Genomic DNA, 121896 nt, shown 5'->3' on the forward strand with positions numbered 1-121896 from the left:
GATCTTGGGGTCATGAGTTCAAACCCCACATTGGGTGCAGAGATCACTTAAATATTTTTAAAAGAGAAAAGATGGGAGGGAGGGAGGGAAGAAAAAAAGCCAATCAGGGTAAAGTCAACAGAATTCGCTGATGGATTAGATGGAGGGTATAAGAGGATAGGAGGCAGAGAAGAATCAAGGCGAACTCCAAGGTTTTGGGCCTGATCTAATAAAAGAGAAAAGGATGGAGTTCGTATCAAATTATATACAGGAGACTGTTAATGGAGCAGGTATGAGGAATGGGTGACGATCAAGAGTCCTATTTTCAGCATGTTAGTTTTGAGATGGGTTATTAGTTATCCAAGTAAGTATGTCAAGTAGGAATTTGGATATATAAATATGGAGCTTAATGAAGAGACTCAGGTAAGAGATATACATTTGGTAGATGAAAGCCCATGTAAGGGATTTAAATCCATGAGACTGGACAAGATTATCAAGGAAGTAAGTATAAAGAAAGAAAAAAGATCCAAGGACGAAGCTTGAGTCATGCCAAAGTCACAAAGTCAGAAGATGACAGCAAAGGAGACTAAGAAGGAATGGCCAGTAAAGCAGGAGGAAAATAGAGAAGGTAGACTATATTGTTCTAGAAGCTAAGTGAATAAAGTGTTTACAAGAGGAAGAGGTGATCAATTTGTGGCAAATGCCGCTAACAGAGCAAGTGAAATGAGGGCTGAGAATAGACCACTGAATTTGAAAGAAGCCATAATGACCTTATGAAGGGCAGTTTAGTGGAGTGGTAGGGGTAAAAGCCTTTCTGGAGTGGGCTCAAGAGAGAATGGGAAGAGATGAATGGCAGACAGCTAGTGTAGACAACTGTATGAATTCTTATGTGAATGGGAGATGGGAAATGGCATGGTAAGTGGGGTCAACAGAAAACTATTTAAGATTTTATTTTTTAAGTAATCTCTACACCCAACGTGGGATGCAAACCAACAACCCCGAGATCAAGAGTCATATGTTTTACTGACTGAGCCAACCAGGCACCCCAGAAGACATTTTAAACTCAGAGGACTAATATCATGACTTTGTTGCTGAAATTGATCAAGTAGAAAAGGAAAAATACATGAGGGAGAAGGCAGAACTGGAATGACGTCCTTGAGTAGGTAAGAGGCGCAATATTGGGAATGCAAGCTGGTGCAGCCACTCTGGGAAACAGGGTGGAGGTTCCTCAAAAAACTGCAAATAGAACTACCCCACGACCCAGCAGTTGCACTACTAGGCATTTATCCAAGGGATACAGGTGTGCTGTTTCGAAGGGACACAGGCACCCCCATGTTCGCAGCAGCACTATCCACAATAGCCAAAGTCTGAAAAGAGCCCAAATGTCCATTGATGGATGAACAGATAAAGAAGATGTGGTCTATATATACAATGGAGTATTACTTGGCAATCAAAAAGAATGAAATCTTGCCACTCCCAACTACGTGGATGGAACTGGAGGGTATCATGCTAAGTGAAATTAGTCAGTCAGAGAAAGACAAAAATCCTATGACTTCACTCATACGAGGACTTCAAGAGACAAAACAGATGAACATAAGGGAAGGGAAACAAAAATAATATAAAAACAGGGAGGGGGACACAAGAGAAGAGGCTCATAAATATGGAGAACAAACTGAGGGTGACTGGAGGGGTTGTGGGAGGGGGGGTGGGCTAAATGGGTCAGGGGCACTAAGGAATCTACTCCTGAAATCATTGTTGCACTAGATGCTAACTAACTGGGATGTAAATCTTAAAAAATAAATAAATAAAATCAAAAAAATTAAAAAGAAAAAATTTTTAAAAAAAGAGGGGCAATAAGATCTAATGCAGAGATGGAATGGTTGGCTTTCAAAGCAATGGGAACTCATCTTTAGCAACTAGATAGAAGGCAAAAAATATGAGTACACATGAACGTATGTGGGTAGATGTTTTGGTAGAAGTCTGCAGAAGTTTTCTTCTGATCGCTTCAATTTTCTCAATGGAGTAGGAAACATGAACACTGAGAAAGAGCCCGAGGGAGGAGGTGTTGGGTGTTTGAGGAGAGAGGAGAATGTGTGAAACAGTCATCTGGGAGAGTGGGTGCACAAATGGACTAGAGAAAAGTAGTGAGATTGTTAGGTGGCACTAAGGGCCCACTTGAGGTACATGAAACCAGTCAGCGAGGCTGTGTGTTCACTCAGCCATGTTCAGCTACACAGGTGAATGTGCAGAGAGGGCACGGTTGCATTTAGCCAGTACTATGGTTTTACCACATGAGAGACGCAGGAAAGCGATTAGGTATCTACAAGGACCAAGGGAACGATCAGCACGTAATTTAAGCTAGGAAAGGACGGAGGTTATGACACACGTAAGGGATAGTGAATCTGAGCAGAGCAGACCCTCCCTGGGTTCCTAACCCCAATCCCACATCTCAGAAAAAGAACTGGAAAAAGAGAAGACGAGTCCAATAAACCAAAAGAGTTTTACTGGTGACCTTCAACTTAGAGACAGATGGAATGAAGGAGCACACCAGCCCCCGTGGGACCTCAGAAATGGCAGCAACACCATCAGGAAATAGGTCAAAGCCCACACTAGTGAAATACACCCGAGTGGGTAGAGGGGCCCCGACATGTTTAACAAGATCTTAGAAGAGAAGGTTCTCAATGCAGGTTTTTCTGCAAATCCCCATGTAATGCCACTTCACCTACAAGAACTTTCCTCCGGCTGTGAGACTACAGGAACCGATATTCGGAGTTCACACTGTACCTTAGCATGGGCCTGGGGTTTAAAAGATGGATCTAAGTAAAACAGGAAGGGTATCAAAGACCATGATCACTTACTACTGCAGAGTAAATAAAAGGTTTGGACAAAGCTGCCAGTATTAAGTAAGAGTGAGATGTAAAATTGCAAAGCAACTGTGCAAGAAAACTACCGCAGAAAAGGAGAAAGGGAAGGGTATGAAGGGGACTGGAATGGAAGAAAAAACTCAGCAAATCTGGAGGAAAACAAAACTTAAGAAACCAAAGCAGTTTTTTACATTTTTTCTGGGAGTACCTCAAGCTAGGGGGGAACAAAAAAGGAAATAAAACAAGAATGAAATATAAGATAAAATCAGAGGAGATATACAGAGGAACTAAGAAAATAAAATGAAAACTAAAATCGTCTTAATATACATTATAATAAATAAATAGGAAATGACAAGTAAACAGAATCTACTGCCTGGAGGAAAGACCTGGAGATTAACGAAAATGGCTAAGTGTCCGGATCCGAATCCCGATTCTTGGGCAGGAGGGGTTTCAAGACCAGCACCAAGCAATTCTCCTGACACCAACTCAGTGTCCTGCAAATTCAACTCCAATCTGACACCATCTCCCCAAAGAGAGCATCACATTCCACAGCTGAAAGGCTTCCTCCAAGACTGCCCTTGCCTCCCCTCCTTCAGAGGACAGTCGCCGGTCCAGGTTGTTAGCTGTTCTTGTGACCAACTAGCTATAGATCAGAGGTTTCCACAATGCCCTCCTTTGGAGAGAATAATTTGCTAGAGCATCTCACAGAACTCAGAAACATTTTACTTCCTAGATCGCTGGTTATTACAAAGGGATATACAGCGCAGGAACAGCCAGATGGAAGAGTCACGTAGGGGAAACTATGCGGGAAAGAACGTGGAGCTTCCGATCCCTCTGGGAACATAATTCTCCCCAAATCCCCACATGTTCACCAATGCAGACGCCTGCTGACCCCGTTTCTTTTGGGTTTTTATGGCGGCTTCATTACATAAGCATGACTGATTAAATTATTAATTGGCAACTGATTCAACCCCCAGCTCCACTCTACTTCGTAAGGTTGGTGGGAGTGGGACTAAAAGTTCCAACCCTTAAATCACCAGGTTGGTTCCTCTGGTGGTCAGCCCTCATTCTTAGGTAATCTAGGGACATTCCAAAAGTCATATCAACATAACAAAACACAGCTTTATAACTTCCTTCACTTACAAAATTCCAAGGGTTTTGACCCCAGGGTCATGGGATGGGGCCCCTTGTTGGGCTCTCCACTGAGTGCAGGGTGTGGAGCCTGCTTCAGATTCTCCCTCTCCCTCTCTCCCTCCCCCACTCTCACGTGCACATTCTCTCTCTTTCTCTCTCTCTCTCAAAAATAAATAAATAAATAAAATTTAAAAACATACTATTTGATAATGAAATGCAGCCAACCCAACCAACAGGGGGAACCAAACGAAGATTTCACGACCATATAAGGTAATGGGACAATAAGCACTGAATTCAATTACACATACAATTTAATCATGGGGCACCGGGGTGGCTCAGTCATTTAAAGGACTGATGCTTGGGGGCGCCTGGGGGGCTCAGTCGGTTGGGCGTCCAACTTCGGCTCAGGTCATGATCTCACAGTTCGTGGGTTTGAGCCCCGCGTCAGGCTCTGTGCTGACAGCTTGGAGCCTGCTTCAGATTCTGTGTCTCCCTCTCTCTCTGCCCCTCCTCTGCTCGCACTCTCTCTCTCTCTCAAAATAAATAAACATTAAAAAATTTTTTTTAATAAAGGACTGACTCTCGATCGAAGCTCAGGTCTTGATCTCAGGGCTGGGTAGCTGTGAGCCTACTTAAAAACAAAAATTGAGGGAACTGTGATTTCAAAGGAACACATAAACATTTATAAGCCCTGATGACATAAAACCAAAACGAGCACCAAAAACTGAGAGGTGAAACAAAGGAAGTGAGACAAATGGTAAGAGAACTCAATATTAATATGGATTCATAAAGTTGAAATATGGAATCCTATAACAAATACTTACTTCAGTCTCTTAATGATCTTAAGAATCTGTTTTCTCAACCTTAAAGGGATCTTTTGAGAAGCACAACTGCATGGCAAAGAAAGTTTTCTCTCATGTTCGGTGATTTCCTCAGCCCTATCTTACTTTGTGTTAAATGCAGGAAAGCTGGGGCGCCAGGGTGGCTCAGTTGGTTAAGCGTCCAACTTTGGCTGAGGCCATGATCTTGCAGTTCGTGGGTTCGAGCCCCACGTCGGGCTCTGTGCTGACAGCTCAGAGCCTGGAGCCTGCTTCAGATTCTGTGTCTGCCTCTCTCTCTGCTGCTCCCCCCGCTCATGCTCTCTCAAAAACAAACATTAAAAAAAGAAAAATGAATCTAGGAAAAATAAAATCTAATACTTTTCTTAAAATAGTAACATGCTTCTCTACGATCCAATCGTTTTAAATTTGTGTCTATCTGCACACCTACACATCCATTCGTACTTCTGTCTTTATAGAGAGCGCGAACTATAATAATGGCTACAAAGTGTGATAATATCACTCATTTCTGAGCACTGAGACTTCAGATTTTGTTTTAAATATATTCTTTGTACTTTCTTGTGTCGCTTGAATTTTTATAGCTAGCCTATGTCATTTTCATATAATGTTCACTTCTATTAAAACGAATTAGATGGTCAATCTATGATAAAGAGGAACGGGGGAAAGACAGCCCAATATTTATTTTTGACCCTACAATGAGGCTTTAACTGCAAGCCTCCCATGTCAGAACTGCTTTACAGGGTCATGACTTAGGGCAATTTCAAGTTGATTTCAGTTGTTGAACATGTGCTGCCTGTACTATTCCAGCATGTAAGTCTTTCTCCTCCTGCTTGTGCGGAGACAGACCCTGGCCAGGAGAACGCTTGACAGGAGACATCATCCACCCTGTGAGTTAGAGGGACAACCGAGGCTTTTACTGTCTGCAGCGGTGCTTCGGGAGCTATTCGGAGATAGGAAGCAAAAGGATTCTGGTGGCAATAGCTCTGTGACACCCCTTGCAGGCTGAGGGAGACCATGGTAACTGGCCTGGCCTTCTGCCATTCAACATACAAGAGCTCACCACGTGTCATTACACAAAGCCCGAAGCAGAGCCTGAGAGAGACAACACCCATCTAGAAGCATGCAAAAACAGTATAATTCTGAGGTTCCAGGCCTAGTGATACCAGATCATTTTTATTTATAGACTTATAAATCTGTAGATTGGTAACCCACCAAAGACATAATAAATGTGTGCGTCCTATGGAAATAGTCATTAGGCTGGGAATCAAGTTCCTCCCCTTGAAAACCAGGCAAGTCTTGCCCTCAGGGATGGGACCAGAGATCTTCAGAGAGGAATTTTCCCAGCAGGAAAACTACAAAAGCAACAGGGTTCACATCTACCCTTTATCTAGCTTCTCCTAATGTTAACATCTTACATAACCATAGTACAATCATCAAAACCAGGAAATTAACATTAACGAAATACTATGAACTACATGCCTTATTCAAATTTCACCACATTTTCCACAAATGCCCTCTTTCTGTTCCAGGATCCCACCTTGCATTCAGTTGTTATTTCTCTTCATTCCTCCCCAGTTGGCAACAATCCCTCAGTCTTCATTGGTCGTTCATGACCCTCACACTTTTAGACACTACTGAGCAATTTTTAAAAAATGTTTATTCATTTTTGAGAGAGCGTGAGCAGGGGAGGGACAAAGAGAAATGGGGACAGAGGATCGGACAGAGGATCTGAAGCAGGCTCCGTGCTGACAGCAGCGACCCCAATGCAGGGCTCGAACTCAAGAACCATGAGATCATGACCTGAACGAAAGTCGGACACTTAACCGACTGAGACACCCAGGTGCCCCAGGGGGAGAAATCTTAAAGCAGAAGAATGTTCACGGAAATTGTGTCTCAAAACCAGAAAAATAATCCAGAGGTCCAATAAGACACAGCCTCATAAATTATGATTCATCAATAGAATACTATCATAGCACTAAAAATAATTATGCGAACTACACAAATAGGAAAGGTTTTAATATATAAAGTGAAAAAGCAAGCTACACAATGATTATAATTGCAACGATGCCAAATTTAAAACAATAGCTGTGTGTAAACATCACCCATCATCAGGGAAATACAAATCAAAACCACAAGGAGATACCACCTTACACCCATCAGAATAGCTAAAATAAACAACTCAGGAAACAACAGGTGTTGGGGAGGATGTGGAGAAATGGGAACCCTCTTGCACTGTTGGTGGGAATGCAAACTGGTGCAGCCACTCTGGAAAACAGTGTGGAGGTTCCTCAGAAACTTAAAAATAGAACTACCATGGGGCACCTGGGTGGCTCAGTCGGTTAAGCGTCCAACTTCAGCTCAGGTCATGATCTCACAATTTGTGAGTTCCAGCCCCACGTCGGGCTCTGTGCTGACAGCTCAGAGCCTGGAGCCTGCTTCGGATTCTGTGTCTCCCTCTCTCTCTGCCCTTCCCCCACTCTCACTCTGTATCTCTCAAAAATAAATAAACATTCAAAACAATTTTTTTAAATAGAACTACCCTATGACCCAGCAATTGCACTACTAGGTATTTATCCAAGGGATTACAGGTGTGCTGTTTCGAAGGGACACGTGCACCCCCACATTTATAGCAGCACTATCGACAATACCCAAATTAGGAAAGATCCCAAATGTCCATCGACTGATGAATGGATAAAGAGGTGATATATATATATACAATGGAATATTACTTGGCAATCAAAAAGAATGAGGGGCGCCTGGGTGGCGCAGTCGGTTGAGCGTCCGACTTCAGCCAGGTCACGATCTCGCGGTCCGGGAGTTCGAGAGCCCCGCGTCAGGCTCTGGGCTGATGGCTCGGAGCCTGGAGCCTGTTTCCGATTCTGTGTCTCCCTCTCTCTCTCTGCCCCTCCCCCGTTCATGCTCTGTCTCTCTCTGTCCCAAAAATAAATAAACGTTGAAAAAAAAAAATTTAAAAAAAAAGAATGAAACCTTTCCATTTGCAACAACATGGATGGAACTAGAGTGTATTATGCTAAGTGAAGTAAGTCAGAGAAAGAAAACTATCATGATTTCATTCATATGTGGAATTTAAGAAACACAACAGATGAACATGGGGAAAGGGAAGAAAAAATAAGATAAAACAGTGAGGGAAGCAGACCACAGAGACTCTTTAAGAGACCAAGGCGCCTGGGTGGCTCAGTCAGCTGAGCGTCCAACTTTGACTCAGGTCCTGATCTCACAGTTCATGAGTTCAAGCCCCACATCGGGCTTGCTGCTGTTAGTGCAAGGATCCCACTTCGGGTCCTCTGTCCCCCACTCGTGCTCTCTCTCAAAATAAATACACATTTAAAAAGTATACAGAATGAGAACAAACTGAGGGATGCTGGAGGAGAGGTGGGGGGGGGTGGGTAAATGGGTGATGGGAATTAAGGAGGGCACTTGCTGGGATGTGCACTGGGTGTTATACATAAGTGACGAATCACTTGGTTCTACCACTGAAACCAGTACTAAACTATATGTTAACTAACTTGAATGTAAACTAAAAAAAAAAAAGGAAAGGAAAGGAAAGGAAAGGAAACAGTAGCTGCGTGTAGCTGCACCAAAGTGAGTTGATGCTGGAAAGTGCCTGCCCTGTCTGTATATGTCCCAGTTCCTCCTGCATCCAGGTAGAGCCATGTGGCCGAGTTCTGGCCGACTGACCTGTGTAGAATAAATGTGAACGACTTCCCTGCCTGGCCCACGCACATCTCCCGTGCGGCTTCCTTCCTTGTCTGCCAGCTGGATGTCAATAACAAGAAACCATGTGTTGACGATGGCAGACTGTCCGTCTGGGTCCTTGAGTATGAGACAGAGCCTTACCCCTACCATTGCCAACCGGGCTTGTAACAGCCAAGGAATAAACCACGGAGGTATCAGAGTGTATCTGATTTGAAATTTTCTTCAATGCTACTATTTTGCCATCTGTTAGAATAAAAAACAATAGGACGCTCCAATCTGTAGGGGGGAAAAATGTCAAAAAAACAAAATAAGCAAGTGAGTTATCAGCATTCCTTCCTGTAGTGCTTCACCAGGAAGGTGGCCAATGGAAGCCAATGTCAGAACACTCCCGGATAAGGGCTAGAAGGTGTATTTATGTTCCTCTGACTCTCAAAAAGCTGCACTCATATGGCTGCCACAGCCAGCGGGAATACAATCATCTAGGAAGCCAAGAATGTCAGAGATTTGGGGCTATAAAAAATGACCGGCAATATATCAAAACATCACCTTAATCCAATTGTTCAAGCAAAGATATATTAGACACAACAGCTGCCTCGGGCCTGTCGGAGATCAGCTGACCCAAACCTCCAGACCCTGACAAAAGGCGGCCACGGGGCTGTAGATCATCAGCCTTAATATTTGCAACCACATGTAAAAACAGCTTTGCTTCTCCCGTTAGAACTCCGGCTACCAGCTTGCCTCCTGTGCCTTTGTGCTGCTGGCTCCCTACACACTCCAAAGCCAAACAAACAGCCCAAGAAATACGCTTCCAAATATTTTGAATTTCCTATATATTATGATGTTTTGACATCCTTAAAAAAAAAAAAAAAATACCTTTCTTGCTGGAAAGAGTCTGGCCCTCCAAGGGCCAAGCCAGGAGCGTGCCACTGACATATAAACCAACTAATCCGAAGCCATACCTCCTCCCTCTGGTCCCTACACCCGAGGAAACAATATTCCTGTGCCTTAATCCTGGTGGGGCACTGATGCCTGACAACTAGAGATCATCCCGATTGCTCGAAGCGAATTATTCCAACGAGCCGATCATAAAGTGTTCACCCTCCCTTGCCTTTCCCTCAGAAACCCCAACAAAGGCCTCGCCTAAAACTTCCCTCAGTCCTCTCTTCTGACCACCTCTGCCTTCTGACCACCTGGTGTCCTCCTCCTGTGGCCCTATACGGCGGCCCGGGATTCCAGTCTCTTACCCTAGGAGCGTCATAAACTTCATTTCCCCGAGCCTCTCCTCTGCCTCCCCTTGCGACTGCACCTGACTGACCATCTTATAAAAGAATACAACAAGAAGCCCATGTCCCTTAAAAGCCCAGACGAAGGGCGTCTGGGTGGCTCAGTCGGTTAAGTGCCTGACTTCGGTTCAGGTCATGATATCACAGTTAGGAGCTCAAGCCCCGCGGCGGGCTCTTTGCTGACAGCACAGAGCCTGCTTCAGATCCTCTGTCTCCCTCTCTCTGCCCCTCCCCTGCTGGTTCTTTCTCTAAATAAATAAATAAATAAATAAAAAAAACTTTAAAAATAAAATTTTTAAGAAAAGCCCAACTGAAAGCCCGCTCCCTCCAGAATGCCATCCCCTACCTCTAACCTACAAGTGTAGCAAGGGGGAAAAAAAAAAACCCCTGACAACTATGAGCTCTTAGAATGTATTCAAGTGTAGAGGGTGCCTGGGCAGCTCAGTCAGTTGAGTACCTGACGCCTTTCTATTTATTTCTTTATTGAGAGAGACAGGGAGAGATTGTGAGCAGGGAGAGGGGCAGAGAGAGAGGGAGAGAGAGAAATCCCCAGCAGGCTCTGTGCTGTCAGTGCAGAAACCGACGTGGGGCTGAACCCCACAAACTGTGAGATCATGACCTGAGTTGAAATCAAGAGTCAGACACTCAACCAACTGGGCCACCCAGGCACCCCCTGACGCTTGATTTCAGCTCAGGTTGTGGCCCCAGGATCATGGGATTGACCCCCACATAGGGTTCTTGCACTGACTATGGGGCCTGCTTAAGATTGTATCCCTCCCTAAAGAAGAGGTGATACACACACACACTGCAGTATTATTCAGCAATCAGAAAGAATGAAATCTTGCCATTTGCAACTATGTGGATGGAACTAGAGGGTATTATGCTAAGCAAAATTACTCAGAGAAAAACAAATATCATATGACTTCACTCATATGAGGTACTTTAAGACACAGAACAGATGAATACAAGGGAAGGAAGGCAAAAATAATATCAAAAATCACAGAGGGGGACAAAACATAAGAGACTCTTAAATACGGAGGACAAACAGAGGGTTACTGGAGGGGGTGTGGGAGGGGGGGATGGGCTAAATGGCTAAGGGGCATTAAGGAATCTACTCCTGAAATCATTGTTGCACTAGATGCTAACTAACTTGGATGTAAATTTTTAAAAAATTTTTAAAAAGATTGTATCCCTCCCTCTGCCCCTCTCCCTTGCTCACACTCTCTCAAAAAATTTCAAAAAAAAAAATTATTCAGCGCGTATTATGCTTGTTGTTGTGACTTAAGTTGCCCATCTTGTAGCCTCTCTTGTGTGTTCCTTCTGAGCAGGGGCCATGTATTTTTATTTACCACTCACCCTCCCACCTTCTCATTTCACGGCCTAGAAAAGGGCCATACGAGGCCTGTGTACTTATTCATTGCATTGGAATGAATGCAATTTGAAATGTATCAACGATTTGGGTGTTTGCAAACTGAATTTGCAAACACCCAAATAGTTGATACATTTCAACTGGAGAATGCTTTCAGTTTAGTAAGCCACTAATCTAAAGATGCTGCTGAGTTGGTAAACCCAATAAATTATTCATTTGTTTTAACTCAGGGAAATTTTCCATACAAACGTCTCTCCTGATTATACTGATTAAATTAGTCGATTCGGCCTTTCTAATAAATTAAATACTTCTGTTGTATTTAATACCGAATAGCTGATTTGCTCCCCGCCGCCCCCCCCCCCCCCCCCCCCCCGCATTGAGGTAACCAATTGTGCACATACACAGTTGTTCGGCCTTTACTGTATCTATTATAGGGTTGGTAACCTGTAAAATGTTGCTAAACTTTCAACTCATATAGTTGTAGGGGAGCAAATTTTGCTGCCCTAAAGATACGCCTCTTTGACATATTGATTATTTGAGGCTGGTTATTTTTAAGAACTAGCAGACACAGGAGAAACTCTGAAAACTCACTAGAAGTTACCCTTTTATAGGAAATATTTACATGTATAAAGAAAATCTCCATTTGTAAGGCTGTACCAGGAAGCGGGGAATGACTTAATTTGTAGCATCAGTCATCAAGGAAGAAGGCATAACAACTTTATCCTTACTTACTGTGCTTTTTCTGGTCACTTCCCATAACTGACTCCCCACCCCGACAACTTCCTTAGCCTTTAGCTGGAGATGGTATTTAAGGTGAGGCCTCAGTCATTTCAGGGAGTTTTCTTGGGTCCCTCCCATGTATATGGGGCATATACATGTTATTAAGCTTTGTTCCCTTTTCTCCTATTAATTTGTCTCATGTCAATTTCATTCTTCGGCTAGCCAGATGAATCTTGAAGGGCAATTTTTTTCTCTTCAAGACAGTCTAGAACTCGGACAATGATAGTATGTCCTTTTTACAGCTACAAAAACTCAGGCTCAAAGAAGTTAATTGATTTTTCCTATCCCATGGGGTAAGTAAATGGCAGTACCAGGATCTGAACTCAATTCTACCCAATTCCAAAATCCAGTAGGCCAAGGCTTATACAGGTAGAAAACAAATCAAACCTGTTACGAGTGGTTTCTTTGTGTGGAGCAGATCCTCTCCATAAACAGTAGCAGCTGGAATAGCAGGGAACACGGTCCAGCAGGCTGGAATTAACATGGGGCATTAAGTCTGATGGGATTAACTGAGTAGATGGGGGAGAGACCTGGGCAGTCTCTAGGAAAGCCTAAAACGGTGTTTGTCGGGGGGCTTCCAGTTGTGGTGACCTAAACCACACACACGGTTCCTTCCTAAACACCATAAAATGAGAATGAAGGACTAAAAATTGGACACGTGTATAAGAACACAACGCTAAAAAGACAAGGAACATTCAGAAAACTAAATACAGTCTTGTGGATGAAATATTAATAGCAGAATTTGTTTTAAAGACCACAGAAAGGTTGGAAGCTAAAGTTGCAACAATCTGATCTCCTTAATTATAGACTGGCCGACTAGGTAGGCTGAGGAGGCGGCTTGACGTTGTTCAACTTTAAAAACAGCAGAAGCATTCAAGGAGTTGTCAAAACAAATGACTACTGTCATGGGCCTCTCCTGGCTGCGAACACAAGAGTCTCAAGAAGCAATACTATCTTATCTCTATGTCCACAGTGTCTAACATTGCTCTGTCAACTCCCCAGGCACAAACACCGATACTCAAAAGAATGATCTGTCTTCTCCTGGATCCAATACCTCGCTTCACCCTGGCCAGCTCAGGCTAACACTGTCCAAATGACTTGATCTTCATGAAGAACTTCTCAAGGCACAGACCAGCAATCTCAGGCATGACGAATTGTGTGGCGCAGGTAAAATACAATTCCATTCTCCTACAAGAAACCTAACCCTATACAAGTGACACCTAAAATCCTAATATAATGCTGGTCTTAAAGGAGAATATTGGTATCAGTTTCAATACGCAGTTGTTGTATGTGGAGCACATGCTTTGGCCAGGAATGAAACTGAACCTGTGTTATAGAAAGGTTGGGTGTCATGGAGTTTGTCTTAGTCTGCACAAGATGCAGTAACAGAATACTACAGACTGAATAGTGTAAACAACAAACATTATTTCTCACAGTTCGGGAGGCCAGGAAGTCCAAGATCCAGGGGCTGGCAAATTTGGTTCTTGCTCAGGGCTCCCTTTGTACCTTACGGACAGCCGCCTTCTTTTCTCACTGTGTCTTCACACGGCCAAGAGAGGAGGCTCTGGTATTTCTTCCTTTACTTACAAGAGCACTCATCCTATCATTGGGGCTCTACCCTCTTGACCTCAGCTAATCTTAATTACAACCCAAAGGCCCCACCTTCTAATACCATCACATTGGGAGTTAGGGCTTATATATATGAATTTTGAGGAGACACAAACATTAAGTTCATAGGAGAGTTCTACTTCATTTAACTCTATGCAGAGGCAAGGAAAGTTCATCCTTAACTCTCCTTCTAGGCTTGAAAATGGAGGACAATTTTTTTTTGAAGTTTACTTTTTTTTTTTTTTTTTTTTTTTTTTTTACTAATCTCTATATCCAATGTGGGGCTCGAACTCATGACCCCAAGATCAAGAGTCGTATGCTCTTCTGACTGAGCCAGACAGGTGCCCCAAGAACAAAAGACAAATGTATAGCCCAGACATTTTAATTCTAAGAGCTTGGGTTAGACTAAAATTATTTTTGGAGAATATTCCACACTCTATCTCATAAAGTTCATCTAATTCAAGGAAGATTTATCTCTCTCCCTTTTTGATACAATTATAACCAAGCTCTCAAATTAAACTGCATAAGAATACTGATGATAGTTCAAGAACTGAATGCTTGAGTGAGATTGTCTTCATTGATCTTGATTTGCAATGTAATAATGGGGCCGGACAATGTACATAAATGACCACACAGAAAGTTCATGTTGAGTCATGGTTTATATCAGTCTCTGGCTTCTCTCCTAAAATCCCAACAAGAGAAGAGTTAAGAACCAATAGTGAATAGTTTTTTTTGTTGTTGTTTTTTGTTTCGTTTGCTTGTGGTGAGACACATTTTCTATCTCTTAGAAAATGAAATCAGAAAGGAAAACTTCCAATTGGTGTCACTGATGTCCCTCCTTCTCGGTAAAGATGCTTCCCAAGGACCACAGCAGCTGCATTCACCGATACTGTCCTGAACACAGAGCCATTCGGGGGAGGAACTCACAGAGTGAGAAGAAGAAGAAGAAAGATTTGATCCAGCAAGTTACATTTCCCGGAAATCTACTTTTCGAGGCTTCGGTCTTTGAACGCAGTTGGCCATGATGGTATCGTCTTCCTCTTTAACACAGGAAATAAATGACTCCCCTTAGTTTTTACTTGACTAGAATCAGATACAGTATTCAAACTATTTATCTTCGATGAACAATCAGAAAGATGGAGGCCTGAGGGCTGGACCTAGGTGGTCCGGATGTCCCTTGCTTCACTAGAATTTAACTCCTTAATCGCCAGATGGAAGAGACGGGGGCAATGGGTAAGAAGGCCTGTCCTGTTCTTGGAAAGCAGCTGAATATAACCCTGACTGCTACTGCAAGTTAGACTACTCAAAACCGACCTGGCCGACTTCAGCACAGCTAGACAGTACAGTTAGCATTCCTACCGGCAGAGGTGAAGGCCATGGTTATAACAGTGCTAGGAGTAACGACTGTAGTAGTAACAAAAGCAGCAGCAACAGCAATTAAGCTGCTTAAGCCATTAGGCAATTAAGCAAGTGAGCTAGGCTTACGTTTCTTATCTGTAATCATCAAAATAAACATGCCAGACAGGTATTATGTATAGTCTGTAAATAAGGACACAAGTTTCAGATGCTTTAAGTAACTAGCTCCAACTCACACAGCTAGTAGTAAGTACGTAACAGAGCCAAGACTGGGGCCCAGGACTCTCAAGCCTGTGGTAGGTCGCTTATGCCACACTGGCTTCTCCTATGAAGACATTAAAGACTGATGCTCTCCACCTGGAGGCTGACATTTCATAACAATTCTGGTATGTACTTCCACATCTTGTTTTAAAGGAATTTTTAAGTTTAACTATTTTCAAAGAGAAAGAGAGCTTGTGCGAGAGCACACAGAGGCATTGCGCCCAAGTACGGGAGGTGGAGAGGGGCAGAGAGAGAGAATCCCACGCAGGCTCCACACGGCTAGCACAGAGCCTGATGGGGGACTCAAACCCACTAACCGTGAGATCACGACCTGAGCAAAATCAAGAGTCAGACGCCTAACGGACTGAGCCACCCAGGCACCCCTACAAGTTATAATTCTATAACAAGCTTCTGCAATGAAAAAGCAAAACTGCAGTTCACATGGAAAGATTTATCTATAAGGGCTAGTTAAGTTTCACCAGTAAAATTTGGGAGTGGGGGAAAAAGTGATAAAGCCATTATTTTGGATGGTAGGTCATTCTACCTTTTATTCCATTTAAAAACACAGGATCTGGGGCACCTGGGTGGCTCCATCAGTTGAGCATCCGACTCTTGATTTCAGCTCAGGTCATGATCTCGTGATTCGTGACCTGGAGCCCCAAGCCACATCAGGCTCTGCGCTGACGGCGAGGAGCCTGCTTGGGATTCTCTCTCTTGCTCTCTCTCTTCCCTTCCCCACCTGCACTCTCTCTCCTTCTCAAAATAAATGAACTTAAAAAAAGATACAGGGTTCAACCACTTTAAGACAAAGTTCCCTTTTCTACTAGCCTCTAGTAATTTCCACAAGAACAGTTAGATGGTAGACTTGACCGACAGGTATTGTGATTAATATTTTCCTCATATGCAATTCATGCTCATTTTTAAACTCTGGAAAACACAGAAAAATATAAAGACTGAGAGTCACCCATAATCCCACTGTGCAAAGATAACCACAGTTAAAATTTTGATATATTTCCTTCCAATTTTTTTTGCTATGCATATACATATACACACAAATCGAGATCACTTCTATATGTATATGTACACACATATGTACATATGTATATATATATATATATACATATACACACTACACACACACACACACATATATATATGAAATGAGCATTTTCTAATGGTCATTAAAAATTCTGAGAAACAAAATTTAAAGCTTTCTTAATACTCCAACATAGAGATGAAGCATAATTTATTTAACCATTCCCCTATCTTTGGAGAACAGCAGGACTTGGTCAGGAAATAAATGGTTATGTAAATAACAGGACCTGAATTAAGTGCAGAAGATTAAGAACCCTAGGTTATTCCTTGGTCTCTGCAAGTTAATAGACTCCGGGGAGTCAGGACAATCAAACGCAGTATTTTCAGCCTTCAGAAGGATCCATCCATATATGCATACATTTAGCCTTTTTTGCTGATGTGTTATGCTGAAAGGTGACCCCATAGCAAAATGTTTAAGACAGAGGTGCCTTACCAAAATGTGAGAGTCACTCTTGTACATGTAAGTGTCAGAAACCACTACCAGAGAATACAACTCGTGGGACTCAACTGGGCCCATCAACACCTAGCTTCTAAGAAAAGCAGATCGAGGTTTTTATTCCCCAAACTCATGATATTTAATAAATATGAACATCTGAGCTGAAATTATTGTCAGTTATTGCATTGGGGCATTTTTATCCTCTAAGTGGTGGGTCCAATTTTACAAGGGGGTTTTCTGGCTCCAGAATGCATCAACGGTATGATGTTGCAGCTATGCCCATAAAGAGGCACCTATTCTCCAGACACATTATTTAAATTCACAGAGGGGCGCCTGGGTGGCTCAGTCGGTTAAGCGTCAGACTTCGGCTCAGGTCATGATCTCGCGGTCTGTGAGTTCAAGCCCCGCGTCGGACCCTGGGCTGACAGCTCAGAGCCTGGAGCCTGTTTCAGATTCTGTGTCTCCCTCTCTCTGACCCTCCCCCATTCATGCTCTGTCTCTCTCTCTATCTCAAAAGTAAATAAACGTGAAAAAAAATTAAAAAAAAAATTCACAGAAAGGACTGCATTTCTTACCAGTGGCTTTGACTTGTGGAGGACTTTGTGATTACACATAGATCAGATGGAAGAGAAACAGAGCAGCTCCCTTAGGGATCAGAAGAGCTGAGGCACTCTCGTGGAACAGTGTTTTCAAAGGATGGTGAAACAACCACCAGCAATGTACTGTTGTCATTGGAAAGGAAGTGCCCAGCCAGAGGGGACATTGCCCACTCCCTCTTGCATCTATGTGGGGCCATGTGACTAGTTCTGGCCAATGGAATGAAAGCAGAGGTGGAGTTATGTACCATTTCTGGTATTCCATCCTTGCACTTTTTTCCCCTGATCCAGTAACCATGGAGACTCATACCGAAGATGACAACATCACAAGGTGGAAGGAGACTGCATCCTGGAGCCACCATCAAGAAGAGAGCTGCCCATGACAATGGACTTGCCAGGAACATCAACGCTAGATTCTGTATGACCAAGAAGCAAATATTTATGGTGTTAAGCCGCTGACATTTGAGAACTGTTGGTTAAATTAGACTCTCTCAACAGGGACTCACTAAAAGAGCCTCTGGTAGATGACACCCTGATTCGGCAGAGAGAAGAGTATGGGGAAAAAATAAGCGTGGAGCACTTCTTCAAGATGGAAAATATTATTTCTCGGTAAAACTTGGGGGGGGGGGGAAGATGGATGACATCACAAATGGGGTACAAGGCAAGGAGTCAACAAAGCACCAAGGTTCAGAGAGAGTAAGTTGAACTTCCAGAAAATCAAGGTGGTGGAAAGAAGCCTAAAATAAAATTTCTTTTTTTAATGTTTTTTTTTAAGTTCATTTATTTATTTTGAGAGAAAGAGACCACCGTGAGCAGGGGAGGGGCAGAGAGAGAAGGAGAGAGAAAGCAGGAGAGCCCAACAGAGGGCTCGAGCCCACAAACCGTGAGGTCATGACCTGAGCTGAAACCAAGAGTCAGATGTTGAACTGACTGAGCCACCCAGGAGCACCTCAAATTTCTTTTTGATGCGACGTAGGCTCTTGATTTGTTCTGTGGCCTACAGGACCAATGAAACAATAGTTACAAACGTGTATTTCTGTCAACATGTGCTTCTTCTTTGGTACTCAAATCATTTCTGTTCCCCCAAATAATCTCCGTTTTTGATTGATGACTCTTTGCTCTCGATTTTAGGCCACACTCTAATTCACTGGGTTCTCTGGGGATTTGGGTTACTGAAGCAATAAAGGCATAGAAGATAGTTTGAGATTTCATTACACAGACTAAAGACGTTAATGAAAGCTGTTTGATCCTAAGGAAGATTACTCAGGGATTTTTAGTCAGCTATAGATTTTTCATAACTCGGAAAACATGCACAGTGACAAGAAGCTGCACCAATCTGTTTACTGGGATCTTGAGTGTTAAATGCTCCTCGCATGACTCTCCAAGGATAAAAGGGTGTTTAATTGCTATAAACTATAAGCCCTTGCCTTCTGCAACCCTGCTCCGTTGGAACCACTGGGTTTCATTTCCGTCAATGTATGTCTCCATCTGTGTATCTGTCCATCTATCCATCTACCCATCCATCCACCTATAAATTTTAAGCTACCTATCTATACATTTTTATCTCTCTGCCTATAAGTTCTAAGCATTAATAATGCGCTAGGCAGGGAATATATGCTAAATGTTAAAACCAATCCCGACTAGAGTTCAGAGTCTTATGGGAGCCCCAGCTACACCAAGAGATGGGATCAAGACTGTGTCTTCCTGCCCTCGTATGATCCTCGGTCAGCCTGGTACATACTCTATCCGCTGGCCTTTCAGTTCCTTACGGTCTATGGGCATTGTATCCTCAATGTCTGGCTCAGAATCTGGCACATAGTAAATGCTTGGCAAATGTACATTGAGTAGAACTAAGTTCTGGAATGCTCTGTCACGATTTCCTTAGAATGCTTCCGAAACTGGTCATGTTTTTGCATGGGCTTCTGCCCCAGTTTCCTGCTAGGGCTTAATATCACCTTTGCAAACCAGCCATACCCCATCCCAGAACTGTTCAGGCTTCTCCTATAGTATTTTAAACCCTGCTCTCAGCGGATCTATCGATTGCTTGAGGACCTTCTCCAAAAGAACCAAAAGATATTCTCTACTTGATTTAAGGACGTCATCCAAACCCACCACATGCCCCTCTCCAACCCGCATACACACAGACAAGCTGGAATTTTGAAGATTTCCATATAACCTTTGGTCAAAGAAGAGTTCACTGCACTCTGCTAGATACTACACTTTCCACTGTGGGGCAGCCATGCCTTAGGAACATAGCCTATAATTCTGCCTTGTCTCTTAACTTCTCCTATTTCCAATGCTTCTCCCTCGATGCCTACTCCCTACAGAGGCTCTAGTAAGCCCTTCAACGTAGTCCTTTCACTCCCCTAACCTCAAGGTATTACCTAAGGCTAGTTAAAGAAATCTTTCAAAGGATTTCTGCTACTCATCAGAACTGATGTTTGCTACATACAAGTAACAGCTACACACATAATTAGAAACTATCAGAGACATTGACAAAGCAGTCCCGTTTATGTTTACATCAAAAAGAATAAAATACCCAGGAATAAACTTAACGAAGGAGGTGAAAGACCCATACGCTGAAGACCGTAAGACACTGGTGAAATAAAGTAAAAACAGAAACACAGCGGAAAGATGTTTCGTGCTTGTGGACTGGAAAATACTGTTAAAATATTCACACTACCCAAAGCAATCTACAGATTCGGTGCAATCCCTATCAAAATTCCAATGGCATACTTCACAGAACTGGAACAAATAATGCTAAAATTTATACGGAACCTACACAAAAGGTCCTGGATAGCCAAAGTAATCTTAAGAAGAACAAAGCTGGACGTGGTCCGCTCCCGGATTTCAAACTATGCTACAAAGCTGCAATAATGAAAACACTATGGGGGCACCTGGGTGGCTCAGCCAGGTTCGAGTCCAGCTCTTGATTTTGGCTCAGGTCATGATCTCACGGTTGGTGGGATGGAGTCCCACGTCGGGCTCCACGCTGAGAGTGCAGCGCACGCTTGGGATTCTCTCTCTCTCCCTCTCTCTCTGCCCCTCTCCCACTTGAGCACATGTGCGCACGCGTGCTCGCTCTCGCTCTCTGTCAAAATAAATGAATAAACATTAAAAAACCACTATGGTACTGGCACAGAAACAGATACATAGATCAATGGAACAGAATTGAAAGCCCAGGGATGAATCATGGGAATCTACTCCCAAAGCCACAAGCACACTGTATACTCTGTATGTTAGCTAACTTAACAAATTAGTATTTTTAAAAACAGAACTGAAAGCCCAGAAATAAACCTACACATATATAGACAATTTATAACAAAGGAGCCCAGAACATGCGATGGAAAAGGGAGAGGCTCGTCAATAAATGGCGTTAGGAAAATTGGTCAACTACATGCAAAAGAGAAATTAGACCACCATCTTATACTATACACAAAAAGGAATACAAAACGGATTGAATACTTGAATGTAAGACTTGAAACCATAAAATTCCTAGAAGAAAACATAGGCAATAAGCTTCTTGACATTGGTCTTAGCAATGCTATTGTGGCTCAGACTCCAAAGGCAAGGGAAACCAAAGCAAAAATAAACTATTGGGACTACATCAAACTAAAAAGCTTCTGCACAGTGAAGGAAACCACGATCAAAACAAAAAGGCAACCTACTGAATGGCGGAAGATACATGCAAATCATACATCTGATAAGGGGTTGATGTCCAAAACATATAAAGAACTCCTACAGCTCAACAACAAAGAAACAACTCAAAAAATAGGCAGAAGACCTGAACAGACATCGTTCCAAAGAAGACATATGGATGGCCAACAGACACACAGAAGGATGTTCAACATCACGAATTATTAGGAAAAGGCAAATCAAAACCACAATGAGATATCACCTCATCTCTTAGATGCCTATTATCAAAAAGACAAGAAAGAGCAAATGCTGGAGAGGATGTGGAGAAAAGGGAACCTTTGTATACTATTCACGGGATTGTAAATTGCTGCAGCCACTATGGAAACCAGTATGGAGATTCCTCAAAAAATTAAGAATGGAGGGGTGCCTGGGTAGCTTCGTTAGTTAAGCGTCCGACTTTGGCTCAGGTCATGATCTTGTGGTTGGTGAGTTAGGGCCCCGCATCAGGTTCTGTGCTGACAGCTCAGACCCTGGAGCCTGCTTCGGATTCTGTGTCTCCCTCCCTCTCTGTTTCTCCCCGGCTCATGCTCTGTCTCTCTGTCTCTCTCAAGAATAAATAAACATTAAAAATTTTTTTTAAAAATTAAGAATGGAACTCCCATATTATCCAGCTATTCTGCTATTGGGTAATTTTCTGAAGAATATGAAAACACCAATTTGAAAAGACAAATGCATCCCTATGTTCACTGTGGCATTATTTACAATATCTAAGATACAGAAGCAACCTAAATGTCCATCAGCAGAAGAATGGATAAAGACAATGGGGTGTATGAGTGTGTGTGTATGTATACATACATATACACATACATACACACACACACACACACACACACACACATTGGAATACTACTCAGCCATAAAAAAAAATCTTGCCAGGTGCAACAACATGCATGGAACTCGAAGGCTTTATGCTACATGAATTAAGTCAAAAGGAAAAAGATGAGTACTGTATGATATCACTTAGATGTGGGATCTAAAAATACAAACATACAAACAGAAGAAAAACGAACTCCCAGATACAGAGAACAGATTAGTTTACCAGAGGGGAAAGGGGCTGGGAGGGTGGGCAAAAGGAGTGAAGGAGGTCAATTTGTAGGGTGATGGGTGGTAATGATACTTTGGGGGATGATCACTTTGCAGCATACACAAGTGTCAAATTATAATGTCCACCTGAAACATACAATTTTTTTAAAGTACACATGCAGAAAGGCAAACTTTAGCTGAAAACGGCTGAATCGATTTGCTGATGAAGAAAATTTCACTAAGACACAAGATAGGCAATTCCAAGTAAGGAAAATGAAGAGCATATAGAAATAAACTTATCAGAACTTTCTAGAACTCACCAGGACATGAACCACAGAACTTCTAACAATCATACAACCAAAACCCCCCCTAGAGCAAAACATTTCATTATTTCGGTTTCCATTCTGTGCATGCCACAGTAATACCTACAGGTGTAAAAGAATTCTTTCCTTTCTACCACATTCCATTTAGAAATCTAGCATATGAAAGAGCACAATGAATCTCATTCTCTGTGATAAGTCATATGAGATAGTCCACGATTAAAAATTGAGATGCCTGGTGACCAGAAAAGAAGTATTAGGCTGCACCCCAAAAGTCAACTAAATAAATCCGTAACATTAATCTTGAACTCTTCTTGACAACTGTAACATACGCTAAATTATTAATGATATGATTTCTGATGTTCTGCAGTCCACTGGGTAGTTATGCTAAGTTATACTCCTCACACGGACATTCACTAGAACATAATCATAATTACTTTTAGTACAGCCCTGAGCTATCATTAGTGATAATCATGATGATGGTGTTCAATGTTTTTGACTGCATGAATGATAATACTATTATCAAATTAGATTGAAGGTCTAAGGGGGAGAAGTAAAATCCTCTCCACTAGAGGCCAAGAACTACCTACAGGTTGCCAGCACGGTCTCCTATAAATTCTAATGATGTAAGGTGGACAATCTGAGGTGCTAAGTTTCCAATTCAACAGATACTCAGGCCCCTCTCCTGAGTGAGAATAAGAGTATCCTAGTACTTCCCACGTGCATTTTTTTAATGTTTATTTTATTTTTGAGAAAGAGAGAGAACACAAGCAGGGGAGGGGCTGAGAGAGAGAGAGGGAGACACAGAATCTGAAGCAGGCTCCAGGCTCTGAGCCGTCCGTGAAAAGCCAGACGTGGGTCTCGAACTCACAAACTGTATGATCATGACCTGAGCTGACATAGGATGCTTAACTAACTGACTGAGCCACCTAAGCGTTCCCCCCTCCCCCCAATATGCATTAATTAGCCAAGGCTTCCAGCTTCCGGTGAAAGACCCAGAGAGCTGGCACTGGAGGGACCCAATAAACTGGGATAGATCCAAGCCTTCAAGTCAATGTCACTAGAACAGAGATCTTGCCAGAAATGCCAAGTCACGGGGTAAGTCAGAAGAGGAAGAGCTTGTGCTCATGCACCCGAAATCAGCCATCAAAACTAGGGAAGGGCCAGACTGAAAAGCCATACTCAGGTTCACAGGACACAGCCAAGGGCGGGCACGTGCCCATTTTCCTTTTTCCATCTTCTCACCCAAAGCCTTCACTTACAGGGGGGCTCCTGAGTGGCTCAGTTGGTTAAGCAAAGCCTTCACTTATTTTTGTTTACCTTGCGCTTTGTGTTTCATTACATGTCACCTCAAATCCTTTTTTGGATAAAGTCCAAATGAAAGGATAAAAATAATGGTCAATAATACACTGGCCTGGCTTGCTGGCATTTCTTGCTGCTGTCAATGGCTTCCACCAGTCTTCCTTCATGGTGACACTTTGCTACCTAAAAACAGCTTAAGTGAGTCACCATTAATCAATCATTGATTTGCACAGGAACATTTCCGGAGAACTGTCCTGAGCTGAACACAAGCCATCGGTTCCCAGCTAGCAGTGGTCTCTGAAGAGAGAGATGGCCTGCTTAGAGAACTACCCCTGTGCTCCTGGTGCCCAAAGACAGTCTCAGACTATTAAGAGTTGACCTGGGCAAGCCGCACCCCTACCATTAAATGCCTATTGGGTACTTTTGTCTTTTTAAGTAACTTGAACTAGAATCATTGAATAATGCAATTCTAACTATTTCCAAAAGGGTTAAGCAGATTCCACACCTGTGACTGGCTGGAGATAAATGTGGATATGGGGGGGGGGAATGGTTAGTGAGTTTTGGAATTTTCTCTGAAAGCCCCGTCAACACATGCAGAAAAGTAAAGAAACTTCCGCTGAAAATGGCTCAATTAATTGAACGAGAAGGAAAAAGAAGATTCTTCGACGCTTTTAACCACACCATGTGTGTTTCTAGGCAGCCTGAATCCAACTTCTCTTGCAGCTGCACCCCTATACCAACACAGAATATCCACCGGTCCACAGATATACTCGTTCTCTAACCCCATGCTTCTACGTATGATTCGTGTTACTCCTTCAGATTCACGGGTTTCGAGCATCAGATGATAACACCTTGTACCATCTTATCTGACCTTTGTAACAAATCTGTCGAGGGATTGATATCATCATCCCCATTTTATATGTAAGGAAACTGAGCTTCTGAGAAGTTTAGTGACTCACCCAAGGACACATTCTAGTGAGTGGCAGAGCTTGAATTTGAACTCAGATCTTCTGGTTCAAAGTCCTGTATTCTTCCCACTACACCATATAGCCTTCCCTGGATACAAAGTGTCTTCGACTGCACCCCACTCCAAATGCTCACCTGAAAATTGAAAATCTCTCTTTTAAGTGTCTGTTTCGAATACTATCTCCTCCATAACGTCCTCAATGATCACCCAATCCAAAAATGAGCTCCCCTTGCCCTGATCTCTTTAGTATGGTTTCTGTCAATTCAGTCATTCAGTAAACAACCGAGTACCCACTGTGTGCTAGCTTGCATGATAGTTACTAAAGAAATAGCACTGAATGACATAGAAAGAAAGCTGATCTCATGGGTCAGACATTTTTATGGTATTTATCACAAAATCACTGAACGATAGTTTGACAGATTTCTTTTTTATATAATGTTTATTTTTGAGAGAGAGAGAGCAAGCAGGGGAGGGAGAACGGGGGAGGGACAGAGAATCTGAAGCAGGCTCTGCTCTGACAGCAACAAGCCCAACGCGGGGCTCAAACTCACGAAATGTGAGATCATGACCTGAGCTGAAGTTGGACACGCAACCGACTGAGTCACCCAGGCGCCCCACTGAATGATACTTTTAAATTTCATGTCATCTAAAAGCTCTTATTTTTTACGTGCCTGCCTGGCCGGCTCAGTTGGTCAAGCATGTGACGCTTGATCTTGGGGTTGTGAGTTCAAACCCCATGTGCAGCACAGAGTTTAGTTAAAATTTAAAAAAAAAATTAATTAAAAAAAGCCCTTGTTTTACAGATGAGTAAACTCATACCCAGGAAGTTCAGTGTCACGCCTACTAGAAGCAGAGCCCAGACGACAGGTGTCTACCCATGCCCCTCATCAATACTGTGTTTATAGCTTCTTTCCCCTAATAGGCTGTCAGCAACTTGAGGGCACTCTGTCTTGCTCATGTCCATACACCCTTCAGCATTAGCACCCGCAATCCGGAAAGTGGGGCAATGTGTGATAACGGTAGCAAACCAGAAAAACGGATCATCTACACCGTTAGATCTCAAATGGACAAAAGGGCTAGATATTTAACATTTATAAAGCATGTTACAATTCAGCGTCTTCCCCCACGTCATTCTTCACACAAGCTTTCATAAATTACAGACGTACGCTGCTGAGCGAAGCTTGTGTAAAGGATCACGCATTTTTAGAAAATGTTGTCTTCTGTTACAATAACCTGTAATTTTCACTGTTTCCCTTCTTAATTTAATCCCCAGAATTACAAATAGTATACTGATAGCTAACTTACCCGAAGACTACATACCAATCAACTTCAACCGTGAAGTCATTGAAAATAAAAAAGGAAGCAGAAAATTCCTCTGAGCAGCCAACATAAATTTTACCAAGTATAGACACTACAGAAATACAATGCATTGGTTCTTTTTCTTTAATTTTTTTTTTTTATTATTTTTATTTTTGAAGGAGAGAGAGAGAGAGACAGAGCACGAGCAGGGGAGGAGCAGAGAGAGAGGGAGACACAGAATTTGAAGCAGGCTCCAGGCTCTAAGCTGTAGGCACAGAGCCCGATGCAGGGCTCGAACCCACAAACTGTGAGATCGTGACCTGAGCCGAAGCCGGACGCTCAACCGACTGAGCCACCCAGGCTCCCCAGTGCATTGGTGCTTTAATGTTCGTTCATTCCATAGTTACCCAGGGCTCACTCCGGGACCCTTAACTCTGAGTTTGGGCACATTTCTAACGGGCACAAACATCTAATTTTCATATCCCATAGCCAATGCAAAGCAGCAAACAGAAGGCGGAAAATGTTGGCCAGAAGTAGGTGTAGGGGCCGCTTTTAGGCAACAGGCCTGAGCAACAGAAACCTGAACAGGGCAAAAGGGCCCAGAGTGACCACTGGGCTCAATGCAAACAGGCTCATTAAATGACCGGCCGTGAAACAGCCATGGGCCCTACCTGACCAATTACAACCAGGCATAGTTCCTAAGATTAACAAAACAGGGAAAATTCCGTAAGTCCCCATACTCCCTCACTCCGCCCTGTAACTGTGGCCCCCGCCACTGCCTCGTCACAGCCTCTCCTTTGCTGTCCTGCCCGCTACTCCCTTGGGGGCATATTCGATAAATTTCTCTCTCTTTTGTTCTGCCCTGGGTAAATTCTTTCACCGCCTGTGCTGCCAGGCCCACCCACCCAATTAGGTCACCCCAGAGTGGCTATCCATCCCATCTCACGGTTCCCTGGAATTCCAACAGCCCCAAGCAGAAGTCATAAACGCCAAAGAATGGACGCAGTGTCAGCCTACGGGTTACCGCACTGCATGACATTTGTGAACGTGAAATGCATAAATACAGCGTGCGAGAGAACTAGGGTTCCTTCTCGGCAACAGCCAGGTAATGATCAGGTAATGGACGGTGGGAGAAGTATTCATTTATCTTTCAGTATTTAAAAAAGCAAAACCATTACCTTTGTGTAAGTGAAGGCAAGGCATCTGGTCACCATCAGACTCAAATTACCTGCCCTTAAATTTGCAGCTTCTGAACAGAGTGTACGTGGATTATTTTTCACCAGCAGGGGGAGGTTAAGACAAGGAAGTCCTAAAAATGTCCCAGTCTTCACCAGAGGGGCTGAGTCTCTTCGCAGTGTGACTGAGTGGCTCCCTTTGGCAGCCTGGTCGAATTCAGAAAGGTCAGGGAGGAGTGTTTTACACTCCCTGACGCAACAAACTTGGGAGAAACGACAGCGGCAGAAAGGAAACGCTCAGCTGGACCAGCCCTTGCACAATGCCTTCAAGGAAAAGAGCTAAGGGACAAACAGCAATTTCTGCACCACTGCACCCCGACAGGAAATACTTTGGGGGGAAGGCCTGGCTGGCGCAGGTGGTGGAGTGTGAGACTCTTGATCTCGGAGTCCTGAGCTCAAGCCCCAAGCTGGCTGCAGGGCTCACTTTAAAAACTGTATTTGTGTGTCATGAAATCACACTTGGCATACTTATGCAGTGAGAAGACATCTACACTTCAACTCAGAGAGAGCTGAGGGCTTACTCTTCATTGCAATGAAAGTGATGATGTAAAGGCATTGGTTATTGTTGTCTTTATGTGGAAATCCTCATGGATAAATCCAACTCGTCGGCAGGACCAGGGGGAAAAGCAGAGGGCAGCCAACTCCCCAAGAGCAGCTGGCACTGGGGTCCAGCAAAGAGGGGCCCGGGGGCCCAGGAAGGTACATACCACTTCGGATTTGTCCAGGGAGCCTGAGTAATTACCACACTGTAGAGCTTACCTTTCCTTAGCACCACCCAGAAGAATCACCGGACCAAATCACAACCAAGGGGAGAGAGGGTACTTCCTGGAAAAAGCACATTCTGCCAGATCATTTGCATCTCCTGAAAGACAAGAAGAGGCACAGCAAATCCAGGGAAGTCCAAGCTCTAACATGAACTTGTGTGACCATGAACAAGTTATATCCACCCCCCACCCCGACTTTGATTCAGTTCCTCTATCTGCAAATTGAGGAAAAAATCCATAGACTAGAGAATCTCTAAAATCATCTCACTCAGTCCTAACATCCTGAGCTCAATGATTCGATTGCCAGATTGAAAATACACGAGTGGCATTATTTTCCCCAACTACAGTTATTACATTTATTTGTTTATTCATCATAAGAGAGATGGGCCAGCTGTTATAACAAAAGGGGTCAACCCCCCTCCCCCCTCATGAACTCTGCTCGATTTCTGGCTACATAACTCTAGTGAAGAAGAGGGACACTTGTGACTTTGAGCTGGCTGCAATATGACTCTCTAGGAGAGAACTGTTTTTTATTTAAGACAAAAACCATGTTTGGTTACAACGGCTGACGTAGAGAACAAAGGCAAAAGAAAAAATTAAATCTGCTTCCAACTTACAGCCCATTGACAAGCCCATGTGACAGGCAGTGTGGCCTTCCTCCAGGAACCCAACTGCCTCCATATTAATACTTTAGCTTACCATTAGCCTGACCTCCAGGATCCTGTAAGTCTCCTTTAACACACAAAAATTCCTCTGGAAACTTCCTTTACCTCTATCCCCCAAGATATATGTTAGCAATCATCCTCTGAGCATATGGCCCGCTGATACACATCTGAAGGGTCTCATGGCTAAGGTTTTACTAGACAGTAGTAAATGACCTTGTCCTAACAACAACTAGCCCCTCAAGGTCCCGGAAACCTTGCTTCCAAATTCCTTAGACACTTACGCTGTCCCTAACCCCCTCCCAACTTGGAAGTGTATAATCAGCCACTCCTCACAACCCCAGTACAGCTCTTTCTGCCCATGGGTCCTGTCCCTGGGCCTTAATAAAACCACCCTTTGTGCACCGAGGACGCCTCAAGAATTCTTTCCTGACCGTTCGCTCCAAACCCCAACATTTGACGTCCGCCACTTGGCACAGCCCGAACTGTCTGCGCTGAGACCAGCCTAACGGCTAAACTGCTCACCACAAGAAACAAAAAACCGTGAGGTGGTTAGAAGGGTGGTTAGGAGAGGGAGAAAGGAGAGGTAGAAGGCAGGAACGAGAGGCTATGCAGCACAATGGACAGCTGAAGCACCGACATAAGGGAGGTCTGGGAATATCTCCCACAGGCTAGGGTTGCAGATCAAATTTAACTGAACCTTGTGTTTGAACTTCAAGTGAACGAGGAATGATTTTTAGTATAAGTATGTCCCAAATATTCCTTGGGATATACTTACACGAAAAAAAAAAAAAACATTTGTTGTTTACTTGAAATTCAAATTTAACTGGGTGTTTAGCTAAGGATTACTAAGAATGTAATCCTTCTCAGGGCTACCGCTAATCCATCCCCAACGTCTGGGTTAACTAGAAAAAGGTTCCGCTTCCTCCCAGGACACAGCTTAGGGCACAAGGCTTGGTGAGTGGCTCGTGGGCTGAATTTCAGCCCCCACTCGCCCTTCAATCCTGCCTCCTTCCCATGTCTTCAAACCTTTACCAAAGCCCACTGCACACAGCCCTAAATCAAAGGTATGGGGGAGGCAGTGAAGCCCTCCCCCAGCCCAGTGCAGAACTGGCATGGAGAAATATCAGAAAAGAGAAGCAGGTTGAGTCCAGGAGATAAGCCTCAGAGCAAAGATCAAGGATTCAGTGGCCACCAGAGGACAAGATTCAGAGGCAACTTAGTAAAACGGTCTTCAGCCCTTGCCAAGAATCCCCAGAGAGAGCAGAGGTATTCCAGGCGGCCCACTTTGCCCTGGGCGTGATGAAGTTTTGGGGTGATGGGGTTCGGAGCTGACGGTCAGGAAAGAATTCTTGAAGATATCTTTGGTGCAAAACGGCGATTTTATGAAAGCACGGGGACAGGACCCGTGGGCCGGAAGAGCTGCCTGCACTGGGGTCCGGAGGATGACTGGTTATGGACTTGCGGGAGGTAAAGTCCAAACTGAAGTTTCCAAGGAGACTTTCCGACGCTAAAGACTCACGGATCGCTGGAAGCCTAGCTATTGCCAAGCTAAGGTGGTTTTTCCCTCTAGCAAAGCATTAAGACAGCAGGGAGTTCCCTGGAGGAACGTCTTCCTGTGCCAGCCTCAAGTAGTTGTCAATGCGCTGCAGGTGACAAGGAAATTCAATTTTACTGGCCATCTCCTTTGTTTCCCACAACGCTATGGAAGGGAGGGTGATTGTGCTCGCTTCAGCAGCACATATACTAAAATTGGAAGGGAGGGTGATATCAGGGGCTCCAGGAAACGGAGTCTATAGGTTTCTAGAGATTAGGCTACTAATAAGATTGCCTTTTGCTTGTCATTTACGAAGGTATTTGTAAACTGACGGAGAGTCTACCAGTTTAACCATTTGTTTTCTGTCCTTTCCTTTGTCCTTGGGCAGCCAGGAGTGCCACACATGTCCCACCTGTGGGGGGTGGGGTAATGCTAGCTTGTGCCGGGCCCCCAGCTTGCCTTATGGTCCCCTCATCAGGTGGGTTTAGAGTCCACCATAAAGGACAGGGTAAAACCTGAAGGTGGGAAGATTTGGGCATATGAAAGTGGTTATATAAATAAAAAGGAAGTAGAAGAGTTGACGAAGATTTAAAGATCACAGACAAAAGCGAAACCCCAACTCAGACTTCAAGACTGAGGTCAACTGTTGGCAGCTCTGTGAAGCTTCTCCTGATGGCTCCAGGCAGAATTCATTCCTTCTTGGGGCTCCATTGTTCCCGCACCTACCTTCGTTAAGCTACAGGGAAAGAAACCATCAGAATTTTTTTTTTTTCAACGTTTATTTATTTTTGGGACAGAGAGAGACAGAGCATGAACGGGGGAGGGGCAGAGAGAGAGGGAGACACAGAATCGGAAACAGGCTCCAGGCTCTGAGCCATCAGCCCAGAGCCCGACGCGGGGCTCGAATTCCCAGACCGCGAGATCGTGACCTGGCTGAAGTCGGACGCTTAACCGACTGCGCCACCCAGGCGCCCCAGAAACCATCAGAATTTAATGTGAGGCTCTCTCCAACTAGGAGTTCGAAGGGGAGATGTGTCACCCCAAAAGATGTCTCTTTGGCATTAATGGATTATCTTGAGCTGGTTATTTTTAAGAAGCACCAGGCACTTGGAGAAGCTCTGAAAGCCTGAACAAGTTACCCTTCTGTGAGACAAATTTAAATGTATAAGGGAAATCTCCATCTGTAAGGGTGTCTCCCTCTCAGCTCCCAGAAGAGGATGACTTAATCTCTAGAAACTCTTACCCAGGCGAAGGCAACGCCTTTAAATCTACATCACAACAGTAAACTGTGCACTGCCTGAAACTTTCCCAGATCGGGCTCCCCTCCCCATCCCCAACACCTTTTGTCTTTAGTTGGAGATGGTACTTAAGGAAATAGATAGGCTAGTGCTATTTGGGGGAGTTATTCCGTTTTCCTGGAAACCTCCCATATATACGAGAGGTATACAGGTCATTAAACTTTGTTTTCCTCCGGGGGTGGGGGATCAGGGTTTCGGCCAAGAACGCACAGAAGCATGGGAAAGTATTTTTCCTCCCCTACAAGTCCTTCGAAGGCACACTGACTTATTACCTTATTAATTTTATAGCCCCAATAACTACCACCTATTAGCCACTTGATACACTTGTGGTAAAGAGAAAAGATATTCTGATGTTTGAAATTAAGACAATGAGACAAAATAATAGTGGTCTGCATGTATAGAAGGGCTTGTACAGTTGTTCTCCAGGTCCATAGAGGGCAAATCAAGAGAACAGACGTTTCAAGTGCAAGGTGAGCGAACTAGGCTAGCTTTTTAAAGAGGGGGGAAAGGAGCCAATGGCTCGTCAGCCGCTGATGTGGGCTTTTAAAAATAGAAAAGCAATCGTTTTTTCACTTCTTTAGTCAGTTGAGTAAGGTCCTACCTCACCGTGCCTTGCCGCCCCAGAATCCTGTCGCTGGTAACTTTGAACTGTAAGTAAGGTGGAAGCAATGGCATTACCATTTCCCTAACCCAGGAGGGTAATTCACTCTTCCAACTGTAATCCTATGCTAATGACCAGGAGAGCTGACACTCTGGGAACCCGCAGAAGAAAACATAACCCCAAAAAGGAAAACGTCGAATTGCCAATCCCTAGGTGACCCTGAAATATCTGCTTTGACTCAACCACGAGCTTCACCTTTAAGGAGTGTTGGAACCGTCTGACCGCTCGTCTGAAAGAACTGTGAACAGAAATCTGGAAAGGAGAAAGGAAGGACAGGTCGAGTCTGAGAATAATATTGCTAAGAGTGATGATGAGAATCTGTGAGCCCTACACTCACAGGCTTCATGCTCCCTCTTTTGTTCACGTTACGACTCTCAAGAAAGAGCCCCGCTCTCGAAGGTTAAACACATCCTAATTGGTGCTTTTGTGCCCATCCCTCTTCTAGGACTTTACCCTATTAATTCTTGCTTTTTCTCACCCTCCTCCTTTCCCCTTTCAAATTCCTCCTCCTCTGGCACCCTTCTCTTGGCCCTCGCACATGCTCAGTTCTCTCCCTGGTTAAATCCCTCTTCTGCTTCTCTGCACCTTCCAGGCAGATCTGACTCATCCTCACCAATATCCACTTCTCTTCTCCCGGGTGAACGAAGCCCGCACTCCCCCCTGCCTTACGGTTAGGTAAGCTCCTGGGGCTAGTTTGGGGCCAATGAATTGTGAGTGGAAGTAACGTGTCATTTGGGGACATAAGCTTAGGAGGGCAGTGTGAAATGTCCATGCACTTTTTCTTTGAAGAGGCAACCAAAGAGACGCCGTGTTCCCTAAGACAGAGCAAGATGACTGAAGCCTCTGTCAGCCTGTGTCAAATAGAGACCTCTCCACTGGCTTTTGATGGTCATACAGTAGGGGTGAGAAATCAGCATTTCTCACTGCGAAATGGGTTCAAAAACACTGAAATTTAAGGGTGGCTTAGGGCAATATCATCCAGCTAATCCTGATGAATACATATACAAGTCTGTCTCCTTGACCCAGTTTTCCCTTTTTATAAGGCCACCAGTCATACTGGATTAGGATCCACCCTAATGACCTCATTTTAACTTGATTACCTCTGTAAAGACCCTACCTGCAAGTAAGGTCACATTCTGAGGCATTAGAAGTTAGGGCTTCAACATATGAATTTGGGGAAGACAATTCCACCAGTAATACTTCCACGGTGAATTTACAAAACAGATGAACATAGAGAAAGGGAAGGAAAAAAAAAGATAAAGACAGAGAGGGAGGCAAACATTAAGAGCCTCTTAAATACAGAGAGCTGAGAGTTGCTGGAGGGGAGGTGGGTGGGGGATGGGCTAAATGGGTGACGGGCATTAAAAAGGGCACTTGTGGGGATGAGCACTGGGAAATCACCCACTGATATGTAAGTGATGACATGATATGTAAGTGATGAATCACTAAATTCTACTTCTGAAATCATTATTACACTACGTGTTAACTGATAAGGTCTTGGGGGTGCCGGTGGGGTTCCAAGCTGACGGCCCAGAAAGAAATCTTAAAGACATCTTTGGTGCAAAAAGGTGGATTTAGTAAGGCATGGAGACAGGACCCCATGGGCAGAAAGAGTGGCACTGGGGTTGCGAACAGTGACTGGTTATACAGTGTGCAGTTGGGGGAGATAAAGTAAGTTTCTTAAAGGGATTCACATATGCTAAAGAAGACTCACAGATTACTGGAGGCCTAGCTCTTGTCAAGCTAAAGTGGTTTTTCCCTCCAGCAAAACATTAGCATTAAGACAGTAGGAAGTTCCTGGAGATTAGGCTATTGATAAGATTGCCCTTTCCTTGTAATTGACGAAGATATTTGTAAACTGATGCAGACTATCAGTTTAACCATTTGTTTTCTGTCCTTTCCTGTGCTCTAGGGCAGCCTGGAGTGCCTGACGAATGTCACACATATCCCCCTTGGGGGGGGGGGGGTGCGGGGTGTCAGCTTCCTTATGCTCCTTGTGAGAAGGGAGATGATTCATTCATTTTCAGAAATACCAAATAAAAGCTGTGCTGTCTAGTCAACAGGTTTACAGTCTATTGGAAATATGTATGAACTACCCACCCGGGCGCACCCCGCTCCCGCCCCAATGGAATCCCAAACCCTTAGACATCTCACATCCTGGTTCTTCCCCTCTCTGTTTTGTGGTCTTATTTTGCAGGCTTCGCAAGGAGCATGCGCCAAAGAACTGAAGTCTCTCGTCACCTCAAGGAATGTACATTTGTTCCAATCAGACTACTTTTTCCCTTACGTGGCCATAGGCGACTTCTGGGTAAGGCTGTAACCTCTGTGGTCCTCAGCCAATGAGGAACCAGGGGAGGGACTTACATGCTAGGAGATAAATGATCTGCTGTAACTGCCCCAGTGTGCCTGTCCATCGGGCACCTGCTCTTGCAAGAACACTGATTAAAGCCTCGCTTCACTGTGCTCCGAGTCTCTGCGTCTCTCCTCTGATTGGGTCGGCGGGCTTACTGCTCAGACTCCTTATCATTAACTAACTTGGATTTAAATAAAATGTTTAAAAAATAAAAAATTACTGGGGCGCCTGGGTGGCTCAGTCAGTTGGGCGTCCGACCTCGGCTCAGGTCATGATCTCGCAGTCCGTGAGTTCGAGCCCCGCATCGGGCTCTGTGCTGACAGCTCGGAGCCTGGAGCCTGTTTCAGATTCTGTGTCTCCCTCCCTCTCTCTCTGACCCTCCCCCGTTCATGCTCTGTCTCTCTCTGTCTCAAAAATAAGTAAACGTAAAAATAAATAAATAAATAAATAAATATAAAAAATTACTTCCACAGTGATTTCGTCTACTCAGTGTTTTGAATGATCACTTCTGTGCCTGTGACCCACCAATCTTGGCCTCGACCTCTCTCCCAATCACCAGTGTACCGATTTCAAACAAAAAACAGTACTGTGAACCTATGATTTCTCAGTTACACACTGAACAAGCAAAGTCTTTCTCTACACAGAGCTAATAGAAACTCATTACACAAAGAGCTGCGAGGGAAGGTGGTGAGGGTAGAGGTAGGCAGAATAATGGAGAGATCTCTAGGACCCTCCGGCAGGGGGATCTATCCTAGTCTTGTGGCACATTTCTGACAGCTTTGGGAGTATCGCTGTTTAGACATTCAACCAGCACCGCAAACCCAACATGTTCAAAACCAGGCAGATCTCCTTTTTCGCATCAATGACTGCAGCTGATTTCTCTATTTCTAGGAGTGCCCCTATTCATCTAGTCACCCAGGCCTGCAAACCTGCTGTCATCTTTGTTGTTTCTCTGCCTTATTTCCAACAGTCAGCCCATCACAAGTCAAAGCCAATTTAGCTCTCCAATACGTCTATCAGTCCTGCCTCCCCTGTTCTATTCCTACTGTCACCAGGTTAGGTCAGCCTCACTTCATCTCTACTTAGACTACTGTGGCGGCCGCCTGCCTTCCACGCTTCCAAGATATTTTATACAGTACTGTCCAATTAGCATTCTAAGCAGCTAATCTGGCTAGCAATGGAGTTTACCCCGACCTATCTTTCCAGCCTCATTCCCTGTCACACCCCTACTTTACATGGAATACGAGCAACGTTTTCTAATCTCTTTCCTGCTTTTAGTATTTAAGATGAGACATAAATTTACTGAGAACAGGCAATGTAATACCCATTTCTATTGCTACGTATGCCTTCCTTACTCTAGAGTGTCTTACCCTCAATAAATACAGCTCAGTGACTATGTTTTGAAGTGTGTGATGTTCTATGTTTCACAAAGGATATATCATTAATCCCCAAATTAACCCTTCAACATGAGTGCCGCCTTTGGCAGTGGTCTCCCAATTCCACTCGACGTCAAAACATACAATTTTTCATGGTTGTTGGGCCAGGAAAAAAGGAAAGAGCGATTCTAGAGCTTTAGAAGCATGCCCCTTGCCGGGGAAACGTACCAGGCCATGTAGAGGCAGGCTGTGTTCATGAAATGACTTTGGGCACCTGTTTCAACCCCCTACATTTTGCTCTCCTCCCTGCTTGCTCCCTTACGCTTATCTGGCTTCTAGCTAACACCGCCCTTCCAGTGTGGTGCCCTGTGTGGCCAATCTTGTGGCTCCTGATTCTCCTGCTCTTGATTCCTTCCCAGCTATAAACTGCCTTCGTCCTCCAGATGCAGAACTTCCTGAGACTCAGTTCCAAGACACCATTTGGCTTCGCCCCCGGACCTTTTAACTAGGAGTCGTAGTTCTATCCCAGCCCAGGGGAGTTCATATAACCGTGGAGCCGCTTACAAACTTTGTGCTCGGGTCTGACAGCAATAACTGAAAAACACCTCCCAACTTATTTTGCAAAGGCCTGGGTGCGTCACCTTCCATCTATCATTCCCGAAATCCTGGGTCCTATTGTGGAGGGACGTCAGGACCGGAGTTGATTAGTCTCTCAGCAAAATCTCCATGTTTACTGACCAGAGAGGAACTCTGCCTTGATTCCCCGTTGTCTGCAGTGTCCTGATCAAGTTCCCGGGGACATAAAGCTCCTCGTTGGTACTTTTTCTAGACTGAAAAGAGAGAGCGTAATCAGCTGTTACCCATTCTCACCTGCTAAAAGTCCCGTCAGGCTTTCGTGCTCCTCAGACGGGTGATAGGAAGGTCTTGTCTGAAGAGCTTCAGGATACTAATCCGGACAAATGGCAGATCTGGTATCAAACTGTTTGCTCTGCTTCTCTCTTCACAGTTCCAGAACAGAAAGCACAGGGCCATGAGGAAGATATTCTCTCTTTTATTCCACAAATATCTTTTCTTTACGTTTCTTTATTCGGGAGAGAGAGGGAAAGAGCGCATGAGCGGGGGGAAGGATAGAGAGACAAGGAGAGAGAGAATCCCAAGCAGGCTCCGGACTGTCAGCACAGAGCCCCACATGGGCCTCGATCTCAGGAACCAGGAGATCATGACCCGAGCCATAATCAAGAGTCGGATGCTCAACTGACCGAGCCACCCAGGTGTCTCCTAGTCCACAAATATCTAAGTACAAAGGTCGCCTCCCTCAAGTAGCTCACAGTACAGTAGAGAAGAGCCAGACAGAGCCTTTTTATTATGAGCATTCAAAGCAAGCATTTTCTCACATTTGGGAAGCCCTGGCTCCACTTTTTTCCATCAGCTTCTACCTTCTTTTTTTTCTTGCGAGAGAAAATGAAAGTTTTGCTTAGGGAATCTTGCATATAGACCCAGTGGGCAGAAGATAAGAGATTTTTATGGCAGTGGCTTATTATAGCCTTTTCTTTGCAGAGTTCTTTCAGCCATAGACGATATTCCATTCGAAGGAAAGTTTGCTTAATTCTCCCTCTCCTTTGTCTTGGGGAAACCGTAGCATCAGGCACCGTGAACTTGAAAATGTCCCACCTCCACAAAGAGGTCACTTCCACACACTGTGCTTTAGAGCAGCGGGAGGTGAGGTGACACCACAGAAGAAGCACAGAGGGCCAAGCCTGGCATCCGGCCCAGATGGAGAAGCCGAGGTCACAAATGACATCTTAGAGGTGATACTTGAGCCCCATCTGAACCATTAGGGTAAAGAGAGGGGAGTGGGGCTAAGAAGATCATGGTGGAGGAGGGCCTCACTTCAGGCAGAGCACAGTGGGAGCAATGACATGGGGGTGAGGAACTCAGCACCTAGAGACTGCGGACTATCAGCAGGAGACGGGAGACAACGCTGGCAGGGTAGACTGCGGCGAGCCACTGATGAGCTATCTTTACTTCCTTGGCAAACAGGAACAACAAAATATCTGCAAATTACCTACCTCTGCTGTTTGGGAAACTTCTTCAGGGACACTGGGAAAGATTTTTACCCTGTGTTGCTATAAAGAATTTCCCTTTCTCCGCCAACAGAATAGCATATGTCAAATACCCTGGGGGCCAATATCATTTGAGAGTCTCTCTAAGCAGATTTATTTATATATATATATATGTATATATATACGTATATACGTATACAGAATCCAAAGCAGGCTCCAGGCTCGGAGCTGTCAGCACAGAGCCCGACGTGGGGCTCGAACCCATGAACTGTGAGATCATGACCTGAGCCGAAGTTGGACGCTTAACCGACTGAGCCACCCAGGCTGCCATCCCCTCTAAGCAGATACTTTTTAATAAAGTATTTTTATTTTTATATATATATTTTTTTATTTTAGAGAGAGAGCACAAGCACGACAGGGGCGGAAGAGAGGATCTCAAGCAGGCTCCACACCCAGCACGCAGCCCAACACAGGGCTCGATCTCATGACCGTGAGATCATCACCTGAGCCAAAATCAAGAGTCAGACGCTTAACCGACTGAGCCACCCAGGTGCCCCTCTTTAAGCAGCTATCTTAAAGGGTGGTGAAAGTCGATGGGTCTCCTTTGAGAATACAGAGGCCCCGGGCAGCCATTAAAACCCTTTTGAGAATACGTAGTAACAGATGTCTGCCTGCCAAAGAAAACAGAAGGGCAGGCTCTCAGCCTGGACCAAACAGCAGGTGCCGTCCGGAGTGATCGGAAGGAAGGCCTCACAAGTAAGAGTAAAGAGCAGAGGGACAGGGAGGAGGCCAGAATTTCAAAATCAAGGTGCCGATCGGCAGGGCTATGCTCCCTCCAGAGGCTCCAGGGGTGAACACTTCCTTGCCAGCTCTGGCTCCGGTATTCCTTTACTTTATAGCCACATCATAAACTCTGCCTTAGCTTTCTCTGCCGTGTTTATGCCTTCTCCTCTTCCGTCTCTTATAAACACAGTTGTCATTGGATTTAAGGCCCACCCAGATCATCCAGAACGATCTCAAGATCCTTAACTTAATTATATCTGCATAGACTTCTGTCCAAGTAAGATCACATTCACAGGTTTTAGGAGTTAGGGCACGGACATGTACTCTGGGGGTCCTCCATTCAACCCACAGTGTTTACAAGACAAAGTGGTAACCTCTTTCTCTTCTGATTTGTATATACCTGTTCATTACCAAGAGTATAGAAAATACAAAAAAGGCACAAAAATAAAATCAACCTTTAATGCAATAACCCAGAGATAACCACTGTTAACAATTGAGAAATTATATTCTAGACTTCTATGAATGTATACACATATTTTACCAGGCTCCTACTGTACTTACAATTGTGTCATTTGCTTTTTTCCTAATCACTGATATGTTGCGAAATCATCCCATGCCATTAAACATCTTTTTTTTTTTTTTTTTTAACATTTATTTATCTTAGAGAGAGACAGAGACAGAGACAGAAACAGAGCGTGAGAGGGGCAGGGGCAGAGAGAGAGGGAGACACAGAATCCGAAGCAGGCTCCAGGCTCCGAGCTGCCAGCACAGAGCCCGACACGGGGCTCGAACTCACAAGCTGTGAGATCATGACCTGAGCTAAGTCGGATGCTCAACCGACCGAGCCACCCAGGCGCCCCCATTAAACGTCCTTTTACAACAAAAATTTTTATCACCTGCATAACATGCCATCACACGGCTATATCCTAGTTTAACCAGTTCAGTACTATTTGCCATTTGGGCTGTTCCCAATTTTTCAGTGTGGCACGTAACACTGAGATGAGAAGATGCATGCCAGGGTGTTTATAAGAAGACCTGGGTTGTGGGGTGCCTGGGTGGCTCAGTTGGTCAAGCATCCGACTTCGGCTCAGGTCATGATCTCACTGTTCGCGAGTTCAAGCCCTGCATCGACCTCTGTGCTGACAAGCTCGGAGCCTGGAGCTTGCTTTGAATTCTGTGTCTCCCCCTCTCTCTCTGCCCCTCCCCCGCCTGCATTCTCTTCTCTCTCTCTCTCTCTCTCTCTCTCAAAAATAAACAAACAATAAAAAGAAATTAAAAAAAAAAGACAACCTGGGTTGTATGATACAAAAGGATACTGATTATGTTTACCCTACACTGAGTTTTAGGGTGAAATGTACATGGGGCTGCGCTGAATCAGGTCAGAGTCAGGCCACGGATTTGGCCTGGAGCTGGGAAGCACTCTACTCCTCTTTCTCAAAAAATGCTTCATTGTTCAGTTTTATCTCCTGCCACTCCCTACTTTATGCTTTTTATTTTCGAGGATGGTGGGGGTGGGTAACACAACTGTTGCCTGCATTTAAACCGTAATAATATTTTCTTAATGCTTACCATCTTATCTAGCCAAGGAAACCTTCTTACTCAGGGAAGCAGAAATAGAGCTTTTTAAGCTCCATAACAAAGCCTGAAATGAATAGCACTAGAAAAGTCCACCATGATTTTTTTTTCTTTCTAGGCTTGAGCCGAGAAATAGCTGTACCTAGACTAGAAAAATTGGAGGGTAGGAGAGGGGCCATGCGTAAAATGAGTAAATAGTTATTTGCAAAGCCATTCAGGTTCCTGAATGACTAGAAAAGATAACCCTCAGATTGATGTAAAAGGCACCCTTATGTTTGAATTACAACAAAATCAATGTAAACCCATCTCAGCGTCTCATATAATCAGGAATACAAAGAGCCTCCAGACTGTTCATTAAAGAAAATTAGTATTTGCTGAAGAAGTCCATTCTTGCATGCAGTCAGCTGGCTTTTTTCGAGTGATACAGGAACTAGGAAGTTCCGATCTACTCATATTTATAGAATTTTGGCCCATACCTCGAGTGCTCTTTCTGGTTTTGGCATTCTGCATTTTTAAAGGGAGAAACTGCTTAGAAAAAAACAAAAGTAAAAGGTCAATCTTTTTAATTTATTTTTAACATTTATTTATTTTTGAGAGACAGAGAGACAGAGCATGAGCAGGGAAGGGGCAGAGAGAGAGGGAGACACAGAATCCAAAGCAGGCTCCAAGCTGTCAGCACAGAGCCTGACACGGGGTTCGAACTCACAAATTGCAAGTTCATGACCTGAGCCAAAGTCGGACGCTTAACCGACTGAGTCACCAAGGTGCCCCAAAACTAATTTTTTTTTTTTTTTTTGAAATCCAGTCCTAGCTAAGGGGGTTGCTGAGAACTTCAGAAAAACACATTTTAATGCAAACGATCGACTCATTCACAGTAGCTTCTATTATCTCGCAGCCTCCTACGCTCTCTGCTTTCCACAGTGAGTCTGGATGCAACAGCACGAGCACTTAGCCCTTGGATTGGCCGAATATGCTGTTAGGTTTGTCCCATTCAGTTCCTTCCCCGTTCATCAAGCATCTACTACGAGCACTTCCACGGACCTCAAAATCTAACAGGAGAGGAAATGCACAAAGTATCCAGTGTGCTAAGCACAGTGAGAATGGCAGGAGCACAGAGGAAAAGCCAACACCAGGACGACTTACCATCTCAGCGAACTGCCCAGTGTCCGGGTCCTTCCCAGCTTGGCTACAAGAGCGAACGTTCGGTTTTTATTTATATTGTGCTCGTTGGATAACATCTATTTTTCATACGTTATCTCATGTAATCCTCACGATGACCATACGAGGTAGATACAAATGCCATTTAATGGGCACAGAGAAGATGAATTAAATTGCCCAAGAATTTGAGCCGAGCCTGGCCTAATTCCAGAGCTCCGGTTTATGCCACCTCGCCACGCTGACTCTCAAATTTCAAAAGTGAAGGCGGCTACTAGGGTTAAAAGGTACAGAATGGTGGACCACAGTAAGAAAAGGCCTCTAGATTTAATGATTAGGAAATCCTCCTTGTGCCCACCATGGTCGTGTGTTAGGGCCGCCACAACAAGCCACCACAACTGGGTCGCTAAAACAACGGAAACTCGTTTTCTCACCGGTCTGGAGGCTCCAAGTCCACGATCAAGGTGTTGGCAGGGATGGTTCCTTTTGAGGACTGTGAGGGAGGCTCTGTTCCTTGCCGCTCTCCAAGCTTCTAGTAGCCTCCGGTGTTTCTTGGCTCTCCCTCTCTGTACATGTCTGTTGTGTCCAAATCTCCCCTGTTTATGTGGACACCAATCATACTGGATTAGGGCCCACCTTAAAGATGTCCTCTTAAGTTGATTACCTCCAAAAAGTCTATTTCTAAATAAGGTCGCTTCTGAAACAAAGGAGAAGGGGAGAGAAGATTCCAACAACTGATAGTTCTGTGCATTTCTGAAGACATCTTCATCACCTACGCCCACCTCTTATTCCCAGACTCTCCAGAAGCCTGCCTCCTATTTCTTCAGCAATTTGCAGTTAAGGCTTTATATCATCACTGACAGTGTTCTTTGCTGCTAATTCTCAGGTGCTACTTACCACCTGATGCAAAGTATCACAGGATGATTCCCATAGTTATTTCTAGAAAAATGCCTGAATGATTGAGTGAATAAGTCAAGCGGTGAATATAAAGAGAAGGAGACAAAATAATCCCGTATTGCTTCTACTTAACTCTGAACTTCAGGGGAGCCCGGGTGGCTCAGGCAGTGAAGCGTCGGACTCTTGATTCCAGCTCAGGTCACGGTCCTCGCAGCTGGTGAGCTGGAGCCCCACGTGGGGCTGTGCGCCGACAGCGCAGAGCCTACTTGGGATTCCGTCTCTTCCTCTCTCTCTGCCCCTCCCCTGCGCGCTCCCTCCTTCTCAAAATAAATAAACACTTTAAAAAACCCCTGAAATTCATACGCTGCCCTGCATGGCTGAGGTTAAAACGAGGCAAAGGCCTGCGTGGACGGATAGGGAGAAAGCACTGAACAAGGATGTCAACGAGGCGAACACCTCTGTGTCAAGACACGTGGCAAAGAGGGGTCCTACATCTGCGGAGAAAACGAGCACACGGCCCCCCCTCACCCTCATTTCCAGCTAGGGTGAGCAGCAGTTAAGCATGGGACCGGAACCCCTTATCACATCATGAAGAGGAACGTCACTATTTCAACCTAGTTGTCGAAATCCGCAGCTACTGGATGAGGTGCAAGTCCCGCCGATCGGCACGCGATGGGCCTCTGTGAAAATGGATGTTCTGGACGTGGTGGTGACGGACCGGCCCCCAGGGCTCCAGAGATCCGGGCAGCGCCGTGTGGAGCGGGCCCCGGCGCTGCTAACCTGGAACTCGGTCAAGCAGGACTCCTGCCACACCGCGCCGTATTCATTTTGGCGAATTGAGAAAGCCCGTTAGAAAAACACCAAATGCGTTCCCAGGATCTCTTTAGCAAGTCGGTGCAAGGCTACAGACTGGGACCCAAAACCCCCCTAGGTGACCCGCTTCTCTCTCGACCGTGAACAACAGTGGCCTCAAGAATACAACACAAAAGGGGAGCCTGGGTGGCTCAGTCGGTTGGGCGTCTGACTTCGGCTCAGGTCATGATCTCACAGCTTGTGAGTTCGAGCCCCGCGTCGGGCTGTGTGCTGACAGCTCGCAGCCTGGAGCCTGCTTCATTTCTGTGTCTCCCTCTCTCTCTCTGCCCTACCCTGCTTGTGCTCTCTGTCTCTCATAAATGAATAAATGTTTAAAAAAAAAAAAAAAGAATGCAACACAATGCAGAAGCCACTTCTCTCTCCCGTCAAAAGTTCTCTTGGATTCATACGTGTAGGCTCTATTTATGGCAAGAGTTTATTTTTAGCTTACCTGCCTAAGGGCATGAGTCATTCCACATAAAATGTGACATCTTATAATTGAGCACATACTCTATAGTCTTTATTCTCTTACTAACTCGATGGTTCTCTTTTGAAATGAAAAGCTCTCATAAACCAGCACCCTTTGTTTGTAGGTGTGTGCGTCCAGGTGTAATAACCAAGAGAATGTTCCAGTATTTGAATCAAAAAGAGCCTCAACTCCATAAGCCTATCCCAAAAAGAAAATGAAGGTTTCAGAAAACCTGACAGGCTCACATACTAAGCCCGGTCACTTCAAGCTATGATTCACAGAAGTCGATTTTTGAAGTTTTGTATCAAATTATAAAAATCATGACACAGTCCACCTGCTACACTACCTGTTTATAATTCAGAGGTTTTATTTTCAAAGGAGGCTGCACGTGAAGAAACAAAGCCAAGCAACAATGCCCATGGACTAATTCAGTCAAACCATTCACTAGTTTGCTTTCTCCCCCACCCCCTTTCCTCTTCTTCTGGGAGCTAAGAGGCAATTAGTGCCGTCTCTATGCGCTCTGGTTAACCACAAAAGAACTCAATTCAGAAAGTCCAACTGGTGCTTGCTCACACCAATTAAAGGGCTCTGTGCTTAAATCTGCTCCAGGCCATCTTTTAGAAATGAGTCTTTCTGACCAAAATTCTCAGATGGGGAAAGGCACTGAAAATTAATTAGTACTATTCCTAGGTACATCAAGGATGCTGCACCACCACTGTGCTTTGCGAAGGCTCACCTGGGACTTGAAGGTATTCTCAGAATTTGCACCTGCTCACTGATTTTCTAAATTGATTACAAATGACAGATACTGGCAGGCAACTTCAGGGAAGGTAAAATTCAAAGAGCAAAGGACCAAAAGTTGGGCTGAGGGTTCAATTCACAATACAGACGGCCTTGACCTTCTGCTTCAGAAGACATGTGTATATCAAGGATAGCTCTTCAAACAAACAGAGATATGGAATCAGCTTCCAAGCTGTCACTGGTGACATGACATTTGATGGTGGCAGACGGGAAAAACAGCTCTTGGGTCCTCTTTTGTGTCACCTGTTGTCGAATGTCAGAACCAACGATGTCAAACGTTCAAATAGTCTCTCTTGCTTCATGCTGACCTTTACATCCCTATCCTGCCCGTCCTGTCCCCAAATTGAAAGAAGAAGAAGAAGAAGAAGAAGAAGAAGAAGAAGAAGAAGAAGAAGAAAAGAGAAAGACTGGCAAAGTACTAAAGTAACCCGTCATGAGGATGGAATGCAACAATGTCTTAATGAATTAAAACACACTGCATCTGCTAGAACAAAAAGTGGTTCCATTATACTAGTTGCTTTGACACATCTGTCACTGCCCAGTATCTTCGCCATCTTGTAACAAAATCATCAGGGGGTGGTCTCCCCCACCCCAAAACTTTACGTGAGGAGACCCCTCACACACAGTCCACTCTGAAGTCCCTCCACCAAGGGCCGAATAGAGCGAAGGACTCCCGGAAACAAATTTTGTTCTGCATTTACTCTGTCAGGCACACACTTGGGGTCGCTCAGATCATCTCGCTGCCATCTCTGTTTTGGTCACCTTTGCTAGCTCCTCCCCGTCTCCCTGACCTTTAAATGTTAGAGGGCTCCGGGGTCCAGTCTTTGGCCGTCGCCCCTTCTCTACACTTACTCTCTTGGTGGTCTCATCCGTCCCATGTCTTTCAACTCCACCTCTATGCAGAAAACTCACAAACGTAAGCCCATTTTTTTTCTGAAGCCCAGATGTGTGTATCCAGCTGCCTCAAGAGTTCCACCTGAGTGTCGAACAGGCACCTCAAATTTAACATGTCTGAAACCAAAACCCAGACTTTCCCCTACAACCTGCCCCTCCTCAGTCTTCCCCATCCAAGGTAACAATCACATCCTTCCTACTGTTCAGGCCAAATCCTTAGAGTCATTCTGACTCCTCTCATTCTCTCACACCCACACTCCATCTGTGAGAAGATCCTACTGGCAATACCTTCAGAATACATCTAGAACCCCAGCATTTCTCACTCCCTCCATGGCCACCGCCCTGGTCCGGCTGCCATCATTTCTGCCCCAGACTGCTGCAATAGCTTCCTGAGTGAGCTGTTTCGGCCCGTGCTTCTTTACATCTGTTTTCAACACAGCGGGTGGAGTGATCCGGGTAACACGTGTCAGATCATATCCCTTCTCTGTGCAGACGCTGGCACTGGCTCCCAACTTCTTCCAGAATCTGGGTTCAAATCCTGGCACTAGACTACAAGACCCTCCGTGATCTGGACCTCCATGTGATTTGTGATTTTGTCTGCCATCATGGTCCACCTCCTTTACTCAGCTCTAGTCATCTGACATTTCACATAACTGGCTATACAGAGGCTACTCTCCCTCTGCCTGGAATGTTCTTTCTCCCTGGTGTCTGCATGTATCACTCCCTCAAATACTCTGTCTTCACCCAAATGGCACCTTATCAGCGAGGCCTTCCCTTGCCACCCAATCCCAAATGGTACCATCTCCCATATACCACAAGTACACTCCCTGTCTATGTTCCTTTATTTTATGCCATGGCACTTATCGCCAACATACCGTACTTTTTATTTACTGTTTGATTCTGTCTCCCCTGTCACTTGAATGTATATTTTATAAGGTCAGGGATATATTCCTGCCTTACTTTTTGCTTTATCTCTAGGGCCTAGAACAGTACCTAACACATAGTGAGTGCTCAACAAATACTATATGAATATATGAACTTAATCTCAAGGCAACAGTAAACTCAGAGTAAAAATAAGGCTATTAAAGTAGGTATACACTGAAGAAAAGGTGCACTCAGGGGCACCCAGGTGGCTCAGCCGGTTGAGTGTCCAACTTCGGCTCAGGTCACAATCTCGAGGTCCGTGAGTTCGAGCCCCACATCAGGCTCTGTGCTGACAGCTCAGAACCTGGAACCTCCTTCGGATTCTGTGTCTCCCTCTCTCTCTGCCCCTCCCCCACTCATGCTCTGTCTCTGTCAAAAATAAATAAACATTAAAAAAAAATTTTAAAGGTGCACTCAGCCAGTTATTTACACACACACACACACACACACACACAGAGTGCCTACACCAGTCAGCAATGAAGGAATACAGACAAGAAGGGGTGTGACGTAGCTGAACAGAGGTGTTTCCAGTCCCTTGGGTCACCACTAGGGTGAGGGCCAATTTTGTAGGCCTAATGCTCTACAAAAATCTTGCAAAGCTTATGATGAAGCACTACTGACAATTCAATTAACCATACAAAAAAGCAGATTCATCCAACCCCTGGCTGAAAGCTCTTCATTTTGCTATATCAAATGGATATAATCAGTTATAAACAGTTACCAAGTCTGATTATTTTTTCATCTGATAGCTCATCATCAAACAGAGAAACAGACTAGGCCCAATAGAAGAAAAATGATCAATGCTCCAGGAGGGAAGTGAGGTTTACTAATGAATTAATAATCATGTTTGTCCTTTCTACTATAGTCCTGACTTTCTCACCACTCGTTTCTGTCATTGGAATGGGAAAGCTATTGTTGCAAGAATTTTTCTTTAACTCAAACACTTCATCTCAACCTGAATTTTTTTTTTCTTTTACCTTTCGATATTTTTCCTCCCGGATGTATTTTACCATGACAGGACCTCTCAGATGAAAGCAGAGTTTGTGGTAGGGTACCACATACAAATCTAATTAAATATTGGAGGGAAAAAGGTCTTTTGATCCAGCAAGAATTTAAAAATTCATTTATTCATTTCCTATCTAATATATTAAAAAGTGAAACGTGGGGGGTTTTAAATGGCTGAACAAAAAATAACAAAGCCAGTCCACATACACCCAGCTTCTTGGATGGCAGAGTGGGATAAAGGCAAGAACACTGGCCAGGACTCAGAGTCTTGGTTTCCATACCCGTAAGACAGGTAGTTACCCTTTTCCCTGCCCACCTCAAAGGATTACCATGAGACCCAAATTAAAATGAATGGGAGTGAGCTCTGCCAATTAAAAAATGCCAGCCATGTATAAGCCAAACTACTGGGACAACTAGGAGGAAGTTACTTTAACTTATTCTCAAGATGGAAGACCACACAGAATTGTTAAAATGTAGAACCCTTTGGCTCCTCCCCAAAATAAAGTACTTTAGAAAGCAAAAGAGGGACACCTAGGTGGCTCAGTGGGTTAAGCGGTTAAGCGTCTGACATCAGCCTAGGGCATGATCTTGCCGTTCCCGAGTTCGAGCCCTGCATCAGGCTCTGTGCTGACAGCTCAGAGCCTGGAGCCTGTTTCAGATGCTGTGTCTCCCCCTCTCTCCACCCCTTCCCAACTCACGCTCTTTCTGTCTCTCTCAAAAAGTAAACATAAAAAAAAAAAAAGCAAAAGAATATTATTGTGTTGAGTCACTCAAAAATTCCTTTTACCTTTCACTGGCTGTGATGTATTCTCTTTGGAAGCAATAGGATGCTTCTCTTCTAAAAATGTCACAACTTAGAGGCTACTAATTTAAGCAGTTCAGACAAGACAATGAATGTCTCTTAGAGCATCCTTTTTGAAAAATGACCAAGTATAAATCCTTTCCCCTCAATTTGTGTCATAACAATCGATAACCAGAGTGGCTAGCTGACTTATAATTGGCTCTCTCCGACCAATATGGCTCTTGATTCCAGAATGCAGGGAGGCAGCAACTACTTTTACAAGAACCTGAGATACACGCTGAAAGCCAGCTACGCACACAGCACCATTTTCTTGTATGTCAAAAACCTTATTACGTAACTTACATAGAATGGGGTCCATTCTGCTCCTTTTCTCCATGTAGTCACATTATGCACCTCATTTTCCCCAGGCTATTTTGCTCATTTGCAGATTTTTACCCAGAGAGGATGCAAAGTGCTTATCATTGCATCCTCCAGTTTGAATTCATAAATAGACTAAGTATAACTTAATGCGTTTCTGCAGCTGAAATACGAGAGGGGTTATTTCACAAATCATCCACTAGCACAGCCCAAATCTCAACACCGTAAAATGAAAAAGGTCAAATCCTCACTCTCTCAGTTACTGAGTGCCAGCAAACCTGTAGAAGTTTCTTTTTTCATTTTTTTAATGTTTATTTATGTTTGAGAGAGAGAGAGAGAGACAGAGCACAAGCAGGAAAGGGTCAGAGAGAGATGGAGATACAGAATCCGAAGCAGGCTCCAGGCTCTGAGCTGTTAGCACAGGGTCTGACGTGGGGCTCGAACTCATGAACCGCGAGATCATGACCTGAGCTGAAATCAAACACTTAACTGACTAAGCCACCCAAATCGCCCCAAACCTATAGAAGTTAAGGTCAGTCAGCTGTACCTCAACATCCCCGCTCTGTAGCCTTCCCTGATGCTTGTACTTGCTCTATTCAAATAGAATATTCTATTATTAATATCTATCTATAAATATTCTATTCCATTCTCTTTGCTCTCTGTTCAAAGGTAGGCAAAAATAACTGATAATAGGTGCAAATTTTAGGTCCCACCCTAGTATGATATATAGTGGACAGGAATCAAGGAGTTAGGAGAGAGAAGTAGCACTTAGTTTATCAAATATCTACTATCTGAGCAGCAGTTTATAGACATTATCTCACTCATTCATTAATTTATTCACCAATAACTTATAAATGGCAGACAACCCAAACTAAGCACACCAGACAGCATTCCTACCTCCAGGTAGATTATAATCAAGTTTAAGAAACAGATATTTAGGGGTGCCTGGCTGGCTTAGTCAGTAGAGCATGTGACTCTTGATCTTGGGGTCATGAGTTCAAGCCCCACGTTGATATTGGAGCCTATTTTAAAAAAAGAAAAAAGGAAAAAAAGAAAGAAAGAAACAGATGTTGAAAAATAATCTCACAACTTCTGCTTCCAGGTAGAATACGATATATTACAGTAAATAAATACTCTTGCTGTGATAATTAAATGTGGATACATTACAAAACTCATATTTTAAATGCCTGAGAGGGGCACCTGGGTGGCTTGGTCGGTTGGGCATCCAACTTCGGCTCAGGTCATGATCTCACGGTTCGTGAGTTCGAACCCTGCGTCAGGCTCTGTGCTGACAGCTCAGGGCCTGGAGCCTGCTTCCATTCTGTGTTTCCCTCCCCTCAGCTTCTCCCCTGCTCACACTCTGTCTCTCTCTCAAAATAAATAAAGATTAAAAAAATTAAATTAAAAAAAAATGCCTGAGAGAGCTTCAGTAACAACTGACTAAATGACCCTAAAAGCACATCTAAAGTGTATACAACCATTTCAAGCCCTACACTAAATAAATAAGGGGAGTTCTTGAGACAGAGGAAAAGCATCCCAGAAAGAAATGGGGAAATGCAAGAAGGAATAAAGAACACAAGAATGGACTAATATGGGGGTGCCTGGGTGGCTCAGTTGGGTAAGCATCTGACTCCTGATTTTGGCTCAGGTCATGATCTCACAGTTCATGGGATCAAGTCCTACATCAGGCTCTGCACTGATAGCACAGAGCCTTCTTGGGATTCTCTCTCCCCCTCTCTATCTGCCCCCCACCACCACCTGGCTCACATTCTATCTCTCTCTTAAACAAACTTTTTAAAAAAAGAATGGACTAATATGTGGGCAAATATAAATAAGCATTGACTTCACAAAGTAGTAATACTGCCTTGTAGAATTCACATTGAATATCTTGTTATTGACAAGAATATTAATAACAAGAGGCATCTGGGTAGCTCAGGCAGTTGAATGTCTGATTCTTGATTTTGGCTCAGTCATGATCCCAGGGTCATGGGATCGAGCCCCACTTGAGGCTCTGCACTAAGTGTGGAAACTGCTAAAGATTCTCTCTCTCCCTCTACCCCTCTTCCCCACTTGCACTCTCTGACGTTAAAAAAATTAAAAATAAAAAATTAAAAAAAGAATATTAATAACAAAATAATAACAGTAACAGAGCAGTAAATAGAATTTACAGGCTCCAAAGCCCTAAGGTTATGGGGATTATGCAAAATAATTTGTATTCCAATGAAATAATTCATAAACGCATGTTATAATCTTTAGAATAACCACTATAAGAATAGCCAAAAAATGTACAACAAATTTTAAGAAAAAAACAGCACAATACATATTTATATTAATCCAAAAGAAAGAAAGGATGACAAAAGTAACAAAATGGATGGGTCAAGAAGGAAATGAATGAAAACATGATATATACAAAGTCAGTCATGCCAGTAATTACAATAAATGTAAAGAGGTTAACTGTTCCAAGTAAAAGACTAAGGCTAGAAAACCAGACAAGATAAACAAACCAAAACCAAAACACAACTATATACACTGCTACTAAAATTGAAGACATCACAATAAAATAAGGCTACAAACTGGTATGTCTTATGAATATAGATGCCAAGATTCTCAATGAAATACTAGCAGAGTAAGTTCAGTGACATAAAAAGGACTATAAACCATGACCATAAGGGATTTATCTTTGGAATTCTAGGTGATTTAACCTATGAAAATTACACAATGTGATGTATGGATGTGTTGAATCACTGTATTGTACACCTGAAACTAATAGAATACCATATGTTAACTGGAATTAAAACAAATACTTAATAAAAAACATGAAAATCAATGTAATAAACCATATTAATTGATTAATACAATAAAGGACAAAAGTTACATGATCATCTCAATAGATGCAAAAAAAAAAGTATCTGACACCCTTTCCTGACGAAAACACTCAACACATTAGAAACAGAAAAGAACTTTCTCAACCTAAAAAAGGACATCTATGAAAAACCTACAGCTAACATCATACATTTCCCCTCCTAACATCAGGAACAAGACAAAGATGTAATTAGGCAAGAAAATGAAATAAAATGTGCCAAGTTAGAAAAGAAGAAATAAAACTATCTCTATTTGCAGATGATGACACTATCTTAAATTCCTAAAGAACCCTGCCACCCTCCCCCAAAGACTATTAGAATAAGTGAGTTCAGCAAAGTTGCAGGTTCAAGATTAATATACAAAAATCAATGACACAAAAAAAGACACTCAGATCAATGGAACAGAATAGAGAACCCAGAAATGGACCCACAAACGTATGGCCAACTCATCTTTGACAAAGCAGGAAAGAATATCCAATGGAATAAACACAGTCTCTTCAGCAAGTGGTGCTGGGAAAACTGGACAGCGACACGCAGAAGAATGAACCTGGACCACTTTCTTACACCAGACACAAGAATAAGCTCAAGATGGATGAAAGAGCTAAACATAAGACAGGAAGCCATCAGAATCCTCGAGGAGAAAGCAGGCAAAAACCTCTTTGACCTTGGCCGCAGCAACTTCTTACTCAACACGTCTCTGGAGACAAGGGAAAGAAAAGCAAAAATGAACTATTGGGACCTCATCAAAATAAAAAGCTTCTGCACAGCGAAGGAAACAATCAGCAAAACTAAAAGGCAACTGACAGAATGGGAGAAGATATCTGCAAACGACATTATCGACATTTCAGATAAAAGGGTGTCCAAAACCTATGAAGAATTTATCAAACTCAACACCCAAAAAACAAATAATCCAGTGAAGACATGGGCAAAAGACATGAATAGACACTTCTCCAAAGAAGACATCCAGATGGCCAACTGACACATGAAAAAATGCTCAACAGTCTCATCATCAGGGAAATATAAATCAAAACCACAATGAGATACCACCTCACACCTGTCAGAATGGCTAACATTCACAACTCAGGCAACAACAGATGTTGGCGAGGATGCGGACAAAGAGGATCTCTTTTGCATTGTTGGTGGGAATGCAAGCTGGTGCGGCCACTCTGGAAAACAGGATGGAGGTTCCTCAAAAAACTAAAAATAGAACTACCCTACGACCCAGAAATTGCCCTACTAGGCATTTATCCAAGGGATACAGGTGTGCTGTTTCGAAGGGACACATGCACCCCCATGTTTATAGCAGCACTATTGACAATAGCCAAAGTATGGAAAGAGCCCAAATGTCCATCAATGGACGAATGGATAAAGAAGATGTGGTATATATACACAATGGAGTGTTACTTGGCAATCAAAAAGAATGAAATCTTGCCATTTGCAACTATGTGGATGGAACTGGAGGGTATTATGCTAAGCGAATTTAGAGAAAGACAAATATCATATGACTTCACTCATAAGAGGACTTTATTTATTTATTTTTTTAACATTTATTTATTTTTGAGACAGAGAGAGACAGAGCATGAACGGGGGAGGGGCAGAGAGAGAGGGAGACACAGAATCCGAAGCAGGCTCCAGGCTCTGAGCCATCAGCCCAGAGCCCGACGCGGGGCTCAAACTCACGGACCGTGAGATTGTGACCTGAGCTGAAGTCGGACGCTTAACCGACTGAGCCACCCAGGCGCCCCCATATGAGGACTTTAAGAGACAAAACAGATGAACATAAGGGAAGGGAAACAAAAATAATATAAAAACAGGGAGGGGGACAAAACATAAGAGACTCATAAATATGGAGAACAAACAGAGGGTTACTGGGTTACTGGAGGGGTTGTGGGAGGGGAGATGGGCTAAATGGGGAAGGGGCATTAAGGAATCTACTCCTGAAATCATTGTTGCACTAGATGGTAACTAACTTGGATGTAAATTAAAAAAATAACATTAAAATTAAAAAAATCAATTGTGCTTCTATACACTACCAATGCACATTCTGACATTAAGAGAACAATTCCACTTATCAAAAAGAATAAAATGTTGAGGAATACATTTTTCAAAAGGAGTGCAAGACTTGCACACTGAAAACTACAGGGCATTGTTGAAAGAAATTAAAGAAGACCTGAATAAATGCAAAGACATCCCAAGTTCATAGAGCGGAACAATTAATATTGTCGCGATGGCAATACTTTCCAAATGTATCGACAAATTCAACAAAATTCCTATCAAAATCGCAGCTGGCTTTTGTATAGAAATTGACAATCCAATCAATGAGAATGCAAGGGATCTAGAATAACCACAAGAATTATAAAAAAGAACAAAGTTGGAGGACTCATTCTTCTTCATTTCAAATTTTACTACAAAGCTATGGCAATTAAGACATTGTGATACTGACATAAAAATAGACATAAATCAGTGGAACAGAACTGGGAGCCCAACAGTTTGACAGCTCTTCATATGAAATTTAAAGTTACCATACAACCCATCAATCCCACTCCTCAGTGTATGCCCCAAAAAACTGAAAACATATGTCCACACAAAACCTTTATGTGAATGTTCATAGCAGCATCATTTATGATAGCCAAAAAGTGGAAACAACTGAAATGTCGATCAACTAACAAGCAGATAAAAAATTTGGTATATACGTACAATGGGTTATTTTTCAACCATAAAAAGGAGTGAAAATTAATAAATGGTACAATATGTGGGATGCCTGGGTGGCTCAGTCAGTTAAGTGTCCGACTTCGGCTCTGGTCATGATCTCACAGTTCACGGGTTGGAGCCCTACATCGGGCTCTGTGCTGACAGCTCAGAGCCCGGAGCCTGCTTCAGATTCTGTGTCTCCCTCTCTTTGTGCCTCCCCTGCTCAGGCTCTGTCTCTCTCTCTCAAAAACAAACATTAAAAAGCATATAAATAAATGGTACAATATGAACGAACCTTATAAACCTCATGCTAACTGAAAGAAGCCAAACACAAAAGACCACATTTCGTATGATTCCATTTATTGAAATATTCTCATTAGGCAAATCCCTAGGGACAGAAAGAGGATTAATATTTTCTCGGGTCTTGGGGTGAAGAGAGAATTACAAGAGAGTAATGGTTGCAGAGTTTCTTTTTGGGGTGATGAAAATGCTCTAAAATTAGTGGTGATGGTTTGACAACTCTGGGTGTGCTAAAAACCATTGAACTGTACAGTTATAATCATGAACATTATAGTATGTAAATTATATCTCAGTAAAGCTGTTATAGTTTTTTTTTTAAGTAACTATAACATGCTTACAAAAACCACTTTCTAAAAAATACGAGGACACGGAAAGGTCTAAAGTAAAAGGATCAAAAAAATACGTCATTCAAACAGTAACCAAAAGACGGTTGGCATAACTACACTAATATCAGGCAAAGTAAATATGAAGGCAATAAGCATTAACTGGAGACAGAGCTACATTTTGTAGTGATAAACAAGTCAATAGCTCTTAAATATCTTTATGATGATAAAGAGGCCAAAATCATCAATAAGAAGATATTACTATCCTAAAACTGTATACGCATAATAACATGGCTTCTAAGTGTATGACACAAAGTGAAAAAGCTGAGAAAACAAGAGAAATACACTACCCCATGATCATAAAAGAATACTAACCCATCTATCTTCATGGCTGAGGACAGACAAAAAAAAAAAAAGCAGTATACATAAAAAAGTTCTAAAGAGCACAATTAACAAACTTGATGTAATACTCATTTATGGAGCTCTGCATCCAAAAAAGCCAGAATTCACATTTTTTCAAGGGCACATGGAACAGTTATTAAAATCTACTATATGCTGAGCCTTGAAGAAAGCCTCAACATATCTTAGAATAATGAAACCATCCAGAATAGGTTTTCTAACCAGAACAGAATTAGAATAGAAATAACAGAAAGAGAAATTAAAAACCTTTAACTGAATGGAAATTGTACAATACAAATAAAAGAGTCATGATCCGTGGGTGACTGTGGTTGAAACATTAGATCAAGTCTTTCCGCTTTTGCTCTGCTCCTCTGAGTGTATTCTGTACCTGTGTGGCTCAGGGGTCTGCCTGAGACTTTGATGGTATTTATATACAGGATTAGGAGGTCCCTCTCTCCAACTCCCTCCCCTCTGGGAATTATCCCTGGCTCTGTAGTCCCGGTGGCCTGGCTCTCTTTCCCTGGTCCTCCTAACCAGAAAGCACCATTTCTGAGTTGAAGGTGCGTTCGCTGCCCGCCCTCACCGATGCCTGCCCTTGAGGCAAGGTCACAAGAAGCACAAAACTCACACCCGTCCCCAACGCTTCTCCGAGTTTCAGCTCTCCTCCAGTTTGTGTGCCTTCCTTTTTTCATCAGAATCCTCAAGTGGTTATTTGTATATTTTGTCAAATGGAGCTACCAGGGGGAGACTGGTCTGTTGAGGGATTATACCACCGTATCAGAAGCTACAGGTCCTGGGGCTCCTTGGGTGGCTCAATCGGCTAACTATGTGACTTCAGCTCAGGTCATGATCTCCCAGTTTGTGAGCTGGAGCCCCGAGTTGGGCTCTCTGCTGTCAGCACAGAGCCCACTTCAGATCCTCTGTCCCTGTCTCTCTCTGCCCCTCTCCTGCCCATGATCAGGCGCCCTTTCTCTCAAAAATAATAAATAAATATTAAAAAAAAAAAAAAAGAGGGGCTCCTGGGTGGCTCAGTCAGTTAAGCAGCTAGCCTTCGATTTCAGCTCAGGTCATGATCTCACGGTTTGTGAGTTCAAGCTGCACGTCGGGCCCTGCACTGACAGTGCAAAGCCTGCTTGGGATTCTCCTTCTCCCTCTGTCTCTGACCCTCTCCTGCTCACTCTCCTTATCTCAAAAAATAAATAAACTAAAAAAAAAAAAAAAGCCGTTTAAAAAAGAAGCTACAGGTCCTATACAGTGATTTTAACTTGCATTTATCTGATGACAGTAAATATGGGATGACTATAGATTTAGTCATCAGAAAATATGAAGAAGAGAAGATAGTGGAATAGCATATTGAAAATGAAGAAAGAAAAAAAAAAGCCACCCAGAATTCTATGTCCAGTGAAAACATCCACTGGGAATAAAGGGGAAAGACGTACATTTTCAGTGAAAGGAAAACTAAGGAAATACATTGCGGGGTTTTTTAGACTGCAGGGGAACAGTACTAGAGAGTGGCTTGAACGAATCCTCAACAACAAATGAAAAGCATTAGAAATGATGTGCTTCTCAAGCTCTTTAAGGTGCATATGTCTATTTGAAGAAAAAGAGTCACATTTTCTTGTTTGATTTTCAACGTAGGTGGATTTAACACGTAGGACAATTATAAAGGACGAGAGTGGGAATTAAAGGGAAACTATATAGTTAAAAACTTTCTACATTTTACATGAAATGGCACAAAATTAATTCTAAATAGACTAGTGAAGTTTTGAAATGTATATTTTAATTGCTGGTGCAACCCATAAAACTAATACAAACTATTACAGCTAAAAAGCCAACAGATTGGGGCACCTGGGTGGCTCAGTCGGCTAAGCGCGCAACTCCTGAATTTAGCTCAGGTCATGACCTCGCAGTTCGTGGGTTCAAGCCCTGCATCTGGCTCTCCACTGTGCGGAGTCTGCTTGGGATTCTCTCTCTCCTTTCTCTCTGCCACTCCCTTGCTCATGCATGTACACATGTGTGTGCTTTCTCTCAAAATAAATAAACTTTATTTTTAAAAGCCAATAGATTGAAGAGAATACAAAAATATATTCAAATAATCAAAATGAGGGAGAAAACAGGACAGGAACAACAACAACAGCAAAACAGAAGAGACAAGCAGAAAACAATAAGATGGTAAACTTAAATCCAACCATGTCAAGAATTACATTAAACAGTAACAGTATAAGTACTTGAATTAAAAGGAACAGATTATTGGGGCACCTGGTGGCTCAGTCAGGTAAGTATCTGACTTCAGCTCAGGTCATGATTTCACGGTTTGTGAGTTCAAGCCCCGTGCTGGGCTCTGTGGCGATAGCTCAGAGCCTGGAGCCTGCTTCAGATTCTGTGTCTCCTGCTCTCTCTGCCCCTCCCCTGCTTGTTCTCTTTCTCTCTTTCTCTCTCTCTCTCCCTCTCCCTTCCTCCCTCCCTCTCTCTCTCTCTCTCTCAAAAATAAACATTAGGGGCTCCTGGGTGGCACAGTCGGTTGAGCGTCCGACTTCAGCCAGGTCACGATCTCGCGGTCCGGGAGTTCGAGCCCCGCGTCGGGCTCTGGGCTGATGGCTCAGAGCCTGGAGCCTGTTTCCGATTCTGTGTCTCCCTCTCTCTCTGCCCCTCCCCCATTCATGCTCTGTCTCTCTCTGTCCCGAAAATAAATAAACGTTGAAAAAAAAAAATTTTTTTTTAAATTAAAAAAAAAATAAACATTAAAAAAAATTTTTTAAGGAACAGATTGTTAGAATGGATAAAAAAGCAAAATTGAACCATATGCTGCCAGCAGGAGACAAACTATGAACACACTGAAAGGTCAAAAGTAAATGACAAGGAAAAGACATGCCCTGTCAACAGTAAGCATAAGATGACTAGAGGGACAGAGGTATGGTGACCAGATATACCTGTTTCCTTGTGACAGCCCTAACGTAGGCTTGTTAACCCCAGCTTAATACTTAATGTCACCTCCTTCCACTCTCAGCAGAGTCCTGCTTGGGCGAATGAATTATATAGTCACCACAGGCAAAAGAATGACACAAATCCTGATTCAAAAGGTCCAGTGAATTCCAAGCAGGATAAAGGAAAAGAAATCCATGCCTAGATACATCATAATGAAACCGAGCAGAGACAGAGTTGAGTGGGGGGGAACAGAAGAGGTTATGTGTGTATGAAAGAGAGACTCAATCAACCTTAAAAGTAGCCCAGAGTGGGGGCGCCTGGGTGGCTCAGTTGGTTGGGCGACCGACTTCGGCTCAGGTCACGATCTCGCAGTTTGTGAGTTCGAGCCCTACGCTGGGCTCTGTGCTGACAGCTCGGAGCCCGGAGCCTACTTCGGATTCTGTGTCTCCCCCTCTCTCTACCCCTCCCCTGCTCATGCTCTGTCTCTCTCTCTCTGTCTCTCAAAAATGAATAAACATTAAAAAAAAAAAAAAAAGAAGTAGCCCAGAGGGGTGCCTGGTTGGCTCAGTTGGTAGAGCACGCAACTCTTGATCTCAGGGTCGTGAGTTCAAGTCACATGTTGGGCATAGAGCCTACTTAAGAAAAGAAACAGTAGCCAAGAAATAAAGATTGACTTCAAAGGAATAACCAATAAACAGCTGACCTCTCAATACCAACGACAGAAGCCAGAAGACAGTCTACTATTTCAATGTGCCAAACAAAAGTAACCGTTAGCCTAGAATTCTATACTCCACAAACATACTTTTCAAGAATTCATGCAAAATAGAGACAATTATAGGCAATGTAATAATGGTAATAATCATAATATGCATCATTAGCCTATATTTTTTCTAATAAAGTGTAAAAGATTTATTTAAAGCCAAAAGAAAATATACCAGATGGAATATCTGAGTTGTGGGGGAAAAAAAATGAAGCATAAGGAAAGTACTAAAAATGTGGTCAGGGCTGCCTGGGTGGCTCAGTCGGCTGAGCATCAGACTCTTGGTCTCGGCTCAGGTCATGATCTCACAGTTCACGAGTTCAAGCCCCACATCAAGCTTGGGATTCTGTCTTGCCTTCTCTCTGCCCCTTCCTGGCACACACTCTCTCTCTCTCAAAATAGATAAATACACTTTGTTTAAAAATGTGGGCAAATATAAATGAATATTGACTATAAAAGCAACAATAACAGCATCTGTTGGAATTAAAAAGAGAAGTGAAACATAGACTTTAAATTCCAGGCAATAAAACATTTAAGCTTAAGGTGCAGAGGGGAAAACAAAATACAAATATGTTCCAAAATTCTTCTAATATCTAGGAGTAGGATAAAGGCTTTGACTCACTTTAGACTTTGATATGTTATTTATTTATGTCATAATTTATAGGGGAACATCTAAATGAATAGAAAGAGTGCACAACTTTCTGACTGCTAAAGGAAAAACAACAGAAAGGTTAAAAATGCTTAACTGAAAGGGGCGCCTGGGTGGCGCAGTCGGTTAAGCGTCCGACTTCAGCCAGGTCACGATCTCGCGGTCCGTGAGTTCGAGCCCCGCGTCAGGCTCTGGGCTGACGGCTCAGAGCCTGGAGCCTGTTTCTGATTCTGTGTCTCCCTCTCTCTCTGCCCCTCCCCCGTTCATGCTCTGTCTCTCTCTGTCCCAAAAATAAATAAACGTTGAAAAAAAAAATTTAAAAAAAAATGCTTAACTGAAAGACAAAGAAGAAAAGGACCCAAGAACCCTAGACAATAAAATGAAAAATGTAATCCCAAATATAATCCCAAATACATTAACTCTAAGTGGGCTAAATGTTCCAGTCGACAGGACAAAGACTGTCCGATTGGCTTTTTAAAAAAACCAACAGCGTGGGGGTAGTGTTATCGTGATGAAACTGAGATTCAAAGAGATGGCTGAAATTGCCCAAGTTCCCCTAGTCCTTAAATAGCTAAGCGGAGATTTGAACCCGGGTTTTCTAACTCTAAAGCCCATGCTCCTTCCGCGACCACATGCTGCCTCCTCAAACTGGGACTGCAATCAAATCCATCATCTTGGATCTTCTAAGCACTAAGTCACAAACCTACACCTGAAGCTACGAAACTCTACTACTTACGAGCACCAGTTGGCGGTCAGACTTTTCAGTCACTAGATGTGCTGATACCCTGGCACGTTTCTTCGCATGCGAGGAACAGTTTATGAAGTTCTAGTGGAAGGTTCACTTCCACAGGACACAGCGGAGTTCCCAAAACATTTTCACATCCCATCTTTCGTTAATCTCGCCAGTATCGTGAGATATATGTATCCATCATCACCACCATTTTTACGGATGAGGAAGCTAAGATCCAGTAGAGTGATGCATCTTTCCCAAGGTCCTACACAGTAACGGAGCTGCAGCTTTGCACCTCTGTCTGCTGCCCCAACAGTCTGCCTTGAATTCACAGACGCACCCAAAGTTATGAGACCTCTCAGTAGATGATACGTAAGAGAAGCTGTTTCCACTCACACGAAAGGTCCTTAAAGACGGTTGCTAAGCATAATTAGAAAAATCACTCTTGGGGCGCCTGGGTGGCTCAGTCGGTCAAGCGGCCGACTTCGGCTCAGGTCATGATCTCACAGTTCGTGAGTTCGAGCCCCGCGTGGGGCTCCGTGCTGATAGCTTGGAGCCTGGAGCCTGCTTCGGATTCTGTGTCTCCTTCTCTCTCTGCCCCTCCCCTGCTCATGCTCTCTCTCTCTCAAAAATAAACATTAAAACAAATTTTTTTAAATCGCTCTTTTCCTGTCCTTTCCACGATACTAAAATGCCTCCATCACATCACGGAGATGGTCAAGTATCCATCGATGCACAGTGATGTAAAAGCAGTGCAAGTTCAGACGGGGGCCACACAAGACCTCTCCGGTGAGCCAGTGGGGAAGAAAGCTGTAAACAGGCAAAGGTCCGGTCTCTGAACAAAGTAGTCAACGGTCCACTATACATAACCCAAAGGCTCACGGGGAACTAGGACTCTCCAGAGGGGCCAGTGTCCATAGGCCCAGGCAGCTGGCAGCACTGATCAGTATTTCAGAATTGGAAAGTGAGCAGCTAAGCTTACACTTGATCTTAGCCAAAAGGCTGAGAAGTGATAAGCTGCTGCGATTATAAGGGCCACCAGCTCCAGGTTCCAGGGAGAGAATGGGTACCGGAGAATATAGCTCAGTAGGTGGTTATGGGAGAGTGGAGAACCGGTGGGCTAGGTGGGGGAAAATGAGGCACCAGCCCAGCCACACGGCCTGGTTGGGGGAGGAGGTGTTCACCTCAGGCATAATGGATATAAACGTGTTAACAGAAGTAGGTCCAGACCTCATCTAACGGTGAGGATGGGACTTCTTAACATCCCTTCTCCCTCAGGGCTGGTTGGGGCTGAGTCCATAGGCTCCAGTACGGAGAAGGCAGAGACTGACAACCAGAGTTGTCTCTGGGCAGCGAGAATACTCAGTAGTTTATTGAACTGAGGGAAACAATACGGTTTCCCTGCAGAATGTGATATATGGAAATGGAAGAATTCTCTGCCCCACCGTTATACCCTGCAACACAAATTCATCTCTAAAAATCGGCACAACGATCCCTAACACATCCCCCCCATGACTTCTTGTGTCTGTTTCTCTTGCAGAAATGCAAGAGACTGTTTCAGGGGAAACCGACGGAGGAATAATTCTGGAGGCTTTCTCTCCCTGAGCTAGGCAAAGCGCAGAGCGAAGAGAAAAGGAGAAGATGAAATTGTACCGGCAACGCCCCTAGAGATCATCATCTTTGGCGTGAGATTCTCTGGCCCAGCTCTGCGCAGGCTGGCTCTTTGGGCCCTCATCTTCTGAGCATGCTGGCTTGTCTTGCTGACCAAGAGCTCATCTGACAGCAGTAATTATTTCCCAGATACACTGCAGCATGAGGGTTATTTATTTTGTGGATGGCTTAAACAAACCTGGGAGGAGAAGTCTCACACCTAGTAACTCAGTTGCTCCAACACTATGTTCAGTCATTGTTTTTTTCAACCTCTACAATACAGAGCAGTCTGTTAATTACTTTTAGTATTCTTTGCATATTTAATCATCATTCTCATTCCATAGGCTTTGGTGAAGAAAAGGATAGTCACCAACTGTTTTTACTCAAAAGTTCTTCTTTATGAGTCGATTGTAACGGTTTCCCTTTCACAGGCCGCACTATTCAAAACTCGGAGTTATCTCGACCGTGAAAGTGTAATGGGGGCGTTTCCCAGGACCACCCTTTGATGGATCCCTTTGAACCCGAGGCATGCTCTGAGAGCTGGGTCTGCATTAAATTCTGAACCATCCTCTGAGCCCATTTTGAAGCCACAGAGATCAGAACTCGTGAATGACGAAGACTTAATCAGAGCATTTAATGCTCTCCGATTTCTTTCAACTGATGATGTCACATTTCAGAAAAACTGAACAAATCAGTCAGTCGCAACAAAAGTTATTATGGTCCTTGGAAATTTGTGATCACAACCCAACCCTCTTTAGTGGGATCTGTGAATGGATTCACATAAATTATGGCCTAATACACGGAGGGTACTATTTGTACAGTACAACTGCGGGTGAGGTACAGAAATAACCGCAGTGATTTGGACATAATTACAGAGAGGCACGCAGGTGCAGCACAAAAAGCTTAGGCTTGGGAATTAGACAAACCTGGAGCCAAGTTCTGATTCTACCATTTTCTAGATGTGACTTTCAGCAAGTTGCCTCATCACTCTCAGGCCCAGTCTGCCTTATGTAAAGTATGGAGAGCCGAACTACCAGCATTACAATGTCGTTGGGATGAAAAGAGAATAAGAACGTGAGAAAAAGCTCTGGTATATGGTTCACGTTCAGGGAGTATCACTGACATGGTTAAATACATCTTAATGATTCAGACTCCGTAGCGAGTTGTTCACACATCCCGTATTCTAGCTAATCTCAACTACTTGGAAATCAGAATAGTGCTGCTGCTGCTGCTGGTGGTTATGGCAGTTTCCCCTTATTGAGCTATTTATGTATATTACTCGGCAGTTTCCCTTTATTGAGCTATTTATGTATATTACTCTGCTGAGTACCTTACACTGATTGTCTTATTTAATCCTGACAACTCTAAGAGGTAGGTGCCAACATAGTAGCTAGCCACAGGGTTCTGAAATGAGGAAGTTCTGGATTTGAATTGTGGCTCCCCCAATTCACATCTGTGTGACCTTGGACAAGCTACAGAACCTGTATGACTACAGAGTGTCAATTTCCCCCATCCGTAACAAACATCATTCCTATTGCCTGGAACTGTCCCTAGGATTTAAGGGGTTAGTGTATAAAAGATCCTGGCACCTAATAGGTGTTCAGTGATAGGCTTCCTTCTTGCTTTATATTTTAATAAGGAATGGGCAAAAGAATTTTTATATTACCTTATCACTCCTTAAATTTAAAAACTAAACCAAACAAATCGTATACACTAACCCCTTAAATCCTAGTGACAGTTCCAGGCAATAAGAATGATGTCAGGCATCTTGAAAGAAGTCAGGGAATGGAAAGAAATTGGAAAGATTTTTTTTTTTTTAGCTTTGCTTTTTCCAACGTTAGTCCTGAAAAAAAGTGCTATTTTTATTTGAATGTGGTATTATTTCTCAGTTTTATTCACTTGACAATGATAACTGCTTCAACAGTTCTTCTCTAGGGTCAGGATTACTGGAAGAAAGCATATGGTGACATTTGAACAAACCATTTTTTGAGGCTCCATTTTGGCCACAGAGAGACCATGCAGATGGCAGGCAAGCAGAGTCAGAAATTAATTTAACGGCTAACTCCATCTTAATGGTAACGTGCCACAACTGTCGACTCCTAGAAAGTTTTTAATTGGCCTTTTCCCAGGAAGAAACAGGGCACAGCCCTTTATAGTGCTTTAACAAGCTGGCCCTGCCACAATCTGACACACTCCCAGTGTGCACAAACTCATTTCCTCAACTGCCCCCCTGCGCTCAATCCATACCTTTTTCCTCACTCTCACTTCCTTCCACTGGCCCCTCACCACCCCAACTTTTTTTTAAGGTTATTTATTTTGAGAGAGAGAAAGGGAGAGCACAAGAGGGGGAGGGGCAGCGAGAGAGAGAGCGAGACAGATTCCCAGGCAGGCTCCCTGCGATCAGCGCACAGCCCGATACAGAGCTTGATCTCACAAATAGTGAGATCACGACCTGACCCGAAATCAAGGGTTGGATGCTTAACTGACTGAACCAGGGCCCCCTGGCCATTCCAACTTTAAATCACCCTCTCGGATGGACAGATAATCTCATCCCAACAAACGTGGCTTCCCTTCTGACCGAATGTTTCTATCCTCTCTCCCTCTCGCATAGGCCGATAACTTGCACGATAGCACCCTTTTCGATCAATCTGGCCCCATAGAAAATCCTGCCCATACACTGCCTCTGTGTACAGCTTCCCAAACCTGTTTGACCGTGGCTTGTGTACAGGCCTGGACTGACAGGGATGACTGAGAGAGGGGGACCAACACTATAAGAATCGTCCCTACAAAAAGCCTGAACTCGAGGGCAAATAAGATACTTTTTTTTTTTTTTTAATTTTTTAAGCGTTTTATTTTTGAGAGAGAGAGAGGCAGAACGTAAGGAGGGGAGGGGCAGAGAGAGAGAAGAAGACACGGAATCTGAAGCAGGCTCAGGCTCTGAGCTGTCGGCACAGAGCCTGATGCGGGGCTCAAACTCACGAACTGTGGGATCATGATCTGAGCCGAAGTCAAATGCTTAACCAACTGAGCCACCTAGGCGGCCCTACAGCAAGTAAGATTGCTGAGGAATAAACATTCCCGTTAGAGTCCCTCCACGTCGCTGTTTTCACCCCTTCTCCTTGCGTTGTACCAGTTCTAGTTTCTTTTAAGATGAGCCCCCAGTACCACAACTTAATGCCTGCTAACTCTTCTGCACCTAGCCGTTTAGACTGGCACCCCCATTAGCCAAGGCAAGTGACTGCCACAAAAGAACAATCTTTCTGACTCACTACTGAACATACCAGTAGCTTGTGTAGGTTCAAAAGGCTCAGCATGACATCTGCCCTTCCATTTCAGAAAAATACGTTGGGGGCACCTGGGTGGCTCAGTCAGTTACACGTCCGACTCTTGAGATTGAGCCCCAAGTCAGGCTCTTTGTGGACGGCACGGAATCTGCCTGGGATTCTCGCTCTCCCTGCCCCTCCCCTGGCACGTGCTCACTTGCTCCCTCTCAAAATAAATTTTAAAAAAATGTTAACAAATAATTTTTTTTAACTTAAAAAAGAAAAATGCTTTGGCTTCTATGGGCACAGCTATAATGTTCACCTTGAGACTTCGGTGACATTCAAACGAGTTGGCTATTCTCCTCGTTACCAACAGGTAGCTTACTATATGTAGAAGTTTAGGTAGCTTACTACATATATAATATGATATACTTTATTTTCTATTTCGTGATACACTAAAAACTATAACTAAGATAAAAGGTAAAGAAATCAGGGCCAGGTTTAAGGGAAAAAAAAAAAAGGCCGAAAGGTAAAAACAAAGCCAGGAGTAAAGTTAGTACGCAAAATGTCTACTGAAAGTCTGGAAGACTTGCTAACAGCAAGCTACAAAATCGGCGAGTGTGAAGGAAGAAAAGTAGTTACGTGATCTACAATGCCTCCAGGAAATAAGGCAGACAAGAGAAGCGCAAGTATTCCTGGTGTCAAGACCAGACGTGACATTACACCATCTGTAGTAACACCTTTCACAGGGCTGTTTCCTACTGGATCGCTCGCTACAGGCTGCTGATTTCAGGCCAAAGCACAGTCCCGCCAAAGCACTTCTAGAGGGAGGCAGAGTGATCGGACCCAGGGAGGCAGATCCGCAAAGGTCTGGCTTAGAGAAAAGCTGTAGCCTTTCCGTAGGAATGGGTAGATGACATAATTTGTACGCAGTTCTCCATAAATATGGTTCCCACAACTGAGCTTTGGTCTTTAGCATCGGCAAGTCCTAGGAAATGTTGCCTGACAAGTCACTGAAATGGAGCTTTCTGGACTACCAACTAAGCACAGACTCGTGTACTTCAGCAGTGAGTGTGGTTACAGGAAATCAAATACTCATGTCAGTTATTTAAAAATACATAAAATGATCATAAAATGTCTAACCTAGCACAGCATACATTTCTGGTACGTACTTTAAAATAAATCACGGGGGGTAGGGCGGCGCCTGGGTGGCTCAGTCGGTTAAGCAGCCGACATCAGCTCAGGTCATGATCTCACGGTGCATAAGTTCGAGCCCCGCATCGGGCTCTGTGCTGACAGCCCAAAGCCTGGAGCCTGCTTTGGATTCTGTGTCTCCCTCTCTCTCTCTGCCCCTCCTCTGCTCATGCTCTGTCTCTAAAATATAAATAAATATAAATATAAATATAAATATAAATATAAATATAAATATAAATATAAATATAAATATAAAAAATCACAGGGGCATCTGGGTGGCTCAGTTGGTTAAGTGTCCAACTTTGGCTCAGGTCATGATCTCACAGTTCATGAGTTTGAGCCCCACGTTAGGCTCTCTGCTGTCAGCCTGCTTGGGATCCTCTGTCCCCCGCCCCTACCCCACTCACATGTGAGCACGCACACACACAGTCTCTCAAAAATAAATGAACATTTAAAAAATTAAAATAATTCACAAAGTATGGCTGATAAATAAATCATAAGGATCTCCATGATGCCCTCCTCTTAGTGTCCACCTTCTTGTCTAACACCTTCATCCAGACCACGGCTGGGACACGTGACTTGTTTCTAAATAATACAAATGGCCAAAGTGATGAGACGTCACTCCTGCGATTAGGTTACGCTGTACAAACTTCATTTTGTTAGCGGCCTGGCTTCAGAGACTCCTTGCTGGCTTAAAGTAAGTGGCCATATTGGGGAAACATACATAGGAAGGAACTGGGGGTGGCCTCTATGACCTGACGGCAGCTGCCAGTCAACCTAAGGCCAGGGGGCCCTCGGTCTTCAAAACCCCAGGAGACTGAACCGCAACCACCCGAGTGAACATGAAAGCAGATTCTTCCCCAGTTAAGTCTCCAAAAGACTGCACGGCATGCTTGGGACCTTGACAATCACCTCGTAAGACCCCAAAAAGAGGACCCAGCTAAGGTAGGCCTAGACTTCCGACCCACAAAAACTTTGAAATAAGTGCGTGTTGTTTTAAGCCATTAAGTTTGTGGTAACCTGTTGCACAAAAATAAATTTCTAATATTACAAGATAGACTCGCTCTAAAACATATGCCAAAAGAGCATTTCATTTGTTAATTAAAAGACAGTTAGATGGTGAGGACCCCTTGCCAAAAATAAAAACTTTAGTTTTAGAATAAAATACACAGGGGCGCCTGGGTGGCTCAGGCAGTTAAGCATCCAACTCTTGATTTCAGCCAAGGTCATGATCTCACAGTTGTGAGATCGAGCCCTGAGTCAGGTTCCATGCTGGGTGTGGAGCCTGCTTAAGATTCTTTCTCTCCCTCTTCCTCTGCAACCCCCCCTCAAAAGTTTAGAATAAAAAACAAAAACTCTTTCTGGCTACAAATAGATAGTAGGGATAGTTGATTAAAGTCTCCCGGTTTCTGCCAACGTAACCATTTCATTTTCCATGGGCTGTGTCCTTGCTGGGTGCAAAGCACCATTACTGGGCTCTAGGAGAGAAGAACAGGAATAAAAGCCAAGATCCCATGCCCTTGAAAAACTCGCAAGCTGCTCAGAGACACCAAATATACAAAAATGAAACAACTTACAAACAAATGCCAAATACTATGTCACTTGTACTAATGCAAATTAACAAAGATGTGGGGAATTTCATCGGAAAATAACAGGCGTTTTAAAATTAATTTCCATTCAGCTTTAGGTGTTTTGGGTGCTTACATTTGATTGTGGCTACGCCTGCTGTTCTGAGGGTTTACCTCAAAAGAAATAGGAACACCACAATGTGCCTCTTATCCCCTCAATTCTTCCAATGCGCTGTAGGAAAGAAGCTGGTTCATTCTGTCATATCAATGATGCAAAGTTTATCTCCCCTCACAATGGCTCCAGAGCAGAGGTGACAGGGGAAAAGCTGAGATTTTATGGACTCTTCTACTTCCTGAGCACCACTGTAACTGAGGACATAAGCTTCAGGAGTTTTATTCTTAAAAAAATACACGCTCATTACAAAAAAAAATTAAATCATAAATAAGGAAAAAGGAAAAATAAAAACCTACAACCTAGCCCAAGCAAAATACAGTTTGAAAACTTTGGGGTAATCGACTTCCAGAGAAGATGGTTGAGTAGGAGGATCCTAAGCTCACCCTTGTCCCAAGAATACACTTAGATAACACCCACATCAGTGTAAATAACCCACAAAACCTGAAGACTGGCAGAACAGACCCTCCACAGCTAAATGTAGAGAAGAGGCCACATCGAAGAGGGTAGCAAGGGTGGAGAGGCAGTCAGAGGCGAAACGGATCCATGGGACTATCCACAGGAGGGAGGGACATGGCAGCCGCAGGAGAGAGAAACAGACCCGCACACCAGGCAACCTAGGCACGGGGAACCCACACGAGGAAGATGAATCCCTGTAACATTTGGCTTTGAATACCAGAGGGGCATAATTTCATGAGTTCTTATAATCAGCAGAGCTTAACACCTGGAACTTTGAAAATCAGCTGGCTTAGCTCTGGGAGAGCCAAGAGGGTGAGAGGAAACGGAGTCCCCACCCTTAAAGAGACAGCACAACAAACAGGTCCCAAATGAAAGAACGGGACAAAAATCACAGCAAGATAGTTAAACAAAATGGAGATAAGGCACATGCCTGATAGGGAATTTAAACTAATGCTGTTAAAGACACGCACTGGAGTTGAGAAAAGAGTAGAAGACTTCAGTGAGACTTTCAAAAAAGAGCCAGAAAAGATTAAAAAAAAAAAAAAAAAACCAATCAGAGATGAAGAACTCAAAAACTGAAATGAAAAATACACTAGAGAGAAAAAACAGTAGACTAGAGGAAGCAAAAGAATGGATTGGCAAACTGGAGGACGGAGGAATGGAAAGCAATTAAGCTGGATAATAGAAAAAACGATAATAAATGAAAAAACATCGAATAAATGAAAAACATTGAAAATAAAATATGCATTATAGGGATCGAGGAGAAGAGAGAGAAAAGGTGGCAGAAAAATAATTTGAAGAATTTGAAGAAATAATTTGAATAACTTGAAGAAATAATAGCTGAAAACTTCCCGAATGTGGGGAGTGAAAGAAAAATCCAGATCTGGGAGGCACGGAAAGGGCCCAACAAAATCAACTCAAGGAGGTCCACACCAAGACATAGTAATTGAAACAGTAAAAGGTAGTGATAAGAGAAATTTATTTTTTTGTGTGTGATAAGAGAAATTTAAAAGCAACAAGAGAAAACAGGTGCATACAAGGGAAACCCCATAAGGCTATCAGCTGATTTTTCAGCAGAAATTCTGTAGGTCTGATGGGAGTGGCATGATACATACGAAATGCTGAAAGAAAAAAAAACTTGCAACCAAGAATAGTCTATCCAGCAAGGCTATCATTCAGAATAGGAGAGATAATGAGTTTCCCGTGCAAACAAAAATTCAAGGAATTCATCACCACTAAAGCAGTCCTACAAGAAATGCTAAAGGGGATTCTTTGAGTGGAAAGGAAAGATCACAAATAGGAGCAAGAAAAGTAGGAAGCACAAAAGCAGTTAAAATAAGTACCTATAAAAATCAGTCAGGGGATTCACACACACAAAAAGTATAAAGTATGACACCATATACCTAAAATGTGGGGAAAGGATGAGAGTAAAATCAAACATAAACAACCATCAACTTAATATTGACTGATATATGTCTAAGACGTTATACATAAATCTAATGGAAAACAAAAATCAGAAACTGGTTACAGATATGCAAAGAACAGAGAAAAACAGAGAAAGGAATCCAAGTATATGGCTAAAGAAAGCATACAATTTAATGGTTTTTATTACATTCACAGAGTTGTGGAACCATGTAAAATTAATTTTAAAACATTTTAATCACCACCAAAAGAAACTCTGTACCCATCCCATTTCCCCTCAACCCCGTTCCAAAGCCCTCAGTAACCAACTAATCTACTTTCTGTCTCTATGGATTTACCTATTCTGGACATTTCATATAAATGGAATCATACAAAACGTGGCCTTTTGTGACAGGCTTCTGTCAGTTGGCACAATGTTTTCAAGATTCATCCAAGTCGTTGCATGGATCAGTCCCTAACTCCCACTTATGGCTGAATAATATTCTCTCACAGGGCTATACCATATTTGGCTTATCCATTCACATGTTGATGGGCACTTGAGTTGTTTCCACTTTTTTGCTATTATGAATAACACTGCCATTAACATTTACGTACACGCTTTTGTGTGGGCATAAGTTTTAATTTCTCTTCAGTACATACCTAGAAGTAGAACTCTAACTTCTTCAGAAATCAACAAATTATTTTCCACAGCAGCTGCACCATATTACATCACCAAGAGCGATGTATGAGGATTCCAATTTCTCCACATCTTCCATGAATTTATTTTCCATTTTGTTGATTATAGCCATCCTAGTGGGTTTTAAGTAGTCTCTAATTGTGGTTTTGAAAAAAAAAAAAATTTTAATTGCAGTTTTGATTTGCATTTCCCTAATGACTAATGTGAACGTCTTTTCATGTGTTTTCTGGTCACTTGTAATATCTTCTTTGCAGAAATATCTGATCAGATATTTTGCCAATTTTAAATTGGGTTGTATTTTTATTGCTGAATTGTAAAAATCATTTATATATTCTGCTTAAAAAGTCCCTTATCAGGGTGCCTGGGTGGCTCAGTCAGTTAAGTGTCCGACTTCAGCTCAGGTCATAATCTCGTGGTTCGTAAATTTGAGCCTTGCAGCAGGCTCTGTGCTGACAGCTCGGAGCCTAGAACCTACTTCAGATTCTGTGTTTCCCTCTCTCTCTAACCCTCCCCTGCTCATGTTCTTTCTCTCTCTCAAGAATAAATAAACATTAAAAAAATAAATAAAATAAAAAGTCCCTTATCAAATATAACTTGCAAAATTTTTCTCCTGTGTGTTGTAGTTTTTTTGGAGACAGAGAGAGAACATGAAGTGGAGGGGTGGGGGGAGGGGAGAGAGAGAGAGAGAGACAGGGAGAGGAAGGGAGGGAGAGAGAACTTCAAGCAAGCTCCACACTCAGCATGGACCCCAACACGGGCTTGATCCCACTACCCTGGGATTGTGACCTGGGCCGAAATCAAGCATCAGATGCTCAGCCACTGAGTCACCCAGGTGCCCCTGTAGGTTGTACTTTCATTCTCTGCTAGTGCTTTCTGATGCAAAAATTTTGATGAGATTCAATTTATCAATTGTTTCCTTTGTTTTTGTGCACGTATGCTTCAGGTGTCCTAAGAAAGTATTGCCTAATACAGTTTCATGAAAATTTATGCCGAAGTTTTCTTCTAAGAGGTTTGTAATTTTCATTCTTACATTTAGTTCTATGATCCATTTTTGAGTTATTTTTTTTTTATATAACACAAGGCAGGGATTCATTCTTTTGCATGTGCATATCCAATTGCCCTAGCACCATTTGTTAAAAAGACCGTTCTTTGACCCACTGAATTGTCTTGATACCCCTGTCAAAATCAATAACCATAAATTTGAGAATTTATGGACTCTCAGTTCTAATCCACTGTTCTGTACGGGAGGCTGAATAATGGCCCCCAAAATACGCCCACATCCTAATCCCCAGAAACTATGAATATGTTGCCTTATAGAGCCAAAGGGACTTTGTAGATGTAATTAAGGTCTTGAGATGGGAAGATTTCATAGGACCATCTAGTGGGCATAATGTAATTACAAGGATCCCTGTAAGAGACAACAGGATCATAGTCAGTAGGAGGCAATGACTATGGAAACAAGAGACCGAAATTAACGCAAGGAAGGAGCTATGAGCCAGTAATGTAGGCAGGCTCTAGAAGCTGAAAATGCCAAGGAAATAAATTGGCCTCTCTGAGCTTACAGACACAACCAGCCCCAAAAACACTTTGACTTTAGCCTCGTGAGACTGATTTTGAATTCGTGACCTCCAAAAGCATAAGATAATAAATTTTTTTTTTAGAGCCACTGAAATTGTGGCAATTTGTTACAGCAGTAATAGGAAACTAATACAGTCTGTCTATCCTTATGCCAGTACTATATTGTCTTGATTACTATAGCCTTGTAGTAAATTTTTAAAAGAGGAAGCACAAGTTCTCCAACTTTGTTCCTTTTATTTATTTATTTATTTTAATTATAGGCCTAACAATATAGAGCAGAACTCTAGGACTTATTCATCATGCATAACTAAAACTTCATACCCGTTAAACAGCAACTCCCTACCGTTTTGGCTATTCTGGCAAAGTACATGATGTTAATAGCTCAACAGTCAATTGTTTAATTGGTACCAAAATTCTCATTGTTGGATATTTGATATTTGGATTGTTTTCAATAGTTCGCTATCACAATAACTGCAAAATATATCCTTTGAGACCAGTTTTTTTGTACACTTATAATTACCTCCTTAATTTCTATGTCAAAAATACGCATTTTTGAGGCTTCTGAAAAGGCCTAAATGACCTCCAGAACTCTATTCCTACCAATAGTGTATGTGAGTATACTTTCCCTATACGTTCATCAATCCTGTTACCAAATTGTCGACTTAAAGATTAGAAGTTTAGATGCCAAAGACAAAGCTATAAAGTTAGTATAAAAATGTAAAAGAATAGTCTTATGACCCGGGGGCAAGGAAGTATGTCTCAAACAAACCTTAAAAAAAACCCAGAGATTATAAAACAAAAACTGATGAAATTAACAAATTCAAATTGAGGACTTCAATTCAACAAAGCATAAGAGAATCACAAAGTCAGTTGACATGTGACAGAATGGAAAACATTATTTGCAATGTCTAAAGCTGATAATGGATTAATATCTAGAACATTCGGAAAAGCCTTCAATTTTATAATTCTAGTACAAAAGTGGGCAATGATTATAAGCAGGCAATTTACAAAAGAGGAAACCCAACAGTCTGAAAAGCACAAAGAGATATGTTCTAATTCATAGTAATAAGGAAAACACCAATTAAAACAATAGATAGCACTTTCTCTATTAAACTATCAAAAATTATAAAGGAGAATAATGCCAAGAATTGGCATCAATATGCAGTATAGAAATCTACACGCACTGCTGGTGGGAGTGTAGATTGGTGGAGCCAATCTGAAGAAAAATCTGGCAGCAATTAGATCAGGAATATGTATATCCTAAGACCCAGACATTCTGCTCCTGAATATATATCCCAAATAAATTATCCCATTATTCCAGAGGGGTTGTGGCAGTATCTGGAAGTAAGGTGTTTTGAGCCATCTAGATGTCAATACCTAGGAGAGATGTTAGGGAAAAAAATATGGTATATGCACATCAGGCAACAGTTGGAAGCATCAGACCAGATAAGAGCATAGAAATAAAAATGAATCTTAATATGAAGGCACTGAATTAAAAAATTTAAGAAAAACAATGAGATATGTAATACACACGCATTTGTATACATTCAAATATATGCAAACAGAATTGACAGCTCAATAACAAACTCATATGTACAGAGTCAACTGATTTCTGACAAAGGTAACAAGATAATAAGAAGGGGGAAAAGATAGTCTTATCAATCAATAGTACTGGAAAAAAAATACATATATATTTTTTTAATTTTAACGTTTATTTTTGAGAGAGAGAGAGAATGCAAGCAGGGGAGGGGCAGAGAGAGAGGGAGACACAGAATCGGAAGCAGGCTCCAGGCTCTGAGCTGTCAGCACAGAGCCCGACACGGGGCTCGAACTCACAAACCGTGAGATCATGACCTGGGCCAAAGTTGGATGCTTAACTATCTGAGCCAGCCAGGTGCCCCAAAAATCCCTATTTGTAAAGAACAAAAAATTAACCTGAAATATTAACCTCACTTCATACACAAAATCTTTTCAAGATATATCATAGGGGCACCTGGCTGGATTAGTCAGCAGAGCATGCGATTCTTGATCTCAGGGTTGTGAGCTCAAGCCTCACGCTGGGCGTAGAGATTAAAAATAAAATCTTTTTTTTAAAAAGATGTATCACGGGATGCCTGGGTGGCTCAGTCGGTTCAGCGTTCGACTTAAGCTCTGGTCATGATCTCACAGCTGGTGAGTTCGAGCCCCGCGTCGGGCTCTGTGCTGACAGCTCGGAGCCTGAAGCCTGCTTCGGATTCTGTGTCTCCCTCTCTCTCTGCTCCTAACCCACTCACATTCTGTCTCTGTCTCTCTCAAAAATAAAGAAACGTTAAAAAAAAATTTAAAAAAAAGATATATCATACACTAAAAAATAAAAGCTAAAACGATAAAGTTTTTATAAACTCAAATTAATGTTCTCAAAATGGAATGTTTACCCTCCCAGAGGTACCAATAGTTCAAAAAGAACTTCATGAAAAAGCAATGTTTATCACAAATGAAATACTAATGGAGTGTTAGTTTTCTATTGTCACAAAACAAACTGCCATTAACTTAGTGGCTTAAAACAATATCCCTTTATTATATCACAGTTCAGTAAACAGAAGTACAAGCAATCTCAAGTCTCACAAGGCCAAAGTCAAGGTGTCAGCCAATTAGGCTCCTATCTGAAGGCTCTAGGGCATAATCCACTTTCAGACGCATTAAGGTTGTTGACAGAATTAAATTTCATTTGGCTATAGGACTGAAATCCCTGATTTCTTTTTCAAATTTCTTTATTTATTTTGAGAGAGACAGAGCACGAGCAGGGGAGGGGCAGAGAGGGAGAGAGGGGGGGAGAGAGAGAGAGAGAGAGAGGGCACGAGCGAGCCCCAAGCAGGCTCCATGCTGTCAGCGTGGAGTCTGACACAGGGCTCAGTCTCACAAACCAAGACATCATGACCTGAGCCAAAATCAAGAGTCAGATGCTTAACCAACTAAGCCACCCAGGCGCCCCAGAAATCCCTGATTTCTTGCTGGGTCTCAGCCAGAAATGGCTCCCAGCTCCTACCTAGAGAACACTCTTTGGTCCTTCCACATGCACCCCCACCCCCACCAATCTTCAAAGCTATGAATACTTCATTGAATCTGTCACGTACTTTGAATATGACTTCTCCTTTTGCTAGCAACTAGAGAAAACTCTCTGCTTTTAAAGGACATACCTGATTGAGTCAGGCCCACCCAGATAATCTCTATATTATAACACCAACTGACTTGAAACTTTAATTACCAAAATAATATTACAAAGGATCTGAATGTTAAATTGGTATTGGAATCACAGCCCAGAAAAATTAACCAGAACATGTGGGCTAGGCCTAACAGCTGACTGCCTACTGAACAGGACCCAGAGTCTACTAACATACTGGATAAAAGGTCCAGAAAACAAATGAAAACCAATCATTACACAAAGAACCAGGAAAATCACAACTTGAATAAGAAAAGACAATCAAGGGGCGCCTGGGTGGCTCAGTCAGTTAAGGGTCCAACTTTGGCTCAGGTCATGATCTCACGATTAGTGAGTCCGAGCCCCGCGTCAGGCTCTGTGCTGACAGCTCAGGGCCTGGAGCCTGCTTCAGATTCTGTGTCTCCCTCTCTCTCTGGCCCTTCCCTTCTCGAGCTCTGTCTCTCTCTCCCTCTCTCTCAAAAATCAATAAACATTAAAAAAAATTAAAAAAAAATAAAGAAAAGACAATCAAGTGATAACAACACTGAAATGAATCACAGGTTGAAATTATCTGACAAGAATATTAAAGCAGCCATCATAAAAATGTTTTAACAGCCAAATACAGATTAGCTCAAAAAAATTTTAAAAAGTAGAAAACCTCAGGGTGCCTGGGTGTCTCAGATGGTTAAGCGTCTGACTTCGGCTCAGGTCATGATCGGGCTCTGTGCTGACAGCTCAGAGCCTGGAGTCTGCTTCAGATTCTGTGTCTCCCTCTCTCTCTGCCCCTTCCCTGTTCATGCGCTCTCTCTCTCCCTCTCTCTCTCTCTCAAAAAATAAACATTAAAAAAAATATTTTTTAATTTTAAATTTTCTAATTAGAAAACCTCAGCAAAAAAGTAGAGGTTATAAAAAAAAAGAAGAAAATGGAAATTATAAAGCTAAAGAAAAACACAATAAACTAAAAACAAAAAAAACACATCTCCAGATGGGTTCAACAGCACAGTGGAGATGACAGAGGACAGACTCAGCAAATTCAAAGAGAATGCAGTAGAACTCACCAAACACTGAACAGAATTTACTTGATAAGAGAGAAAATACAGACTAATGAAGAGAGACTCAGAGACCTGTAGGACACTAAAATAGATGCAACATTCATGTCATCAGAATCCCAGATGCAGAGGAAAAAGAAAGTGGGGCCAAAGACACAATAGCTGAAATTCTCCCAATTTTGGCAAAAGAAGCAAAGTTACAGATTCAAGATGTTGAATGAACCCCAAACAGTACAAAGCCAAAGGAACTCACGCCAAAATACATCACAACTAAACTTCTGAGAGCTAAAGACGAAGAAAAAAATCTTGATGGCTGCCAGGTTTTTTTGGCACATTATCTACAGAACGGGGGCAATTTGAATGACAGTAGACTTCTCCTCTGAAACACGGAGGCCAGAAGGAAATGGCGCAACATTTTTTCAAGTCCTGGAAAAGAAATGTCAACCACAAATTCTATATCTATGTCTATATTCTATATAGTGAAATTATCCTTCAGGAAAGAAGTAACGTCATTGTCAGACAAAGGAAAATGGAAAGACTTTACTATCAGGAGACCTATCTTTAAAAAATGGCTACAGCAAGTATGTATGTATGTATGTATGTATTTACTTATTTATACATACTCTTTAGGTGAACTTGATTTTTTTTTTAATTTTCATTTATTTTTTTCATTTATATCCAAGTTAGTTAGCATCTAGTGCAACAATGATTTCAGGAGTAGATTCCTTTAATGCCCCTTCCCCATTTAGCCCATCCCCCCTCCCACCACCCCTCCAGTAATGCTGTGTTTATTCTCCACATTTATGAGTCTCTTCTGTTTTGTCTCCCTCCCTGTTTTTATATTATTTTTGTTTCCCTTCCCTTATGTTCATCTGTTTTGTCTCTTAAAGTCCTCATATGAGTGAAGTCATATGATGTTTGTCTTTCTCTGACTAATCTCACTTAGCATAATACCCTCCAGTTCCATCCACGTAGATGCAGATAGCAAGATTTCATTCTTTTTGATTGCCGAGTAATACTCCATTGAATATATATACCACTTCTTTATGCATTCATCCATCGATGGACATTTGGGCTCTTTCCATACTTTGGCTATTGTCGATAGTGCTGCTATAAACATGGGGGTGCCTGTGCCCCTTCGAAACAGCACACCTGTATCCCTTGGATAAATGCCTAGTAGTGCAATTGCTGGGTTGTAGGGTATTTCTATTTTTAATTTTTTGAGGAACCTCCATGCTGTTTTCCAGAGTGGCCGCACCAGTTTGCATTCCCACCAACAATGCAAAAGAGATCCTCTTTCTCCACATCCTCGTCAACACCTGTTGTTGCCTGAATTGTTAATGTTAGCCATTCTGACAGGTGTGAGGTGGTATCTCATTGTGGTTTTGATTTGTATTTCCCTGATGATGAGACTGTTGAGCATTTTTTCATGTGTCAGTTGGCCATCTGGATGTCTTCTTTGGAGAAGTGTCTATTCATGTCTTTTGCCCATGTCTTCACTGGATTATTTGTTTTTTGGGTGTTGAGTTTGATAAGTTCTTTATAGGTTTTGGACACTAACCCTTTTATCTGATATGTCATTTGCAAATATCTTCTCCCATTCTGTCAGGTGCCTTTTAGTTTGGCTGATTGTTTCCTCGCTGTGCAGAAGCTCTTTATTTTGATGAGGTCCCAATAGTTCATTTTTGCTTTTCTTTCCCTTGTCTCCAGAGACGTGTTGAGTAAGAAGTTGCTGCGGCCAAGGTCAAAGAGGTTTTTGCCTGCTTTCTCCTCGAGGATTCTGATGGCTTCCTGTCTTATGTTTAGGTCTTTCATCCATTTTGAGTTTATTTTTGTGTATGGTGTGAGAAAGTGGTCCAGGTTCATTCTTCTGCGTGTCCCTGTCCAGTTTTCCCAGCACCACTTGCTGAAGAGACTGTGTTTATTCCATTGGATATTCTTTCCTGCTTTGTCAAAGATGAGTTGGCCATACATTTGTGGGTCCATTTCTGGGTTCTCTATTCTGTTCCCTTGATCTGAGTGTCTGTTCTTGTACCAGCACCATACCGTCTTGATGATTACGCCTTTGTAGTATAGCTTGAAGACCATAAAGGAAGTTTTTAAAAGAGAAGCAAACGATAAAAGAATTGGATGGGAAGCAATGGATAGAAAGATGAAGCAATGGAAAAAGCATACATACATATTCATTAGGCTTATCCCTCTCCTCATGAGTTTCACAAATCATGTTTGATATTTAAAACAAAAGAACTAATATCATCTGACTATCAAGGCAATGACATTTGAAAGTGGGGAAGGAGAAGGAACCAAAATCAAGGTAAGGCTTCATACTTCATTTGAAGTATTAAAACGCCAATGCCAGTAGACTGTAATAAGTCACATATGCATATTGTGAAACCCGGAGCAACAGCTACAACAATGACACAATAAGATACACATAAAAATTCTAAATAGGGTGCCCGGGTGGCTCAGTTGCTAAAGCATGGGACGCTTGATCCCAGGGCCATGAGTTCGAGTTCCACGTTGGGAGAAGGGTTTACTTAAAAAAAAAAAAAGAAAAGAAAAGATAGTAAACATCAGAGCAAAGGAAAAACTGGCAGTGAAGAAGGACATTCAATGCTAAAAGGATTAATCCACCAGGAAATCATAAAGATCCTAAATGTGTACACCAAAAGGCAGAGCCTCAAAACACACGAAGCTAAAACTGATCAAGCTGAAAAGATTAGTTGTCAAATCCAAAATTATAGTTGAGGACTTCAACACCCACCTCCAAGCAAGCGACAGGAGTGCTAGACAAAAAATCGGCAACACAGATCACATGAACACTACACTCAACCGACAGGAGTTAACTGACATGCAAAGAACACTCCACCCAACAGCTGAATACCCAGTTTTTTCAAGAACCGTGGAATATCTACAAATATAGACCATATTCTCGGCCATAAAACAAATTTTAAAACTTTAAATTATACAGCGTATTCTCTGACAATAATGGAATCAAGCTAGACATCAGTAAGAGAAAGCCAACAGGAAAATATCTAAACACATGAGAACCAAACAGCTCCCTTTTAAGTAAGCTGTGTGCCAAAGAGGGAGTCTCAAGGGAAATGCAAAAGTACAACAAACTGAATAAAAAAACACATAACACATCAACTTGGGGGGATGCAGCCAAGGCGGTGCCAAGAGAGAAATTTATAGCAGTAATGATCACATTCCAATGAAAGAAGATTTCAAGTAAACAATCTACTTTCCTATCTCAAGAAAACACAAGGAAGAAGAAAACAAAGCGAGCAGAAGGAAGGAAATACTAAATATCAGAGCAGGGATCAATGAAATTAACAGCAAAACAATAGAGAAAATTAATTAAACAAAAAGGTGGTTGTTTGGAAAAATCAGTAAAATTGATAAACCTATAGCAACACTGAGAAGAGAAAAAGAGAAGAAACAAATCACCAGTATCAGGAATAAAATAGAGTCTGCTACTACCGATCCTGCGACCGTCAAAAATAATAAGGGAACACAATACTACAAACAACTTTATGCCCATAAATTCAACAAGTTAAAGAAATAGACAAATTCCTTGAAAACAACAAACCAGCAAAACTCAAACAAGATGAGCAAGTTGAATAGCCTTACCACCACGAAAGAAACTGAATTTGTAATCAAAAAGTTCCCCAAAAAGAATTCTCCAGAACCACACTGCTTCACTGGTGAATTCTACCAAACATACAAAGAATGCATTCATGCCGGAACATAAACTGTTCCAGAACATACAAATGAGGAAGCATTTCCCAACTCATTTTAGGAGGCCATTATTACCATAAACCAAAACCAAAGTACAAAAGAAGAAAAGACCAATATTATTAATGAAATTACATGCAAAAATCCTCAACAATAGTCAACTAAATTTATCATATGTGTATATATGTATATGTATATACATATATATGTATATACATATACATATAACATAACATATATATGTATATACACATAACATATATGTTATATGTATATGTGTGTGTATGTGTGTATGTGTGTGTGTGTGTGTGTGTGTGTGTGTGTGTGTGTATATATTTTATGACCAAGTGGGATTTTCCTAGGTATACAAGGCTGGTTCAGCATTTGATAGTCAATCACTATAATCCACATTATCAACAAGATAAAAAAGGAAAATGCTATGATCCTATCAACTGACAAAAAGTATGACAAAATCCAGTACACATTCAGGATTTAAAAAAAAAAAAAAAATCTTGGCTCAGGAAAGAGGAGTATTACCCTCAACTCAATAAAGAACATCTAGAAAAAGCCTACATCTCACATTGTACTTATTGTAGAAAGACTGAATACTTCCCCACTAAGATCAGGAACAAGACAAAGATTTTTTTTTAACTAAAGCTTTTTCATTTTAATTTCAGTATAGTTAACATAGTGCTTTATTAGTTTCAGGTGTCCAATACAGTGATTCAATAATTCTACATATTAGTCAGTGCTCATCATGATAAGCATACTCTTTAATCCTCATCACCTATTTCACCCATCCCCCCTTCCTCCCTCTAGTAACCACCAGTTTGTTCTCTACAGTTAACAATCTGTTTCTTGGTTTAAGATAAGGATTTTTTTTATTTTTTTTAAAGTTTATTTATTTTAATTCTTATTTATTTATATATTTTTGAATATGAAATTTGTCAAATTGGTTTCCCTACAACACCCAGTGCTCATCCCAACAGGTGCCCTCCTCCATGCCCATCACCCACTTTCCCCTCTCCCCCACCCGCCCATCAACCCTCAGTTTGTTCTCAGTTTTAGTCTCTTATGGTTTGCCTCCCTCCCTCTCTAACTTTTTTTTCCTCCTTCCCCTCCCCCGTGGTATTCTGTTAAGTTTCTCAGGATCCACATAAGAGTGAAAATATACAGTATCTGTCTATTTTTGAGAGAGAGTGAGCACATGCACGTGCATGCGAGTGATGGAGGGGCAGAGAGAAAGGGAGACAGAGAATCCCAAGCAGGCTCTGTGCTGTTAGCCCTGAGCCCAATGGGAGGCTCGAACCCATCAACTGTGAGACGATGACCTGAGCCAAAACCAAGAGTCGGATGCTTAACCCACTGAGCTACCCAGGTGCCCCAAGACAAGGATTTTTTTCTCACCACTGTGATTTAACACAGTACTGAGAGTTCTAGCAATTACAGTAGGAGATATAGATATAGATATAGATATAGATGTATGTACATATACATAGGCATACAGACTGGAAATGAAGAAACAAAATTATAACTCTGCAAATAATATGAAATTGCAGATTTTATCATAGAACACGTCAAGCAATCTACAAAAAGAAAAATAAACTCCTAGAACCAGGAGTGATTTCATCAAGGTCAGAAGATAGAAAATTAATGTGCAAAAATAAACTGCATTCCTGTTTGCTAAGAATGAATATGCAAAGCCAGATATTAAAAATGCAATATTTAAAATTACTCTAAATAAAATGAAATACATAGATTTACACCTACCGAAACGTGTACAGTTGATCCTTGACAACACGGGGCTTAGGGGCGCCAACCCTAAATAGCCAAAACAATCTTGAGAAAGAACAACAAGGCTGGAAGTATCACAATCCCAGATTTCAAGATATACTACAAAACTGTAGTAATCAAAATCCTTGTATAACTTTTGAGTCCCCCAAAACTTAACTACCAATAACCTGTTGACTGGAAGCCTTACCAACAACATAAGCAGTGGGATAACACATATTGTGTATGTTTTCTTACATATTGTATTCTTACAACAAAATAAGCTAAAGGAAAGAAAATATTAATAAGCAAATCATAAAAGGGGCGCCTGGGTGGCTCAGTCGGTTAAGCGTTCGACTTCAGCTCAGGTCATGATCTCACAGACTGTGAGTCTGAGCCCCGCGTCAGGCTCTGTGCTGTCAGGTCAGAGCCTGGATGGAGCCTGCTTCAGATTCTGTCTCCCTCTCTCTCTGTCCCACCCCCACTCACGCTCTGTCTCTATCGAAAAAACGAATAAACGTTAAAAAAAATTTTTTTTAAATAAGCAAGTCATAAAAAAGAAAATATATTTAAAGTACTATCAAAAAAAATCTACGTATAACAAAGTAGCAGAAAGAGACATTAAGAAAACACCACCATTTACAATTGCACTAAAAAGAAGAAAATACTTAGAAATAAACTTAACCAAAGAGGCGAAAGACCTGTAACTCAGAAAACTATAAAACACTGAGGAAAGAAACTGAAGATGATGCAAACAAATGGAAAGATAGTCCACCATGGATTGGAAGAATATTGGCAATTGTTAAAATGTCCATATTACCCAAACCAGTCTGCAGATTCCATGCAATCTCTATGAAAATACCAATAGCATTTTTCACCTACCTAGAACAAATAATACCAAAATTTGTATGGAACCACAAAAGATCCCAAAGAGTCAAAGCAATCTGGAGAAAGAAGAACAAGGCTGGAGGTATTACACTCTCAGATTTCAAGATATATTACAAAGCTGTAGTAATCAAAACAGTATGGTCCTGGCAAAAAAAAACAGACACAGATCAATGGAAAAGAATAAAGAGCTTCAAAATAAACCCACAATTATATGGTCAATTAGTCTATGACAGAGGAGGGGCGCCTGGTGGCTCGGTTGGTTAAGCATCTGACTTGGGCTCAGGTCCTGATCTCACGGTTCATGAGTTCAAGCACCACTTCAGGTTCTCTGCTGTCAGCACAGAGCCCACTTCAGATCCTCTGTCTTCCTCTCTCTCTAGCCCTCCCCCACTCATTCTCTTTCTCTCTCTCAAAATAAATAAATGAAATTTTTTAAAAACTCTATGACAGAAGAGGCAAGAATATACAATGGAGAAAAGACAGTATCTGCAATAAACTGTGCTGGGAAAACTGGACAGCTACATGTAAACGAAACTAGACCACCTTTTTAACACCCTACACAACAATAAACTCAAAATGGATTAAACACCTACAGGCACCTGAATGGCTCAGTTGGTTAAGTATCCGACTCTAGATTTTGGCTCAGGTCATGATTTCCTGGTTCATGAGTTCAGGCCCCACGTCAGGCTCTGCCAGGGCAGAGCCTAGTTGGGATTCTCTCTCTCGCCCTCTCTCTCTGCCCCTTCCTCCCTTCTCTCTCAAAAATAAATAAGCTTGTAAAAAAGTGGATTAAAGACTTAAATGTGAGACCTGAAACCATAAGAATGCTACAAGAGAACAGTCAGTAATTTCTCTGACACTGGCCACAGCAACATTTTTCTAGATGCGTCTCCTGAGGCAAGGAAAACAAAAGCAAAATGTAATTACTGAGACTACTTCAAAATAAAAAGCTTTTGCACATCAAAGGAAACCATCAAGAAAACAAAAACTACTGACAACCTACTGAACGGGAGAGGATATTGCAAATGATGTACCTGACAAGGTGTTAATATCTATAATATATAAAGAATTTATAGTCAACATGAAAAAAATCTGATTAAAAAATGGGCAGAGGACTGGAATAGACATTTTTTCAAGGAAGACATACAGATGGCCAATATACACATGGAGAGATGCTCGACATCACTAATCATCAGAGAAATGCAAATCAAAAACCACAATGAGGGGCGCCTGGGTGGCTCAGTCAGTTAAGCATCCAACTCTTGATCTTAGCTCAGGTCTTGATCTCAGGGTCATGAGTTCAAGTCAGGTCATGCTGGGAGTCTACTTAGAATCTACTTAAAAAAAAAATGAGATATCACTTTGCCTGTCTTACAATGGCCAAAACTCAAAAAGACAAGAAACAACAAGTTTTGGCAAGGATTTAAAGGAAAAGGAACTGTTGGTGAGAAGGTAGATTGATAGACTCAATATGGATAACAGTGTGGAGGACCCTCAAAAAATTAAAAACAGAAATATGATATGACCCAATAATTCCACTATTGGGTATTTACCGAAAGAAGATGAAAACACTAATTTGAAAAGATATATGTACCCCTATGTTTACTGAAGCATTATTTACAATAGCCAAGATATGGAAGCAATCTAAGTGTCCTTCAATAGACAAATGGATAAGGAAGATGTGGCCATATGTATGATGGAATATGATGCAACCATAAAAAAGGATGAGATTGTGCCATTTGAGACAACATGGATGGACCTAGAGGCTATTATGCTAAGTGAAATAAGTGAGACAGAGAAAGACAAATACCATATTATTTCACTCATAAGTGAAACCTAAAAAAAAAAAAAAATGAATAGACAGGAAGCAACATCAGACCTATAAATACAGAGAACAAACTGATGGTTGCCAGAGAGGAAGAGGTTTGGGGTTGGGCAAAATGGGTAAAGGAGAGTAGGAGATACAGACTTCTAGTTATGGAATGAATAAGTCATGGGAATAAAAGGCACAACGTACGGAATATAGTCAATGGTACCGTGACGGCAACATATCAGGAAATATGGTAGCTTCACTTGAATTGAACACAGCATAATGTATAAACTCGTCAAATCGCTATGGTGTACACCTGAAACTAATGTAATATTGTGGGTCTACTAAAAAAAAAAAAAAAAACTGCACATAAGCAGACCTATGCAGTTCAAAGTGTCTTGTTCAAGGATAAGTTGATACAGAAGACCTGTATGCTGGGGCGCCTGGGTGGCGCAGTCGGTTAAGCGTCCGACTTTAGCCAGGTCATGATCTCGCGGTCCGTGAGTTCGAGCCCCGCGTCGGGCTCTGGGCTGACGGCTCAGAGCCTGGAGCCTGTTTCCGATTCTGTGTCTCCCTCTCTCTCTGCCCCTCCCCCGTTCATGCTCTGTCTCTCTCTGTCCCAAAAATAAATAAACGTTGAAAAAAAAAAAAAGAAAAAAGAAAAAAAAGAAGACCTGTATGCTAACAATTACAAAATGCTGATGAAAGAAATCAAAGATCTAAAGAAATGGACATATGTGTCCATACCATGTCCAGGACATGGACTGGAAAACTCAACAGAGTGAAGATGTAAATTCCTCCAAATACACACACAGGTTTAATGGAATCCCCATCAAAATCCCAGCAAGAGTTTTTTGTAGCTACAGGTTATTTTTAAATGTATAGAGAAAGTTATGGGCCCTAGAATAATTCAAATAATCTTGCCTCAAAATACTGAATCTCCACTGTGAGTCACTGCAGTTTCATGTTTCTTTTTTTTTTTTTTTAACATTTATTTATTTTTGAGACAGAGAGAGACAGAGCATGAACAGGGGAGGGGCAGAGAGAGAGAGGGAGACACAGAATCTGAAACGGGCTCCAGGCTCTGAGCTGTCAGCACAGAGCCCGACGCGGGGCTCGAACTCACAGACTGTGAGATCATGACCTGAGCTGAAGTCAGCCACTTAACCGACTGAGCCACCCAAGCGCCCCTGCAGTTTCCTGTTTCAATAGTATGTTGGCAGAACCCGGCGCTCGTCCCCCACCCCAGCTCTCCGCTCAGAGCCAGCCCTCTGCCATCTCCTCACGGTGCCCGTGAACCTCCCCACCGCCCCCGAAGCCACTCCAGCACCACGCAGCCATGCACCCTGTCCTTGGCCGTCCACGGCCACCGCCCTGACGGCCGCCTCCCCCTCACGAGTGTGCCAGAACTACCACCAGGACTCAGAGGCCACCCTCAACCACCACAGCAACCTGGAGCTCTACGCCTCCCCCGTCTACCTGCCACGCCTTACTACTTTGACCGCAAAGGCGTGGCCTTGAAGAACTCTGCCAAACGTTTTCTTCGCCAGTCGCACGAGGAGAGGGAACATGCCGAGAAACTGATGAAGCTGCAAAACCAACCAGGTGCCCGAATCTTCCTTCAGGGTATCAAGGAACCAGACCCTGATATGACTGCGAATAGAGTGTGCATTACACTTGGAGAAGAGCGTGAATCACTCACCCCTGGAACTGCACGAACTGGCCACTCATAAAAACGACCCCGTCCGAGGGACTTCACGGAGACGCATTACGTGAAGGAGCAGGTGAAATTCACCGAAGAAGTCGGCGACCACATAATCAACCTGGGTGAGACGGGGGGCTCTGGAATCTGGCAGGGCCAAGTGTCTATGACAAGCACACCTTGGGAAACAGTGATAAGGAGAGCTACGCCTTAGGCTGTCTTCCCATTGCCTCAAGGGTGACCTCCCGGGTCAGTGAGGCAGTGCGTGCGTGTTGGGGTTATGTTTACCTTTTCTCCAAGTTGTACCAAAACATCTACTTCTTTCATTTGTACCACTCCTTGAAATAAAGTAATTTGGTAACCTCCCCACCCCGCAACAAAATAATCTTGCCACACAATCCAAACGTGGGAGAAATCACTCTCCCTGATATAAAAGCTTACTAGACAGCTTTAATAATGAAGACAGGTGGTGTTGGCAGAGGAACGCACACATACGCCAATCAAATGGAAGAGGAAACCTAGAAATCGACCCAAAACAAGATATTCAACTGATTTGTGAAAAAAAAAAAAAAGAAAAACGCACAAGCAATTCAACAAGCAAGGATTCTCTTTTTTTTTTTTTAATTTTTTTTTTCAACGTTTATTTTTGGGACAGAGAGAGACAGAGCATGAACGGGGGAGGGTCAGAGAGAGAGGGAGACACAGAATCGGAAACAGGCTCCAGGCTCTGAGCTGTCAGCACAGAGCCCGACGCGGGGCTCGAACTCACGGACCGCGAGATCGTGACCTGGCTGAAGTCGGACGCTTAACCGACTGCGCCACCCAGACACCCCAAGGATTCTTTTTTTAAGAAATGGTGCTAGAGGAATCAGACACCCACAGGCAAAAAAAAAAAAAAAAAAAAAAATCAACCTAAACCTCATACATTAGAAACATTAACTCGGGGCGCCTGGGTGGCGCAGTCGGTTAAGCGTCCGACTTCAGCCAGGTCACGATCTCGCGGTCCGGGAGTTCGAGCCCCGCGTCGGGCTCTGGGCTGATGGCTCGGAGCCTGGAGCCTGTTTCCGATTCTGTGTCTCCCTCTCTCTCTGCCCCTCCCCCATTCATGCTCTGTCTCTCTCTGTCCCAAAAATAAAAATAAAAACGTTGAAAAAAAAAAAAAAAAGAAACATTAACTCAAAATGGAACACCAGAATAAATCTAAAGCGTAAAACTACACAATATTTTTAACGGGAAAAAAAAAAAACTTCAAGATTCATGTTAGTGGAAGAGTTCTAAATGCGACACTAAAGGTATGATCGTTAAAAAATGTTAAATTGAGCTACATCAAAATTTAAAACTTTGGCTGTGCGACTCAGTTACAAGGATGGAAAGATAAGCAACGGTCTTAGACACAGTATTTGCAAACCATGTATCTGAGAAAGGACTCACATCTACATTTTTTAAAAAACTCTAAAATTGAACAAGAAATCAAACAATGAACATACATTTCACTGAAGAGGATATACAGATAGTAAGTTATAAGCTGTTCAACATCACGAACCATTAGGGAAATGCAAATTAAAACACAGTGAGCTATCACAACACGCCTATGAAAGTGTCTAAAGTAAAAAAAAAAAAAACAAAAAACAAAAAACAAAAAACAGTGACAATACCAAATGCTGGCAAGGATGCCCAGAAACTGGATCATTCACCCATTGTTAGTGGGAATGTAGACGTGGCAATCTGTTTTGGAAAACAGTATAGCAGTTTATTTAACATTTATATATTTTTGAGAGACAGAGAGAGACAGAGCATGAGCAGGGGAGGGGCTGAGAGGGAGGGAGACACAGAATCCGAAGCAGGCTCCAGGATCCCAGCTGTCAGTACAGAGCCCAACACAGGGCTCAAACTCAACGAATCGCGAGATCGTGACCTAGGCCGAAGTCAGCCGCTTAACTGACTGGGCCACCCAGGCGCCCCAGGGTGGCAGTGTATTTAAAAGCTTAACATTCAACTTTAAACATACCATATGACCCAGAAACTGCATTGCTGGGCATTTATCCCAGGGAAATTAAAAAGGTACATCCACACAGAAACCTGTACATTTAAGTTTACAGCACATTATTACGATAGCAAAACCTGGAAACCATGGAAATGTTCCTCAGTAGGTGAATAGACAATTTGTGGTACATCCACATCATGGAATACTTCTCAGCAACAAAAAGGAACCGACTATTGAAACATGTTAGCAACCTAGATGGATCTCAAACGCACTGTGCTCAATGAAAAACGCCAGTCTCAAAAGCTCACATAGTCTGTGCCTATTTATACAACATTCTCATTACAGAGACTGAAAACTGATTAGTAGTGCCAGGGGTTAGGAATAACTGGGAGGAAGGAGGTGGGTGTGATTATAAAATAGTAGCACAAGAGAGATCTTTGTGGTGATAGAACTGTTCTGTACCCAGACCGCAGTGGTGGTTACATAAATCTACGCGTGATAAAATTACGCAGAATTGCACACACACATTATGCCAATATCCATTACCTGATTTTGATGTTATACTACATTTATGTGAGATATAAACATTGGGAGTAACTGGGTGAAAGGTATACGAGACCTCGCTGAACTGGTTTTACAATTTCCTGTGACCCTAAGGGTACCTGGGTGGCTCAGTCAGTGGAGCGTCTGACTTCGGCTCAGGTCGTGATCTCACAGCTGGTGGGTTCGAGCCCCGCGTCAGGCTCTGTGCTGATAGCTCGGAGCCTGGAGCCTGCTTCGGATTCTGTATCTCCCTCTCTCTCTGCTCCTGACCCGCTCGCATTCTGTCTCTGTCTCTCTCAAAAATAAATAAACTTCAAAAAACATTTTTTTTTAATGAAGGTAAAATGGAGACATTTTCAAACAAAAGCAGGGAAAATTCATCATAAGAAGCCCTACACTATCAAAATTGTTGGAGTATTCAAAGTGATGAAAAATTATAACTTGGATCTAAACAAAGAAATGAATTTCATAATGGTAAATATGTGGCTATGTAGAAACTACTTCTTCTCATTTTTAAATTTCTTTGAAAGGCTGACTGCTTAAAGCAGAATCATATCACATAGAGTTTATAACATGTACAAATAAAATGTATCACAACAACAGCACAAAGAATGATAGGTAAATGTTGGTATACGTCGATTTTTTTATTGTATGTGAAGCGGTAGGACATATTAACACAAACTATTATATACTACTACTCGTCCATCGTATCATAGAAATATGTAAGTACATACGCACACATACACACACATACATACACGTGTTCTGAGTAGGGTCCTTACGTTTCACCTTGGGTACATGGCACAGGAAAGTTGAGTCGTCGTGAGAAGGAACATACTAAGAATCTACCAAGTGGCCCAACGTATGTGAGCAGTGAGTTTTAAGGTAGGTAACCAAATGACTTCGTTGTGTCTCTTTACTTTTGAACCATATGCCATTAGTGCTCCCTGACGAGGATACACATGGATCCCACTGATGAAGTTTGCTGCCACGGCCACTCCAGCCATTGTACCCGCTGCACCACCCCCCCCCCCCACCCTATTCTAATGGTGTGTCATTTCCTGCTTCAGTCTCCCATCAGCCACTGCGGTAGAAGTCCACAGAATCAGAGGTGAAGTTTAAAGACTGACACTGCCTATACTCTTCACTTAACCCAAGAAGCCACTGGAAATCGCCCAAAGACCCACTGGGGGAGATGGACACTGTTTCCCCGAAGTAAATACAGCTCAGCTTGTACTTTGGAACAATTGGTCAACCTTGCTACTTGCACAATCTGTCGGCAAAGGTTATGCGGTGCCTGAACATGGTCATGGCAGAACCACCGGGCCTCATCACCATCTGCCTTTTGGGATATCTACTCGGTGCTGACTGTGCAGGTTGGTTTCCTTTTTCAAGATACACTGTATGCTTGTCTTTTAGATACAGAAATGTCTGGTGCTATCTTTTCCACTAAACAGTGATTACAGGATTTGACAGCAACGTTTAAGATCCCAGTCATCAGCATGTGAGTTGGTCAGTACCGGTTCTCTAGTATCTGTGTCTTCTTAATTGCGAAAGCTAGATTTACAATGCCTATGGTACTTTTTTCTTTTTTAACGGACACTGTTAGCCTTACGATTTGACCAGGTAAATTTGCTTTGAAAACAGTCATCTCCTGGGTTAAAGAAAAATACAAGTGGGAAAACGTTTTAACCAGGAAACAGCAGAATATGAAACACGTTAACTCTGTCATGTGGGTTTGTTTTTTGTTTTTTTTTTTTTACTCACCACTTTGAGATCAAAATGGGACACATGAAAGCCACAATGGTTTTATTTACAGAAAGAGCTTGATTTTTAAGATATCTGGTACAGTTCAAAATGTTAGAACTATAAAATGCGGCAGGCTTGTGGCTTTAAATATCCATAAACGCATACACTTTCAATTTGAAGTGTTACTTAAAACGAAGTCTTCGTTACTAAGTTGTTATTTATCCCTAAACTTTTTCATGGATTAGGAGCAATTCTTTTGTCTCTGCTTCTAAACATCTTGGAGTTAATACATGGGGAAACCCAATACTCGCTTGAGCAAAACGAGTCCAAGACTGACATAAGGAGTGGGAACAGAGTGAATGCGATGCATATCGCTTGGTTTTTTCACAACTTCAGTGACTTTTTAAATTTTTTTTAATGTCTATCTACTTTTGAGAGAGAGACAGACAGATAGAGATTGCGCGCAAGCAGGGGAGGGAGAGAGAGGGAGCCCAGAATCTGAAGCAGGCTCCAGGCTCTGAGCTGTCAGCACAGAGCCCGACGTGGGACCCGAACTCATGGACCGTGAGATCATGACCTGAGCTGAAGTCACCCAGACTGAGCCAGCCAGGCGCCCCTCAACTTCAGTGACTTTATGCACTTCCCAAAGGCAGGCACGCAGGGGAGGAATTACCCCATTTAGGCAAACGGCGTGTTCTCACAGGAAGCATTTATCACCCTTACTTGTCAACCCACTATAATCAAATCTAGCAGCTGACAGTGCCGGGATCAGGGTGCCAACCCCAAGGGTCCCCAGAAAGCAGACTGGCCCCGTGCTTCCCACTCCAGACATGATGGCACACTGAAATGCAGAAATGATGGTACGAGAAGGCAAAGGTTAAATCAAACTGGCAAAGTGGGTACGGTGAAGAAATTTAGCTGGAAAATTCACCAAGTGGGACATAAGGCTAAGTCTTTACACATAGCTCATCAGTGTGAGATCTAGGGCCACAAAAGATCCAAGCCCTTCCTTCAAGATAAGTGGTGAGATGATGGAGGTTTCTGGAAGGCTACTGCTCCCTTGAAGACCTCAGATGTTGGGGGAGAAAATAGGATAGGTATGGAGCGGGGACGGGGAGTAGGATTTCAGAGCTGGGGAAATAATGGCTAGAAGAGATAAACCTGAAGAGAGGCTAAATATATGACCGTCAAACAATTGTGTAGAAAGGCAGAGTGATTCTGGAATCACTGCAGTCAGAGATAACAGGCCCTGGAGGAGAGAGCCGAGGGAATTTCCCAAAGGATGGACAGTCCTAATGCAGCGCTCTCTTCTGCTGTTAAGCGGTCACTGGCTTCTAAGAGCTGTTTCTATGAATGACTTACGGAGATGTTACATTTTCATGACTGCTGCCATTAGGCATTATTTGCATCAGTTTAGAATTTTGAAATCAAACCCGTTCTGCAGAACTAATTCGATTTTGTAACGTATACGGACTGAAGGGGTCTTTCATTCAGAACGAATGCATGAAATGAATGAATGAAAGAAAGACAGCCTCGGTCCGTATGCTTTGCAGAACTTCACAAGACTGAGTGACCACGGTGCCAGGTACTGGGGTGAGGTATTAGGGGCGCAGGGATCATCTGGACTCCCTCTTTGACCTGAAGTATCGTGAGGTCAGGTGAGAGATTTCAATGTAACGTGACAACATGTGTACCAGGAGCACAAAGGGATACATTAACTGGGGAAACACTCGGCACAGAGACAGTATTTGGGGCTGGGTCTTAAAAGAGGAGTAGGTTCACTGTCCTTTCACGTCTGATCTAGGGCATCCTACGCAAAGAGACTCACTCCCGTGCAAAGATCCAGATCCACAAAGAATGTGAGGTCTTTCAGGAACTCGGGGTGTTTTGAATATTAAATATGACAAGCGAGGTAGGAGAGCTAGACAGGGTCAGGTCACCAGATAAAGGCCTGAAACTAAGGAGTTTGGACAACAGAGCCCAACTGTCGGGTCAACGGACGTGGAAACGTGAATGGCGCTGATGATGGCTGATCTAGAATGCTCGGTCTGGCAACATTTGTATCATTTTTTTCTTATTGCGTTTTTCATTTTCATTCCCGTGTAGTTAACATAGAGTGTTACATTAGTTTCAGGTGTACAATACAATGATTCAGCAATTCTCTACATTACTCGGTGCTCACCGCGACAAGTGCACTCTTTAGGCGCCATCACCTATCATGAGTCTGGCAACATTCTAGTGAACTGTTGGAGGAAGGGGTGGCGAGACATGGGGTGACCGTCTTGAGGCCACTGCAATCATCCTGGGAAGGCACGAGGGGCCGGAACCTGGACATTAGTTGTGCAGAGAAGAAGGAAAGGAAATCAGGTGACATCCAGGACGTAGAAAGGACAGGGCTTTTACCCCTCTGGCTGTGGAAGGGGAACAGGTTCAGACAAGTGTGGAGTACACATCTGGGGCGTCTGATGTGATTCCAGGACACGGAGTGGTACCTCCGAGCGTGGACTGGGCAGTCTGACTGCCAAAGTCTAAACCCTGGTTCTGACACTTCGGTGTGTTACCCAGGGCCAATTACTTAAACCTCTGTGAACCTCCGTTTTCCTCCTTTACAAAAATGATATGTCGGGATCAATCTCATGGGGCTGCTGTGAGGATGGAATGAAATGATGGCTGCAAAGCACAGAGCATCACGTCCAGCACTGCAGAAGCATTAGATAATCATCAGCTCTGATTCGTCGCATGACAATGTACAGTTAGGGAGCTGGGAAGATGATCTGGAATTCAGAAGATATATCTGACTAGAGATGGCTATCTGGAGCCCACCGTTGTCGGGGCGCCTGGGTGGCTCACGGGGTTAAGCGTCCGACTTCAGCTCAGGTCATGATCTTGCGGTTCGTGAGTTCGAGCCCCGTGTCGGGCTCTGTGCTGACAGCTCAGGGCCTGGAGCCTGCTTCGGATTCTGTGTCTCCCCTTCTCTCTGCCCCTCTCAGGCTCATGCTCTGTTTCTCAATAATAAATAAACATCAAAAAAAATTAAAATGCAAAAAAAAAACAAACAAACAAACAAAAAACGGAGCCCACCGTTGTAGAAACCGCACTTACAACCGTGTGTGAGGATCCAGGGAGGGAGCACGAATAATGTGGTATCGAGCACGGCACCTGACTGCAGTGAGCGCTCAGAAAATGGTGTTGAGGGGCGCCAGGGGGGCTCAGTTGGTTAAGTAGCCGGCTCTCGGTTTCAGCTCAGGTCATGATCTCATAGTTCATAGGTTCAAGCCCCACGTCAGGCTCCACGCTAAAAGCACGGGACCTACTTGGGAGTCTCTCTCTCTCTCTCTCTCTCTCTCTCTCTCTCTCAAAATAAATAAACTTTAAAAAAAGAAAAAGAAAATAGTGTTGAAAGAGTCAGGGCTGGACTAGGGTGAGGCAATCAAGGCACACAGAGCATAAATGTACTTGCACACACCGAGAGAGAATGTCTCCTTAAGTTCTGTGCCCCAGATGCCTCGGGTACCTTGCCCGAGTCCCAGCCCTGGTAGAGTCGAATGGCATGAAAAGCCTGAGGCAGGAACCTGGGAGAACTCTGGACATTTAAGGGGCAGGCAGGCAAAGGGGAGTGAATTGATTCGAGTGGTGGATGAGTAACAGGAGTTACAGCAAAGAGAAGAACCAGAATGGGGTGGCCTCGTGAAAAGATAACCGCGAAGTAAGAGAGATGAAGCATTAGAAATGTTACGGGGCGGTGAAGAAATGCGTGGACTCGGGGCGCCTGGGTGGCGCAGCCGGTTAAGCGTCCGACTTCAGCCAGGTCACGATCTCGCGGTCCGTGAGTTCGAGCCCCGCATCGGGCTCTGGGCTGATGGCTCAGAGCCTGGAGCCTGTTTCCGATTCTGTGTCTCCCTCTCTCTCTGCCCCTCCCCCGTTCATACTCTGTCTCTCTCTGTCCCAAAAATAAATAAACGTTGAAAAAAAAAATTAGAAAAAAAAAAAAAAAAAAAAGAAATGCGTGGACTCAAAGTTACCCTTCAGGAGGTCACTGCCGATCCCAACAGGAGTCATTTCAGGATACGCATGGGAGCAAAGAAGGGAAAGAGCCCCAGAAAAGGGCACCAAGGAGCTACAAAGGGAATTGAGCAACAGGAAGGCAGGCCAGCACGAGAGGAGCGGGGAGAAAGAGGGCAGAGCCCACGTCCGCCATGTGCTGCGCACGCGCATCCGCTCACCGATCCCCATCCCACAACACCGTGAGCTCAATGTTCCGATCGTACGACTGCCGTACCCGTTTTGCACTTGGCCGAGGTAAAGCTTCGGCGCTCACATCACTCGCCTGGCGTCCCCCCGGCCGACGGGTGGTCGACACGGGACTCCCATCCGGGTGGGTCGGACCTGGCTGCAAACCCCTGTTTCTCCGCCCGGCCCACGCTGAAATCGGACGCAGACCCAGAGGCCATGGTAGGGGCGCCCGGGGCCAAGCAAACGGATCGCCAGGCAGAGAGGAGGGCCCGCTGGGCAAGGCTGGGTGGCGGCAGTGGGTGGCTTTCTCCCACGGCGCCCGGGCTGCCTCGGAAGGCAAGGTGGGCAGGTGGCCGCACTGATCTGGCGGCCGGGAACCGCAGGATCCCGCGGCACGGAAGAGGGAGCGAAGGGAACCAAGAAAGTTGGCAAGGGTTGGAGAGGAAGAGTCTGCTGCATCCAGGGAAACAAGCGACGCCCCAGAGGACTCGCAGAGCCACAGAAAAAGCCAGGTTGCCGAGGGACTAGAAGTGCCCGTAAAGTGACCAGCTGCAGGGAAACTAAGGGAATATGGTTTAGTTGGTTTTTCTTTCTTTCTTTTCCTTCCTTCCTTCCTTCCTTCCTTCCTTCCTTCCTTCCTTCCTTCCTTCCTTCCTTTCTTTTTTTCTTTGAATTCATGAGCAGGCAGTCCCAAAATGCCTGGAAAGTTCATCTTGTAAGCACTTGGTCCTGTTGACATGGGATCGGTCCCTCGAAGAAAGGAACAACTCCGGCAACTTCTCGAGTTCCTGTTATTAATAATAGACGTGGAGGGGCACCTGGGTGGCTCAGTCGGTTAAGCATCCGATTCCAGCTCTGGTCGTGATGGCACGGTTTGGGAGTCGGAGCCCGGCATCGGGCTCCGTGCTCACAGCACAGAGCCTGCTTGGGATGCTGTCTCTCCTTCCCTCCCTGCCCCTCCCCTGCTCGCACCTTATCTCACTCTCAAAATAAATAAATAAACTTTTAAAAAAATGATAGAGATGGATATGTTTTCTATATCTATCTAGAGAGACAGAGACAAAGAGACAGAGAGAGAGTGAGTGAGTGAGTGTGGGGAGGGAGGGACGGAAGGAGACAAATAGGTTAGAGACCTCAATCCTCCAGAGTTCAGGACTGCCCCACAGGCAGGCACATCCTGAATCCCAGAGACAGACTTGTCACTGTAATTCCCATAACACGTGCCAACCGATGGTGTTGTGAGTCTGGAAATAAACAAATTAGTGCAACGGTTCTTCTTTAACATCTAGTGAGAGACACTGGGGTTGCATGTGCAGCGGGCCCACAATCAGGCTTCTGTTTTTCCCAGAGAAATTTGCTGCAAAGTCATTTGGGCAACCGCATCCTGAAAACACAGCCCGGCCAGGGTGATGGATCACCTTGCACGGATCTGCAATTAGCTATTTTCAAATGATGACAAAGTGTGAAGTTAACTGCTTATTTGAGAACTTTCTTTTTTCATCCAAAGTAAATCCAAATACAATTGAAAATCTGACCGTTCATTACTGGAGCTCTCTTGACTAAAAGCCAAATTGAATTTTAATTCCTAAAGCTCCGTGTGTATACAGCGCTGTGAGGACATCATAGATTTTTGGCTCTAGGCCCCAAAGATAAATTGGCTTTGGGATTCCTTGGATTAAAAACAAAGCCCTTCTTAAGAGATGTATTTAATTTTCACGATGTTTTCTTTTTCCTAAAGCTAAAGAACAGTTCTTTTAAATTGCAGTTTTTCTTGATCATGAAGATGCCACGAAAGTTCTGAGCCGGCCCAAGAGGTATAATTCAGGCAAACTGGAAGAGTTTGTTCAAGGGAACCTTGAGAGAGAATGTATGGAAGAAAAGTGTAGCTTTGAAGAAGCACGAGAAGTTTTTGAAAACACTGAAAAAACCGTGAGTATTTTCCACGTAACATACTTCAGATGCTAAGAACAGAAACCCTAAAAAGAAAAAGAAGAAGAAAAAAAAGAACCCTCTCTCTGAAATTTTTAAATAGCTACACACATAGATGTATGACAAATGTTACAGAAGGGAAGCAATCAAATCCAAAACATTTTAAGTACTGCCATTAACTTGTCCTCTTTTTCTTTATAGACTGAATTTTGGAAGCAGTATGTTGGTAAGCAATTAATTTTTTCCTCTGGCTGGGACACGAAACATTTGAGAATTACGTTTCTTTTCTCTGTGTAAACAGACAGTATATTAGACTCCGTCCAAAGGGTCCAACTCTTTTACTCAAGACCCAACGGTGATACGTGACAGGTTTATGCCAGCATGGGAGGGATCAGCGGGCAGATAAGCTCACTCCTCCCCAGGGCTTTCAAAACATGGCGGCCGGAAGGAGGAAACTCAGGTTCCTGTGTCTGGGGACTGAATCAGAGTTCGCAGTCTTCAGCAGAGAATGTGAGAATGCTGACGGACTGAGATGTGTATTGTCTAGTACAAGTCCTCTTCCTTGTGATGGCCCCCAAGGCTCCCCGTGATGGTCCCGGCCCTCCCTTTCCACTGGCCCTGGGACCCTCTCCTCCTGCTCACCTCCTCACACACAGTGGGAAGTAGGGGGGAGGGGGGGTGTTCCCCAGCCATCCTGGCCTCCCTGCGGCTCCCTGCACACCCCGGAAATGCTGCGGGAATGCTTTGGCCTTGGCCTTTGATCCGGCTGTTCCTTTACGGTGCCAGGTTCTCTTCTGCCAGGTTCCCCTAGGCGTGCTCCCTCCCCTCTTTCAGCTCTTCACCCGAGCGTCACCATCTCCATGAAGCCCACCTTGATCATCTATTAGTACTTCAGCCGCCTCCCCATAACCCCATCACCTAGCAACCGCATCCTGCTCTATTATTTTTCGTAGCACTTTTCACCATCTGAGGTAACATATAATGTTCTTATTTGTGCCACTTATCATCTATTTTCCCCACCTCGTGAGAATGTAAGCTTCCCGTTGGCGGGGGCGTCCAAGTGTTTTGTTTACTGACATACTCCCGGTACAGAAGCGCTGAGTAAATATTTGTTGAATGGGTCGACCAAAAAGAGGAAAAGCCAAACTTTCATGACAACTAAGCTTCGCAAACTCACGTAGAATCCAGCAGCAGGATTCTGAGGCAGCGTGAGCCCCACAGGTTGACGTATCTGTCTGCACGGATAAAACCTAGAGAGCAAATTCACGGAGTTTCCAACACTTTGAGATCTATTTTCCAGTTGCTATTCTGGGGACACTATTAGACTTATTCATAGGCTGGTAACTCATAATGTCTCCGCTTTTGTTTTTATTTTTTTAAGATGATTTTCTAAGTAGTCTCTACACCCGACATGGGGCTTGAACCCACAACCCTGAGATCAAGAGACACGTGATCTAACCGGCTGAGCCAGCCAGGTGCCCCGTCCACTTTTGTTTTTAAATCGTGAGGAAGGACGAGGTGCACTCTATTACATTCACTTTGCCTTTCCTTGTTAGTAATGAATGCGACCGTGGCAATTCTCTCCTCGGGTAATTCCCCTGCAGTTAGCGCAAAGAAGTCTTTTTATTCTCCGTTTCTATTATATTTACAACTTTAAATCTTGTGATACATTTTTATTTTTTTCAAGATTCTATTCTTAAGTAATCTCTACAACCCAACGTGAGGCTCGAACCCACAACCCGGAGATCAAGAGTCGCGTGCTCCACTGACTTGAGCCAGCCAAGTGCCCCTTGGGACATGTAGTTTTTTAAGTTTATTTATTTATTTCGAGAGACAGCGAGCGCTGAAGGGGCAGAGAGAGAGGGGGAGAAAGAGAGAATCTTGAGCAGGCTCTGCGCTGTCAGCACAGAGCCTGACGTGGGGCTTGGACACACACGCCATGAGATCTGAGTCGAAACCAAGAGTCAGACGCTTCACCGACTGAGCCACCCAGGTGCCCTGTGAGAAATTTTTAAAGCAAATCAATTTCTACTTCCCTTCCGCCCCCCCCCCCCCAAACCCCTGGCTGTACTTAAACCCCCACGACCGCTTCTTCGCTCACCCCACCCCCCAGCAGGGTTGGCCCAAACCTCGCAAGCCCCGCACCGCATTTTGAAGCCGGGCCCCTGCCTTCTAGGTCACAGGCCGCACTGTTTACTGTATCTGGGGCCAAGATTATCTCGGAAACATCAGAGGCGCGACTCTGTCCCTACCGCTTCGTCCGCCAAAAACAAGAACAAAAAAGCAAAGAGAAAACCAAAACGCCATGCCGTCTTTCGCTTGCAGCAAGAAGCAGCCGATGCTATTTCTCACCGGGCGGGCTTTTACAGACTGCGGGGCGCAGGGCCCTCACTCGCCTGCTTTATTCTCTGCTATCAACTCACCCCAGACAGGGCCCCGTTGGAGCAGAAAGATGTCCGAGCACATTAGCTAGCATGGGTCAAGCACCTTACAGTCTACAGCGTGCCTGTCCTATTTAATCCTCACACCGACCCTGTGAGCAAAGCATTATTCGCCTCATTTTACGGAGGACGCTGAGGCTTAGGGAGGCTAAGAGACTTGCCTAAAGGTCACCCAGCTGGGGCGGGGGTGGGCACAGAGCCCGGAAAAGAACCCAAATTCCCTAACGTGCAAGCCCTTCTCTTTCACAATCACCCCTCCCGGCCTTGAAATCTGAATGCGGTTATTCATTAAACCACCACCTAGTAGCCTTAAACGGGAATCTCTCGCTTGGCAAGATCTTGTCCCTTGTTGCCTTTGACCCCTGCCGTCCGTGGCTTTGCCCGAGCCCAGGGTACACGCAGGCAAGCACCCGAAGGAGGACTAAATGCAGGATAAAATGACACTCGGTTTAAAGATATGTCTCAGCAAATGAGTTGCTGCGTCGCTGGCTGCAAGCCCAGACCCTTTCAGTGAAACATCCTAAATAATTCAGACCCGTTGGTCTATAATATAAAGCGCAAATGTAGCTCGTTTTTTAGACCAGTTCGAACATCAATAATAATAAACCAGAGATAACGTATTTTGTTTTCAGAGCATTGGAACAAATTGAACTAGCTGTGCAAAAGCACATTGGATCAAGGGGCAGAGGGGACAAGGTCTAATCTTTACGGCAAGCAGCCTTCCCAGAGAAGGGACTATTTCTGAGAAAGGGAGAGGAACCCCGGGTCGACGGGACCCGGATACACAGTGACTGGGAGCACGACAGATGCGCCGCCGTCCTCCCTAGGGCAGGCACACAGACAGGCTAGGTGGCAGGGAGTTTGGCTCTTGAGTATGACTGACAACGAGAAATGCCTCTTTTGCTGCCCTCTTCTTCTTTCTTTCATTCTGATGTCAGCTTTTACCTCTTCCTCTTGCAGATCTAGCTCCTATTGTTCTCTTCCGGGCTGTTTCTCTTAGCTCAAAGCGTGTACCCGTCTCCCCTCTGGTTCTATTCATCCCTTTCTCCCGAAGCTTCCTTAGAAGTGTGGATGGAGCCGGAGCGTTCAGAAACCAAACTGAAAGGCTCCCTTCTCATCCTGACCCTTCCCCTCTTGCCGATTCTTTCCTCCTGTTTTGTTTCCACCGGTGTCTTCAAAGGCTCTCGAGGACTCTGGGAAGGTACAAACTTCAGGAAGGGCGGACAGGACACACAGCCCATCGCTACATAAATAAAGCAGATCTTCAGCTCTTTTCAGACCTTTTTGTTTTTAATTCTTTGTATTAAAAGTTGTTTCTCACCTGAAACCGATAGGATGCTCTATGTTGACTGACTGAAATTAAAATACAAACTTAAAAATTTGGTTTTAGGGGCGCCTGGGTGGCTCAGTCGGTTGAGCGTCCGACTTCGGCTCAGGTCATGATCTCGCGGCTCGTGGGTTCGAGCCCCGCGTCGGGCTCTGTGCTGACAGCTCGGAGCCTGGAGCCTGCTTCGGGTTCTGTGTCTCCCTTTTTCTCTGCCCCTCCCCTAACTTGTGCTCCGTCTCTATCAAAAATAAATAAACGTAATAAAAAAAATTTTTTTTAATTCGTTTTTAAATGTAAAGAATTACCACTTTAAAAAACTTAAAAATAGATAAATAAATAAAAGCTGCTTCTCACTTGACCTAGACCATTTGGGACCACTTCACAGACAGCAGAATATCTTTAAGCAGCAAGAGATGCTCCTGGCATCTCTTCCAAGGTTTTGAACCACTACTGCCTGCTACGATCTTTTACAAAAAGTGAAATGATAACACAAGGAAGTAGATGCATTTGCTCCAAGCTTAGGCTGCCGGTTCCTTGAGTGCAAATACCATATGCTACCATGCTCGGCGTATTCGGCAAGACCTTTGATAGTGGGCCCTGAATGACACAGAGATAATAATGGTTGAAGTGATGTCACTTGATTTAGAATTCACTTGCCATCGTTCTACAAGAAAGGAACGAAAACCCTTCTCTCTCTATGCTTGCACAGTCCATTTCTAACCTCAGACCTTCTTCCCCCTCTTCCTCGTCCCTTGGGTTGCATCAACCACGAGCATGGCTGCCCCAGAGCAATTTCCTAGGACGGTATTAGCTGGGGAACCTTTGTTTGGGTTGTTTTTAGGAACTCAGGAAGACAGGGTCATCCCACAAGGAGCAGGATCAGCAGTCCTGACCCTAAAATCAGGCTCCCCTCCCCACGAGTCTGTGCAAGGAGGCATTCTAAGCGGTTTATGTGCTAACGCAACTTTATCTTAACCTATCTCAAAGATGGAGATCAATGTGAGTCCAATCCCTGTTTGAATGGCGGCATATGCAAGGATGACATTAATTCCTATGAATGCTGGTGTCAGACTGGATTTGAAGGAAAGAACTGTGAGTTAGGTAAGTAACGTTTTTCTTAACGTTTATTTATTTTTGAGAGAGACAGACAGACAGAACGCGAGCAGGGAGGGGCAGAGAGAGAGGGAGACACAGAATCCGAAGCGGGATCCGGGCTCTGAGCTGGCAGCACAGAGCCCGGCGCGGGGCTCGAACCCACGCACGAGCTATGAGATCACGACCCGAGCCGAAGTCACACGCTTAACTGACTGAGCCACCCAGGCGCCCCGGTAAGTAACTCTTTTTTGATTACTCATGGTTCCATGTTTGCCTGTGGAACCAGATGAAACTGGAAAATGTAATATTTATGTAGAAGTTTCTCTGAAAAAAGTGCTCTTATTGCAGTAAAGAACTAGACACCGTGCTGTCTCAAACTGTATACCCACTGAACAGCAGCTCCCCATTTTCCCCTTCCCTCAGCCCCTGGCAGGCACAATTGTAGTCTCTGTTTGTGTTTGACTATTTTTAGACACCTCAGATAAGTAGAATCAGGCAGTATTTGTCGTTCTGTGACTGGCCTCTTTCATTTAGCATAATGTCCTCCGGGTTCATCCATGCTGTCGCATAGGACAGGATTTCCTTTTTTAAAAAGGCCGAATGATATTCCAGGGTAGGAGTCATATACTTCCAAACCTTATAAACATTCAGTTTGTCTGTAGTCACGGTTTCTTGCACGAAACTACGGCAAGAACAAGAATATTTGGTAGCTAATCTTATGTGGTCATGATGCTCCCCCCTTGCTATTATCCCTCAGTGCAACCATATGCGGTCAGTCCCATTATTATCCCCATTCTATGCAGATGAGGAAACTACGGCTCAAACGGCTCAAAATCATAGAGGCAATAAACGGTTGTTGAGCCAGAACTTGAACTTCAGTTTGACCAAAACCCATGCTTCTGACTACTGGCCACAAAACGCAAAGAAAACCGAACCCATAAAATTGTTTGCGCTCGTGACTAAACTGTTATCGACATAGGCCGCGGCAGTCGATTAAGTACAGAACTGAGATACGGGGGGGCCAATTCTCCCTAAAACAGGCGCTTTTTGGCACATACGAACCGCTTCGCATGTTACATTTGTTGACAAAAATCAGAGCTTGCTCCCGAATCTGACCACATGGATCACACTGAAAGAGTTACGTGGCAAACCTACGAGCACTGCGCATCTTTCCTCCTTGTAGTCTAGAATTTTTTTTTTTTTTTTGCTGAGGTTTTGGCAATTGGAGCATTAAATCCCAAAGTCCTCTCCTACTTGCTTATTATCTCTGGACGCAAGATTACTGGTATTATGGTTGTGAAAGTCAGACCACGCTAATGACAGATCCTCTTTCTACTCTGAAACTCTGGAAGAATGGAGATGCAATCCTAGGGAAAGAATTTAACAGCACAGCCTACGTGACTAGGGGCAAAGAGCAGAAAATTAGCAGGAGTCTATTAAGACTTTCTAGCCATCCACCTGCCAGACAGATGAAAAAGGTGTAAAACAAAATGAAAGTCACCAGCTGCAATTGTCCTGCAGAGAAAGGAAAGAAAAAAAAAAAGTCGCCTGTAATGTCGTTTAGGAATCTTTTCAGCACTACAGAGAACTCCAGTGATCATCTTCCTTTGAGAGCTAGAAGATAAAAAAGAATAGAAGATAAGAAAAGGAAAAGGTGGCCGGGCAAAAACATGTGAGAAGAACAGAGTGGATGCAGGCGGAGAGCCCTGGCTTGGACCCCCACCCCTCAGATTTCCCAGCGTGGGGGCCAAGCCTCCCGATCCCTGTGGGTGTGGTTCACGATCTCAGCAGCGCTTTCATTGGGAAGGTTCTAATTTCAAATTCAGACTTACCTAGATAAATCTGATCCTGCTATTATGGAAACCTACGGAAATCTTTGCAGTAGTTACTCATTATCAGCTTAAATAATATAACCATTGGAGCTGAGGGAATGAATGACTCAATTAGTCTCTGTTAAAAATGAAGGGTACACTGTAGTAAAGCATAATTGAAAATAGTGGTTAGTGAGGTGCCTGGCTGGCCCTGTCAGTAGAGCGTGCAACTTTTGATCTCGCGGTCCTGAGTTCCAACCCCACGTTGGGCCAAGAACTTACTTTAGAAAGTAAAATAAAGTAAAGTAAAATAAAATAAAATAAAATAAAATAAAATAAAATAAGGAGCAATTTGAAAATAACAGCATCTAGCGTTAAGTGTTCCTAAATGTCTTTAGTTTAAAATAAACACACTTTAGGGGCGCCTGGGTGGCTTAGTCGGTTGAGCATCCGACTCTTGGTTTCGGCTCCGTTCATGATCTCACAGTTCGTGAGTCTGAGCCCCATATCGGACTCTGCGCTGACGGTGCAAAGCCTGCTTGGGAATCTCTCTCTCCCCTTTTCCCAAGCTCACTCGCTCACTCTCTCTCTCACTCAAAATAAATAATAAACTTAAAAATAAAATAAAACAAAACAAAGACGGTTTAGTGGAGAGAATCACCCCGAGGAATGTAAACGTAAGCACAAAACTTCTGTAACACGTTCCACCGCCTGCGTGAAGCTAACGGGCCACACAGCAGAAGTGCTAAGTCTACAGCTGCCACCGTCTCAGGCCTCAGGTCCCCCACATTCTGCTTTGGTCACAGCTCTGCAGCTGCACCACCTCTGGCCCCTAGGGAGCCTCGATCTCCCCCAGCCTGCCTGATCAAGGTCTAGAAAAATCCTCTCGGCGCAGTCGGTTCAGAAACAAAGTGGGGATCCTCTCAAAAATCTCTTTATCTCGGACACCGGAGGCAAGCAAAAGCATTTACAAACTCCCATTTAAGCTGTCACTTCAAACTGATCCACAGACTGACCTCAAAGGCTGCTAAGTGGCACAGTTTATAAGAGAACCAAGGCCCCGAGTTTCTTGACTCACCCTGGTCTCCAGAGGGGGGAATAGGGAGATTTCCATTGTCAAGATCTTGTTACTTGCTTTGTCCCTTGTTCATCAGGCTCCTCTCCAGAGAAAGGAGTACAAACATTTAGGGCACGCTTTCTAGTTAAAAGAATAACAATTAATTGGCTGTTGTGTCCCTTTGGTTAGAATAATGACCACCGTATGTCCCCATTTACACATTACATCTGAGGCCTTTCCAGACAGATCAAGGTGTGTAAGAACTTGGGTCACTCCTGTCCCCTCTAAAGAGCGTAAGAGGCATCCACCTACAGTAAGCAAGGATGGAGAGGAAAACAAAATCACCAGCAACATAAACACTTTTTTTCACTCTGGGAACACATCATAGACACCACACTCTCATTTACTGAGTATTTCTGTGGGATGGAGAAAACACCTTGAGTTTAGCTGAATAAGAGCACATGCTATGGTAACCTTGTGAAATAGAACATCTTTTGTCCAAGCTTTGGTTTCACAGGAGTGAATATATGAGGGGGGATGGCGGCAGAGTAAAAGAAAGCCGAACAGGATAACTTTGGCAGTAGGCGTGAGGAAAATTAGAAAGAGGCCTTCGTGCTACCACGAAGTGAAAAGAACAGATGAGTTGAGAGGCTCAACAGATAGTCTAGAGGCACAGAGACCAGCCTCGGGACCAGGGAGAACCCATACCCAACACAGTGCCTGACATCTAAATGCTCAATAAAGCACTGATGAATGAGCCCCATAGTAACGGTTCCTTAGATCCTGGACTAGGGACGTCTCCACTGGAATTCCTTGAGCTATTATTCTACTTCCAGAATCTTGAGTCCTTTATCTGAGAGCAAAAGACTGCCGATTGGACAGCACTATTTCCCACTGCATATACAACCCAAGCCATGAAGAAAAATGGCAGATGAGGAAAACGGCAGACAGGTCTAATCACTTAGCCAAGGACACAGAAGCAGAATTGGGAAAACCACACAGAGTTCATTCATTCCCGTTGTGCGGGGCCCGAACCAAACTAGTCCACAGCACCTACCACCTACCTCTGTTGACTTACCCCAATGTCATATTGACTGAACACTTTCTACAGGTGGTATTTGACTTGGCTGAACACTTTAGCATTGCTTTGTAGCAACAAAATGATAGCCAATAACATGAAAAGGGTCAGGGATGTAATCACCACGAGTGAGGAGAAAGGTCTTTGGAAACTAAATACAAAGGACCAAGTGCCATCTTTTTGGATCATGCACTCAGTGGATTATTGGCAGCAAAGGTTAAAGCTCAAGCTGGTTCCTTTGCCTCCCTGGCAACAGCTGATTTGCCTCCCCTTAATTCCTGTTTAGGCTCCACACCCCATGTGGAGCCCAACACAGGGCTTGAACTCATGACCCTGAAATCAAGACCCGAGCTGAGATCGAGAGTCAGACACTCAACCGACTGAGCCACCCAGGCACCCCTGCCTCCCCTTAATTCCTTAAGTGTCAGGAAGGAACACGAGCAAATTATTACGTTAACCTATGCTAGCCATGTAAAATAAATTTGAAAATTTAGACCTGTCACTCAAGAATCCATAACATACTCCAAAACCATATAGTCACTCTATTAGACTGGATTCTTCCAGAAAAAAAAAAAAAAAAAAAAAGAGTCTGTGACTCAAGCTTACTTATTAGGGTGTGCAATCCTAGAGAACAAGAGTAAGGGACGGGGGGTGGGCAGTGAGGCAGGGAGGAAAGGAGAACCAATAATAGAAAGGGTCATCCCTCCTCATCTGCAACTGATGACTGGGTCTCTTGGGACTGTTTTCCAAGGAGCCACAGAACTGGCCTCAGCCTAGCCCATCTGAGAGGGGAGAAGACGGGAGTTTGCCCATCAGCACCTGTCTCCCAGTGGTCAAAAGTTTAGTCGAGGGGGTGTTAACTCCCCCCACATCTCCAGGCTGTACGTGCTGGGGCACCTGGAGAGGTCGTACAGCATCCCGTGCCTCGGCCTCAACAGGGAAGAGCCGAGGTAAGAGGGAGAGGCCCCTAGTGCAGATACGAGCCCAGGCAATTCAAGGCTGCACCCGTGTGAGGTCAGGGGAAGTCAAGGCAGAGCTGACGGCCTCAGTGCTGGGAAGGGCACCCATGAGGCTGAGAGGAAGGAAGGTGGTACACAGGAGGCGTCTAGTATAGTCCCTCGCCTTCAAACTTTCCAGGGTCTAACTGTACCCACAAGTGAGCGTTTCTGTTGTACGTGGCTGAGCAGGTAGGGAAGGGGGAAGGGATCTCCTAGTCAGCGTGTTCCTGGGCTGCTCTAGAGACAGAAATAGGCCCAAGGGCAGAGCCCGCATCCCTGAACTCAGCGGGTCTCGGCTAGCCAGCCCTGAACCATGCTACTTCCGGTGGTCGAGATCGCATAAAAGAAACCAAGGGAAAGCACAGTAGTTAAAAAATACTGACTAAGATGGCAGAACTAAGCCAAAGATACCCAAAATCAGCGTGAATGTGAAGTGGGGTTAATGGCAGATTTTCAGGCTGGAGTGAAAAATAGAATTGTATGCTGTTGACAAGAGAGGTACCTAAAATAAAATTACACCAGGAGGCTAAAATACAGGGATATAAAAAGATTTTTAGGTAAACGCTAACAAAAAGAAGCTGGTGAAGCAATCTTAATCTCACACAAAATAGAATCCGAGACAAAAAGCATTGTAAGAAACAAAGAACAACACTTCCTATGAATAAGGGAGGCTGTATAGGAAAGTCAAGAGAATGCGGGCCACCAGAACGCTCATCCTTGCCAACACATAATGTCTTTGGCATGGAGCCACCTTAAGGGACCCAATTTCATTCTCCTGTGTTAATATATACCCACCTTGGCCAGCTTCAAGTGTGCTCAGATAAATTGGATTCTATTAAAACCATGAACTTCTATTCAGCAAAACACACTGAGACAAAAACGCAAGTCAGAGTGGGAGAAGAAACCTGCATTACGTACGTCTAAGAACTGGAACTCTCACACACCGATGGTGGGAATTTAAATTTGCACATTTTAGAAAACGCACTTGGCAGTGTCTACTAAACCTGAACAGATGATCCAATAACTGCGCTCGTAGGTATACATCCAGTGTTCGTGCGCATATTACCAAAAGATATGTATAAGCACGTTCATTACAGCATTATACATAAGAGGCAAAAACTGGAAACTCGACTCGAATATTCATCAACAGTAAAACGGATGAAGATAGTAATATTCGCGCAATGGAATACGACACAGCATGTCGATGAACTGCTGTACAAAGAACACGGATGAATCTCACAAAGTATTAAATGAAAAGACACAGAGGAGGGCACACTGCGAGCTTCTACTGATATAAAGTTCATGAACAGGCAAAATTCACTGTTAGAATTTGGAGGGGATGGCGCCTTTGGAAAGGAGGAATGGTGCAGTAGAAGGCGGCATTAGGAGAGCTTCTGAGATGTGGATCGCGTCCTACGCATTGGTCCGTTGGGTGTTTAAACCGGTGGACACGCTTTGTGAAAATTCACCGCGAGGTTTTGGGGATTTCTCTGAATGTAGACTATACTCTAATAAACAGGTTTTTTTTTAATTGCAGTCCAAGATTTAGTGAAAGCAGAATATCCAAACCTTCAGTTTTGTGCCAAATCAAGTATATTGCTGCCCTTTTGATGCCTTATTAAGAATTTTATCTTGCTTTCTACGCTTAGCTCGAGGCTCCCAAGCTTCTCTCCATGAACGCCCCCTGCTTAGATCTGACCTTCACATGAGTGAGTAGTTTCATGTACTTTTTAGAAACGCATGTGAACTGACGCTATTACTTTTGATGTGGCTTTCTTTCAGATGTAACGTGCAACATTAAGAACGGCAGGTGCAAGCAGTTTTGTAAATTGGATGCTGATAACAAGGTGGTTTGTTCCTGTACTACCGGATACCAACTTGCGGAGGACCAAAAGTCCTGTGAAGCAGCAGGTCAAAATCTAAATAAGCGTTGTTGTCTGCAAGCTAGGGGGATGCATTCTCCAAATCTCTATTTGAACCTTCAGCATTTTAACTGGCCTATGTACTTTTATAATCTCTACTTGTTTCTTTTTTTAAATAATTCTGGTGTCTTGTTAATTATAGGTGGACTCTTTTCCTGATATATTTTTTAATGTTCATTTTTATTTGTGGGAGAGGGAGAGAGAGAGCGCGCGTGCACACATGAGCGGGGGGGCGGTGCAGAGAGAAGTGGGGACCGAGAGATCTGAACCTGGCTCCACGCTGACAGCAGAGAGCCCGATGTGGGGGCCTGAACTCACAAACCATGAGATCATGACCTGAGCCGAGGTCTGACGCTCAACCGACTGAGCCACCCAGGCTCCCCTCTCCTTTGAGATCACAGAAGAGATTAGTAGCTGGGACAATTTTCCAAATTGCATAGTCATTTTAAATAGAAATTCTATGACTGTATTCAGTCTGAATTCTTCACTGTGCCCACTTTTTTCCTGACTTTTATATCATGAAGCAATCAATTTATATGATTTCTATAGATCTGTAATTAACCAAGTCAAATTAATATAGTAATCCCAGACCACAAAAAGGTACACAAATGATGGACCGATAGGCTTCTAGCACAGGGAATGGGGAATGTAACACAGGACTCTGCCAGGGTGTGGCTGGCTTACTCTGAGAAAGTCATTTCCCATCCTCGGGTCTCGAGCGGAGTTTACGCGCTTGACATCAGAATGGTTCTGACGACCATCTGTTTCAAGTTGTGCCAGGCTGACTCACACGGTCCATCCCCACAGCAGTGAACAAAACAATGTTTCCCAGTCATGTCGACCGGGCCACCACGCTGACAGCTGACTGGTGGTACTCAGAACATCTCCACTCCACGCTCATATTGCTATCCTCTGAAAATGAAAGCAAGAGGAACTTTGATTAAAGAAAAAATAAAAAAAGTAGGCTCCGCAGGATCAATTATAGTTGATAAATGAGGGGCCTTTTTGAAGCAAACTAGATATAATTTCTTTTGCATTTTCAAAGCCTGATATTAAATTGGTACATTAAATCATGCACCAATCCTCTGTAACTGGGTTCGATACCTATCTCACCAAAGCACCCGGCAGAGGAAATTAAAGAAACGACCAGAAGCCAAGGGTATACATGCTGTTGCAACTAAAACGAAGGGCAGTCTCTAATGCTTCAGGGACCTACCCACCTGTCTTCTGCCTGGTTCTTCACATACACTGCTTCACAGCTAGCTCACCTCCAAAGGAGAGTATCTCTATGTTTTAACCTTCAGATCTGAAGTCGTTTTAAAAATAAAATGATTTATATTCGGGGGGAAAAAAAAGCCTTCAAAATCTAACTTCCAGTGTAGACAGATGGCATAGTAGCTAAACCCTTATAAGCCCTTCCACGTTAGAAGGAAAAAAAGAATTGAGAACCACCTCTTACTATTCAGTGTTATATTTGATTATAGCCTTATCTTTAGCAAAGTAGGCCAAACCTAAAATGAGCTTTTCTGCCTTTCAATAGTAATGGTCCTTTTTCTCCAGCCATTGTTGATTTATATTTATACATAAGTATTTTGAACTAATTTCCTGTTTTCCCAACCACATGCTGTCTTCATGATACTTTGCTACAGCTGGTTGCTATAGAAATGTCTGTTATAAGGAATGTGGCTAGAGGTAACGTGAGAAATGAAAATCAAATGTGAGGTGACTTTGCTTGACTACAGATTTCCATTCTGGTTGTCCCCAATGTATCAGTACATGATTTCCTGTCTTTAGGAAATAAACTGACCCAAGGTAAAAGCGTGGCTAGGTCCCAGGTGGATGTGGCTGCGATAATCATATTAGCAATTTATTTGGGTAAAGTTTTTTTTTTTTTTTTCAGTTTAAGTCATCTCTACACCCATTGTGGGCTCAAGCTCATGACCCCGAGATCAAGGGTCACATGCCCTTCCGACTGAGCCAGGCAGGTGCCCCAGCAATTTATTTGGTTAATGCTTAACCAAGCCAGATAATTAAATCATGATTTCTTCCCAGCAGATCCTTAAATCCACCTTGGAGTCTAGAAGGCATTCTAGTCTACAAAAGAAATCCTGGTTCACAAAAAGCAGCGGAGGTCCCAAGTACCTAATTCTAAAGCTAAAGTTCCATGGCACCACTCAGAATTCAATTTAGGGACAGGCCTTGGGACTAAGACTTTTTAGAAAAGAAACACAACAGAAAGTCATGAGACTTTATAAAACTCTCACAAAATTGGATTCTGGAACACCTATTCTATTTCCGTAAAGATGATGGATTCCTGAGCCAAATGTTCTTTTCATGAAGGGTTTGAAAACTTTCCATGAAAATAATGCAATTAACCTTTTAGTTTGAGACTATATTCATTGATTAGATTTTTTTAAATATTGATGGGCCTGCTTCTCAGAAGTGACAAGGATGGGCCTCATTCTCGATTTCTGTAATACACGCTCTGCTTGCCAATGAGAAATATCAGAACACTAATTTTTTTTTCCATTTTTCTAGTGCCATTTCCATGCGGAAGAGTTTCTGTCCCACACATTTCTACGACGCACACCCGCGCTGAAACTCTTTTTCTCAATACGGACTATGAAAATTCCACTACGGACTACGAAAATTCCACTACGGACTACGAAAACTCCGCTGAAGCTGAAAAAAATGTGGATAACGTCACCCAACCATTGAACGACTTGACTCGAATTGTTGGTGGAAAAACCGCCAAACCAGGTCAATTCCCTTGGCAGGTACTCTATATTAATGGTGTGTCACAACTGGAGCCCAGAGGGCAAGGGGCAGGCCAGGTGGGGGCTCACGTTAGGACACCAGACAGGTCTACTGGGGTGAGGGAAGCGTTTGGGCAAGTTTCAGCGCTAAGCAATATGAAGAAGCCCTCACTGGTGGGGAGCTAGTGAATGCGAAGTCCAGGGACAGCTACCACACAAGGTCAAGGAGAGTCTGACATCATGGAAATAGCATAGCAGCATTCCAGACATGCAACAAGGTCTGGGAGTGAGGTCGTGCGCCTTGGGGTTCAGGGTGCTACTTCCGCTCGTGGGAGAGGTGGCGAGAGAAAGTCTCTAGGTCTAGAGACACTGATTTCGAAGGCATTTTTAAAAGGACTGACGTAGAAAGGAGTAAGGCAAGAACTGAGTTACTGGAACTAGGGTATGTGACAGGGGCTTAGTCGAAGCCTCAAAGTGTGCCAGCATCAGAATCACACGAAAACTTGTTAGCAGTTTTCTGTGCCAGCACAGACTCACCTGTGCACATTTCCGGGGCAACGTCCAAGAGCTAGATTTGTAGCAAAACTTGCAATTGACCCTACAGCTAAAGCCTAAGTGATTCCATCTGAGAGAAGAAGTAGCACCCCCCCCCACCCCCTCCACCCCACCCCAGAAGCAAGGAGCCAGGCTGGCCCTTATATAAAGTTGTGCTGTCCAATAACATAACTACTAACCACATGTAGCTATTGAACTCTAAACACCGTTAAGTAATGTGCTCGCTTCGGCAGCACATATACTAAACACCATTAAGTAAAATTAAAAATTCATCTCAGTCACAACTGCCACATTTCAAGTGCACTATAGCCACACGTGGCTGGCCTGTACTGGGCAGCACAGATACAGACCATTTCCATCATTATGGAAAGTTCTATCGGACATGGCTTATAATAGTTTAGTCTAAAAACTCCCTAGTAGCCACAATTATATGCTTCTGTGGCTATTTCAAGGATGCTTCATTCCAAAATATTTTCTCTGCTGAGGTTGGAACTTTTGCCATCAGGAACCAGTAGCTTCAAAGACTTTTCAGTCATCAAACCGGTTAACAGTTTAAGCCACGATCATGTAATCATCCCAGGTTTAACACCACTGGAGTTTTCTAAGACTATGTATATATTCAGGATTCTTCAGCATTTTCCAATATGATGGGTGTAATATATTGAACATATACCTGGGAGGCAGGTATTGGACAGACATTGCAGACGATGGTACTGAAGGGTGCTAGACCATCACGACCAAGACTATATTTTCTGTTCTTTTACCTTGGCTTTGCTTTTAAGAATATTTGTTGGACTTGATCTTACAGTCAATAAAATACACTGCATGTTCCTTTACGCCCCCTCTACCCCCAATTTAGGCCTCCTACCACTATCTCTTCCCTCATCCACTTCTTTACCGTCCTTCGTGACTCTTCATAAGACTGACCTTCTACATTGACCTTTCCTTGAACAACCCCTATTGGATCCAGCAACTCTAATCATGCTTTCATTCTATTTAATGTCCATGGATCTAAATCTATCTAATTTCACTATTTGTGTTCTTGTGCATTCTCTTTCTCAATGTGTATCCAACTCCCATGGATAGGTGGTTGGAACAAAAGACCCTACTTTATAATAATGATCTTCCTTGGGGTTGTGGGACATAAGGCAGTCCCTAGGCTGGAGGATCCACAAACCCAGGGGTGTTTTTTTTTTTTAATTTTTTTTTCAACGTTTATTTATTTTTGGGACAGAGAGAGACAGAGCATGAACGGGGGAGGGGCAGAGAGAGAGGGAGACACAGAATCGGAAACAGGCTCCAGGCTCTGAGACATCAGCCCAGAGCCTGACGCGGGGCTCGAACTCACGGACCGCGAGATTGTGACCTGGCTGAAGTCGGACGCTTAACCGACTGCGCCACCCAGGTGCCCCAAACCCAGGGGTGTTTTATTAGCACCAAGATGACTATTCTTTTTTTTTTTTTCAATTTTTTTAATGATTGTTTATTTTTGAGAGAGACAGAGACAGAGAGTGAGTGGGGGAGAGGCAGAGAGAGAGAGGGAGACACAGAATCCAAAGCAGGCTCCAGGCTCTGAGCAGTCAGCAAAGAGCCTAACACGGGGCTCAAGCCCACGAACTGTGACATCATGACCTGAGCTGAAGTTAGACACTTAACCGGCTGAGCCACCCAGGTGCCCCCCAAGATGACTATTCTTAAAAAAAAAAAAAAAATATTTTAAAAAAAGGATAAAAAAGTATGTCTCAGGATGCACACATTGTGAGTGAGCTTAGCATTGTCCCCTTGTCAACCCAGAAGTGAAATTGCCAAACACGTTTAAATAAGAGCTAAGGGGGGGGGGTGTAACATAGTGTCAATTTAGTCACATAATCTCTCCATTCTCCACCCACCCCCCTTAAACCAGATGCTTGCCAAGATTTGATCAATGCAAGTCATTCCTAATAGAAATTTTAGTTGCTCTCGCTATTTTTTTTCTTTTAAGCAGAACAAACTATTAGATGATGGCTGTGAGGAACAAGGTATGATACACATCATCTCAAATCTTTTCATACCCTCCTCATTGCACACTTACATAGTTAGTATACCTGTTGGCTCTTTCCTATCAAGCCTAGCTAAGCTCATCTGGAAAGTTCAAGATCACTCATGCACATGGTCACTCCCTATGTCATCCATATGAAGTAGGATAGCAGACCGGAGAGGCACAAAGCACTAAGTTTCAGCCTTTTCCAAAGGTGAAAAACTGAGCTACTCTGCAGCATAGCCAAAGAAGACCCCCAAACACCCCTGCATTGGTTCCTTTTCACCTGAGAGCACTCTCGCCACACCCACCTCCACCCACTTTCTCACAAAAGGTTACCGGTTTTCAAAACCAGGAGGTAAACTGAGGGTCCAAAAGTCACTTGCAGACAAAGGCCGAGCAGGAAATGCAACGAATCGGACTCTCTCGTGTGTGGACGCGCCAGCTCCACGGCGCGGCTAATCTGCAAGGTGGAAACGCTTGACTTGCTTGCACGCAAGACCGCAAACACACCTGCTGCCTCAGGAGAGGCCTCAGGAGAAAGCAAGCAACAGCTGGGGTTTCAGGGGCCACAACAGTAGATCTAGGGCTCTGAGATACGAAACAGTTTCGCGATCTCACCTAGACAGGATTCAACATTCCCGTGCTTCAGAAAAAGGGGGCTGGGGGAGATAAAAACGACCACTTGGGTGAACGCATCGCGCAAAGAAGAACGTAGGGAGGTCACTTTCATCTGGAGTAATGAATGGCGGGAACAAGCTGGAAAGGTTTCGTCGGCTAAGGAAAAGGTTTAAGTTGGCGGTCTGCAAGAGCTAAGGGGCCACAGAGGAAAGGGGAAGACGGCTTTTTCTTTGAGGGCTTACGGGTGAGTCTCCCAGGCAGGCAGGCAGGCAGGCAGGCGGATTCTGACGCTGGGTTAAGAAAGCCCTTTCCAACCGGTGTCGGTGCCGTGGGCTGAGCAGCTCTGGGAGGAAACGTCGGTTGAACAAATGTTTGTTGAACTGTCAACTGCTAAACCGGCGGGGAGAGCGTTGAGGGCCTTGGCTCGCCCGGTGGGGGGATTAGAGCAGGAAAGGGGACCGCTGCCACCCCATCCAGGCTTGAGACCCTAAGAGGTGAGCTTCACCTTCCCCGTAGCTCGTGCGGGGCCGCGTCGGGTTCTTACCTTTATTCGAGGGCTTTCACTTCAGCTTCGGAGCGAGAGGCGAAGCTGCACGGAACATGCCCCCTGCGCCTGGCGCTTCCCAGAAGCCCCTCCGGCTCCGGAGGCGCAGCCAGCCCCGCCCCCACCCAAGGCCAATGGCGCAGACTGAGTGCGGGACCTCTAAACTCGCTGCGGTGGGAGACGCGAGGCCGTGAGCTCGGAGAGGAAGCTAGAGGGTCAAGTGCACTATATGGGAACAGAAAGGATGTTTCCTAGCGTCACTGTATCCTTAGAGTGGAGAACTAAAACAAGACTCCAATTTCCTACAGCTGCAGAGGGAAGCCATGAAAACCTTTGAACGTTAGAGAAAAATGGGGAAATACTACGAGATCACCTTCATCAACAGCTTAAAAGAGAGATTTGAGAGAAAGCAACACTATGTTTCTGCTTTCGAAAGCTTTACTTTGGTTTGGGTCCCACGCCCTTGACCCTGTCAGCCAAGTCTGAGCCCGAGCAAAATTGCCCCAAGAGCCCCTCCCACCTCTTCCGCTTTCGGCCTTGAATGTGAAGTACCTGGTCTATTTTCTGTTTTATCATGGGCCTCAGCTCTGTAGTAGTCATATTTATTCCCTTTTTTAAAGCTCATTTATTTCTTTTGCGAGAGAGAGCAAGACGGGGAGGGGAAGAGAGAGAGAGAGAGGGAGAGAGAGAATCCCAAGCAGGCTCTGTGCTGTCAGTGCTCAGAGCCCCGGAGGGCTCCAACTCATGAACTGAGATGATGACCTGAGCCGAAACCAAGAGTCTGTCGCCCAACCAACTGAGCCACCCAGGCACCCGAGCCATATGTATTCGACATTTAATAATTGGGAAATCTTTCTACCAAACTGAAAAAAAATGGAATACAGTGGGCACCAAGTGACCTTTGTATTAGGTTGTCTCATATGCAATTGCCAATATTCAACTATTTCAACCAGCAAAATGTCTTAGAAACACTGTCTTTTCTTTCTTCTGCTCTTGGCCTAAACGATCTTTAAACCGTCTTCGCATTTTCCCCAGTCTCGGCTTTCCTCAGCTTAACCTGAAGCTGTCCTTAAAGGTACCTGAGCTCTTGACCTGTGCAGCTACCTACACGCACCCAATGCTTTCCATTTGATTAGGACACACGCCCGTGACAGCATGCAGTTACCATATGCATGAATCAGAACTTTCTCTTTCTTTCTTTCTTTTTTTTTTTTTTATTGGAAGAGGGGAGGGTTGGGGAAAAGGTTTTAGAAGAAGGTCCTAAGACTATAGACATATCTTCACCTGGAAAAAGTAACCCTCTAGTTTTCCTAGCTCAAGTGTCAGTTAAGAGAAATAAGACGATGACATATGTAATCTCACCTGGCCCCACAAAACTATTTTAGACAGAACATTTAGACTATTATTCTGTGTATGTGTATTTTGTGGCTGGAGGTGGGTGTGTTGGGCGTGCCTCTGTGCATGTGTCACAAAGAGAGAAAACAGGCTCCTCTTAGGATTGTACAAACGTGAAAATGTTTGACAGATCAGAACTTGGATGCTTTGCTCGGAGCACATGCCCTCCCATTTTCCCCTTCATTTGCCAAAGGGATGTCTTACTAGAACTTGTCCTTGGCCAAGCAGACAGCCCATCCCCAGATAGCTCGTATTTAGATAGCTGTGATCCTCAGGTAGCCAAGCAAACATTCCAAAACCAATGTAATATCTTTAAATGCAAATATATTTTAGGGCTTTTTCTTGGCAAAGATATTTGCTAAAATTTCTAATACCAATCAGAGATTGGCAAAAAAAAAAAAAAAGAAGAAGAAGAAAGAAAGAAAGAAAAAGAAAAAGAACTCCAGTTACTAGAACAGATGTCTCCAGATGTGACCATTCAGATCCGTGTAGGACAGTGTTGCCCAAATGTGCTCAGTGATAAAATATCCCTTGGGGTCAGGGCCAGCTTCATGAGCTTGTGACCAGTGTACTTGCGTGGGGCCTTGCTTTTGGAAAGGTCCCGAATTTGGAGTTTAATGCTTTGTATTTTGTAACTCAAGTCTGATGAGACAGTGGAGCAGCCCTGCGCTGAGAACTTGGAACCTCTCCCCACCTCCCGGGGATGGATTCTTGACCCTCCCACTCCCTGTCCCCCCTGCCCAATGGCCACTGCCACCCCTCAACCCGTGGCACGCTGGCATACTTCCGTCCTCGTCTCCAACAGCTACCATTGTCACCCTCCTCTTGCACAGGCGCAGGGAGGCTTGAGGTTGGGTGCACGCATTCTATGCCATTTGGGGACGGGTCAGGGCCACAGAGCATCTGAGGACCAGATGTTTGTCACAGCACATTTGGAGGGTGAATGGTGGGAGCAAGCTTCTTGCCCACCTCCATTCCAGGTACCGAGCACATCCTGGCATGGAAGCTGTGATCCCTTGGGAATCCCCCCTCCGCTGCTGGTCGCTGCAGTGGGCCAGTGAGAAGGGAAGATTGACTTATCTTCCCTTGGGGCTGGTGGGAGAGGGGACCTGACGGCCAGGGGCATTTGTGCTTGCATGCTAAATCACAGGGTGTGGCTCCTGGGCACCCATTAGTGTCTGCACTCGCCCAACAAATATCCCCCACACCTGAGAAAGCGTGACATTAAGTAATAAACTAAAAACACCATGATAGCTCTCAAGAGACCACAGAAGAAAGAGAAGAGTTTTGTATGTTAGTGTTTTCAATGGCATGTTTTTTCCTGGTCTTTGAACAAGGGGCCCCACATTTTCATTTTGCATGGAGCCCCACAAATTATGTAGTCAGCTCTGGGGTGAACTGAGCACTTAAAAAAATGTTTTTAATGTTTATTTATTTTTGAGAGAGAGAGAGAGTGAGAGAGTGTGAGCAGGAGAGGGGCAGAGAGAGAGGGAGGCAGAATCCGAAGCAGGCTCCAGGCTCTGAGCTGTCAGCACAGAGCCCAACGCGGGGCTCGAACTCACAAACTGGGAGATCATGACCTGAGCCGAAGTCGGACGCTCAACCGACTGAGCCACCCAGGGGCCCCTGAGCACTTTTAACATAAAGGTCACCAAGCCTTGGAAATTCTAAAACAGAATTTCCCCAACTTAATTATGCATAAGGATATTCTGGAGATCTTCATCTTCGCTGCTCACACCCACCAAATATTCTAGTTAAGTCCGGGTGGGCCCCCAAATCTGCATTTTACAAGCATCCCAGATGATCCTACTGCAACTGGCCCACCAACCCCACTTGGATACATACTGTGTGCTTAGGAGCATCGATTACGAAGCCAGGCAGACTAGGGTTTATATCCTAGCTTCACCACTAACTAACCTAAGTAACCTTAGGGGAGTGAGGTCATCTGTAAATGGATATGTTAATATCTCTCCATAAAGTGTTGTTTTAAACGTATGTAAAACACTTAGCACAATGATTAGTCCATAGGAAGTGATTGATAAATGTTCAAAAAAATTAAGAAGACGGTTAAGTCTGAGTGGTGGCTACACTGGTGTTTATTATATTATTCTGTGAGTTTTCCTATATTTTACAACTTTTCAAAATAAAAAGCAACAGCTAGGGCTGCCTGGGTGGCTCCATCTGTTGAGGTCCCACCCTTGATTTCGGCTCAGGTCATGGATTCAGCCCCACATCAGGCTCCATGCTGAGTGTGGAACCTGTTTGAGATTCTCTCTCTCCCTCTGTCCGTCTCCCCCAACTGAGCACCCGGGTGGCTCAGTCAGTTGATCCACCACCTCTTGATTTCGGCTCAGGTCATGATCTCATGGTTCGTGAGTTTGAGCCCTGTGTTGAGCCCACTCTTACATGCGCCTTCTCTCTCTCAAAATGAATAAATTTAAAATAAAATAAATTTTTAAAAAGCAACAGCTAGAATGAGAGAGAAAGCTAAAATATGGTAAAAGGGGTCAGAGGCTTACAGTGGGTCAGCCCCATAGGTCTCGGTGGGGCGGGGGAGGCCAATGCTTCAGTGTCTAGGACTTAGTAGGTGTTCAGTAAATTGAATTCAGGACAAAAAGAATCTTCACTAGAACATGCGCCAAGGACCTTCTCAGACTCCCACTTAAGGGGACTGACCACTCTCTTTCTCTAGTCTAGAAACAGATTTATGCCTGGGACAAGGCGTGCTTTAGGAAAAGGGGCAGGAGTTCATAGGAGTTACTCAGCAACTTGCACAAGGTTTTCCAAATGTTCAGTGCGCCCTCTAGTGTCTGTACTTCTCAGCTTTTTTTTTTTTTTTTTTTTTCCTGAGCGGGTGGCTCAGGGTGCAACGGAAGTGAAATTTTTCAAGATGATCTAGATATTGAGGTGGTAAAAACATTCATTGTCCACTCTGATTATACAATAAACGTACAGATGAAAGAATGGATCGGCCTCTTGTCTAATAACGCCCAGGCTCAAACCAGGCACCCAAACACCTCTGTCCACTTTGCCCAAGCACAGCTAAGTAGACCTTTTCAGGACAGGCAGCTTGCATATCTAGCCAAGGGGTGTGGAATACGGCTAGGGGGACAAGGGAAGGAGTGCATGTGTCCTGCTGTGTCTCACTGCCTGGATGGCTGTAAGCACCGCCCTTATGGAGCCCAGCGGTCTCAATTCATAAAGAGACCTCACAGAGGGGCGCCCGGGTGGCTCAGTCGGTTAAGCGTCCAACCTCATCTCAGGTCATGATCTCGCGGTTGGTGCGTTCGAGCCCCACGTTGGGCTCTGTGCAGACAGCTCGCAGCCTGGAGCCTGCTTCGGATTCTGTGTCTCCTCCCTCTCTGCCTCTCCCCTGCTCACACTCTGTTCGGTCTCTCTCTCTCTCAAAAATAAACATTAAAAAAAAAAAAAGGACCTCATGGAAATATCAGTAGTTTTTCTCTTGCAAATCAGCCTCTAGCAAGAGTTCCTCACGCAGGGACAGAAGACCCAATAACAACAATGGATCTGGAGGAGTCAAGTCAGCGCATCTCTGAATTTACCTGCCATATCCCCGTGAAACGATGTGTGTGCCATCAGAGAATCTGACTCACCTGGAAAAGGCATCCAAGGGCCACAAATCACCGAAGCTGTTCCCTCGTAGTTGCCTCGTCTAGAGCTCCCCCTGGCTCTCATTGCACATTCTCTTTGAGACCGTTGCAGAAATGGCTTTTTTGATCGTGCTCCGGAAACACTAACTCATCTGCAAAGCTGACACTTCCCAGAAACGCTCCAGTTCTGCCAGCACCTAGAATCCAACGTTTTGCCCACTCCTATCAACAGCACCTGAATTTATTTTGTTCTAGATCAAGCACATGATGTAGTGAGTTTCACAATTTTGTTTCCACAGGTCCTTTTGAAAGGGAAAATCGATGCGTTCTGTGGAGGCTCCATCATCAATGAAAAATGGGTGATAACTGCAGCCCACTGTATTAATCCGGATGTTGAAATTACTGTTGTTGCAGGTAAATAAACCAAACAGGATAGCAATCTGTGGTATCACTGTATGCTACATCGTACTTTCCTAAGGTCTAAGAAGGGCTTTCCTAAATAAGTTGGGCTAGTGCTAGAGGAGACGCATTTCCAGAACCCAACTTGTTGCATCCACCAAGCCCCCCCCCCCACTGTTCCTTGGGTGTGCCTATGTTAGCGCCCGCCTCACAGGGGTAGAATTATTTATTGAGGTGCACATTTCTCCAGCACACTGAGCCTCCCCAAAAGTCACGTCACATCACTCATCTTTGAGCCTGTATGTAGCGAGCCTTCGGCTAACATGTGAACGAGTGAGCAAATGAATGTATTATCTGTGCTCAAACAGGGGGTCAAAATGCTTGAAAGTAGGAGAGTCTAGGATCATTCGTGACACGCAGATTCCTGATCATCCGTGAACGATGTAAGAGTTGTATCAGCCTGGGTCAACTAACCAGCCCCACGATGGTCCTGAATGGGTTCTGGGTCTGGAAAGTATGCATCGGCCCTCGTTACGTGTTACCCAAATCCTAACGATGTAAGATTGGGATCTCTGACACTTGGCTACCAGTGAATTCAGTGATACCGAAAATCTTGGAAAATCTGCTTCTTTACGGGAGAGACTATTTGTGACTGAAGAGAAATTTCTTTTCCATAGGTGAACATAACACCGAGGAGACGGAACATACAGAGCAAAAGCGAAACGTGATTCGCACGATTCTTCACCACAGCTACAATGCATCTGTTAATAAGTACAGCCATGACATTGCCCTTCTGGAACTGGACGAGCCCTTAACGCTAAACAGCTACGTAACACCTATTTGCGTTGCTGACAGGGAATACACGAACACCTTCCTCAAATTTGGATATGGCTACGTGAGTGGCTGGGGGAAAGTCTTCAACAGAGGGCGACCGGCTACAATTCTTCAGTACCTTAAAGTCCCCCTTGTTGACCGAGCCACATGCCTTAGGTCCACCAAGTTCACCATCTATAATAACATGTTCTGTGCTGGCTTCCATGAGGGAGGTAAAGATTCGTGCCAGGGAGATAGCGGGGGACCCCATGTTACCGAAGTGGAAGGCATTAATTTCTTAACTGGAATTATTAGCTGGGGTGAGGAGTGTGCAATGAAAGGAAAATATGGAATATATACCAAGGTGTCCCGGTATGTCAACTGGATTAAAGAAAAGACAAAACTCACTTAAAGTAAAATGTATTTCCAAGGTTGACATATTGGGGGTTGAAAATGGTCAGGGTCCTTTACTAACGAATCACTTTCCTATCTTTAGATTTGACTATATACATTCTATGACTACTGCTCTCTCTCTTTATGAGGAGAAATCTATCTAGAATTCCTATTTTACTGGAGTAAGTCAATTAGAAAATGTAATCACTAGGGGGACCTGGGCGGCTCAGTCGGTTAAGCCTCTGACTCCGGCTCAGGTCATGATCTCATGGTTCACAAGTTCAAGACCCGTGTTGGGCTGCATGCTGACAGCTCGGAGCCTGGAGCCTGCTTTGAGTTCTGTGTCTCCCTCTTCCTCTGCCCCTCTGCTGCTCATACTCTCTCTTTCTCTCTCTCAAAAATAAACATTAAAAAAGTGTTTCTCTCTCCCTCTCTCAAAAATAAACATTAAAAAAAATTTTCTTTAAAAGAAAATGTAATCAC

At 43.7% G+C, this 121896-nt stretch overlaps 1 protein-coding gene and 1 pseudogene across 1 annotated transcript; both read left to right on the plus strand.

Annotated features, from left to right (window-relative positions):
• Positions 1–60738: 60738 nt before the first annotated feature.
• Positions 60739–86490, plus strand: LOC123594464 (annotated as a pseudogene).
• A 3305-nt stretch (positions 86491–89795) lies between these two features.
• F9 (coagulation factor IX) lies at positions 89796–121591 on the plus strand. The gene is made up of 8 exons (XM_045471493.1): positions 89796–90045; positions 96417–96580; positions 96782–96806; positions 101336–101449; positions 108170–108298; positions 110848–111086; positions 120108–120222; positions 120885–121591. Exons 1-8 carry the CDS (start codon positions 89958–89960, stop codon positions 121430–121432), a joined length of 1422 nt encoding a protein of 473 aa, XP_045327449.1. The 5' UTR covers positions 89796–89957; the 3' UTR covers positions 121433–121591.
• Positions 121592–121896: the final 305 nt, after the last annotated feature.

This window comes from Leopardus geoffroyi, chromosome X (assembly GCF_018350155.1).
Source record: "Leopardus geoffroyi isolate Oge1 chromosome X, O.geoffroyi_Oge1_pat1.0, whole genome shotgun sequence".
NCBI lineage: Eukaryota > Metazoa > Chordata > Mammalia > Carnivora > Felidae > Leopardus > Leopardus geoffroyi.

What these genes read in the sequence shown, in the direction of transcription:
- F9 (XM_045471493.1), top strand. Translation starts at nt 89,958, where the DNA reads ATGCGGTGCCTGAACATGGTCATGGCAGAACCACCGGGCCTCATCACC. An exon ending in AGGAAAGAACTGTGAGTTAG is followed by an intron (nt 101,450 to 108,169) that starts GTAAGTAACGTT and finishes GCTTTCTTTCAG; the next exon opens with ATGTAACGTGCAACATTAAG. An exon ending in AAAGTCCTGTGAAGCAGCAG is followed by an intron (nt 108,299 to 110,847) that starts GTCAAAATCTAA and finishes CCATTTTTCTAG; the next exon opens with TGCCATTTCCATGCGGAAGA.